The sequence below is a fragment of the Trifolium pratense genome, linkage group LG2 (assembly GCF_020283565.1).
Source record: "Trifolium pratense cultivar HEN17-A07 linkage group LG2, ARS_RC_1.1, whole genome shotgun sequence".
Classification (NCBI taxonomy): domain Eukaryota; kingdom Viridiplantae; phylum Streptophyta; class Magnoliopsida; order Fabales; family Fabaceae; genus Trifolium; species Trifolium pratense.
This window is the reverse complement of record NC_060060.1, coordinates 35939989-36079369: the sequence shown is the minus strand read 5'-3', so window position 1 is coordinate 36079369 and position 139381 is coordinate 35939989. Positions and strand designations below refer to the sequence as shown.

The following is a 139381-nucleotide window of genomic DNA, read 5'->3' as shown; positions in this document are numbered from 1 at the left end:
TAAAATTAGGTGGCGCGAAAAACAACTGACCCCACGTCTCCCTCCTTTTTCCTTAACTGAAACCGTTTTATTATTACCTTTTTTAATCCTAATTTTTATTATTATATTTTTATTAGCAAAGTTTTTCCTTAACACGAAACCATAATTATTTTACCTCTTTTTAATTCTCTTTATTATTCTCTTTCTCTTTCCCACTTACTTTCAAAATCACAAAACTGCCATCGCCGCTGCAACCAAACTCCGGCAACATCCTGCCGCCTCTAAATTCCGTCTCCGCCGTCTCTAATTTCAATCCAAATTTCGAGAAGAAGGTGATTCAATTCAATCACTGGTTTATTTATTTAGTTTTTTTTTTTTCTCTATCTCGTTGATTCGTTCTTTTATGTGTTTAGTTTTAATCTGATCGGAGAAACTGAAATTATCAGTAGAAGATGTGAATTTAAATTACATTGAAATTGAGTTAGGTTTTTATTAATTTTCCTTTTTTGGATTTTTTTTTCTATAATTTTTTTCTCGATCTTGATTAATTATGATCACATTATGCTTGAAATAGTTTAGGTTTTTCAATTATTATTTCCTTTTTCAATTATTTGTTTTCTGAATTTTCATTGTAAAAAATTGAGAAAGTTTTGAATGTGTTTATTGTTTTAACGAAGAATCTGGGAGTAAAATTTAATGAAGTTTTAATCTCTAGTACTTGTTTTGTTCGATAACACTTAACCGTGTCTTCAGTAAGAGAGACATGAATCTGTATGAATCCAGACATTTATTTGTCATAGATCTCTGTTCTGAAACCTTTTGTTTTGTTTCTCTTCAATCAATTTTCCAGGTTAATAATTTTTTCACTTTTTCCTTCTTGGATTTCAGCAATATTCTTCATATATACTGTCAAAAATCGAAATTACCACTCTGCAAGTCTGCATAATTTTTTTCTATTTTTTTTTAATTATTTTTTTTTGTTTTCACTATCAGTTTAATCTGTTTCGGGGTCAGTTGTGTCGGTTGTGGCATCAAGTGGTTCCTGCCCCCTCCCGATCGCAGTTGCAGGGGATCGAATCATGATTCTCCCTACCAAGTTCAGTGCAATCACCACTGAAGCAACTAACGATCGGTTATTATTTTCTTTTTTGTTGTAGCAGAAAATGGTGCCTGTGTATCATGTTAGGTTTACACAATAGTTTTATGGGGATGGACAATGATCATCACTGCACGTGGATCTCCTTGTCTTTGCCCATTTCCCAAACAACAATAACACCATCAAGTTCAAACTTCTACCTTCAATTAAATTAACAAAATAATATAAAATATTATGCAGTATAGAATACAAACAAAATGCATTAATTAATTGTCTCTATTGAATATAATATTCTGTTTGCAAATTTATACTACAAAGTTAGTTACTATATGGTAGTAATTATTAGTTCATTTCATCTAAGGAAAAAGTTACACATTGATTAATTGCTACTTAGTTGTGTTATGAGTTATGAATATTTATTTTTAGGCCTGCAATGCAAGTTATGGTATCACTTTCATTGAATTCCCTTTCATGAAAATGAGTTGAGAGAGAAGAAGAAATAGGGACAGAGTGTGTTTGTGTGGAGTGAACCTATTTGCCAGCCCACAAGACCATGGCATTCCCGTGAGAGAGACAAAAGGGGAAAAAATAAAGCTTCTATAACACTAAGTATTTTCTCTTTCTTATCTTATATGCCCTCTATTATTCCATTTTAGTTCCCAGTATCCCTAATTTTTAAGGGCCCCCCCTTCCTCAGCAAATCAACTTTTTTGTTTAATCTTCAGTTAAACATAAACCAACTTTTAATGATAAAAAAAACGTTAAATGTACGTTGAGACAGTTTCCGCTAGTTTCTCTCATCCATTACACCAGATGTTGTTTTCCCTCTCCATATTCTTCTTGCCGTGTCCTGATCTTGTTGGATTCGGTATTTCTTTCATGAAAAAAACATACCCACTTGATTTATTTGCTTGTGATTTGAGAATTTCTTCTTCAACAGATCTGAGTCACTGTAAAGATGTGCGCTTTTTTATTTTTCCTTTATGAATGGTTTTATTCTTTGCGTTTCTTTTCTTTACCAGTCTGTGGTATCTTACTTTATTTTCATTTGTGACAGATTTATTGCAGAGAAAAGGATCTTCTTTCTGGGTAATCTGCGCTGTTCATTTATTCCATTGGATTGTTAAAGTTTCTATATTTGGTTTAGTTTAATGAAAACTTCCATCAATGTGGTCTGATTGGGATAGAGTGGATGGATGTTTGTGAATCAGAGCAAGCATTACAGAAACATAGAACCGGGGAGAGCCCGAGACGACATCCTTTGGTTTCAGCTGAAAAGAACAATGCAATCACACCCAGGAGGTCTGGAACTAGGGAAGTTAGGTCAAGGTATAAGTCACCTACTCCAATTCCTATTCCGGCATCTCCATCTGGTCCTCGTCGATGTCCATCTCCATCACCTCGTCGATGCCCATCTCCGTCTCCAAACAGCTTTACAAGAACGGCTGCATCGTCTAAATTGTTGCCCAAGAGAGCTCAATCAGCTGAGAGGAAGCGGCCTGCAACACCTCCTTCCCCATCAAGTCCTTCTACGCCCATCCAGGATGAAGTGCATATAAACAGAAGGGTAGCCGGTAGTCGTATGACAGAGAGTTTATGGCCTTCAACAATGAGAAGTTTGAGTGTTTCTTTTCAGTCAGATACCATTTCGATACCTGTGAGTAAGAAAGAGAGGCCTGTTACTAGTGCTTCTGATCGTACTCTACGGCCAACTTCAAACGTGGCACACAAGCTGGTTGAAACACCAACTGCGCGAAAGCCTACACCAGAGAGAAGGAGGAGTCCTCTTAAAGGGAAGAATGCTTCTGATCAGTCTGAAAACTCGAAACCAGTTGATGGTTTGCATTCTCGATTGATAGATCAGCACCGGTGGCCAAGCAGAGTAGGTGGGAAGGTATCTTCTAATCCCTTAAATAGAAGTGTTGATCATTCAGATAAGATGCCCAGAACGCCCAGAACGTTGAACAGTTCTGTTCCAGGAACTGATGCATCTTCACTAAGAAGATTGTCGTTACCAGGTGATCTAAGTAAGCCCTTGCAAAAAACCTCTACTGATGTTGCAAAGCTACTGTCGCTTGTTGAAAATGGTAGAATAGGAAGTGAGGTGAAATCATTTGATGACAGCTTCCACGTATTAAGACCTATCAAAACTGTTGCCACTTCATCCGATAAATTATCATTTGCTGGAGTCAGATCTCAGACCGTGACAACTCCAGGGTCACGTCCCGCCTCACCTAGTAAGACCCCAATGCTATTCTCTAGTTCAAGAGGCCTCAGTCCATCTCGGTCAAGGCCATCAACTCCTTCCGGAGGAGTTAGTCCAAGTCGAATATGGGCAACCAATTCATCCGACCAATTCAACAATTCAATTTCAGTGCTTAGCTTTATTGCCGATTTTAAAAAAGGGAAAAAAGGTGCAGCCTATGTCGAAGATGCTCACCAGTTAAGACTTATGTATAACAGATACTTGCAATGGAGATTTGCCAATGCGAGAGCAGAGGATGCATTTTATGTCCAAAATGCAATTGTGGAGGTATGCCTTGCTATCTTTGACAAGCTGAAAAACTACTCTTTTTGGTCTTCCTCTATATTACATAGATTGCATATTTGGGATCATTTGCCTGCATCAATTTACAAATATTCGTTCAATGATGCGCAGAAAACTTTGTATAATGTATGGAGCACTACTTTGTCTATGTGGGAGTCGATTACTAGGAAGAGGATCTATCTCCAGCAGCTGCAGCTTGAGCTGAAGCTGAATTCTATTTTGAGTGATCAAGTAATACTTCTCTCTTGACTGATATGTTATAATCTTTTTATATGCCATATTTTATTATTGTAGTATCAGTTTAAAAAAAAACTTTTATTATTATGGTGCATTCCATTCATGTGTTTTAGTTTTAGTACTTTAATTTCAGAGTTATTGTTGTGGAGTTTATAAGTGACACACATGCACTTACCAAGAGATTTCCCCTGCTATATCGAAAAGCTGTGTTTATGTTGTCTCTGATAATATGTTATCCGTGTTTCATGTTAATGATTGATATAAGTGATTATAAGTACAAGGATAATAGAAAGCTTAGGACTCTGCTTGTTGAAGATGGGACATTGGAAGATAAGATAATCTGGTATAGTTTGAGAGGGTGGTTACATTTTGATCTGGATTAAAGATTTTAAAAAACATTTTGATCAAGAAGATACTGATATTATATGAAATCTTATACAATATTGAGTATCTAATTTCAGTTATTGCATGTGATGCTAGTTTTGTTCCTTATTTAATATTTCAAATCTTTCAATAAATAAATAGTAATCGATTTTTTATGTCGTCAATGAACTAGATGACCTACCTTGATGACTGGGCTGCTCTTGAAAGCGATCATGTTGATGCTCTATGTGGGGCTGTAGAAGACTTAGAGGCAAACACTCTTCGTCTTCCGCTGACTGGAGGGGCAAAGGTATGCATGGTTTTTGTGTCTTTTGGTATGTTAACTGGGAAGTGACACTTACATCAATCATTCTATGTTTACATTCCTACAGGCAGATTTTGAGCACTTGAAGCTTGCTATCTGTTCAGCTGTTGATGTCATGCAAGCTATGGGATCTGCAATCCGCCCTTTACTATCACGGGTGAGCTAAGTGTCTTAAGATTTCCACTGGTTTGATTAACATAAACACCTAGCAAACAGTTGTTCTATCCTGCTATTTTCTATGTCGTCACATTTAATGTAAAACCTCTTTTTGCCGGGTGTATGTTTTTCTACCTTTTGATTTTTTCAAATTAGTAGAACTGCAGTTTTGGGCGGTAAAGGGTTACTATGTTTTGTGTATCATTTATCAAATGTTATATTCTACTAGAAGATGACCCCATTTTATACTGTGTCTTACAGGTGGAGGGCATGAATAACTTAATTTCTGAAGTTGCTATCATATCAGCGCAGGAGAAAGCCATGCTTGATGAATGTGAAGCGCTACTGGCTTTTGGAACGTCTATGCAGGTGAGTAGTTTATTAACTTGAATTATGCAGGTATACCTTTTCAATTTTATGATGTTGGGTACGGGCATAAATTAGTAGGGAATACATTCAACTCACACTTATCACATTTTGCATTTTGATTTTTGTGTAATACTTGGTAATGAATGTGTAGAGGTGAAGTTGCAAAAATTATCAATTAGAGACTTTTGTGTATCTATTGACAAAAATATGTACCTTATCTATATTAATCAACCAAGATATGTGGCTTACACAGTTATCCACCACTTATCATGGTTTGACAGTTGTATAACTGCTGCAACTACAATATCTATAGATGTTTTTATTAGAGAATGATGACAGTTATGAAACCTATGTAAACTGGTTCTTCAATTAATGGATGAGAGGAATGAAATCAATGCGCCTTATCACCGTTCCTCCGTTTGTTTCTAATTGATTACGTTTTTTTTTTTTTTTGCGAAAACAGGTCGAGGAATATAGCCTTCGTACGCATCTCATGCAGATCAAGCAAGCTTTGGATGTAAACAAGTAACCAAACTCGGAAATTTAGACACATATATGAGCCTGACCTGCTACCAAGCTAACAAGAAATAGTCTCTTTGAGGCTGCAACCAAAGTGGTAGTATTAGTATGTAAATTTTTGCAATAGGTTTCTATTTTTTTGTTCCACTCCTCCCTCAAATATGTTGGAATTCATATTGTCCAATTAATATATTTTTCTTTCTAGTCAACACCGGTGGCCCGAGCCTTCCACTTGTAATTTTGTATCAGGCAAATGAAAAGAAAATGCAAAGCAAATGAGCAAAATAGTCCATATTTACAATTTGCATTTATCTCATCAAATACATGGCAAAGAGGTTTTACACATAGATTGCTTTCCGACAAAAAAGAAAGCTTATATCAAACCGTTGTTGTGCCAGTTGGTAACGTTATTGCTATTATTTTTTTTGTTTACAATGCAGCCGAGGATCGAATCCAAAACCTCTAGCATACTATCCAAATCTCTCACCATGAGACCATTACATTAAATTTGGAGTATTTATCCATAATTACACTTCAGTTGGCAGGGACGGAACTAGGTGTTGTTGAAAGGGGGTGGTCGCCACCCTTAGAACATATGTGATACTATATAGTATACTCCTATTACTTTTTCAAAAAAATAGTATACTCCTATTATGCATAGTGTCGCCCCTGTCCATATATTAAAAAAAATAAGTGCTCGCCAATCGCCACTGCATTAGACTATATAAAATAACAATGATTTCATATGGTAAAACAAAAACTAACACAGACTTGTTCAGTCCATTGTCATCCATCTGTCACCAGTACCACTCACCACTTGATTCTTACTCACAAAGAAAAATATTCATTGGCCATTGTAATGTAAATACTAAGATCTTAAATTCAAGAAGTTTTTAGTTTTTTGGAGGAGGTAAATATAATTATCTTCATAAGTGCTCTAAAAGTCCTAAGATTTTTTCTGTCTTGGATTGGGTATATATATTTTTTTATAAAAAAATAAATAATACTAAATAGTCCATTTTAGTTTGCTTAACCGAAAAGACAAACCATTTACTCACTTTATTTTAAATTAAAAGATAAAATAGAGATTAGTGTCATGGCTTAATCAGTTCAATTAGCAGAAATATCGTATTATATATATATAGAAAGCGAGGTTCAAACTCGGAAAAATCTAGTTATTCACTTTAAAAATGTGGAATTATAGCCATCAGGCTATTAAAAAAAAAAAATTAGAGATTAATTTTTATATGCTAGATTGATTCTTTTAAAATTTAAGAAACTTTTTTAAAATTATTAATAGTCGAAACAAGTGATTGATGATGTAACTTATAGTGTGTTATATTTTCGCCACCCTTAATAAATTTTTCTGGTTCCGTCCATGTCAGTTGGTAAAAGACTGCGGTAACATTTGATATGGAAGAGTACGATTAAAACTTCAAATTTTCACTTTTAACATTTTGTGTGTATGAATTTTAATATTTGTGTGTATGAATTAATCCCATTAAAAAACTAAAATTTATCACCCAGGAAAGACACTCTCAACTAACACAAACAAGTGATAAGAATAGTAGTCTAGTGGTTAAAAATTTCATTTAAACGTGAATAAGTGGAGTGTCCGGGATTCGAACCTCAACTACAGTATAATATATGCGATGTCTCTACTCTCTACCAATTGAGTTAAGCACATGAAGATATTTGACTTATTTTTATCTTATGCAAATCGATAAAATTTTATGTATTATTATTCATAAGCTTGTCAAAGTAATTTATAGAAAAATAACTTATAAATTAATATAAAAAACTTATTTATTTAAATCATTTTTTATTATTTTTTATAAGTTCAAAAATGTATTTTACTCCAAACTGGGCTTAATCGTACTGATAATCATATTATAATCATACAAAATTGCTTTGCTGAACTTGAAATGAAATACAAACTTTGGTGACCCCAAAAGCATAAATGAAAAATTGTTTCAATGATCCTTAGCAGTAGCAGTGGCAGACTTAGCCGCAACACACTAATCTCTCTAATCAACAAAGCTTGCACCTTCCCTCACCTTACTCAAATCCACACCCAACTCATTCTCAATGGCTACCATTACGACATTGCCACCATCACCAAACTCACCCAAAAACTCTTCGACTTCGGCGCCACGCGCCACGCACGCGCCCTCTTCTTCTCTGTTCCTAAACCCGACATTTTCCTCTTCAATGTCCTTGTTCGTGGCTTCTCCCTCAACGCTTCACCTTCCTCTTCCATTTCTCTATATGCCCATTTGCGCCGCAATACTAATCTTGCTCCGGATAATTTCACATATGCTTTCGCCGTTGCTGCTTGTTCTGGCGATAAGCACTTGATGCTGTTGCATGCTCATTCCATTATTGATGGGTATGGTTCTAATGTTTTTGTTGGTTCTGCTCTTGTTGACTTGTACTGCAAGTTTTCGCGTGTTGGGTTTGCAAGGAAGGTGTTTGATGGAATGCCTGAGAGGGATACTGTTTTGTGGAATACTATGATTAATGGGTTGGTTAAAAATTGTTGTTTTGATGATTCTATTCAGCTTTTTGGGGACATGATTGCAGAGGGAGTGAGGTTGGATTCGTCGGCTGTGACTGCTGTGCTTCCTGCTGTTGCTGAGTTGCAAGAGTTGAGAGTTGGGATGGGGATTCAGTGTTTGGCATTGAAAATTGGGTTTAATCGTTGTGATTATGTGCTCACTGGTTTGATTTCGTTGTATGCCAAATGTGGGGATGTAAACACGGCGAGGTTGTTGTTTGGGATGATTAGTAAACCAGATTTGATTGCTTACAATGCCTTGATTTCTGGATTTACTTCCAATGGTGAGACTGAATGTTCTGTGAAACTTTTCAGAGAGCTGCTTTTTTCTGGTGAGAAAGTCAGTTCAAGCACAATTGTTGGTTTGATTCCATTGCATTCTCCATTTGGTCATCTGCATTTGGCTTGTTCTATTCATGGTTTTTGTGCGAAATCTGGTATTATTTTGAATCCGACTGTTTCAACTGCACTAACTGCTATATACAACAAACTCAATGAAATAGATTTGGCTCGCCAGCTATTTGATGAATCGCCTGAGAAAACCGTGATTGCTTGGAATGCTATGATTTCAGGTTATGCGCAGAATGGTTTGACAGATACGGCCATCTCTCTTTTTAAGGAAATGATGAATACTGAATTCACTCCAAATGCAGTTACCATTACAACTATCCTTTCAGCTTGTGCTCAACTCGGATCTCTAAGTTTCGGAAAGTGGGTCCATCAGTTAATTAAAAGCAAAAATCTTGAACCAAACATTTATGTCTCATCGGCTCTAGTTGGCATGTATGCCAAGTGTGGGAACATTTTAGAGGCATGGCAGTTATTTGACTCAATGAGGGAAAAGAATACTGTCACTTGGAATACTATGATTTTTGGTTATGGACTCCATGGATATGGGCACGAAGCACTTCAGCTTTTCAATGAGATGTTGAATTTGGGGTTCAATCCATCTGCTGTAACTTTTCTTTCAGTCTTGTATGCTTGCAGTCATGCTGGCTTGGTAGGCGAAGGAGAGGAAGTTTTTCATACTATGGTCAATAAATACAGGATTGAGCCCTTAGCCGAGCACTATGCATGCGTGGTAGACATTCTGGGGAGATCTGGACAGTTAGAAAAAGCTTTGGAATTTATAAGGAAAATGCCTGTTGAGCCGGGTCCTGCTGTCTGGGGTACATTGCTTGGTGCTTGCAGGATTCACAAAGACACCAACATAGCCCGCTTGGCTTCAGACAAGCTATTTGAACTCGATCCAGGGGGCGTTGGATACTATGTCTTACTTTCTAATATATATTCGGAGGAGAGAAACTTCCCAAAGGCTGCTTCAATACGACAAGTTGTTAAGAGAAGAAAACTGGCTAAGAGTCCAGGGTGCACTCTAATTGAGGTTAATGGGACCCCCCATGTCTTTGTCTCTGGTGATCGTTCTCATTCTCATGCCACGGATATTTATGCAAAGCTGGAGAAGTTAACTAGCAAGATGAGGGAGATGGGGTATCAGTCAGAAACAGTACCTGCTTTGCATGATGTTGAAGAAGAGGAAAAAGAGCTCGCATTTAATTATCATAGTGAGAAGTTAGCCATAGCTTTCGGCCTTATTACCACTGAACCGGGTACCGAGATCAGGATCATCAAGAATCTTCGGGTTTGTTTAGATTGCCACACTGCAACTAAGCTGATATCAAAGATCACAGAAAGAGTGATTGTAGTTAGGGATGCTAAAAGGTTCCACCATTTCAAAGATGGGATATGTTCTTGCGGCGATTATTGGTGAAGCTGAACTAATATTTTTTCATCAGTTAAAGTTATACGAGGCAGAAGCATTATGCAACCTTTTGCTTTCATATTATTTATCTTATGATCATTTGATCTGGAGTCTGGACCATCATGCGACCCTCCACTTGAGAAGCACAACATTTCACAACACTGGTTGCATAGAGGAAGTTTTATCTGTGGTTTTACCTCATTGTGTCCATGGATGATCAAGCATGCAGTTATATTTACAACAAAATTTATGTTCAAACTGGGACAAGGGTGTGTGTGCATTTAAGAACATACCATAGTTGCAGAAACATCTTTCAGAAAGGGGAATTTTCTTCTGCGGAGGCTGTAGATGAAATCACTTGGGGTGGAAGAGTAGGCATCTCACATTTTGTTTTCATAACATGTATACAACTGTGGAAACTGAATGTTCTTCCTGATATACTTGACGTTTCAAACACATTTATTAATTTTTGTGCTCAAATTCAGATATTTTTTTATCCATCTTGCTGCCAAGTATAAATTTACTGTATCATTTTCAGGATACTGAGATCATGTCTTGATGATTTCTCAATGTGCTCTTGTTTGTTAGCTTTTAACAATGAAAAAGAAAAGGCTTAATTGCACTTTTGGTTCACCTATTTTCATTTTTTTATTTTGATATTTGTTCACCTATTTTCATTGATTCATTATTTTACTCATCACATTTTTAAATCCGAAAATATAATTCCTCAGTTTTTAAAATTTCATAAATTTTCTCCATTACTGAATTTTAGACTTATTTTTGTTGATGTGTGTGAAGTTGAATAATGAGCTGACAAGTCATAGGGTGGTGTGACAATGCATATGTGAATCAAATCTTCTTATTTTATTTTCTATATCATTCAAATATTGTTTAAAAAAATTAACTTACACTGGAAAAAATTTAAAACCTTAAAAATCAGATTTCCCAAAAATATGCATTGCCACATCACCTGGTGACCTGTCAGCTCACCATTTAACATGGACACATCAGCAAAAGTAAGTAAAATTATATAGTTGGAAAATTTTAAAATTGTGGAACAATATTTTAGAATTTAGAAACATGAGAACCAAAATATTAAATCTGCAAAAAGTGCATTTAAACTAAGAAAAATAAGGCTACTTAGTATCAGAAGGATAATATGTCGGTGAGTTAAGCAATCTTTTCAATGTTGACATTATAGCAAGTTAAAAGGACTCTACTTCATTGTCTGAATTTCTATTGTAACCCAACTTCCCTGTTTTCAATATCCTAGCACATGAGGAAACAGAGGAAAGCTAATTTATTAGTTCACTTGTAAAAGACCCCTTTCTATTTTCTTCCTCATTTGTATTTACAGGACAAGAAATCCAGATTTATAAACTATTAGAATATTGAAGACACTTCTTTAGTAGCAAAAACCCAGACTGTTGGCTATCAATAACTAAGTCAAGTAAGTTCTATTTCCTGCCCTGTTTCTTCTCTAGTGCATAACTTGTAAAGATTGCAAAGGAAGAAATAGAAAACCTAGAAAATTCATCTAGTCCTTGGAATGTCCAGGGAGAATAAGCATGGGTGATTCATCAAAGGACAATGCTAGATTTCATTCTGAATGATACGTCCGCAAATATGTTCTTAATTACATGAAATATGGCAATGTTTATGTACTTTATTAATTTAACTCATGATGCAACCAACATGATGCTTTCATGACTATGAAGAACTAATTGAATGAAGATTCTGTTTGTTTTCTTGTTTGTTGCAATTTCTTAATTATGCAATTTATATATATGACTTGGATTAGAGATAATGATTTAGATGCATGTGATAGAACCTTGTTGACACATACTAATTTGCAATAATGTATAGGTAAACATGTACTATTGATTTACTTTTCAATCCTTGTTATTTGAACCAAAACACATGATGACACTGTGTTATCCACTACATTTACAAAAATGTGAAAACTGCATTTGCACTTCCTAATAATCCACTCTTTGCTCATTCATTCTTGTGCATCTAAACTTTGTTGATTCACACATTATATTGTTCAATCAAGAATTTACATAAAGATGTTCACCAAAGAATACTGTAGGAAAACAAACCAGTCTTTTAACAGTTGATTCCACATAGCTTGGTATCTGGTCCCTTAGTTTTGAGCACAAATGGGTCAATTCTTACCCATAGCAAGGAGAAAATGGAAGCCAACAACACTGACCATATAATAACAATTGTGGGTGTGCGGTTTTGCCGACCCATCAAACCTTTAAGGAATGGATACAGATGGACAATCACCCAGAATGAAAAGAAGAGTTTTCCAAATAGAGGTCCCCATGATTGGTACCCATTGTTTATGGCATCTGAGATTCCAGCAACAACCCCAACAATATTGATTATTAAGATAGTGGTTGGAGGAATTAGAAGAGTAGTCCACTTAATGGCGTACAATTCTCCAAATTCCTCATCATCTGTTGCCTTGGATGTAACAGTGAAGTTGGTGTCAATTCCAGCAAGAACCTTCAGAAGACCTTGTATGACAGCAAAGAGATGTGCTGATACACCACCAATGACCCAGAATTGCTCATTTCTCCACCATTCCTCAATGCTGACTCCACTCCATTTCAACTCAAGAATGCCTGTTGCCATGATTGAAGAGAAGAGAGCAACAAAGTACAAACTAGCAAAAGTGCTTATCTGGAGAACGAGCAATCAAAAAATATTTTTATGAGTAAAAAGGCTTGGTATGAATTCTCTGAGCATCCTTGAGTTAGGATGCCTTGCATTTTTTAGCTATTATGGATTTAAAAATTGAATTCCTATTACATACATAAGAAGTTCGTGAACATTCTTGTGCTTTTGAAAGTAGTATTATGAAATATTGTACTGTTATTTATAAAACTTATAATTTCAAAAGCTCATCATGTCTTAACTTATTTTCTAACAGGAATATAATAGAATAAAATGTTACCGGTGGCATGATGAATTTGTCAGTGAGTAAGCAGACAGCAGGAAGAATACAGTAGGCAACTAGAGGTATGGAGGTGAAGGGGTAGACGGTTGTGTTTGCATAGGCAAATCGCTCCAGCCACTTCAGCTTCCCTTCCTTGTGGCCATACCATAAAGGGCAATGATGACTGAAGAAGATCTCAATGGAACCAAGGGCCCAACGAAGCACCTGGTTGAGTCTATCTGACAAGTTGATAGGAGCAGTACCCTTGAAGGCTACTCTCTTTGGCATACAGTAAATGGATCTCCAACCACGGCAATGCATCTTAAAGCCTGTTAGAATATCCTCTGTAATAGACCCATAAATCCAACCAAGCTGCAATTTGAAAAACAAAATAATAGATGAGCCGACTTTCTTATTGTGAACAAATACAGTAAAATATCAACGAGTCCCTAGGCGGCCAATGTTGGTGTTACCTCAATTCCCCATTCAGTTTTATCTTCATATCCACAACTGATTACATGAATAGCTTCTTTCAGCTGGCTTGCTGGACTCGAGGAGGGAGGTACACCACCCTCTTCCATCAAGGTTGAAGTGACAAAAATTGATGACTGCCCAAATCTCTTCTCAAAATTCATCTGGGACATCATTAATTCTTTGTCATCATCCATTCCTATATGAACACATGACAAATATTAGAACAGGTGAACTTGAAATCAATTTTTAAGGAGTAAGTGTCAAAATTGGTGATTTGGAAAATTAGAACCTCTTAGGCTTGCAACCTCTCCATTTGCATCGTTCATTGCATGCTTAACCTTCTTGCGCCTTCCAAAACATGGGCAGCAGTCACAGCTTACCATTTTTGGACGCTTGGGACCCTTGGGAGGACTATATCCATATAAAGCCTGCCTTCTAAATACACACCCTGTGCCGACATATACAGGACCCTGGATACCATCTAGACCTTTCATGTTAATCTGCCAGCACAGAAAGAAGAGGAAGAGGAATTAGTTATACTTTAGCTTGTACTACCACGGAAACATCAAATACTTCAAGTAGGACCATTTCATTCTGATGCTAGCATTCTTGCAGTGACTTACATCAAAGAAAACTGTGTTTCTATTGGCATATCGATCGTGTGCATCAATACCATCGAATCTTTGAGGAAACTGGACATAGCAAACCTTCTTCCCTGTTTGGGGGTCCATCAAGAAGCACATGGCCTCTCGGACAGCCTTGCTATTATTGATATAATGATCACAATCCAAGTTCAGCATGAAAGGAGCATTTGTCAGTACAGCGGAGACTCGAACCTGGAAATTGCATAAATTATTAGATGAGTCGAGTAAGTGGGGTTTGAATGGACATCATAAAAATAACAAAGATTTTTGTTCAAGTAACTCTACCAGAGCATTCATGGCACCGGCTTTCTTGTGGTGTTGAAATCCAGGCCTTTTCTCTCTGGATACATAAACAAGGCGAGGAAGCTGGTTTCCTTCACTATCATGACCTCCACTGTGACCAAGAAAGACCTGAATCATACCAGGATGATCCTTAGTATTGTTTCCTGGCCATGGTGTCCCATCCTGCATAATCCACCCACCTGGTGGAACCTTCTGGGCTTTTGCCACAAGTGCATTGATCCTTACCTTAAACTCTTCATATTCTCTCTGTCATGCATCAAATTAATTGTGAGTGAGCTTTAAACTGATTTTAGAACTGTGTTTTTTCTAACAATTCTAGCAGATTATACAAACCTTCATGGATCGACGTTCTTTGACAAAAGTGGGTTGCACCTTGTCCTTTAGATAGTCAATTTTCTCAGAAAAGTAATTCTCTGGTGCTCGAGGTTCTATCAAAAATTTCTTACAGAATGGCACCCACTTCCTAGCAAACTCTGCCGTTTCAGACAGGGCTTCAAATGTGCACATTGAAGCTCCATCGTCAGAAATGTAGCATGATATCTTATCAATGGGGTAGTCCATTGCCAAGATTGAAAGAACTGTGTTTGCTGTATTCAGAGGAGGTTCCTTCAAGGGATCCACAGTACTGACAAACACATCTACAGGAGCAAGCATATTGGGTTCGCCTTCACGCTCATACCTGATTAACAACTTTCTTGTTCAGCAACATAAATTTTTATACATTGGGATTTCAACAATCAGAAGTGAAGGTCCTTTTACCTGATTGAAAGGCGATCAAGGTAGGTTTCTCGATCAATAGGGTACCATTTGGGAAACTGATCAAGGATCCAAGAAATAGCAAACCAGATTTCACATATAATAGAAGTTAGCCATAACCCCATTGCATCATGTACTGGGTTCATAAGTCTGTATCGCAGAAAGAAGGCAAGAATAACAAGCCGTGCCACGATCACCATCCTATATGGATTGATTTTGCTAGATGCTATTGGTACCTTCCTTGACAGTGGTTGTCTTGCTTCATCTGACCTGCATCAGTTAACATTGTATAGTAACTACCATTAATATTCATTATGATCTTTCAAATATTACTATCATTTCATTAGATGTTAAATTGTCATGAACTTCATTAAGTACTGAAAGGCTTACATGTCTGCATCTAGATCTTCATCAGGTTCAGGTCCCAAATTTCCTTGCTGCAATTTCCAGTCATCCACTCTATCATATGATCCGTCATCTCTTCTTTCATCCCATCCTGCACTTCCTGTTTTGATCACAGCATGCCACATATATTAAATCATATCCACTGTGTTGTAGTAAACTAAGAAAAGCATTTCAGGGTTGTATTTTAATCAGTTCCAAAAGAAAATGTCTATGTAGCTAGCCAAAGGTTTGGACTTCAGCATGGAATTAAACCAAAATTAGCATAACTTGTCTCGCAAATGAACCAAGGAAGTGATAAATCTACAGTATTTTCAAAGTGGGCTGATGAATTTTTCAAACTGTCATCAAAGTCTAAGAGCGCAAGATATAAAATACAGCTTACGAGGATCAGAAGCGGAATATGGATGAACTCTTTTATGCAGTGAAGAAGATAACATCTGGTCCCCATAACCATGAGATGATATTGGAAACTCACCACTCACCTGCATGCATGTGACAAGAAAACTTAGTTGTATTGAATTACAAATTCTACATAGGCTAAGATGGATTAAAAGTGGTGCAAATCTTACATTCCGAGAGCGACCACCGGCAATAACAGCTGGGAAGTGTGCATTCTCATCATCTTCAGGACCTCTTCCATAGCTCATCTTCCCATGCAGCATAGCCTCAGCAGAATGATCATGATTGTTAATTTTGTCTTCAATGTTAAATTCATGTTCAATATCATCCACGTCCTCCTCATCGTCATCTCCCTCAACCCGAGGACTCCCTAAACATCATTAGTTATTTGCATTTGAGTTAATCAATCAATTTAATACTACAATTTTCTAAAACAGTATCATGTAAAGTTCATGTTTTAACAAGATCAATGCATGTAAAATTAAAAAAAGGCTTATAAAAACTTGCTGCATATAATATTATACCTTTGAGACGCTTGTATCTGGTCTTGCACTGAGGACAAAGTTGTCTCCCCTCCCTTCTTTCATATTCATAGCATGGTCGGCACACCGGAAAACCGCACTCGTTACATGCCACAAACAAATCTCCATCAACAGTGAGTCCAACATCATCACCACATATCTCACACACTTGACCATCCAAGTTCTTCAAAGGCTTATGCTGCACAAACCAAAAACAACACAACAAAAATGTTACATGAATACAAACTAACAAACAAACATCTCTAGTATAACTCTCTCATTGTTATTACTACTTAGTTATTATTACCTCTTCATGCCCATGAATGACAACAAGCTCATTACGGTTGTGCGAACCAGCGACTAATCCGGCGCTGGCTTCCATATCTTGGTGGTGACAGGTGAAAATGGCAGAATATTGTAGTGAGGTTGAGAACAAGTTTGTTTTTATGTATGAAAAATTTGGTACTTTGAAAGACTTAGGTGTCCTCACACACCTAATGTGTCCACATAAGTGTTGCTGGTGTTGGTTGCAAGGTCCCCATTGCCTTGAAGCTAAGCTTTCTTTCTTTTTATTCAACCACCATCTCCTTCTATGCCATCTACAACAATCACTTATTCTTTTTTTGGTTACTTCTATTTATTTTTCTATCTTTCAAAATTGTATACTCTAATCTTGAAAAAAGACAAGGTTGGTTATGAATATTATTTCCCTTTCATGTATCTTTTGTATAGTTATTTTTCGGTTGTTCATACATCAAATTAATTAATATTGCAAGCAAGCGAAACAAGTAAGCAATGGAGTGTCAGAGTGCCAAACCAAACGTATTCATTACATGACTGTTGACGTGAAAAGGAATAATTTTTGCACGAGAATATATCAAAATGTCACACCATACATTGAAATAATAATTTTAAAAAGTACCTTATATTACTATAAAAAAAAAAAGTACCTTATAAAAAAATCATAATTAAAAATTATCTGAACATTATTTTGATGTTTTTATTTGTGATATTCTTAAAAATTAAGAAACTTATTTTCTATGCTTCAAAAAAAAAAACTTATTTTATAGTAAATATTAGGCATTAGCTTTTGATTTTTTTTAAGACTCAATATCCGGCTCAAGCTTTTGATTGATTTAATTAGTCGCAGATTAGTGAATACTCCTATACACATCTCCTGCGGAGCCCCTCATAAAGTAACCGGCGGCCAATAGCTCTACTAAGCGAAGAACCGCTCACAGCCTTTTCTTCGCGAATAACATGTGCATGGAGCCGCCTAGAAGAAGAGAAGCAAGCTACCTTCCATCTATATCTATAGGCAGCAATGGTCAGAGCTGGTAAGCATGGTCACTGTATCGGCGGCCGGCGCTCCGCGTTCTATCTAGGTTCCACTCTTAGGTACATTACACCATTAAGGTGAACAATTCTATTATGTTTACAAATGGTGTTTAATATAAAAAAGTTTAATAAATATTATTTGTGAATATGTCAAAATTGTACATTCCAGCGATGTTCCCGTACAATATTCAAATAATATATGTATCGAATAATTCACCTTATAATTAATCTAAATTAATTAATTAATGGCAGGAGTCAACTAAGTAATACTACCGAATTTGAAGGTGAAACAAAAAAATAAGCAATCTAACACTCCTCAAAACTCTGTCTTCTTCTGAAGTCATTGGTATATATTATTTTATTGTCAAATAAAACACTTTTTCTTCAACAATATAACCATGATGACAATTGGGACAGTGAAGTCAAGTCACCGCGTTCCCGAAAATAAAATCTTAAGCATGAAGTTATTGAGTTTGATGAGATTTCAGGTTCTTGAGATTTATTTGCTTGTTTTTTTAAATAATAAAATCAAATATTAGTTGTGTTTATGCTTATGTTTTACAAGAAATCAAATCATTGCACCCCAAGAATTTTCAAAATCCATGAAAATGCACGAGAAAACTATGATTTTATCAAGGTAAATTATTTGGTTCCATTTTAGAGTTTAGTTGGATGCAAAATTCATTCAAAATTTGAATTTATGTTAATATAAATTAATATGAAATATGACATAGTATTAAATTTTGTCTATGAAGTGTAACAAAAAAAAAAAATATTTGTCTATGAAGTACCGAAAATCGAATTTAAGATTATCAAAGTCTCATTTTTGTGAGAACTGAAGAGTTACCAACAAAAATCAAATTTATCACTCTAAAAAACAAATTCTTGAATAATAATAATCACACTTTCAATACTTAATTTTTTTCTTCTAGAGAATATATCTCATTTGTTACTTTTTGTTTCTCTCTAAAACTAATTTTATATTTAGTTAGTCAACCACATTAACCAACCAATTAAGTTCAAGTGGTTTTTTTTTAAACAGATTAAGTTCAAATAGTTAATAAACTTTCATTGAAAAGAATCGTTCAAAAAAACTGAGTTTGATTCCTAAAAGAAACAATATTTTACTAGACTTTACTCGTTTTAGCAACCAAATTCTAGATTATCATGAGCACTTTCCTCTGCGAAGTTAACACAAAATAAAATCACATAATGTTTGGATAATGCTTATGAGTTGTTTACTTATCTATATCCTTTTTTTATTAGAAAGATCAGACACGAACTTAACCGGAAAAAGATCCATTTGTATCGAGTGAAAAGGTTTAAAATCCAAAAGGATATAGTAGAACATCTAGGTGCATGTGTGTATCACAGTTGCTTTCAATACTACGTTCTGTTTACTTGTGCGTGTAGAAAAACATTTAGCATGTTAGCATTCTTCGAACGTAAGCACTTCAAAACTAAGCTACCTTCAAGTCGTTAGGTGTATGTACGTTGCAGCATCTACATCTTGTGAGATAGAATGAAAGTTTGAGTCAAGGTTCTATACATAAGCTGCATTCATAGACAGGTACTATGTCATCATCAGGTACTATATCACCCAGGCTGGCCTATTCATTCCCCATAGCCATCAAGTGTAGGATTGGTTTCCTGCTAAAGCGTTTGTTGGGTCAAGATAATTAGATAACGAATGATTTCCTGCATTCATAGTCTCTGACCAGTTACTCACCAATATAACGAATGATGTTTTATTTTTATTTTTATTTTTTGTTTTCACCATCAGAATCTGATCTACTAGACCGCCTAATCTAGTTCGAGGGTCAGTTATGACATCAAATGGCTCAAGTTCCTCCCAATCGCAGTTGCAGGGATCAAATTGTAATCCTCCCTACCAAGTCCAATGTCAATCACAAATGGACCAACTAACGATTGGTTTAAAGAATGATATTTTAAATTAAGTTCATTTACAGTTTTGTCACTAAAAATAAATAAATTCAAGGTTGAGATTCATTGTAACTCAAATAACTGCAGAAGATTTTTCATCCTGGGTGATCAGTCTTGTGGTGTTGTTCCTGTATTATTATTATTATTATTATTATTATTATTATTATTATTATTATTATTAAATAGAGTGGTTGATGGGATCCATTCAGGCTTCAGCGTTATAATTTAGAATAAACAAGGCTGCTCCTATAATTAAATTTCTAGTAAACTATATATACTATTATTACATGAATTATATGCATGCTCTATACATACAACACTCAGGAAAATTTCAATACAGAGCAATATCAGTTACTCACAATCCATCCCTTCTACAATTAGAATCCCGCATGAAAGTTTTCAACTATGCTTCGACACTGACAGAGACTTCATCTGATGCTTCGACAGAGACTTTATCTGCTGCATTTTTCTTTGGTGTTTCTTCAGGTTTCTGCAGTTCAGTTTTATTTGGAACCAAAACTACGAACATGTTCTTGTCACGGATGTTTTTAGCCTCCTCTGTTCCAAGCTGCACGTGACCCAAGTGGTTTAGATATAAATTTCAATTAGGCAATAAAAAGACAGAAGATACGATATCAGCACAAAATGGCTGCAAAATGAATTGGCTAAGATCATGACTAAGAATATTGAAGTGTGCCAGTATAACATCATAGGACCTAGCAAAGCGGCATCACATACCTTCCCAATATCGTTCTGAAATCGTCTAATAAGCTCAATAGCATTATTCCTGAATTCATTTTGACGACCCTTAAGGTTTACTATGACCTTAACCTGCAGCAATTGGTCCAAAAAATCTTAATACACTTGAAGATGATATACTAAATATGTATGTTTAATATGCCATATCAAAATAATTAATGTAACCTTGTCACCATCTGCCAAAAATTTCCGTGCAGCTTTCAAACGTACAGAATAGTCATGTTGATCTATGTTGTATCTGTTAAAATAACCAACAATAAACACAATCATATTAATTGAGTACAACTACAACTCAAAACTAACCCCAGTTCATAAAAAGCAATCTCTGGAGCTTATCTAATTGAGTTCATGTTTATCAAAAGAAAAATAAACCAAGGCAACTTTTACAGTGATGCATCACACATCAAACTTCACATGTTTATCCTTAAGCAGCATGACCAAACAAACTGCTCTAAATGCAACCTATGTTTATAAGTGATGAAAAGCCTAACATGTGCATCTTCCTGTGTTTATCTTTGAGCAGTACGAATAAACAAACTTGTCTTGGTGTGTTCATTCCAAATTGAACCAAAGTTCATGACAAAGAAGCAAGTTATGGACAATAAATTGCAGAACACATGCAGCTTATTTCTTTTAGTTTGACGAGCAATGAAAAAAAATTAACAGGTAAAGATAGGTATGATGCCTTCCAGGAGAACATAACATATAGTAAACCCGATAAGATTGTACGGCAATGACAAAATGCATTTGTTCACATTTCTAACAACATATGTAAGGAAGGATTATCTAGAGTCCTTTAGGACATTACCCCATTTTGAGCTCCTTCAAATCCATCCGAGTAGCTACATTTAAAAGATCTTTTGGTCAGCAATTCATATTTCATCTGAGTTTTGTAAAATTGTAAATGATATAAAGGGAAATGCCAAAGTCTAATAAATATAATGCTTACCAGCACTTTTTTTCTGCTGATCTCTTTTCTTCTTCTGCAGTTCATATCTATATTTACTGTAAAAGAAAAATTATATATAAGGAACACTAACTTTCATGCTTTGTTTGGTTTGAAGGAAAGAAAATGGAAGGAAGGAAAATTACGGAAATCGATGGATGAACTTGGACTAACTCTGGTCCAAATTCATCCATCGGTTTCCGTAATTTTCTTTCCTTCCACTTTCTTTCCACTCAACCAAACGAACCCTCAAGGTCCGGCCATTCTGAAGGCAATGAGTGTGTAAGTATGCAGTTAACAGACAGACAGGCAGAAAGGAAGTAGAAGTAACTGCAGCCCCACCGGGATATTCTTCTGATTATGTCAGGTGAAAGTCAAAGGCAAATGTCTTTAATGAAACAAACGATGTGTGTTTACGGAAATCTCTATGTTGATTCTATATTATTGGTAGCTTATTTTATTCATAATAGCTCCACCAAAAAAAAAAGTGAATTTAAATGACAAAATTACCTACCACCTCTATTAATAATATGCACGACAAGATAGAAGCACAACATCTCAATCAATGAAAATGATGCTTTTGTTTTATTACAAGAGCAGGAGAAAAAAGATAGGAAATATTGTGTCGAAGATGATAATGTAAATGTTAATTGGATGGCTCTAACAGAAAATCAAATACATTATACACCCTTATTCTTAGCCATACATAACAAAAGCTTAAAAAATATATTATAAGAACAACATCCTAATCCAAAAAAAAAGTAACACAAATCCTTAAGACTGATGATAAAAAGTAAAAACACATAACAAAATCCTAAAAAATACTCCCCCACCTTTACTACCACTACCCCCTGCCACATTAAAATTGGAAGACCAAGTAGTCGCATCGCATAAGGCTAGAAGAAAGAAACACTATACACCAAATATGAATAGCAGACTATCATCTTATAACCTATTCATGGAAGACTTACTTGTAATTCATTATTTTAACAACAGGAGGATCTGCATCCGCGGATACTATTACCTGCAGGGGGAAGAGAGATAGAAAATAAGCCTATGCAGTCATGTCATATCAGAAGTAATATATCTTCAAATGTCACAACAAAATAAGTGTCCGCTGAATATACGCTGAAAACTGATTCGAAACAGTTGAGCTTTCAAGAACGCAAAACTAGAAATGGCTCTTTAATCTATCCCTTGTAGTTGTAATATTCATATCTTACCTAAATAAAACCATAGGAAATTCTCCCTATTTGTGTTTCTAAACTATGTCCAAAATCCAAACTATGAAATATAGTACAGAGAAATAAATACAATGGCAGCATGCTTAACAAATAACAATAGCTAATAACTATCCTAAACGAAAATGACACATTCTTCATCGAGATACTATACTAATTGAAATTAAATTCAATGGAAAAACAATAGAACCTGAACAACAAAAGATTATATGATAGAACTGAGTAAAAAATATACAGTATCACAAGCTAAACACATACCAAATCAAGCTCAGCATCTTCGGCCTTTTGAATTGCCTGATCAATAGATACAACTCCAACCTACAAAAAACAATCAAAAAATCTTCAAATCAGAACATAACTCCGCCAAAAAGCATTGAAATCGAAGCGAAAATGAAACTAGAACTAACCATATTCTGATTCTGATCAATAAGTCTAACGGTATTCGACCTATTTCAAAAATTCAAACCATCCTTATTAAGCAGAAAAATATCCAAAATAGAAATTGAAACAAATTGAAATTGAATGAATAATAATACCTAAGTTTGGACAGGTCGAGAGCATCATCACCGTCGTCTTCATTTTCTGGAGGTGGTCTCCTGAAGTTACCACCGCCACCGTAGGCGGAAGGACGGAAGCTATGACCGTAACGGAGGTTTAGAGTGAATGAGGGAGAAGAGTAGAAATTGAGAGAATGAGGAATAGAGAGTTTTGAGAAAGAAGAATAAGAAGAAGAAAAGAGAGGTGAAGTTGAAGTTGTTCTGGTATTATCGAAGAGTTTGAGTTTAACGGGAACGGTTGTGGTGGCAATAGCAGCCATGGCGTTGGTTCACACTTCACGCTTCAACTCCTCCGACGCATATTCTAGTTCAGTTAGTTTCTCTTATCTACAATCTTCTTTCTTATTGTTTTTTCAGAACACGAAATTCATTTCCGAAAATTGGGCCTGGTTGGGAAGCCCAAACTACTCTGTATGAAACGGATGATTAATAGTTTTACTAGTTGCACCGCCTTACACAAATTAAATCATTCTAATTTTCAAAGTGTACTTTGAACTCGACTTTAAGTACGTACACAGTTTCAAGTAAGTTTAGGTAAAGTTCGTTTAGGTATATCGTTTAGGTAAAAAATTATATGCTTACAAATTAAGAATAATTTGGTCAGTTTAAAACTTCTCAAAACCTGATTGAAATTTAGTGCAAAGTTAAGATTTAAATATGATAGAAATTTTCATTGATTAATAGTTTGGCCTTAATTATTTGCACGGCATATGTTCATCTCTTATATATCCAACATTTTATTTGTTTGTAATTTATGTGAGATGTAGATAACAAATAATTTTGCGTTGGCAAGAAAATAAAACTATTGTTGCCTTTTTTTTAAAAAAAAAAAAACAATTATATGAAAATGTTGAAGTGAAAAAATTAATTTTATTTAAAAATAAGTTGAATGTAAAGTGATTATTTTTAAAGGGTCATGCTAACTACTGCCCGGGGCACTAGTTAAGAAACTAAAAAGGAAAAGAAAAAAAAAATTGCATTGAAAAAACAAAAATTTAAACTTTTAAGATGTTGACTTCAATAGTTACAAGATAATATTACTATCTTTCGTTACAAGATAATATTACTAGCATTTTCCATATTCAAATACACATGAAAATAGATTCAATAGGAAGTGGTTTGTATTAGGACACACTAAATGAAGGTGATTCAAAAAATCACATTCGAGTTCCATAAAAAATGGAACTCGGTTGTTAGTTATCATAAAATATTATTGGAGATGGTCTGTTCAAACCCAGTTTTTTCTCTCTTAAATTGTATGAATTTTAAGTCTAAACTACTGTAAAAAGAAAATCACATTCTAGTCAAAAGCTACAATCAACTTTCAAATGGGAACAAATTCTCTCCGGTGAAATATTTATCTCGTGAGATCTCATTCACACTTTTTTTTCTTAGCACATGCCCATATTTGTTATTTGGACACAATAGAAAATAGGTTCTCCCTTTTTTACCGATACCCGGAGAAATTTTGTACTGCATATCCAAATTTAGCTAGTGGACTAATGTCCACCTATATGAATAAATTACCAAATACCTCCCTGAAATTTTAAAATTCATTAAATACCCTTATGAAATTTGGAAATAGACAAATACCCCCTTGAAATTATAAAGTCAATCAAATTGCCCCCTAACACTACTAGTCAGAGTCCACGTCAGAGGGTAATTTGATTGACGTTTTATAATTTCAGGGGATATTTGTCTATTTCTAAATTTCGGGGGTATTTGATGAATTTTGAAATTTCAGAGGATATTTGACAGTTTACTCCCAGCTATGTATAGTGCCATTAACAGCTAGCTAAATTAAGCTGTTCAGAGTCAAAAATTTGAAACAACATATTTTCATTTGATATCTATAGTATGAACCGAATTAGTTCAAGTCATCAAAGTGTATGAATGGTAACAGGTATCAAAATTAAGTGATACACATTGGTGGCAGAAATTAAATTACATCCATCTTATTTTATTTGTCAAAATTACAGTATTACACTATTCATGAGTAAGAAAATAGACAGAGTTAACAGAAAAACATGAAAAACCTTATTCATGATTCAACAAGCCAAGCCAAGCCAAGCCAAGCCCCACATTACCAAGCCTACATTTTGTAACATAACATAAACATAACACAAGACAACTTTCACAGTACCCCATCCAAGGTTCCAAAAACATGTCTGTCCCTCCCTAGCTTCTTTAGTCAACCTCTTCAATCTTAGGTCCATTTTCCTTCCACGTGTAACTAGTTGTTATCAACAAGATTTTTCATGATATAGTTATAAGCTGACTTGAGGCTATACTCAATGTGATATAGTTTTGCTCATATCCTGTGTCTGTGGTCCTTGCTCCATTGAGTTACATTTTTGTGTTCTTTCTCAATGTGAGTGTTTTAATCTTGGTGGAAGGGAACAACTTTATTAAACTTTTTTCGGTTAAATAAAAGGCCAACTAGAAACATTGTCTTGAATGTAGGTTATATAATATAATGAAGCATCTTCACGTGTCAAAGATTTTTCAAAATAGATTTCAACTAATTGAAGGAATGAATAACTATTAAATCCTAATAATGTATGGATCAGTGGGCGGAGGAGGACAGGCTTTTGATTGTGAGGCACTAATAAGACTAAGAAAAAAAGAGAAAAGTTAGTATGTACACTGAATTATTTTATTAAAGCCCACATCGACTAGTGCAGAAATCAAGAAATTATGCTTGGCTATAAAATAAAAGAACTCTTTGCTTTGTTAGTCACGGAACCGTGTGATAAACACAAAGCGAACTATTCTTTCGCCTTTTACTAAAGAATACCGTGTGTTTGTCACTAAAAGCGGTATACGCTTATTTTTGAAAGAGTTCTCTCTTTAGAGCTCTGCAACAATTATCAACATGTTCAGTTGCATGTTATTTTGACAAGTTTTCTTGCCAAAGGAAGTTAATTGGCCAGTATGTATTGAATAAAAATTTCTATTTCTAACTGTACACAAAGCCTGCAGTAAACAGTTTCATATTATTTGGGATCTAAAGAAACATGGAAGTTGGAATGCTGAAGAAAGTAAAGAGGATATTGGAGATTAAGATTGATGACAAGGTTGAAGCTTTTTCTTATAAACAAATGTTAGTTGTTAATTTGTTGCTAGTCTCGTCACTATATTTTGGTAAGTTTATCTGATTCTGTGTAGAAATTAAGTGGCGCAGCAAGAAATATTTCAAGATATATATGACCACAGAAAGTGCAAGACTGCATGCATAACTTAGGCAAAAGGTATGGTTGTAGAGTAGAATCCACTACATAAATTAAGAACCTATATATAGTGCCATTAACAACTAACTCAATTAAGCTGTTCAGAGTCAAGAATTTGGAACAACGTATTTTCAGTTAGCCATATTGGTGTTAACCAAATTAATCTTCAAATTCAAACCATTGATAAGTTAACTTTTCCTCCACTCAAAATAATATTGCTACCAGCTCATCCTAACTAAGTCAATGAATGTAATTCCATTGGACTTTCTTAATGAAAATGTCACAGTATAATGAAAATCAAGACATCAAAGTCTTGTAACTTTTAGCATTGCAAGATCTGCATTATCAAGTATGAACCAAAATAGTTCAAGTCATCATCCATATGAATCATAACAAGGTATCAGATTTAAGAGATACACATTGATGGCAGACATTAAATTACATTCATCTTATTTCATCTCTTCAAAATTACACTACTCATGATTAAGCAAAAAAGAAAATAGAGACAGCTAACAGAAAAACATAAAAAACCTTATTCACGATACAACAAGCCCAGCCCCACATTACCAAGCCTACATTTTGTAACATAACATTAAACAGGACACAAGACAACTTTCATAGTACCCCATAGACACGACCAAGGTTTCAAAAACATGTCCCTCCTTCCCTAGCTTCTTTAGTCAACCTCTTCAATCTTAGGTCCAGCTCCAGAACCTGCCCCATTAGAGGCACCACCACCACCAGGCATATCATCTCCCATAGGCATATCACCTCCAGCACCACCTTGATACATCTTAGCAATAATAGGATTACAAATTCCTTCCAACTCCTTCTGCTTATCCTCAAACTCATCAACTTCAGCCAACTGATTTGCCTCCAGCCAATGAATAGCCTCTTCCACAGCCTTCTCAATTTTCCCCTTATCATCAGAACTCAACTTTCCAGCAATCTTCTCATCCTTAATAGTATTCCTCATATTATAAGCATAATTCTCGAGCGAATTCTTCGCTTCCACTTTCTTCTTCACCTCTTCATCCTCTGCCTTATACCTCTCTGCATCTTTCACCATCTTCTCTATCTCTTCCTTACTCAACCTTCCCTTATCATTTGTTATAGTTATCTTGTTCTTCACTCCAGCTGTTTTATCTTCAGCAGAAACATTCAAAATCCCATTTGCATCAATATCAAAACAGACATTGATCTGTGGTACACCTCTTGGAGCAGGAGGTATACCAGTAAGCTCAAATTTCCCAAGAAGATTATTATCCTTTGTTCTTGCACGTTCACCTTCAAAAACTTGAATCAATACACCAGGTTGATTATCTGAATAAGTTGAGAAAATCTGCTCCTTCTTAGTAGGAATCGTTGTGTTCCTTGGAATCAAAGTTGTCATAACACCACCAGCAGTTTCTAATCCCAAGCTAAGAGGTGTAACATCAAGCAACAAAAGATCTTGAACCTTTTCATCACCTTCACCACTTAAAATCGCGGCTTGAACAGCAGCACCATAAGCAACAGCTTCATCAGGGTTAATACTCTTGCAAAGTTCTTTCCCATTGAAGAAATCCTGCAAAAGCTGTTGAACTTTTGGTATCCTTGTTGATCCACCAACAAGAACAACTTCATGAACATGACTCTTATCAATTTTCGCATCACGAAGACACTTCTCAACAGGATCCATACATTTCCTAAACAAATCCATGTTCAATTCTTCAAATCTCGCCCTTGTAATGGTTGCATAGAAATCAATTCCTTCATACAAAGAATCAATTTCAATTGTTGTTTGAGCAGTTGAAGAAAGTGTCCTCTTAGCTCTCTCACAAGCTGTTCTTAATCTCCTCAAAGCTCTTGCATTCCCACTAATATCTTTCTTATTTTTCCTCCTAAATTCAGAAACAAAATGATTCACCATTCTGTTATCAAAATCTTCACCACCAAGATGAGTATCACCAGCAGTAGCTTTCACTTCGAAAATCCCTTCTTCAATAGTAAGAAGAGAAACATCAAAAGTTCCACCACCTAAGTCGAAAATAAGCACGTTCTGTTCGCCTTTTCTTGAAGCTTTCTTATCCAAACCATAAGCAATTGCAGCAGCAGTAGGTTCATTAATAATTCTCAGCACATTCAAACCCGAAATCGCTCCAGCGTCTTTCGTAGCTTGACGCTGAGAATCATTAAAATAAGCAGGAACAGTTACAACAGCGTTTTTAACAGGATGACCTAAAAACGCTTCAGCAACTTCCCTCATTTTAATCAAAACCATTGAAGAAATTTCCTCTGCTGCAAATTTCTTCTCTTCACCTTTATAATTAACTACGATCATCGGTTTTTCAGCCGGACCTGGAACGACTTTAAACGGCCATAGTTTCATGTCGTTTTGAACTGACTCATCGGAGAATCTACGGCCGATTAAACGTTTTGCATCGAAAACTGTGTTCTGTGGATTCATTGCTACTTGGTTCTTTGCTGCATCACCGATTAGTCTTTCGGTGTCGGTGAATGCCACGTAGGACGGTGTGGTGCGGTTACCTTGATCATTAGGGATGATTTCGACACGGTCGTTTTGCCATACGCCGACGCAACTGTAGGTTGTGCCGAGATCAATACCTATGGCTTTGCCTTCTTTTGTCGCCATAACAGAGTTAGTTAGTTTCGGAATTGGTTTTTGGAACGAAGAGAGAAAAAAAAAATGGAGAGTGTGTTTTTTTGTGTTTGCTTTGTTGTTTGCAGTGTTTGATTTGAGTTATGTGTGGCGAAAGAGAGAAACGAAAGCGATTATTTATATTACCGTTATGACATGTGTAGGATTTAGGAGTAAGTTCTAGAGTTTATGAGGTGGCGAGGGAAAATAACAGAGCGAGGTGGAGAATTCTTGAATCTATGAGGAGGTTCCAGAAGAGAAAGAGTACAATAACGTGAAAATAAAGGACCAGGATAATCACTTGTTGGGAGTCATCTGATTTTGATCAGCCGTCTCAAGTTTAAACTTGAAAATTATATTTTTTTTTTTAAAAAATAAATGTGTTTTCTTAATGCGTTTGATTAAGATTAGATAGTTTGAAACACTCGACTGTGTGAATGCGTGTCTTTGCTGACTATGGTGGATTCGATTTTCAAAATTAAAGAGTATAATGTGTTTTTTTAATCTCGGCGTCAAGTATCACTAAAATTCGCACGCAAAGTTTCAAGTTTAAATTCGAATGAAATTATTGCACCTAATAATATTGATATTTATTAGTTCAGCTATATTTATTATTTTGTCAACTAAAAGGACCTAATGTGGTTTTTTTAACTTTAGGTTAATGTTATAAAAAAAGATAATTTTCATATTAATAATTCAACGTAGGTTTTTTTTTTTCCTCTCAAAACATGCATTCATGACTTCAATCGTAAAGTGAAATCACGTGTGATTGTTAATTTGCATACTAACAAGTAAGAACCACGCTCGTGTTAATAAATGTGCGACATTGTTTGTTTGTCTTTAGATAAAATTTATCATAATTTTTTTCTCAATTCACACCTATTCATCCTTATAGCAATCAAAGAACATATGTCAACCATTTTTGAAAGAGCTCTTACAATAATTACAAATTTACAACGATCCAGACATTGAACACCTCGAATATGTAGTCTCTCCTAGGTTGGGAGGCAACTCATTGCCACTCGCCAAATGAAAACTTCAACATTTTATCCAATTTCCTTCCACATGTAACTCGTTATCAACAAGATTTTTCATGATATAGTTATAAGCTCACTTGAGGCTATACTCAATGTGAGAAGTAAATTTCCAACAAACATTTGTTCACTCCCACACCATTAAACAAACACGGGTGTAGATAAGATATAGTCTGTTTCTCTAGGGATTAGGGGTAAAGGAAATCTTACAATATTTTCTTCCGCGTGCCAGTTGCATGGTCAATGAACTCCACCACTTTACACAGGAGCATTCATATGGTCGCACAACTCAAGATCCATTACCTATCACAGTATCACCCAAACACCCTTGCAGGCCATTTTAACTACTGCATGTGAAACGTGAATATTGCGCCAAAGATAACTCGGGTTATGACTCAAAGATGCATCAACAAAATCCTTTCATGGATATATACTTCATTCGTCTCAAAATAAATTACACAGCTGACCACTTCACATTTGCCAATACACAACTTTAAACATTAATATATTTCATTGTGCATTAATAAAAATTATAAAAAATTGATATTTTGAAAATACTAACCGAAATAAATCGCAATTATTATATTTTATATTTTTAGCAAATAATAATATTTTTAGCGATAATAATATTTGTTACTTAAAATTTTACATTTTGAGATACAAAATCATTTATAAGTTAAGCTCTCTTTTGTGATTCAATTTTCCTGGAATCGGACTTCTTTTAATTTTTGGAAATAGGTAATTGTGAGAAAAAAGGCAACGGTTACAACATATATTAACCAGGGTATAATAGTAGGTTAAAAAAAGCTAGGCTCTAGACACAAGCATGGTTTGCCTGCTCCTTTGGACCGAACCTGTGTGAGAATGTCAGATATGGAGATCAAATGCGCAACAACAAAGGAATTAGGAACATGCAAAAAAAGAAATACAAAAAATAAAAACAATTTTTAATTTTTTTTTATCATACATTTTGTGAAATCCATGGTTATTCTAGTTACATTTGGTTCAGTATAGTTTGAACGTGTTCTTCTTGAATTTTCCATACTATTATTGATTCTAATTCTAATATCGCAACTAATTAGCCCGACCGTGGCACAATAATCAATTCATTTATTGGTGCTTAAAACGATCGTGACCGTCCTTATTATTAAGCACGTTTACATGGAATTATTTTTTACTATTTTTTATGGTTCCCTTTGTCCATTTCCTTATTTATCATTTTATCGCATTCATTATTTTGAAATCCCATCAAATTTGTTAAATTGAGAGATACTGCTACCTTTCTTAGAGTTCCCTTTACACAGAAAATTATATATATTTTTTTTGTTTTTTTATTCACTTCCTTAAAATCCTCAAAGTTCACTCCTTCAAAGATCTCATGATATTCCCTTATCATTTCTCCTCATTCGTGACTCTATCTACCAATAAATTTCGGATCAAGTGTCATTTTATATACATAATTAATCGTTAATCGGACAGTACATTCATGTGCAATACAATTTTGTTTTTGTGAATGGTATAAATTATATACGTTTTTCAAAATCCATAATGTATTAGTGTTCATTCATCCGAATATTTTCCCACATTAAGATACATTTAATTATTTTCCTTGCGAAGTTTCCCCTTTCAACTTTTAGTATATTGATGACACCTCCCTTTAGTGTCCTCTTATTTGAAGTTGACGCGATAAAAATCTCCCAACACAATAGACACGTGTTAATCGCAATCATGACATACATTAAATGCGGTCAACCTTTATCTTTGGAGACGCAAAATACGAGTTTCAATTTGGAAATGTTATTAATAACGATAAAAAAATATCTGCATGCAACTCACTAGCACCTTCTGTCTGATCTCTGTCGTAAGAACTTCACCATACATAACTTATTATCCACGCATACGTCAAATCCTCCATACTACCACAATAAAATATTTAGTCTATCACTCGATAACCCTAATATCCTCCACTAACAGCTCTTAGCGATAGTTTCTTACCACCAAGGGATATACACAACTCATAAAATACCTGATAAACCAAACAAACATGTATTAGAAATCTGTCATAACAACCGATGCACAACAAGATTCACTTTCTCTTTGAATAAAAACCTTCTCATTTGTCTCCAATCTTTTTTATCAAACAACTGATCATTGATTTCACATAACTCGCTATCACCTTATGTCTGACCTCTGTCGTAAAAACTTTACCGTACATAACTTATTATCCACGCATACATCAAATCCTCCGTACTACCGCAATAAAATATCTAGTCTATCACTCGATCAATAACCCTAATATTTTTTCTTAAGAGCTCTTAACAATAGTCTCTTACCACCAAGGGATACACAACTCCTAAAACACCTGATAAGTCAAACAAACATATATTAAAGTTTCGTCAAAACAACTAATGCAAAACAAGATCCACTTTCTTCCTGGCTACCAAACATGCCTTTTTCACTAAAACCTTGTTAAGAAAGACAAATATATAAAAGTAAAAGTAGCGCGTATCCTATCTTATAGTTAACATTCAATAGTTCATTTTTTATTTCGCCACCTATTTTTAGAAAACAAATTTACTTTCTTCCTATCTTTTTTAATCAAACAACCGATGGTTGATTTCATGTGTTACATATCTTTTTAAAATATCAAACAATTCTTTATTTTTTTTTTTATATCATGTAAAAAATATCTTAAAAAAACTTGACCTAATTTGATGAAAAAAAAAAGATTTAATATTTAATATTGTTTTTTTATTGTAAAGTGAACGCAAGGCATAAATAGTGTAATAAGGGTTTTTTGTCACCCTCCGTTGTAACGCACACGCAGTTCTCTCTTCTTCTCACTCCGCAGAAGAGAGAGAAATATCCAAATACCTAGCTAGCGCCTCTCTTCTCTTACCTTCAATTCAATCCACAATCCAATCCCTTTCTCTCCCTTCTTCTCTTATTTCAATCCTTATTCTTCTTCTTCTTCTTCGATTCGGCGCCGCCGCTGAATCTCTCTCTTATTTTATCTTATTCAGCAATCTCTCTCGAAAAGCGTTAAGATCGCAAGGTATGCAGCAAGGTGATCAAACGGTTCTTAGCTTGAGGCCTGGTGGTGGTCGAGGAAACAGGCTTCTCGCTCCTAGATTTGATTCTTCCTCTTCAAACTCATCGGTTAATCCTTCTTTTGGTTCTTTTTCATCTGATCTTTCTCTGCTTCGTCCTCATGGTGCTGCTTCTTCTCACTTTGCTTTTAAGGTATAAACCCTTTTTCGTTGGATCTGTTTTTTTATCTATTCAATTTACACTCTTGTTTATTAAATTTCTATTTTTTATTGCTTTTTGTTATTTATTTGTTGTTCATTGGAGTTAGAATGGTTCAATTCATGAATATTCGATTCGTTTAATGTATGTTTATATTTTATTGTGTGAATGTGTAAACATTATGTCCCCAGATCAACTTGGTTAATATTAAGACTTTATCTTTTGCTGTTTTTGTTGTTTGTTTTAAATTTAATTTGAGCTGTGAGGTATTGGGCTGATAAATAATTTATCTTTATGTGTTAGTGTTTAACAGCACTGTGACTTTTGTTTAATTCCATAGATTTGAATGTGTCTGAGTTTTGATGATTGTTTATTTTGGAACTGAACTGATTTTTTGTTATAACTTTATCATCAAACCATGAAGGTAACTCTTTAGAAGCGGTAACTAAAATATACTTAAATACTTGTATGTTTTGTATACGGTCGTTTATTTGCTGTTAAAGCTCTTGATTCTAATGTAATGTCCTAATTCTTGGTGGGACACTTAAGATGTGAACTTGCCGTAAATATGGACAGAAAGTAATTCGTGGGCTTTAGGTGAGTTTGACTCAGTTTCATGTTACTCATAAAGATCCCACATACATATATTCGGTTTAATTCACAATTACGCCATTGTTTAATGTTTATGTTTTTACTTTATTTGGTTTATGTATTTTAGGTGGGTTTGACTCGGTCGCAAATTACTCGTAAAAGATCCCACATACATATATTCTGTTTAATTCACAATGACGCGACGTTTATGTTTTTACTTTATCCGGTTTATGTTTTCAAATTATGTTTTTACTTTATTTGTAAATTTAATTAATGGTTTTTTCAATGGTATATATATTTAATTTCAGATCAACTTGACTAATATTAACAATCAATCTGTTACCGCATCTTTTAAATTTAAGTTGAGTTGCGACGTCTTGCGCCAACAAACAATTTGTCTTTACGTGCTGCACTGCGCCTTTATTACGTGGTTCATTTTGTGTAACTCCATCAATTTGAATGCGTCTGGATTTTGATGGTTGTGCATTTTGGAATTTAACTGACTTGCTTAAAAATTTTATAAAAGCATGAAGATACGATACTCCCTCCGTTCCCTATTATAAGAAAAAAATCTCACTTTTTAGGTTCATTGAATAAACTATGTATCTGGTCCTATAGTATAGACCAGATACATAGTTTAACTCAATGAACCTAAAAAGTAAATTTTTGATTATATAATAGGGACCAGTGGGAATAACGCTTTAGAAGAACCAACTAGATTTGCTTGACAACTTTATAAAAGCATGATGATAACGCTTTAGAAGAGCCATTTAACATATACTTAAAAGACTTGTTTGTTCTGTTCACCGTCATTTATTTGCTGTCTAACAGCTGGGGATTTAAGTTAAGACCCCATAAGACAAAAGCCAGGCTTGGTTTTAATGTCCTAATTCTTGGTAGGACACTTAAGTACGTGTACTTGCTGTAAATATGGACAGAAAGCAATGTGTGGGCTTTAGGTGGGTTTGACTAAGTCTCAAATTACCCATGAAGATCCCACATATATTGATATTCATTTCCGAATTCTGGTTGATGCTGCAACTTTTGTGCATAAAATCTAATATAAATTTTTGGTATTTCTGTCTATTCTTTATGTCATTCATCCATATTTCATATTGATTTCAGCTTCGTCTATGTGTGGTTAATCCATATATATGGACTCAATTTTCACAGTTGCTTATGACTGCTTTGTTTGTTTTTATTTGAAAGCAATGCTTTGAAATAACACTTAACGACTTAATTAAACTTGATAGATATCTTCGCTGTGATGTTAGTGCATAGAATTTATGTCACTGTATTCTAACTTGAGTAATTTTCTTTCCTTGGGTTGCATGCTTGAAATGTGCTAGTTTGACTATGACTATGTTATGGGATTTATTTCTAACTACTACTGCCATTTTAGGTTGGAGATTCGCAGTTTGAAGGTCGTGAGCGTGTGCGATATACCAAAGAAGAGCTTTTAAAGATTAAAGAGGTAAGTGATTATTTCAAATTTGTTAACTTTTCCCGGATGAGTTTTTTGTTCACCTGCTGCCTATCTGCAACCATTTCCCTACTTTTCTAGTTTTTTCATGGAAGCTTATGGTTCATTGAAATGCAACCCATGCTACTGTCTAAGTCGCTGTATAAATGTTTTGTATTCCTTTGGGTCATATTTGGACGTTTTTTCTCTAGAGAACTGCTTTTGAGTCCATATATGTAGTGACTAATATTTCTTTTGCTCACAGACTGTTGAGGAGACCCCTGGTGATATTTTAAAGCTCAGACATGATATTGATGCTGAACTTTTTGGTGAAGATCAAAGTTGGGGTCGTGTAGAAAATAACGTGAGTGTGTTTTCTGTCTTTTATTTATTCTGTTAGCTTTGTAAGCCCTGAATCCTTTTTCATCCTGTTGGGTAAGTCGAGTGTTGATTTATCAGGGGGAACATACTACTATTAGTACCTTGCAGGGGCTCATTTCAACAATGAATGAAAAATTATCGTGTTTAAATGCCGCTATTTTATTCTTTTGACTGCTGCAATTATACATTGTCATTTTTATGAATTTTTATTTATGACTATTGTCAAATATTTAGTTTAAATTTTGTATTCATGTGTATATTATTATCTTCTGCAGCCCCCAGCTCAAATTCAAAATCGATATTCTGAACCAGATAACCGTGACTGGCGTGGCCGAACTCCCCAACTTCAGGCAAACGCAGATGAGAGGTCTTGGGATAATCTCAAGGACAGAGAACCTGGCAATACTATTCAGGCTATTCGTCCAGATAAACAGAACCAAGGGGTAATAAACATTGGCAGAACTACATGGCATTTTTTTTTCTTTGTTTTATTAGGTGATGTTTGAGTCTCTCATCATTTAGAAACCAAGGTTTTATTTTTCCTTGAAGTAAAACCTTTTAAATAGTTGGCATTGTATGGTCTGCACATAGATTACAGTGGATTGGATTGTTTATTGTCTTTTTTACAAATCTTTGTCTCGTTAATTCAGGGAGGACCTGCGCCTACTCTAGTCAAGGCTGATCAACCATGGTCTGCTAGAAGGGGAAGTCTGTCTGACAAGGATCGTGTCTTAAAGACTGTTAAAGGGTAATTTTAATTCTTCACTATCTGTTGATAGTTTGATACTGATTTCCATTTGACTTTGTTTTGTCCTGAAACTTCCATTCATGTACCCTAATGGCTAGTAGTTCTCTTTGATCTTGTTATAAACAACAGTTTGGGGGACTGCACTTTATCCCATTACCAAAATAACTACAAGTCAATATTCACTTGTTGGACAATATTTATTTATTCATTTTTTTTCCGTGTAAAACTTTTGAACTGCTGTGTACACTTTTTTTTGGTTTGCTTCTTTACTGAAGTAACTCTAGTACAAGCCTTCAGAATTGCTAGGCTTGCTACTGCTATGCTTACATGCTGTTAACTACTTCAATGCAGGATACTAGTATAAGTCAATATTCTCCAGTTGGACAATATTATTTATTTTTATTTATATATTCCTGTAAACTATTGAACTGCTGTTTACACTTTGTTTTTGTGCTACTGCTATACTAAATGCTGTTAATTACTTGAATGCAGGATACTAAACAAGTTGACTCCTGAGAAATTTGATCTTCTGAAGGGTCAGTTGATCGATTCTGGAATTACATCAGCTGATATATTGAAGGTTCCCCACCCTCCTTTTCCCCCTCTTTTGAAAATATATTTCTCTTTGCATCCTTGTTAGTTGTTCTCAACTGACTTGTCTTTGCAATTGCAGGGAGTCATTTCATTGATATTTGATAAGGCAGTGCTAGAACCAACATTCTGCCCCATGTATGCTCAGCTGTGTTCTGATCTTAATGAAAAGCTGCCTCCATTCCCATCTGAAGAACCTGATGGGAAAGAAATAACTTTTAAGAGAGTACTCTTGAATAACTGCCAGGAAGCTTTTGAAGGTGCTGGTAAACTGAGGGAAGAATTGGCGCAGATGACTTCCCCTGAGCAGGAGTCGGAGCGACGTGACAAGGAAAGACTTGTCAAAATTCGTACCCTAGGAAATATTCGTTTAATCGGTGAGCTGCTGAAGCAAAAAATGGTTCCTGAAAAGATTGTCCATCACATTGTTCAGGTTCTAGCAGGACTTATGACTTGACTGTTATGTAATTTATTGTTGGTTTGGAAGTATTCACTTACCTGCTAGGTTAACTGATGTTATGAACAGGAGCTTTTGGGACCTTCTGACAGCAAGGTCTGTCCGGCTGAGGAAAATGTTGAAGCCATATGTCATTTTTTCAACACTATTGGCAAGCAGCTTGATGAAAGCCCAAAATCACGACGTATAAATGATATGTACTTTAAACGGTTGAAAGAATTGAGCACCAATCCTCAACTTGTACTGCGGATGAGATTCATGGTTCGTGATGTCATAGATTTGCGTGCTAGTAACTGGATTCCAAGACGGGAAGAGGTAAACTTACAAAGTTTATTGTTCTGCAGATACGTTATGTCTCAAAATTCAAATGTTGAATTTTCATTTTTTTTATCTGAAGTATTAATGTTTTACTCTATCTGTATCTAGGTTAAGGCCAAAACCATCAGTGAAATCCATAAGGAGGCAGAAAATAATCTTGGGTTGCGTCCAGGTGCCACTGCAGGTATGAGAAACAACCGTGTTTCTGGTGTTCAAGGTAATGCGGCTGTTGGGGGCTTTCCCATTACCCGACCTGGTACAGGAGGTTTAATGCCTGGGATGCCGGGTACCAGGAAGATGCCTGGGATGCCGGGTATTGATAATGATAACTGGGAGGTGCCTAGAACTAGATCTATGCCAAGAGGAGACATGTCCGTCTCACAAGTTGGAGGACGTGGGCAGTCTCCTTTCCTTTCCAAGCCATCAGCTCTAAACTCAAAGTTACTGCCTCAAGGTAGTAGTGGTCTCATAAGTGGGAAGAATAGTGCCCTGGTGCACGGAGGTGGCACTCCTGCTCGTCCATCAGACTTTGCTTCAGGTACTGAGCCTGCACCTCAAATCCCTTCCCCTGTTAAACCTGTTTCTGCCGTATCCCCTGAGAAGCCTCAGGACTCAGCTGCATTGAAGAATATTGATGATCTTCACCGCAAAACTGTCTCTCTTCTGGAAGAATATTTCAATATTCGGATGTTGGACGAGGCATTGATGTGTGTGGAGGAGCTAAAAGCTCCTCCAACTTATTACCCAGAGGTTGTCAAGGAAGCCATTTCCCTTGGACTAGAAAAAAATCCACCATGTGTTGAACCTGTTGCCAAACTTATTGAGTATCTGTTTACCAAGAAGATTCTCTCAGCTAGAGACATAGGGACTGGATGTTTGTTATTTGCTTCTCTGATTGATGATATTAGCATTGATTTACCTAAAGCACCAAGTAACTTTGGTGAGATAATAGGGAAACTAGTTTCGGCTGGGGGTTTAGACTTTAAGGTGGTGAGAGAGATTCTTAAGAAGGTGGGTGATGACTACTTCCAGAAAGCAATATTCAACTCTGCAGTGCAGTCAACCGGGCAAGCTGTGTTGGATTCACAAGCATCTGATATTGAGGCCTGCCAGTCTCTGTTCGAATGAAGAATCAAAAGACACTGCGCGAGAGTACTGATATCTGTTACTGGATGAAGCCTTGTTTCACCACTTTCAAATTCCCTCCCCTTTTATGCTCACTTTGAGTTATAGATACTTTGTATTACAGTATGATTTTAAAGTGGAGCTTCCAGATTCAGGTATTTTCATCAGTTGTATAATTTTTTTTTTTGGTTTTGATGTCGTAGAGTTGTTTATTGAGGGAAAAGTTAAACCATAAAGCTAAGGATTTTGTTTTCCAGTTGGCTAAATCATATGCCAAGTTTCTCCAGGATAGTGGCCCATCCCTTAGGGGGTCCAAATGTTTTTGTATTTCATTAGTTGCCATTTTTTCTTGACAGAGTAATTGTTAAACTGGCCGGTTCATAAATGTTATTGTCGTTATTTCTGCTAGTTTTTCTTTTGGTGATTTAGATTTCTGTCTTGTTGTCTTGTTTGTGTGCATATCTAATTTATGGTTTGATTATTTTCATTCCTGTATATACGATGAACTTCCCCAATCCTAAATTCTAATAATGACAGGAATTGCCAGTTATCATTATTCATAATTTCTGAATGAAAAGAAATGCAATATCAAGAAGGTAAGTTATAAGGTGCAAAATCTGATATTGTTAGGCAGGTTTGAACCCGAGATCTTACTGTTCTATGTGCGAGTTTCAGTGTCTATCACTTTGTCTAGGTCAAAAAGAGTGAGAAATTTGATAATTATTCCATCTATATACCCACTTATTCCAACTTTATTGTTGCATCCCAACATCCCAATGCGTTTCTGGTCTACCTTGGATAATCTGAATGTCCATTGTGTGTTTATCTGTTGGAAGCTTTTGGTTGTGTTACAAACCAAATTACAAGATAGCTAAGCTAACCAAATCACCCACCAATAATAACTAGAAGCATGGAGTTGGAACAAGTAACATCGTTTCTGATATTTGGATCTTTTCTCATCTCCATCTCAATCATATGCTCCTCCTCCCACCACACACCAAAACCTCCATGTTTGCTTTGCAAAATTGATCTTCACGAACCATCTTTGCTTGTTTCCCCCGATATCAGTGACCCGTAAAATTTGTACTATTCTATTGGATTTGAACTCCTAGTGATTGGAATCTATACTTGTGTGCAATTGAAAATCAATGATGGTATAAACCTATGTATTATCAAAGCCACTAAATCTTTTGCCCAAAGATGATATTCAACTAATTGTTGCATATCATTCCAACGACAAATAAAGGTGGTAAAGTTTGACTCAATCATACTATTTTAGAGGGAATCCAACAACAAATGAAATTAAATTGGACCACTTAAGTTCATATTTTAATACCGTAACTTATATTTCTGCACACGTCTTTTTCTAATGAACGTGATAACCAATTAAGAAAATAGTTAAATAGACAAATTAATTCGTATGTGCCAAAAGTAATTTGTGTTCACTCCCATTTCTGTTTCTAAACTCTAAATTTCACTCATGGTATGTGTTTTTTCAGACGACCCCTTGTTCATCATTTTATATGAATAAGTTACGATGAGGTCGACTGATGCTACAACTTTTATTTTATTTTAGTTAAATATAGGTTTAATTTAGTTTTTGACAAACATATTGTTCATCAATACAGTGATATACTATTCAATATGACAATACGATAGAGTGAGATTGGTTATTATACATAAGCTATCCTTATGCACCATGCATAAGTTACTTAGTGCACCCCCCAAATTACTTGTGCACCCCCCAAATTACTCATGCACCCCCCAAATTACTTGTGCACCCCCAAATTTCTCATGCACCCCCAAATTTCTCATGCACCCCCAATATGACTTTTGCCCCCCAATTTTATTTTTTTGGTCCCCTTCACATTTCTAGCCTAAACCATTTTGTTGTGGGAATGGTTTCAGAGATATGCACTCCAAAACCATTAAGTGTATAAGATGGTTTTAGAGTACAACCCTATAATTAGAATACAAACAATAATTGTGATTTGAAACCATTTAACCAACATAATGGTTTCCAGAATTTTTAAAACCATATAAACACACATAAAACCATTTTACAATACAAATGGTTTCAGTGTATAACTATCTGAAACCATTTAACCAACATAATGGTTTCCAGAATTTTTAAAACCATAAAAACACACATAAAACCATTTTACAATACAAATGGTTTCAGTGTATAACTATCTGAAACCATTTAACCAGCATAATGGTTTTCAGAATTTTTGAAACCATAAAAACACACATAAAACCATTTTACAATACAAATGGTTTTAGTGTATAACTATCTGAAACCATTTAACTGGTTTTAAATAATGATTATAATTGTACCAAAAAAAAATAATTATGATTCTAATTATAGGTTGTACTTCAAAACCATCTTATGCACTTAATGGTTTTGGAGTGTATATTTTTGAAACCATTCCCACAGCAAAATGGTTTAGGCTTGAAATATGGGGGGTTAAAAAAAAATTGGGCGCACAAGTCATCTGGGGGTGCGTGAAAAATTTTGGGGGGTGCGCTAGAAATTTGGGGGTGCGCTAGAAATTGGGGGGTGCATGAGAAATTTGGGGGGGGGGGTGCGCGAGTAATTTGGGGGTGCGCGAGTAATTTGGGGGGTACGTGAGAAATTTGGGGGGTGTGAGATTAGGTGTGAGTGTGTGAGTTGAGATTGGCTAGGATTATTACATGTGGATGCTCAATCTAATGGATGTTATATCGAGGGGTGGAGGTTGAGGTTGTCTCCAGTCACATTTTCTCCCTGTGCAATCACACCTATTCATTCCCCTATGACCCACAAAATTTTAATTATTAAAAAATTAATCAAAGGTGGAGATTTCACTGAATATTATCCGGTACGGGAGAGAATCCCTTCCCATGATCGAGTAACAAAAACACACAATAGACTGACAAGTTGGATAAAAACGATTTCATATTAGTCTCCCTATCTCACTCTGATTGTTTCGCGGACACAATATTAAGAGAAAAAATTAAAGATAGGAAAGTGATAGTATTTGCAAGTCAAGTAAGGATTATAAATACATTTGAGTTTTGTCAAAAAAAATAAAATAATAATTGTAATTTATGGATTAACTTATAAAACTGAAAGCATGAATTGAGTTGGTATATAAGTTCTCAGTTTCAGATACAATCGCAGTCGCTTTAATTAGGTTTCGCGCCCTTTTCACTTCGAATCTGAAGGAAATGGCAGACGCTGGAAATAGAAATACCGCTGCGAGTGATGAATCTATAAAGCTAGCGGTAGCGGTTTCACTTCTCCGATCTAAGTTCATAGAAAACTCCAATGCGATTTCTCCTTCGCAATCGGAGGCTCTTCTCCGTTGGAAGCGAAAGGTTCGAAACTACTCTCCCTTCTTTTCTTCAGAATCCGATGTGTTTGTGTTTGTGTTTGTTTTCTCGTGATTTCATTTTTTGATTCTCAGGCTAAGGAAAGGAAGCAAGAAATTCTACGCCTCAGAGAAGATCTGAAAGAAACTCAAGGTTCGTCGCTGATTTTCTTTCTTATATATAAACGCATATTCAAGTGCAATTGTGATATGATTCTGAGTTTTTTGTTTTGTTTTGGATTCAGATGCTTCACATTGTGATCTATTTCCTGAGAATGCTTCTTGCAAGTGCTATTTCTTCGATAATTTAGGTCAATTAAGTCCTAAGCGTGATGGAAATGATTCTTCTAATAACAGATTCAATGATGTCCTTCGTCGAAGATTTCTTAGACAAGGTATCATTATCAATTTATCATCAGGATTCATAATCATTATGTTCTTATTATTGTTAGTTGTGGTATTGCGCTTTTGAATTGCTAATTGATGTTCAAAATTTGCTTGCAGTGCGATTTAAGGAAAGGAGGAGAAGAATTGGTTCTTCATCTTCTTCAAGTCAACAACGGATTTCTTTAGGTACTTACTTGATAATAGCATTTTCAGTTATACACTCATACTGTAACTGAATTTTAGATATTTCATAATTTGTTACTAGAATGATGGTTTTCTTTTTAGATTAAGGTTAAGCTTTATGCATGTCACGTTATGATACTTTTCGGAATAGCGAACAATCAATTTGGTCCTTGAATGTATTTGGCATTGTGGCTAAAGTCCTTGAATTTGCCAAAATTACAAAAAATATATTTGATTGTGTCATTATTCATCATTTTGATCTTCAAATGTGTTTTTGTTAGTTAGTTTGATTTGATCATCAAATGTGTCTTATGTTAGTTGTTTAGTCCATAAAACTACTAACAGAAGATACTGACTGCGTGATGTTTTTGTAATTTGGATACTTTCAAAGACACAGTGACATCGTCTCGCATCTTTAGATATCAAAATGTCTCTTTACCATTTTTAGGAATTTAAAAACGAATGTAGTTTGCACCAAATCTGTTTACCATTTTTAGGAATTTAAAAGCTAATGTTGCACTAAATCTGTTTTCTATTTGAAACTAAAATCGTAGGTTTAGCTGAGGAGGATGAAACAGAGCAGCTTAAGGCCTCTGTTGATTTTCTTGTGGAGCTGTGTGAGACTGTATCATCTGTCAGTGTGCTTCACTACTTTTTAGCATTTTCCTTTAACCAATTTGATATTCAAATAATACATTTGGTAGTATTACATAGAATGCGAACATATGTTTTTGATGTGCTAATTTTTTAATTGTATTTCATATGGTTATTCACTGTATTTTGCAGGTTGATGATTCAAAGTTTGCAAACTTGGCACACCAATCCGTTGACTTTATATTGGGTATTCTGCTCTCTTCACCAATTGAAGTGCTTTTCCTACTCTCCTTTTTCTTTCAAATTAAATGTTTGAAATCATATGCCTTCTAAGTTCGAAATCTGGCACATCATGATGTACACTTTTAAATTTGGTATGCCGCTCTTTCACTAATTGAAGACCATGTTAATAATTTGAAATTAGATAAATCTAGAACTACTTAGAATTTCTAAGTAAAAATCTAAAAGTGCTTATTAAAAAATCTATAAAATCTAAAAATCTATATAGAAAATGGAGAACAATATCTAGAAGTGCTTATTAAAAGTATGTTTTAATTTGTAATGACTTTGTTCCATCCATGCATGTACTTAACCTGCATAAATCCCTGCATGTACTTATGCATTGTGATATGAGCGGCCTTAGTAATTTTAGAGTTGCTTACCCATGTAGCCATTGGGTGTACAATTGATCTGCTGCAAAAAATCCCTGTGTGAAATTATCTTTTGTGTTGAATAAGTTAATGATTTAGTAAGACCCATGTCCACCCTGTAAACTCAGTGGAGTGGTGTCCTAGTGGTGAGGTGAGGGATAGGGGAAGGGGAACTATTCTCGTTGCACATCCGGTGCTCCTGCCAATACAGCTGCTACCTCTGGTCAGTTAGTTATGAATTATTTATGGCTGTGGGCTTATAAGCAATACAAGGTAAACGTAATACAGGTTCCTAACTCTCCCCATTTCTCCCTTGAAGTGATAATTTACGAGTGATTAACATCAAGTTCTACTTCTTGAACTCTACTTTGTTGTCCTTTGATTTTTATGCTCTTATTATGGATCACTGACATATGAATTACTCATGAAATCCACAGCCATATTTTTTGTCATCCATATTGAAAATTGTTGTATATCTTTTCTGAAGTTTCGCTGAAGAATCTTCTGTCTACGGGGAGGAACCTGGAACTTGTTGAACGAATTATCAACAGCCTAGTTACACGTTTGACTATGAAGATGTGCTCATACTTGTCAGAAAATGGTATTACTAGTTTGATCTTGATGACTAATATATGATTTTTACTTACATTGTTAGCGTAATAATGTGTAGTATAAGACCTTAAAAACGAATGTAGAAGTGTCGCGTTTCTGACCTTTATTCTGTAGCTTAAGCATTAAATATTATTTTCATTTCTTATTTTTCTTTGACAAAATTTGTATTTATTCTAATTACTTTATGGTCTTTTTGTTCCCTTTCTTTTCCAAAATTGTATCTTCTAGGGTCTCAACACAGTGACACCAGTGCACAGTTCTGTATTCAGCATTTGGTCCGTAAACTTGGAAGTGAGCCCTATATTGGCCAACGGGCTATACTTTCCGTTTGTCAAAAAATTTTGGTGCTCGCAGAACGTTTGCTTTTCTCCGATCCTTTTGATGATACTTTTCCTGACATGCACGAATGTATGTTCATTATGTAAGTTCTTTACAAATGCCCATAAGTATGATCTCCAAATTTTAATATCACAGATTCACAATGGATTACTCTATATTGGCTTTGGCCAAACGAGCAATGTTTTCAAAGACAATCTATCTTATTTTTATTTTTGGGTGTCAGGATCCAGCTAATTGAGTTCTTGGTCGCAGATTACTTACTAGAGTGGTCAAAAGCTGAAGATTTTGACACCAGTATGAATCATACTTCCCCCCAATTATTATTATTATTATTAATTTTATTATTATTATTATTATTATTATTATTATTATTATTATTATTATTTTACATAAATTCTTAATCAACTTTATTAATTTCCCGCTGTCTCAAGCCTTGGTTTCTTTGACTCATAACAAATAAAAGGATGACAGTCAACATTTTAATTTCTTAGCTATTAAATTTTCCTTCAATTTGTCTTGCCAACAAAATATTATGTGTTAATTGTCTGATGACGATGAACCAAGTTTAACAACTTAAACTAAGTGGTAACCATGACATTACAGTGCTACTTGAAGATTGGATGATGTCAATTATTCAGGCAAGAAAAGCATTAGAACTTCTGGAAAGCAGAAATGGACTATACTCGCTTTATATGGACCGTGTCACTGGGGAGTTGGCAAAGCATGTTGGTGGAATCTCATTGCTTCAGAAGATTAAACCGGATATTTTTAATCGCCTGTTTTGCTAAACATTGATTCATTTGTACATGGGTTCTTATAGTAGTTCGCGTCCCTTACGGAACAATTGAGGTTAGGATTAGGTAGCAAGTCATCACTCACACGTTAACGTCTACTTTAGGTCATATGCCTTTCTTTTTTTTTTCTCTCTCCAACCATTGCTTGTACCTATGAGAGAAAATATTGTATAGCTTTTTGTGTTATACCACTGCCTTTACTTCCCCGCACTGTGATTTGATTGAGACTGACTGGAGAGTGAAGTTACTCTACAACCATACCTTTTTCCTAAGTTATGCATGCAGTCTTGCACTTTCTGTGGTCATATATATCTGGAAATATTTCTTGCTGTGCCGCTTAATCTCTACACAGAATCAGATAAACTTACCAATTATATGTGACAACTAGCAACAAATTAACAACTAATATTTGTTTATTATAAAAAAAAGCTTCAAGCTTGTCATTAATCTTAATCTCCAATATCCTCTTTACTTCCTTGAGCATTCCAACTTCCATTTTTCAGTTTCAACAAAACACCACATCTCTTTAGATTTTCCACTCATTACATGTGTATATGCAGATTCACCCAAATAATCTGGTTCATCATTTACTCTAAAAGTAGAAATTTTATTCAATAAAGTTTTGTTAACTGACTTCCTCTAGCAAGAAAGCTTTTTAAATAACATGCTGCTGAACATGTTGATCCTTGTAGCAGAGCTAAAAAGAGAACTCTTGCTAAGCATGTTGATCATTGTTGCAGAGCTCTAACGATAAATATCTAAACAATATTGAACTAAAATTGCAGAGCTCTCCTGAGAAAGAACTCATTCAAAAATAAGCGTATACCGCTTTTAGTGACAAACACACGGTATTCTTTAGTAAAAGGCGAAAGAATAGTTCGCTTTGTGTTTATCACACGGTTCCGTGACTAACAATGCAAAGAGTTCTTTTATTTTATAGCCCAAGCATCATTTCTTCATTTCTGCACTAGCCGAAGTGGGCTTTAATAACATAATGCAGAGTACACACCTAACATTTATCTTTTTTTTCTTCTTCTTAGTCTTGTGCCTCACAATCAAAACCACGTCCTCCTCCGCCCACCGACCTTTACATTATTAGGATTTAATAGTTATTCATTCCTTCAATCAGTTGAAATCTTTTGCAAAATCTCTAATACGTGAAGAGGCTTCATTATATAATCTACATTCAAGACAATGTTTCTAATTGGCCTTTTATTTAACCGAAAAAAGTTTAATAAAGTTGTTCCCTTCCACCAAGATTACAACACTCACATTGAGGAAAAGTTAATAGTGTGTGATCAGTGTCTTACTTGGTCAATGAGTTGCATGAAATTATGTAATTGTGAGAATTGTTCAGTTCTGTGATCGGAATTTACATCAGTTTGAAGCTCATAAAAGATTTTTGCTCGGTCCCTTCCTCATTAGTCGCCGTTTATGTGCTCATAGTTGTGGAATACGAATCTCTCCTCTTTTTTTGCATTCGTGTTTTGTGCTGTCTATTTGTAGATTATACTACATGCATGTATGTTTTTGTATTTATTTATTGAAGATTTTAGAGGTTCTGAAACGGATTTCGATTGTTGTAATTAGTAAAGTTTTCTTGTATGTTTGGATTCCTCATATAAAAGATTATAAATTAAAAAGATTTTAAAATCAGTTGAGAAAGAAAACAAAATGTAATTCAATGCAGCAAGGACACCACAGACACAGGATATTAGCAAAACACTAGCTCTATCTTTCTGTTATTCAGCTTATGGAAACACAATGGCCACAGACACAGGAGATTTTAGGACCTCCAAGCAACAAAAAGGGCCTAAAAGTAACCAATTATGAAGTTCTCACTTACTAGTTTTTCTTTTTCTCTCTTAATCTTATTTCTTGTACAAAAAATGGCATTCAGATTGGAAATTTTGATCACAAACAATTTGTCTCTTACATGAAGCAATGTTCCCCAAGCAAACCAGGCACTCAAAGAACATTTCCAGGATTGCATGTTCCCCAAGCAAAGGGAATGATTTATAAAGGACCAAGTAACTTAAACCCACGCAATGTTCGGGGTCGATATCAAACTCGAATTCAATCAAACCTTCATCCTTATTTATGGCAGCATTAAGGAATATATTTTTCACATTGCTTTTAGTACCTTTCTTCTTTTGAATTCCAATTACCTCCAACCAACGTAGAATAGGAATTAATTACAAGGAGGAAGAAGATTACTTCTACTATAACATATATTTGACTGGATCAATAACCAAAGAAATCTGACTAAGATCTGCACAGATCAGTAGAAAGAAGATGATTACATCTCACATTATTTTTCCTCTCTTCTAATATTTTTCAAATGCAAATGTTGAACTAAAATTGCAGAGCTCTCTTTAGAGAGAACTCTTTCAAAAATAAGCGTATACCGCTTTCAGTGACAAGCACACGGTATTCTTTAGTAAAAGGCGAAAGAATAGTTCGCTATGTGCTTATCACACGGTTCCGTAAGTTTAATTGCAAAGAGTTCTTTCATTTTATAGCAAAGGCACCATTTTTCATTTCCAAAATAGTCGATGTGGGCTTTGGTAACATAATGTAGACATCCACACACTTGACACAATTCTCTTTTCACCTTTGTCTTGTGACTCAAGAATCAAAAGCCTGTCTCCCACTTATCCACCCATTAAGATTTAATAATTATTCACTCCTTCTACGAGGTTTAATCTGTAAATTGATTTTGAAAAAGTAATCTACAATATTTACAAGGACCAAAAAACTTAGAAAAAAAGAATGGTTCAAAACTGAAATTTTTTGCAAAACCTTGTGACACGAGAAGCCTTTCATTATAAAAATTATGCTTACATTTGATCACTTTGTGCCTTCATTTTATTTGCAAGAGTTCTTCCAAAGTATTCATTGACAGACACTTTAATTGATAAAAATTCTCCCTTCCTCATCTTAATTATTACTTCATTGTAGCAGAAACTTTATAACTTGGCTTAATTTTTAGCACATCCTTTTTAACCAGGTCCCTTCCTTATTTACCCGTGTCATCATTTATGTGCTCATCGTCGCGCACGGAATACAAATCTCTGTTTAATTAGCAGTTTAATTGAAGATTATGCGTGCATGTGTTACCGATTTTCATTTTCATGTGTAAGTTGAACTTCCTGAGCCCAATTTGGAGTCCTACATCGGAAGTCATGAACCCGGTGTTAGGGCTTATATAAGATTGGACAATCCTCCTCTAAGAATTGTAGTTTTTTTGTATATTTGGATCATATATAAGTCAATGGTTGTAAGTTGACAACACATCTTACTTTTCTAATGTTCAACTTCTTCAAATGTAAAATGGACAGTGTAAAAGGTCTCCTTTACTTTTCTATTACCAACTCACCATGGTTATCAAAGAATACATTCTCAACCAACTGTCATATTCATTGTGCTAAATTCTGTGTAACTGAAAGAATACCAGAAAACCATATACGGTAAGATAGCACAATTACAATAAGCATCTGCAAGTGTCTCCATTTCAGAAAAGAATCCTTTCAGGCAAGTGCAAAAGCAGCAATTCACTCTGCTATATCCATCCTAATAACAAAGGTGCATCAAATCTGATTATAAATAACGAACTTAACTACAAATCTAAGTGCATTCCCACAAACATTAGTACTTCTCTTATTACCTTAGCACCAGTAATCACTTAGAAAAATCACATTAATCATCAAGTTGAAGATGAGTAAAACACAAGTTATATAAAGAACAATATAACTTATAAAGACATCATCATCATGGCATACAAATTGGACATTTTGCTTATGGAAACATTTTGCTTTATGATATTCAACATCATCATGCATTCTGCTTATGGAAACACAAGGACCATAGACACGGGAGATTCTAGAACATCCAAGCAACAAAATGAGCCTAAGCGTAACCAATTTTGAACATCTCGCTTACTAGTTTTTGTTTTACTCTCTTAATCTTATTTCTTGACTTCTTGTACCCAAAAATGGCATACAAATTGGACATTTTGATCACATACAATTTGTCTCTTACATGCAGCAATGTATATGGTCATGGAACCAAGCAAACCAGGCACTCAAAGAACATTTCCAGGATTGCATGTTGCCCAAGCAAAGGGAATAATTTATAAAGGGCCAAGTAAATTAAATCCACACAATGTTCAGGGTCGATCTAACTGTAATTCAATCAAACCTTCATCCTTATTTATGGCAACATTAAGGAATATAATTTTCATATTGCTTTTAGTACCTTGCTTCTTTTAAATTCCAATTACCTGAATGTTCATCTTAACATACTTGTTTCAATTACCTTAGTGTCCAAGGCATAATTTAAGCTTACAGCTACGGCATAATTCCCCAAGGTACAACCACAAATATTGAACTAAAATTGCAGAGATCTCTTGGTAGAGATCTCTTTCAAAAATAAGCGTATACCGCTTTTAGTGACAAACACACGGTATTCTTTAGTAAAAGGCGAAAGAATAGTTCGCTTTGTGTTTATCACACGGTTCCGTGACTAACAATGCAAAGAGTTCTTTTATTTTATAGCCCAAGCATCATTTCTTCATTTCTGCACTAGTCGATGTGGGCTTTAAGAACATAGTGCAGAGTACACACTTAACATTTATCTTTTTTTTTTCTTAGTCTTGTGGCTCACAATCAAAACCATGTCCTCCTCCGCCCACCGACCTTTACATTATTAGGATTTAATAGTTATTCATTCCTTCAATCAGTTTAAATCTTTTGCAAAATCTCTGATACGTGAAGAGGCTTCATTATATAATCTACATTCAAGACAATGTTTCTAATTGGCCTTTTATTTAACCGGAAAAAAGTTTAATAAAGTTGTTCCCTTCCACCAAGATTACAACACTCACAATGAGGAAAAGTTAATAGTATGTGATTAGTGTCTTACTTAGTCAATGAGTTGCATGAAATTATGTAATTATGAGAATTGTTCAGTTCTGTGATCGGCATTTAGCACCACTTTGAAGCTCATAAAAGATTTTTGCTCCGTCCCTTCCTCATTAGTCGCCGTATATGTGCTCATAGTCGTGGATTCTTTATATAAAAGGTTATAAATTAAGGACCAAGTAACTTAAACCCAAGCCAAGGGAATGATTTATCAAGGACCAAGTAACTTAAACCGACACAATGTTCGGGATAGATCAAACTCGAATTCAAATTTTTCCCATTGCTTTTAGTACCTTGCTTCTTTTGAATTCCAATTACCGATGAACAACATAGAATAGGAATTACAAGGACGAAGACGATAGTAACTTCTATAACATATATTTGACTGCATCAATAACCGACAAAATCTGACTAATACCTTCACAGACCAGTAGAAAGAAAATGGGGTGACAGATTCACAGTTTACATCACTCCTACAATTTTTCAAATGAAATTGTTGAACTAAAATTGCAGTGCTCTCTTTAGAGAGAACTCTTTCAAAAATAAGCGTATACCACTTTTAGTGACAAGCACACGGTATTCTTTAGTAAAAGGCGAAAGAATAGTTCGCTTTGTGCTTATCACATGGTTCCGTAAGTTGATTTGCAAAGAGTTCTTTCATTTTATAGCAAGATCATAGTTTTTTCATTTCAAAACTAGTCGATGTGGGCTTTGGTAACTAACATATTGTAGACATCTACACATTTGACATTTCTCCTTTGTCTTGTGACTCCTTGAATCAAAAGCCTGTCTCCCACTGATCCACCCATTAAGATTTAATAATTATTCACTCATTCTATGGGTTTTAATCTGTAAATTTATTTTGAAAAAGTAATCTACAATATTTACAAGGCCAAAAGCACTTAGCAAAAGAATGGTTCAAAACTTGAAATCTTTTGCAAAACCTTGTTTCCATTTGAACTTTTATTTAACTGAAAAATTGTAAATGTATGGTAATATCTCAAAATTTTCAATCCAAGACATATTTAGAGTGTTGTATGAACTTTGACCTCCAACAGTCAGAACAACAATCAGCCAATTATAGCATTTCTTCTACGATCTTCATATGTCATTAGTAGCCTTTCTTCCTCCTCATTGATCGAAGAATCTTCTCAACAATGACGATCTACTCCATTTTCTCATCTTGTGCCTTCATTTTATTTGCAATAGTTCTTGCAAAGTATTCATCGACAGACGCTTTAATTAATAAAAGTTCCCCCTTCCTAACTTTTTTCTAAAAAGGTATTTACTGACAATCTCTCTTTCCTTTACGAATAAATGATTTAGAAAAAAATGACATACAAATGTAACCATGATTTCTATTATACTGCTGCTGCTTTGATTGTAACAGACTTTAAATGATACACAGCTCAAATTATACAAGATGGTGGATTAATAAATAGAACATTCAGGAATAGTTAATATGTGATTGGTGTCTTGGTCAATAAGTTGCGAGGATTATTCAGTACTTGACAACTTTTACCAGTATTAAGTCTTACATCTTCATTATTACTTCATCGTAGCAGAAACTTTATAACTTGGCTTAATTTTTAGCACATTCTTTTTAACCTGGTCCCTTCCTTATTTACCAGTGTCATCATTTATGTGCTCATCGTCGAGCGTGGAATACAAATCTCTGCTTAATTGTAGATTCTACATGCATGTGTTGGCGATTTTCATGTGTAAGTTGAACTTCATGAATCCAATTTGGAGTCCCACATCGGAAGTCATGAACCTGGTGTGAGGGCTTATATTGGATTGGACAATCCTCCTCTTTGAATCATAGTTTTCTTGTATACTTGGATCATAGTTTTCTTGTATACTTGTAAGTATTAGAAAAAATATTTTAAAAATCAGTGAAAAAAATGTAACTCAGAGTCAATGGTTGTAAGTTGACAACACATCATACATACAAAAAAGAATAAAAATTTGGCAGTAGAATTTGATGAAGCTAAAGAAAGGCCAAACCAAGTCACCAATAGTGGTGGGGTGAGTGGGGTGGGGTGATCAAGGTATCCCCTTTACATTACAAGACTAGGAAGGAGAAAGAATAAAGGGATGTGTAAAAGGTCTCCTTTACTTTTCTATTACCAACTCACCATGGTTATCAAAGAATACATTCTCAACCAACTGTCATATTCATTGTGCTAAATTCTGTGTAACTGAAAGAATACCAGAAAACCAGATACGGTAAGATAGCACAATTACAAATAAGCATCTGCAAGTGTCTCCATTTCAGAAAAGAATCCTTTCAGGCAAGTGCAAAAGAAGCAATTCACTCTGCTATATCCATCCTAATAACAAAGGTGCATCAAATCTGATTATAAATAACGAACTTAACTACAAATCTAAGTGCATTCCCACAAACATTAGTACTTTTCTTATTACCTTAGCACCAGTAATCACTTGGAAAAATCACATTCAATCATCAAGTTGAAGATGAGTAAAACACTAGCTATACTGTTCTTTATGATATTCACCATCCTCACACATTCAGCTAACGGAAACACAAGGACCATAGACACGGGAGATTCTAGAACCTCCAAGCAACAAAATGAGCCTAAACGTAACCAATTTTGAACTTCTCGCTTACTAGTTTTTCTTTTACTCTCTTAATCTTATTTCTTGTACCCAAAAATGGCATACATATTGGACATTTTTATCACATACAATTTGTGTCTTACATGCAGCAATGTATATTTGTGTCTTACATGCAGCAATGTTGCCCAAGCAAAGGGAAAAGTTGATAAAGGGCCAAGTAACTTAAATCCACGCAATGTTCGGGGTCGATCAAACTCCAATTCAATCAAACCTTCATCCTTACTTGTGGCAACATTAAGGAATATAATTTTCATATTGCTTTTAGGACCTTGCTTCTTTTAAATTCCAATTACCTGAATGTTCATCTTCAATCACCTTGGTGTCCATGGCATAATTTAAGCTTACAGCTAATTCCCAAAGGTACAATCACATATATGATTTGCAAGACCTGTATTAATGTGTCAAATCAAAATCAAAATATTTACAATGTGTTAACAACCTGCTTTTAATTTGTACTGCTCGTTCAATCATTTTGGAATTCGCTATTCTATGAGTCTACCTGACTTTACCCAAAAAACAATTTAATAAACAAGCTGTTATCTTCTCGAATTCTATGAGTTAACTTTGGAGTTTAACAACCACGCTTTTAGGCTCTAGATCCATCACTTCGTCCACCAAGAAATCAAACAAATCTGGCTAGCAATTTAAATAAAAAATTCACCCGATCTTAAACTTCAGAATCACAACTCACCTCAATGATACTAGCAAATATTCAACAACAACCCATTAGTTGACAACCAACTTAAGTTCTAGTAGTAGATAAATTCCTACAAGGCTACTACTAGCATAAATGTCGCAACAGGTAGGCTTCTCTGAACAAGAAAGATACAAAAAAGTTAAACAAGGAACTTAAGAGCATAATACAATTTGTTATGGTTGATTGCTAACTAGAAGTCGAGAACATATAAGAAAAAAAGCAACAGCCAAAGTAAAGAGAAATAATCGTAATATTATTAGGTAAATCCATTATGGGGACCTGAGACAATGATCTTCTATACATACACATTACAGATACAAGGAAAACATACAAAATAGAACAGGAATTACAAAGACAAAGATCATAACTTCTGTAAGATATATTTGACTGGGTTGATGACCGAAGAAATCCGATTAAGATCTGCACAGAGCAGTAGGAAGAAGATGGGTTGATAGAGTCATAGCTTAAATCTTGGATAATCTTCTTATCAACGGTCAGATTCGGAAAATATCTGTTTGAAATCTCTCATCATATAGGTTCCAATGTCCATACCTTTCAGTGTGATAGACGGACCTTGGAATGTAGAAATTTGGCTTTTTTATGTCTTTCAGGCTCGACAAACTGGACGATGCATTTACAATGTCTCGACTAGTTAAGTTAGCACAGCCAGACAAATCCAAGTACTCAAGGTTAGGACACCCCTGACATATCAAATTGAGGCCTTTAGCCGTTAACTTGGAGAACCTAATCTCTAGACACTCTAGATGAGGCATAGAATTAGCAATAGCGGCAGCTTCAGCATCTCCATCTTGCGGACAAGCATTTAGATACTCGGCAGGAACAATCCCTACATGTTGGGATGGATCAAGCCAATTCATGAGATTTCTCTTGAGAACTTTAAGGTTGGTGCAATTTTTTCCAATCAGCACCAATGACTCGTGAGTTATCTCATAACAATAGCTGTTGAGACTAATGAAAGTCAGTAACTTAACAAGTTACTGCAGTACTATCCTTTAGTTAGTTAGTATTCAGTTAGTGATTAGTTTGTAGTTGGTTAGTAGTTTGTTACACATTCATAACTGAATGTTAGTTAGCTATTAGTTGGTTCATCTTGTATATATAGTTAACTCATTCTCATTGTAAAAACTAAGTGTGTAATAATAAAATTTTTCTGGTTCATGCTCACAATGAGCTTAACCGTTTCCTTCATCTTCTTGTTCAAGCTTCTTCTAGTGTTACAATGGTGTATCAATCACAGTTTTCACATGGTATCAGACCTCAAATTGAGGTATGCCATTGTTAATCATTGATTCAGGTTACACACTCCTTCAATTTCGTTTCTTTCGCTGCAATTTTTCCCAATTCTGCTTCTTGTTTCTGTTTTCCCCAAATTCAAGTTTGTACCCTTGAATTTCTCATTCTTTTTCCTCGATCTTGCATTGTTTTTCCATCATGTCTGTGGATAGCAATGTTGGTGCCTTCAATGGCGCAAGTTCATCCAATTCTCAGAATAAGGGTTATCAAAATGATACTCTTAACCCTTATTTCTTGCATCCGAATGAAAATCCTAATCTTGCTCTGGTTACACCTCTTCTCTCTGGCCCCAATTATCATTCCTGGTCTCGTGCTATGACTATGGCGCTTCGATCCAAGAACAAAATGCACTTCATCAATGGAACGCTTCCAAGACCAGATGATGATGATCGTGATTCTTTGGCATGGGATAGGTGCAACACTATGCTTTTATCTTGGCTCAATAATTCTGTTAGCCCAGAAATTTCTCAGAGTATTCTATGGTTGGATTCAGCTTCAGAGATATGGCAAGAACTCAAAGAAAGATTCTATCAAGGTGATGTTTTTCGTATCTCTGATTTACAAGATGAAATTTCATCTCTTAAGCAAGGTGATAGTACTATTTCTACTTACTATACCTCATTGAAAAAATTATGGCAAGAACTTGATAATTTTCGTCCAATTCCTGATTCACATTGTGTTCATAACTGTGTTCATGGATGTGCTGCTATTGCTAAGATGAAATCCTATAAAGAGAGTGACCAAGTGATTAGATTTTTGAAAGGTTTAAATGAGCAATATCATGTTGTCCGTTCCCAAATTATGTTGATGGATCCACTTCCAACTATAGGTAAAGTTTACTCCTTGCTTATTCAACAAGAGAGGCAGTTAGCTACCCCTGTAGATGAATCTAAGTTGCTAGCAGTTTCTGGTAATAATCACTATGCTGGTAGGGGTCATTCCACTCGTGGTAGAGGCACTAGGGGTGGTAGATCTTATGGTAATGGTGGACGTGGTAAAGGGAACAAACTCTGCTCACACTGTGGTCAAACTAATCACGTTGTTGACAATTGTTGGATAAAGTATGGATATCCACCTCATATGCAGCATCTCCAACATGATAGGGCTATCAACAACTGTGCTAATGTTGATGATGATGATGATGATGATGAAACTCCAACTGCCAATTGTGAAGATGGTAATAATGATCATAAAACTGGTAAATTCTCCTTTACTGCAGCTCAGCACAAGGCATTACTAGCACTTCTTCAAGGCTCCACTTCAATGCCTTCTCATAGCATAAACCATGTAACCACCAATACAGGTATCTTATGCACCATTCCCTTATCCAATAACTCTGATCAATTTATCTTAGATACTGGTGCAACAGACCACATTTGCTTTGATCTTAAATATTTTCAATGTTTGAAACAAATTCCTCCTATAAACCTCAAACTACCAAATGGAACCCTTGTGAATACTTGCCTTGCTGGTACAATCATGTTTGATCATCAGTTATACTTAACTGATGTGCTTTATTTTCCAAATTTTACTTTCAATCTTATATCTGTCCCAAAATTAACCAAAAATTTGCACTGTTCTTTGATGTTTAATGATAATAAATGTGTGATACAGGAGAGTTCATCAAGGAGGATGATTGGTGTAGCTGATTTGCTTAATGGCCTCTATATTCTCACAACACCCAAAGTTAGTCTAGGTCATATTCCAAATACTTCATGTATCAATAATATCAATAAAATCACTGATGTACATAGTTTAGAGTCACACAAGAATAGTGATTGTAATGTGTGGCACAAAAGGTTTGGTCATGCTTCAAATGACAAATTGATTGAATTGAATAAAAAATTTCCTTTTGTTAAAATTTCCAATTCTTCTGTTCCCTGTGATGCTTGTTTCTTTGCAAAACAAAAGAGGCTTCCCTTTACACTAAGCTCCACTAAATCTGCTTCTAACTTTGACCTAGTTCACATGGATATATGGGGACCATTAGCTATCCCTTCCATGCTTGGATTCAAATATTTTCTTACTGTTGTTGATGATAGAAGCAGATTTACATGGATTTATCTAATGAAAGTGAAATCAGAAGCCTCAACTCACATTAAATCTTTCTATGCTATGGTGAAAACTCAATTTAACTGCAATATCAAATGTATCAGAACAGACAATGGGACTGAATTTTTGCTTAAAGATTTTTACAATGAAAATGGAATCATTCATCAATGTTCTTGTGTTGCTACTCCACAGCAAAATGGCATTGTGGAGAGAAAACATCAACACATTTTAGGCACTGCTAGAGCCCTTTTGTTTCAATCTCATTTACCTAAAATTTTTTGGGCTCATGCAGTTGGTCACTCTGTACATATCATAAATAGATTACCTACTCCTTTTTTATCTCAGAAATCTCCTTATCAAATGCTTTATAACTGTTTACCTGATATTAATAATCTTAAAGTTTTTGGTTGTCTAGCTTATGCTACTACTCTTCAAACTAATAGACATAAACTAGATTCTAGATCAAGGAAATGTGTCTCTCTTGGCCTCAAAACCGGTGTCAAAGGACACATTCTCTTTGATTTACAATCTAGAGAGGTTTTCATTTCTAGGGATGTAGTGTTCTTTGAACACATCTTTCCTTTTTATACTAAAAATCAACACCAAATTGATCAAACTAATTCTGCTACACAGTCACCTATTCTTTATGATGACTTAGATATGCTATTCACTAATCATTCTACTCATCATTCATCTTCACCTTCACTTCCTCTCTTACAAACAGCTACTCCACATTCACCAACATCCATTCCATCTACTCATAGTCCAGATGATCATTCATCTCCACCTTCACCAACCCATGATCATCATTCACCCTGTGATCCTGTCATTGAGACAGATGTCATGATACCTACTTCTACAAATACTCCTCTCACTACCAGTTCCAATAGTTTACCCATCATAGCACCACCTTCCATTAACCCTGTCAGAAAGTCAGATAGAGTCAAACACCCTCCATCATATCTTCAAGATTACCACACCAAAATCCTGGGGAATATAAGTCATTCTGCATCTGATTCTACACATCCATCATCTTCCCAATGTAAGTTTCCTATATCTTCATTTATATCATATGATCATCTATCTCCTGCACACAAACACTATGCACTTAACATATCCACCCTCACTGAACCATCATCATATGAGGAGGCAATGTGTGATGAGAATTGGAAAAGTGCTGTTAATGTTGAACTGACTGCTTTATTGAAGAATAATACCTGGGATATGGTCAAATTACCACCTCATAAGAAAGCTATTGGATGTAAGTGGGTGTTCAAATTGAAACTACATGCTGATGGAACTGTTGAGAGACATAAAGCTAGACTAGTAGCAAAAGGGTTCACTCAAACTGAAGGTATTGATTACATAGATACATTCAGCCCAGTTGTCAAAATGACCACTGTAAGAACCTTCATGGCTATAGCTGCTTCTCAAAATTGGCCTCTATTTCAACTTGATGTTAATACAGCTTTCTTACATGGAGATCTTAATGAGGAAGTTTACATGAAACCTCCTCCTGGGTTGCCCCTTGCTCATCCTGACTTAGTATGCAAGTTACAAAGATCTCTTTATGGATTAAAACAAGCAAGCAGACAGTGGAATGTTAAACTCACTGAGACATTGCTTTCATCAGGTTATATCCAATCCAAAGCTGACTATTCTCTCTTCACTAAGAACACATCAACTGGATTCACTGCTATACTTGTATATGTTGATGATTTGGTCTTAGGGGGAACAGACATCGATGAAATTCATCAGTTGAAAGCTCTTCTAGATACAAAATTCAGCATTAAGGATTTGGGTTCTCTCAAATACTTTTTAGGATTTGAAGTTGCAAGATCCAAAACAGGTATTTCACTATGTCAGAGAAAATATACCTTGGATCTTCTTCAAGATTCTGGCCTACTTGGTACCAAACCAACCCCCACTCCTATGCAACCTCACCTTCAATTGCAAAAATCTTCTGGTAATGCTATCTCTGATCCCACTACATACAGAAGATTAATTGGAAGATTGTTGTACCTGACACACTCTAGGCCTGAGATATCCTATGCTGTAAGCAAACTTAGTCAGTTCCTTGATTCACCTACAGATGCTCATATGCTAGCTGGTCTACATGTTCTCAAATATTTGAAGAACAACCCTGGTCAAGGTTTATTCTTCAGTTCATCATCATCACTTGCTCTTAAAGGTTATTCTGACTCTGATTGGGGTGCATGCCCTGATACGAGAAGATCAACTACTGGTTTTTGTTTCTTTCTTGGCACTTCTATCATTAGCTGGAAAAGCAAAAAGCAAACTGTTGTATCAAGGTCTAGCTCTGAAGCAGAGTATAGAGCATTAGCTCAAGCAGCTTGTGAAGGACAATGGCTTCTATATCTACTGCAGGACTTTCAAATACCTCATGATTCTCCAATTATACTATATTGTGACAACAAATCAGCTCTTCACATTGCTGCCAACCCAGTCTTTCATGAAAGGACTAAACATATAGAAATTGACTGTCATGTGGTTCGAGACAAAGTCCAAGCCAACATTATTCACTTGCTACCTGTATCATCAAAAGAGCAGATAGCAGACATTTTCACTAAATCACTACATCCAGGTCCATTCCACACACTTCTAAGCAAGCTTGGAACCATTGACATTCATTCCAGCTTGAGGGGGACTGTTGAGACTAATGAAAGTCAGTAACTTAACAAGTTACTGCAGTACTATCCTTTAGTTAGTTAGTATTCAGTTAGTGATTAGTTTGTAGTTGGTTAGTAGTTTGTTACACATTCATAACTGAATGTTAGTTAGCTATTAGTTGGTTCATCTTGTATATATAGTTAACTCATTCTCATTGTAAAAACTAAGTGTGTAATAATAAAATTTTTCTGGTTCATGCTCACAATGAGCTTAACCGTTTCCTTCATCTTCTTGTTCAAGCTTCTTCTAGTGTTACAATGGTGTATCAATCACAGTTTTCACAATAGCTGATGTCCAATTCCCTTAATTTTGGACAACCAACAGCAATCTTAGAGATAGAATCATCAGTAACACGAGGGCAGCTTCTGATTGACAACACCTCAAGATTTGGACATCTACAAAAGAAAATGCCAAACAGCGCGAGGCTTCAGACGATGTACATACAGACATAAAAGCTAAATGCTCGAATATTATATTCGCGAATGAAAGCACAAAACACTTTGCATGAATAGTGTGTGTTTGGTTTTGGATTTTTTTTTTTTTTGAATGAATTGATTTTATAAAATTGTTTCTGGACTAAAAGTGAATTGAATGTAAAATGATTTATGTTTTGGATGCATTCATGTCAAAGTGAGTTGAAAAATAAATTTGAGGCTAAAATTCAACTGTAGATACAAAAGTTCCGAATTTTAGCTTTGAAGGTAAAATAAAAAAATTCTTAAGACAAAATCAATTCTACTCTGATCAAAATCACTTATATGTCACTGAATTCACTTTTGCCTGCTCCAAACATGAAATTAAACACATACAATATAGTATATTGAGATTAAAGGGAACCCAATTTCAGAGTCAAAAGCGATTAAAAAAAAATAATTGCAGACCCAATTTCCAATTTGAAATCACTGATCCTAGATTCTGGAAACAAAAACAAAGGGGACAAATGGGTAACTAAATTTGGAAGAAAGATTATACCTTTCTGCAACGAGAGTAAGAGAGCGATCAGAGCAGTGTCGAATGCGAATTTGGGTGAGGAAGAGATGAGTCCATTGAACAACAGATTGAAGCATGGAATCAATCTTAGACTCGAATTGGAGGGTCCACCAGCGAGGTGACTCGGATGGCGAGTCAAAGTAGGGATCGAGATTGAATACAGAGTGAAGAGATGGTTCGTTGAAGGCGTTGAACCATGATTTGCAGACAAGCATCGCACCGTGCCATTGATCTTCAACGGTGAGTCGAGATAGGATGTTGATGAGACACTCACGAGTTAACTCGCTCCACTCGGCCTCGTTTTCTTCCATTTCCCCTGTTTCTTACTTTCCTTAACAAAATTGTTGTGTTTCTAGCTAAGCTGCTATTGTTTGGATTAGATTGAAAGTTGGTTTTTTTGCTTCAAAAAAAAGGATAAGTAGTTTTTAACACGTGATTTGCAATCCTAAATTAGCACTAATTTGACACCAATTGATTGAACTCGACTGATTAATGAACTCTTGTTTCGAATAACTTTGGTTCGCTTTTTTAGAGCAACCATTTTTATCGAATTGTATTTATCTCGCAATCAAATTCAGAATTACCAAACTCCTTTTCGCTAAGAACTAATGAATTAAGACAAAATAAAGTTACTACTTCTTCCCTGAAAAGTTTGGTGTGACATTTACACCAATGAAATTTCTGAAGAGGCAAAAAAGGATATATGATCTTGAGAGAGCTTTTTGGCGCTCATATACTTCTTGGCGCTAATATACTTCTTCCCAAGCTTCTTTTCTAATTTTCTATTTTTATTCTTTAGCTACTTAATTAATGAATGTTATAAAAATGACAAATTTGAGAAGAAAAAAAAAACACTCCTTGATATAAAATTTTCAAGATTTTACACCAACTACTAATTAAGTAACGAACTGAGTTTTCGCTAATTATTCAAATCTTTAATGCTGAACATGTATATGTGTATGTCTTTAGACCTCTTTCACCTCTTGCTTCATAGTGGTAGGAATTGGCATAATAAATGTTAATCATTAAGATTTGAATAATTAGCCGGGGAACACTTTGATATTTTGGTGTTTTGTTGGAAGGATTCCGGCATCTCACATGGCTTTAGAGGGACGGATGGTATATCTATAAGTAGGAGTGTAATCGGTTTAGTTTAGAACAATTTTTAGTAATAAAAAAAAAAAAACCCGAATCGATGAAATTTTCATATGTTTGCTTTGGTTCGGTTTTTTAATGTTTTTGGAAATAAAACTGAACCAAACTAACCGGTTTGATTAGATTTAGTTCAATTAATCGGTTTCATGAAATATCACGGTTAAAATGATAAAACCATAGAGCCTAGTGTTAAACGTTTGAATTGAAGTATATCATGTTGTATTGTACTGACATAGTTGAAATATCACGATTCTAATGATAAAACTACAGAGGTTACTGCAGAATGTGGAAGCAGTAGCAGTGTTGATGTGGGATTTTGATGCAATTATGTGTATGTCTCGGAGCCACCACAATCGAAGGCTTGTCACAATAGGAACAGAGTGCTGAATCTTTTGGCGAAACAGACTCATTTACTATGGTTGTGAAGCAATTCTATTGGAATAGCAACCATTATTTGGAAAACATAAACTAAAAGATTGTGAGCTAGCAGATTATGTGACATATGTTCTGTTTTCAAAATTCATGTTTCACTTTAAAAAGAATCCAGTCTTTTGTTACGAAAATCACTTGGCAAGTTCACTGACTAGTGGTAATTAAAAGATTTCAAGAACAAAGCTTAGGCTAATCAAATCTTAGTTATACTACTTTTTATCAGGCTATATACATCAAACTAGTAAGTAATATGAAAAGTTGGAAACCAATAATAAAACATTGAAGAGTATTGTTAACACTAAACTCAAAATATCAAAAAAGATATCCAGATCCTTCACAATTTAACAAGTCATAAAATTGTTCATGACCTTTAGTTAAGCATTTAAAAATTATCAAGAGTTTTCTGTGATGGGCGATCTTCTCGTGAAACACATTTGGAGAAATCATCATTAACTCTCCCAAAACAAACAGACGCGATATGCTCTAAGTCTCAGTTAAGAATGATGTGATGTAAATAGATAAATTGTGAGCTAGCAGATTAAAATAGAAATTCATATGTAGAGATTTTCCATCTAAGGAAAAGAACTGGTTTTCTTTTACTGCAAAAACAAAGCTAACATTTAATTTGAAGAAGAAAAAATAGAGGAACATTTTTTGAGCATTATTAACCTGTTTGATTCACTTCAAGCAGCCCCAAAAATATATGGTTTTGACTTTCAAATTTCAAACCCATAAAACCCCCTTACAAGAACTAAAGATTATAGTAAGATATTACTATATTACTTAAGGTACTGTATGCAAAACTAAGACATGCGAAATAATGGAAAACAGAGAGCATCACAGAAGAATCCTGAATATCGAGACATCCAGACATCCGACAGGGAAAAGGAGGTAATCCTATGAAGAATTAAGTTCAATCAACAAATATTATAAACTTATACTGAGTAGTTAATGAACTGTCAAGCAAGCCATCACTCAACATCACTTCAAGGTCTTTATCTAGTGGCTTAAGGTGTCATTATTCTATCATAAACAAGATCAAATAATCATATCATACTATCTTCCACAATATAACTAACCACTTAATTTTTCATAATTTGATTCCATAAGTACTTATATATAACCATACAACCAACAATCACGTTACCATATAAATTTCTAAAAGACTTAAAACACTTGCTTGGGAGTACTTGTTCTCAACTAAAACATATAGAACGAAACAAATAATGCAAATTCAAAGTCTACTAGTAGTAGTACCAAGTTCAATCTCAATGAAAATTGAGAATTACAGATAATAATAAAATTGAAGTGATATCCATTACATAATGAAGAACACAATCACAATATGTGTTAGTTACTAGTATTGTGATTGTGCATACAAAGGACGCCTATATTCATCAAAGTACTGATCACGATCAATAAAGATAATTGCATAGAGAGCATAGATTATACCAGGAATATACCCTAGTATTGTAAGGAGCAAGCAAATGATGAATTCAACCTGCAAAACATACAAAATATTGGATCTGTCAATAATCATTTACAATAAACCTAATTATTATGCTATCAAAATTTTCAGATCCAATATGAGAGAGAGAGAGAGTACATACAGTGCAGCAACCATGGCGGAGACAAACACCTAATGGAGGGAGCAAGACAGCGATGAGAATCTCACAGCAAATTTCACAACGTGAAGGCATTTTTCAGTCAGTTTCAGAGAGAGAGAGAGAGAGATAATGAACTCATATATGTATGGCTTCTGCTAGTTCTTGTTGTTATCACCAAAAGTCTAACAATAATTACCTATTTTCCTTTTTCTTTTTTTTTTTGAAGCAATTACCTATTTTCCTTAAAATATAATTTTTGTCATCATCCCAAAAAATAAATCATTATATCTTTTTTCTCTTAGTGACTAAGTTAAACGATATGCATGAGTTGTGATCAAATAAAAAATGAAAATTTCTCATCCCACCTACCTACTTTCTCACCCACCCCCTGTTTTTCTATTTTTGTCTTTAGTCAAAAAATTCGGAACGCGTTTTCTGAATTTTTTTTTGCCTTTAAAAACAACTTCGGAATGTATTTTCCGAATTTTTTCCAAATTTGAACTAAAAAAATTCGGAAAACGCGTTCCGAATTTTTTGACCAAGGGCAAAAATGGAAAAACAAGGGGTGGGTGAGAAAGTGGGTAGGTGGGATGAGAAATTTTCTAAAAAATACGTAATTTGATTTGATCCGATTTTGTTACATGTGGTTTAAAAAATAATATTTTTTAAATTTTGATTGAGATAAATACCAAGTTGTTCAAGGTTTATTTTTCGAGTATCAAATTGAGATTCACAACTTTATTCAAAATATTAAAATAAATTTTCACTTAATATAGACCGTGCAGCTTTCCTAATCAAAAGATATGAGAGCAGTTAAAACACCCCTTCTACTAAATATGTCACTTTTTCAATGAACCTAAAATAATAATCGAAGAGAATACCCAAAAAAAAATATGATCAAAGAAAGTTTTTTTAGGAGTAACAGAAGAGAGTATAGTTTATTAACTATTTAGTCAATGATATCTTTATTTTATCACTATTTTATGTTTAGTTACGTAAATGAACAAATACTAATTAGTTAGTCAATTTTAATTTTGTTAATTGATTAATTAATGTTGGACATTACCGCAAGTTTTAAATTTCACATGCTTCAATGGCCAGCTCATTGAGGTAGGTGGTAGTAGCAAATATAAAATAAACTAAAGTTAAAAATTACAACACCATAGTTTAACTCTCACAATTGTTGAAGTTAAAACTTCAACCCTCCATCCCCACTTATCTAACCAAGTATAGCATTACAGAGAATTAATTGAAGAACATAAACTACAAGCTTGCTACAAAATTTTCAACATATAAAATGATGCAGAAGTGGGATTTTCCTCTATTATCGTCTTATTGAGCAAGAAATTAAATTTGATTTCAGTTTGCTACAGTTCCTTCTGCATTGATAGTTTAGAAAGAACAAACAACTGCATAAGTGGTACACATGTATGACTAAAGCCCAAGTTTAGAAAGAAGTTGACGCCATCTAGGAGTTTCCTCGTCAAAAATATAGGTCAAGGGTGATATGAGAACTCCGCTGCCTCCAATCTGCATCATATTAACGTAGTCAACAAGAAATTGATGAGATTCATGTGATAAATAAGAAAGAAATATAGTTTTTTAATATGCGTTCAAAGTTCAAACCATATGCATGGGATTTAACTAAAATGTAATGCCATATGATAAGCAAAAGTTTTGAGAAGAGTCCAATAACTTATTGTCATGCTTGCCATTGCCAAGGACAACAGGTCAGGGAATCACATAGACTAATAATAAATCCATACAACTGGTTTCTCGGCGTTCTTCCCTTTCAAACACCAATTCAACCTTAACTTTCTATTTTTTTTTTCTGAGTTGGCCCTACAATCTCACAACAATCTTCCCCTGCTTGAAAGAAAATCCAAACCCAACTGCTTTGACATTAGTTAAAAAACTCACCGCTCTCAATTGCTGTATAGACTTGTACAATGCTTTCTTGGGCACACATATGACTATGGCATAGTAGTCTGCTGATACCTTTCCATCGCGCTTGTTGAAAACGGGACTTACTGTGGGTCCCTGCAGATAAACAATCAAAGGGGACTCTTAAAATTAGGAGTGGTAAAAGAAAGATTATACTGCTCACTATTACAATGCACAATATAAATCAGATTATGCTAGTGCAGAAAGCAAATACAGAAAGGGAGAAGATCCTCCCCTAAAATGAATTAGGGTCCCATATCACACCTGCAACCCAGATAATGATGGTTGGCTCAGCACTCTCTCAGCAACTTCCTCTGCACTGCTTCCTCTCATGTTTGCAGTAACCTGCCAAATTTAGCATTAGAAAATGGAACAAAACGAAAGGAAGAAACTTATGTTTCGGGAGATCAGGAACTATAAATTCTATGTACGCACAGTGAACTGCCCCATGGCCCTCAGATGTGCCTCCAATCTTTCAAGCATCTCATGAGTGGTTTCGAGTACTCCATTTCGTCCGATCAATGATTTCCTGCTTGCAACAAGAGCAGCCTAAAAAGTGTTCAATTGTCAGAGTGGAACCAAATCTGATAAGGCATGAGAAGCGGCAATTTCCTGGTGCCTTTTTTAAGTAAAAAGGCAACAGGACAATAGATCATAGGCAAGGTCAGAAATTTTGATAATTGCTAACCTGACTTTCCAAAACAACTCCACCTTCAATTTCCTTCAAGTTATTTTCTTTCAGCGTAGTTCCACTACTTACAAGGTCCAAGATAGCATCTGCGATCCCCATCTAAATAGAGCAAAGACATAATTATCTAAATGAACCAAAAAGATCAGGTCAAGCATATGGCAGCAGCATCAATGAGATGGAGACGGTCATAAAGAAATTAATTACTTCTTTGCAGGTGCAAAGAAAAAAGGGTCTGAGAAGAAGATAACAGGGAAATATTTTATATGGGAAGAGGTTATAGTTTCTACTAAAAAGTTTCATTATTAGTATCATCATCATGAATCAACTAAAATCATAACTGAAATTCACACTACATAGATGTTGTCGGTTATCACTAAGAGCAGAGTTCAATGGCAACAAGTCTTGAGACCCAATAGTCAAACACAGACTCAATGTCACATCACTCCCCACCTCGGCATAAAACAGAAAAAAGAGCACAATGGAAGTTTAACAAACTACTCAATTCAATGGGGGTCCTAAAGACTCAATGTCAACCAGAAATTATAATTATATCAAACTACTCAATTCAATGGGGGTCCTAAATGCTTTACTTAAACAATGCTACAAAAACCAGTAACATTAACAAACGCCGGTCAACATGGCACATAAAGCTTTTCAATGAGAAAATATAGATGGGAAACAACAAAAGCACATAAAGCTTGTTATATCTTCAGAATAAAAAACACATTTAACGAACATTCAAGAAACCTATAATTTATAATTCTTGACAGTTCATAGCATATTTGTCATCCTTGAACACAGAATATTGACTATTCTATGTATATCTAACCACAAATTAATCAGCCAGATAGAATGCATCTTCAGTTTTACATCCTATGAAATTTGAAGATAGTCTGCTTCAGCCATTAGACATTAACATAATGCTTATCCTTGATTTTTGGGATCACAGAAAATATTCAAGCATATTAGTGTATTAAGCTATACAACAATGACGAAATTTATCAACAACTATAGCAGTCAAACTCCTTCCAAACCCCAATAACTATCATTTGATCTAATTCACTGCTCATAACAAAAGACAGAACAATAAAATATATGCTTTATAATCTGAAAACATAAAGGAATAACTTCTAATAAAACAAACAGTATCTCTCACCGCAGGAGCTGCCTCCAGTGCTCCATCAGCAGTTGAAAATGCCACATGCTTAATGCCATTATCTTTCATAAATTTAGGACCCAGCTGAACAGTGAGAAGGAAAGTCAGATCAGACTTTCTCTATTAAAAGGAAAACAGCAGAAACTGTATCACAGATAAAACTTAGAAACATCAGTTGAATGTGAATCACATACATAGGTGAATCCAGTTGCAACTCGCAGAGGCTTTTCTTCTGTCCATTGAGGCATTTTTGCTAGCTCCTCTAGTGAATTTACATTTTCAAATATTCCATATTGGGGAATCTGAAACAATGGGAGTTAATTAAGAAAGTTAATTGCACAAAGCAATGAAATGGAAAGGAGTAGGATCTAGCAGTTTCATAAGCATGTAATTTTAACTCACCGCAATGGATAAACGGCAATCACCGTACTCCAAAGCCTCGTGGACAACAATAAGATCTTCATTGCCCTGATAAAGGATAAAAATTATAAGATAATTTTTTTGATTCTCATGGATATCCTAGAGCATTGATCTGCAATTGCACTTAAGCTTAGGGGAAAAGAAAAGTTCCAAGCTGGAAAATTGTGGATGTAACTTAGATAGACAACATACAAAAAAGAAACACACGATTAGAATCGTCAATCAGGGCTAAAGCACACAAAGCTGTGTGAAATTTCAACACGTGCATAGATATTCTCCGTGAGGACCAGAGATGGATGCTACAAAGAAGAAGCAAGCTGGTCTTGACATATTTCTAATATTATGAGTAAGAGTAGCATCCTCAATTTTCAACTCGTCAGAGCTGTGAGAAAATAACTCTTTGCACAAAATGTGAATAGTCACTAAGTTACTGGTCTCAGTAGGAATTGCCGGTGAAGAAATGGAAAAGAGACAGTGATCTAATGCTTCTCTGAATAAATTGAAGGGATCAGATGAGTAGAGTAGAATGCATGCTTTAATTTAGTTTTAAGAAAATAATGGTATTAAGCATGGTCAATGATTTCCCTTTGCTAGTAATTTTGTAGCATTTGCCACATGTAGCATAGACTATGTATCCCGAAAAAACAATGCATTAATTGAGAACTGATAAGGGTAATTGCTGTAAAAAAATGAAAACTTTCCCTCCAATAAATCTCCTCTTTCACATTAACACATATATTATGTGTTGTGGTAGATGTATACTGCTTTGCTATCAATCTTAGAAACTATTTCAAATTTTTCAGAAAGCAAATATTTATTATAAATTATATAACAGAGCTGAACATAAATGGTTAGCAAAAACGTCGAAAAAGACTGTAAATTGTGGTACATAAAATCATTTCATTGGCACTAGGTTGATGGAAATTGAAATACCAGTGTCGAGTGTCCTTAATTAAATAGTGTCTGCTTGGTAATTCCAATAAGCTAGTTTATAGCTTATTGAACTAGCTTATAAGCTTGTTTGATAAAAATGAGACGTGTTTGGTAACAAGCTTCCCTAGTTAGCTTATAGCGTATTTTGAGATGCTATTTCAACTGGTGTTTGAGCTTATAGCTTATAGTTTTTTACATTTTTACCCTTATTATTTTCATTTTAGTATTTCTTTATTTTCTTAAAAATATATTAACTACCCACTAACTATCTACTTTTATGTCATTTTATACTTTTTTTTTTACCCAAATGTCATTTTATACTCTTATTACATTGAATCGTGTCGTTTTCTCAAATTATTATCGGTGTCACGTGTCAGTGTCGTGTTTGTGCTTCATAGGTTATCGGCTAGTTTTTCAGCTATCGGGTTATAGCTTAATTTTACCAAAGAGCCATATTATTATGCTTAAATGCATACTTAAAAACAAGTGAAATATTAGAAAATGAGATAATAAAATTTTGAAGAGATGGTCTGACCTGGCCAAATTCAGTGAGTATATCGAGTCCGACGATACCGAGATCAAGATCTCCAGATAACAATTTCCTTACAATGTCTTTGGGCCTCTGGAACCAGACTTCCAAGTTGGAAATCTGCAAAATCAGTAATACCAATAGTTGATGAACAAATCAATTGTTGATAATACCTGAACTAATAATGAATTTGAGCAATGTAACTAACTAGTGACTGACCTGAGGAATTTGAGCAACATACTGTCTGGGATTAACCTGCTTAACTGACAATTGACAATCCTTGAGAAGTTCGAGTGTATCAGAAGACATACGACCTTTGCTAGGTAAACCGAGACGGATCTCTTTTCTGGAGGAAGAGACTGTGTTCCCATTAAGAACTTGAGGATCGGAAATTGAAGCGGAGGAGGCATAGCAGCAATAACTATTGCTCCTCCTCCCAGAAGAGTTGTTGACGTAAAGAGGGAAACCAATTTGGCTCATAATCGTCAACATTATTATTGCTACTGCTACTCACCACGGATTGGTGTGTGACGTGAATTTCACGGATGCGGCGGCCGGCACCTCTGTGGATTGGTGGACAAGATTTGGATTCCGTATCTTACCATTTTTTTTATTTATTTAATAAAGGACTCGAGTAAACATTTCTTTGTTTTTTTGCAGTAAAAAAAAAACACTTCTTTTCTTTTTTTGATAAGCACGGATTTAATCTCTTAGTTAATGAAGTTAATGTTAATTTATTTTTTAAAAATTTCAAAATGGGTAAATTTTATCTCTTAATTTATACTCTCCGTTACTTTTTCTTTTTCTTTGTCGTTTTAGAAAAAAAAATAATAAATTAAGAAACTGTATTGTTGTATCTTATTTTCCTATTATATCCTTATTTTAATTTACTAATAATTTTCTTTTATTTATTTTTGCACACACTTTATCTTTCCAATAAATTTAATATATTATGTACCAAAAAAAATTAATATGTTATGTACCAAAAAAAACACTTTAGTTTTTTAAGGAGGGTGTATTGGATTGAGATTTTATGAGACAATTTTGGCAAAAAAAAATCTTGATGATTTTATGAGATTTTGTTGGACTATATTGATTTTGTGAGATTTTAAAGACTTTTTTACAAGGACTTTTTTACAATCAAGATTTTTAACACATGATTTGAATGGATTTTGAGAGATTTTTTCAAAAGACTCTTTTACAATCAAGATTTCATAACACTTTATATATTAGAAAATTTTTGTATATTAGGAAAATTTTAAAAGAATCAATAAATTTTAATAAAAGAAATTATATTTTTTTGGAATCCAAAGATTTTTATAAAAAAAACCTTACATTTTTTTTTAGGTATATGTTTCTTTTTTTTTTGTACATTTTTACGTATATGTTTCTAATCACCAATAAAAAAGTTATCACCACCACCACCACCATTGATGGAAAATAGAAGCAGATGAATGTGTGACGAAAAAAATTTGTTTGCCGTTGTAATAATCAAAACTTTGTAAAAAAGATATAGAATTGGTTAAAATATTTTTTTGCAAAAAAACATATTTGATAGGTAAAGAAGAAGAAAAAGAAGAAGAAAACCGGTATAATGATGATGAAAGTAAAAAGTCTTGAAGAGTTTGAAAAATTCTCAAGGCTTTTGGGGAGATTGTTGAAAAAGTGAACAAAGAAAAGAAGAAAAAACCTGGTGCAGTGATGATGAACTGTGAAAGTAATAAAGAAGAAGAAGAAATTTTATACAGTTGAAAGTAAAAAGTTTTGGAGAGTTCAAAAAAGTCTCAAGGTTTTTGGTGAGATTGTTGAAAAAGTCTGTCAAGTGTATTTTCAACTAAAAAGTCTCTCAAAATCCATTCCAAACAAGAATCCATCAAAATCGGTAGACTTTTGAATACCAATAGACATTTTAAAAGTAAGAACAAATCTCAATTGAATATCAACGGATTTTGTTGCCTTGAAAAAAAATCTTATTTATCTTGATTGAATACCACAAGATTTATTTAACTTTTTTAAAAGTCTTAATTGAATACCTCAAGATTTTTTTGTCATAAAAATGTCTTTTAAAATCCCATGAAATCTCAATCTAATACACCCCCCTAAATATATACTAAATCTTTTACGGTTTCAATAACTACTCCTAAATATTTGAAACTTATACGAGTGTATAATAGACAAAATATAATCTTAAATTATCAAAACGACAAACAATTTGAAACAATATTTTTTTCTAAAACGACAAAGAAAAAGTAACGGAGGGAGTAAAAACATACTATCATATTTATCTATTAGGAGATTGAGTTGTTTTAACAGTATAATGGCCCCTTTGGATTAACTTATTTTTAATCTTATTCGAAACAGCTTATGCAAATAAATAATTTTGATGTATTATTATAAGTTTGTCAAGGTAGTTTATAAGAATACATTTTTTATTAGTGTGAACTTATAAATTAACATAAAACCTCATTTATTTGCGTAAGTTGTTTTGCATAAGTTCAAAAATAAGTTAATTCAAACGTAACTAAGTTTGTGTAAAAAAAAGTTATAGGGTATAAGTTAATAGACTAAATTAATCAGTTTTAAAGTTCAATGAAGTTGGGTGTTAGCTTACAATTTATCAATTTTATAGTTAAAAAACCAAACTAGATTTTTAAAATAAGTTAAACAATTGAATAGGTATTTAGGTCTACAATAAATCAAGGTCATGAAATAAAAGAAAAATGATGAGTTAACTACAAAATTGTAAGATTTGAGTACTTCTTGTATTTCTTTTTTTTTTTTTGCTTATAAAAAAATACAAAATTGATCATTGACTTTGTAGGGTGCTCTCAAATATGTCACGTTAGACCTTATGGGTATTTTAAAATGATTTGTGACTCTATCAAATTTTATTCATATCAGTCATTTTGAAAGTACATTAGGGGCAAAATTGACAGTAATGAGTAGATAAAACTATGGACTAAATTGATAGTAACTTATTAAAGCAGAGACTTAGTTAATAGTAAGCAGGTAAAAACATGGACTAACGTGACATATTAATAAAGTCGATGAACTATTTGAAAGTGTGTTACAAATAGGATCGGTGTGATTGTTGTAGTGATTGCACTAAATAGTGACTGCAATCAATCTTAGTCGTCGATTCGTCGTATGGATCGATGTATGGCTTGTGAGAGAAACAAATATATAAAGTGATGTGATAGATGTGGAGTATATCCCCACGCATCATAAAAAATCACATTCCACAAACAAATAATCACAAGTTTCTTCTTGCTCTACAAACAATAAAATCGGCCAAAAACCCAAATATCGACCCTACAATATGCGAAAAACCATAAAAACGACTGCAAACACATCCACCTAAACGAATTAGGGAATGATGGTTAAAATATCATGACAGACTAAGTCATTTTTTTCAGGAAGATTGTTGAGAAAAAAAAGTACAAAGTAAAAAGATAAACTTTTAGAGAACAAATTTATTCCACATGATCGATCGTTCTAAACCGTTTGCGTTAACAAATGATAAGGTCCATAGTTGTCATTCATATTTGTCTTGAGCGTAAATGTGCAAAATCAAATTATCCAACATTAATTAAACAATATTCCACCAACAATTCCTCTTCCCAAACAAATATCCTTTATCGCCATCCTCCTCCACCAACCTTAATCTAAAGTTCTAAACATCAATGCCACAAATATATTCCTATGTGAAATATTTTGATTAAAAGAATTAATTAATGCGGTTTAAAATATAACAAATATAACAAAAAAAGAGACAAAATTATTCTCAAAACCTATACAAAGAATAGGTAATATTGAAGAGAATGAATTCGCTACAGCTCTCACTTTCTCCACCGTTGTGTATAATGTCGACACCATTTAAACATGGTGTGAAGCATGAGAAGAGAAGAGAGGGACCTGGTAGTGGTAGGAGTTTTGTTATGTCGATTTTTGTATATAGCATCACATTCATTCACAAATAAAAAGAGGGGAATGGAATAACTTTAATTTGTCCACATAAAATCTGTTATATTTGTTTAGTGTCACATCCAGATAAAATGCCAATGGATTACGAACCCTTCTTGGCACTGTTCATAGGCTTGTGTCAAAACGTATTTTAAAAATTACAGTAATATCTGATATGCATTCGTTGAGTATTTGGTAAAATATTATGGACAAAATTAAGTTAAAAAAAAACTATGAAAATTAAATATAGAAATCAAATAATTAAATGAGATATATTTTTATACTATATATTATCATTAAATAGGAGAATTTACTGATATCTATTTATATTTTTATTCTAAAAAATTTGATTTACTTTATTTGGAGGAATTATTTTACTAATTATTCCTATCGCTAAATCAAAAAAATTATTTACTACGAAAAAAAAAAGGATTTGGATCCTCTCAATTTCTATTCGTCTCAATCTCACCCTTTTCTGCACAATTGACAAAAAAATATAACAGTGCAACAAAAGTGGCGACAAAAAAGTCTTTGCTTTTTTTTTAAAAAAAAATTCTTAATCCTAGCTATTATTTGAAATCTAATGGTGGAAAGAGAAAAACACCTCCATAAATAAAAATACCCTATAAATATATGATTTGGCTTCTTTTTTTTAGAAATATATGATTGGCTTTAAATCCCTCATTTTTTTTTATTCCGATAAAAATTTAAAAGGAAAGCGCCGGAGAAAATCAATCCATTTATATTTACTTAAAAAAGAAAATAAAAATATTTGTATTTGACATATTAATATATATTCTTCCTATAAAAATGATATTATTTTTTTGAGTAGTGCTACATGGCACGACAAGCCATATGCACGACATGCACGACCGAATTGCCTTTACCTTTTTGAAATTATTGGTCTTTTTTTTTTTTTTTTTTTAACTTTAGATAAGGATCTTACTAATTTACTAGCTCTTTAGGGAAAAATTAGTAAATAATATTTTAGGATGATCAATTCGTTTAAGTCTTTTAAGGATGATGATCAATTCATTTTGATCATGTAAATTACAGACATGTATAATTTAAAAGATCAAAATGTGGTCCGCATGAGCTTATCTCAATTGACATCGCAGTTTAATGCAGGAATTGAGATTTGAATCCTAGACACTTTACTTGTTCACCATTTTTAAGGTGAAATTTCTAACAATTAAACTACTAGACAAAAAAAAAATCAAAATGTAACATTAATGAATTGGTCAAAGTAGTAAGAGTCTAGGTTCTCTAAGCATGCGGTCAGAGATTCGATTGACTCACACATATGAAAAAAAATTCAATTGACAGAAAATAACTCATCTTGTGTGTCCTACAGATTATTCGACGGAGATTAGTTATCACTAATGTTAGTGAAGACTTCGTACCAATATATAAAAATAAAAAAACAAAATGAATGGAAAAAAAAAACTAAAGAGATTACAATGTATAATCTGTATATATAAAGGAACCAAATAAAAATTAAATAAAAGATATAAAATTAAAATTAGTAATATAGACAACAATGTTAAGTGTACAACGTCGTGCGCGTGTGACGAAAGAAACTGTCGTGCTATATAGCATTTTTCTATTTTTTTGTATATTGCTTGCGTTATAACTCTATATTATTATAATCCTTCAAAAAAAAAAAAAAACTCTATATTATTATTATTATTATTATTATTATTTATGTTAGTAGTTGTAGTATAAAACTAATTACAAGAATACAAAAAATAAATTCTCGTGGGAAGTTTTTTTGTTACAATATTAATTTGAATATTACAGTAAAAATTTTATATATGATCAACATAATTTAATTAAGCTTCTTCAAAAAAAAAATTAAATTTCATTTTTTTAAAATAATAATTAAATTTCAAACTTTAATTGTAGAGTTTTTAAATTTTTTAATAATAAATATATCTCAATTTTATATTTTAATATGTCACAAAAAAAAATACAAAATAAAATGTGCCAAAAGAAACATGACTCATCAACCAAAAAAAAAAAAAGACTCTTGTTAAGGTGTATTTCTATTTATGGAGGGAGTTTTCTCTTTCTATCGTTAGATTAAATATAGTGGCTATGATTTATGGTTGAGAGAGATTGAGAGAAATGAAGATTGAGAGGATCCAAGTCCAAAAAATGGATATGGTACAAGTGGTAAATATATAAATTTCTTACTAAGCTCGTAAAGTGCAAACATTATACAATTTATAAGTTTTTTAATTTTTTACTAAGTTATCGATATTGATGTTTCCACATCAAGATCCTTTGGATGAAAAAAATTAATAATTCATCGTTTTGGATCTGACATTAATCCTCTCATTCTAATTAACCGGTGCACTTGAGATGCATTTCTTCCAACTCCGAAAAAGACATTATATAGACTGTATTAAACAGGTCGGTCATCATAAAATTATGGTTAATTTTTGTCGCAAATATTTGCTAGTAGTATACCCATATCTCAATGGATTAGCGTAATATTTCCACGACATATACTTTTTTTTTTAAGGAACATATACATTCTCATAATAATTATATGTTTTTTCGAAATTAAAAGATTCTTATTAACATAATCGATAAAAAAATCACTAGAGAAAATACAATTTTTTTTAACAATAAAGCTGACTATCGACCTCTAGCATAATAATAAAAAAAATATCTCTTCAAAAATACTAAAAAACCGTAAATTTTGTCTTTTTTTTTTTTGTTTACAAGTAGCTGAAGATCGAACCAAAACCCCTCACAACTAAACCAAACCCCTCATCACTGGACTAGGAGTTACCGTAAATTTTGTTTTGGACCATGAAAGTTAGTATAATCAAAACAGTAGTTAGTGCACTTTATACGGTCCGTTTACAGTCTCTCTCTGGTTTTTTGTAGGCAAATATCAGAAACGCTTTCTTATATATTATGGCGATAGGACTAGTCTTCTCCTATTAATTACTACCAAACAAATTTAGTTTAATTTTTCGTCACACATTTCGTTCAAATCAACAAGAAAGTAAAACAGAATCAAATTACTCTCTCTGTTTCTGCAAAGTACCAACTACCAATCCGTGCGTGAGTTCCACATTCTTCTTTCAGTTCTTTCTTCTGATCAGTTCTGTTTCGTTTTCTCTTTCTAACAACAACGCTCTATTTAATACCTTTCTCTTTCTCTGTCAATATTATTATTATTATTTAAGTTTCAAAGCTTTTCTTCAATGGAGTTCAAATTTCGCGCCGTCGACAACAACATCAAACCATCAACCACGTTGCCTTCTCTTCCCGCCGTCACATATCTCCCTGATAATAATCGATCACTTCCAACTCCATGTAAGTCATCGGAAATAAAACCCTATTCCTTCAATCAAACAAAAACCCTACGTTTTTTTTTTTTAAATTTAATTTAATTTTGATGTTTTTTTTTGTTACTGTTGTTATGGCGATGATTAGTGGAAGGTGGTTTTTCTGGCTACCGAGTACCGATGTCTGCCGACGAGGCGGCATTACGGCGAGAGATTGAGAAGGAGCAAATCCGGCGGGAGATACTCGCTGGAGAGGCACGGCGGAGAGAGTTGGAGGAAGAAGTGAGGAGGGAGCTTGCAATGGAGAGAGAGTTGGGAATTGTTACAATGCATAGGCCACTGAATTTTCAGGATCGATTTTCTCTATGGTCAAATTCTGCACAGATGAATCCTGCTGTTTCTGCTGTCGATGAACACATCGGTGTATCGCAACCACCGGTAATTATGGCGGAAATCAAACCTTCTCCGCAGATCAGTGATAAGGACAGAGATATAATCTTGGTCAGTTTCATAACTTTACTTTAATATTTTTCAAAACAGAAATAAAACTCAATTAATTATATTTTTATATTCAGGATAAACTAGTCTCTCATGATTTGTTTCACAGGGACTGATTTGTCCTCAGTTGAAGATCTATGAAACATCGGACACGTGTTGGTATCGGACGACGCTGACACTTATAATTATATTTAATTATGTTATCTTTTCAAATAATTATTGGTGTCGACGTGTCTTTGTTCGTGTCCACTCTCCGTGTCGGTGCTTGATAGTTGAAGGTTAATAATACTATATAAACGACTCATTATATTTTAATAATTCAAACAAAGAGAAATTGAGAGTCTAGAGGATAAATTCAAATTTTACTCATCATATATGAATTGTTATGGTTGATAACTATTGATAGTTAGAGTAGCTATTTTTAAATATATTAGTCCACTTGTGGTGTGTATATAAATACATAAATAGAATAACAGAATCAACCAATCATATTGTTCATTATACTAGTTGAATATGACACTGTTGGTTTTGTCTCCCTGTTTTGGCAACTTATATGCACAAATATTATTTGACATCAATTTAGAAGTTAGAACAATAAAATTTGGCATTTTTTAAACTAATTACTGCAGTTCAAATGGATGGTTAACACTATTCGATGAGCAGTTAATGAATATATTGACTTACATAACTCATTAATCATATACTGAACTTGATTGATGACAAATTTATTTATTATTAACCACGATTTCTAGTGTTCTAATTCTAATTACACATAGATTTGAACACTTGAAAATCAAGTTTAATCCTATCTAAATTTGTGATCAATAAAGTTGAATAGATGATTAATGAGTTATAATGTTTGATATATCTATTAATCATATCTAACCCTTCGTTAACCATGTTTTTGAACTGATTTAGCTATTTAAAAAGTTGTCGAATTTTGTTGTTCCAAATTGATGTTGAAATAACATTTCTTATGTGCATATCACTAGGTATGATATTTTCATTTTACAAGTTATGTTATTGTTTTTATATAATAATAACAACATGGCGAACCAAAGTTTAAATCATGACTAAGAGAAATATCTATATTTAGTATATAATATCTCTTGAATAAGATTAGCTCTGGTGAAATGAATTGACAAAGAACAAAAAAAAGGGCATAGTGTAAAATAATTATGGTGGGCTGTTTTTAATCAAGAATTTGAGGCTTTTACTGTTATACTAGTACTAAAAATTAACTGTACCCACCATTCATTAGAAGTTTGTCACTATAGCTTAAACAAGGAAGGCTACTTGTATTTGCTCTCACTCCTTTGAAAGCTTATTGATTCCATCCAAGCCTGCTTATTAAAATCTATTATATTTGGTATTTTGGTGTCTTTTCCTGTGCTGTTTTATGCGGGAGAACACAACAAAACATTCAATTTTGTAACAATTCAGTTGGCACAACAAAATCAAATATTAGAAGTTAGTAAGCAACCTTAGTAAGTGACCAAAGTTCATGCTAGACTACACCTTGTTCAACACTTTATTTCACAATCATTCAATGACTTGCATTCTAGCATTCGCAAGAACATACTAACTCAAGCATATATATTTAAATTTCATAAGTTTCCCTTTGTACATTTTCCCTCTAATAACTTTGAAAAGTGAACTTTGTTATGTAAGTAGATCAATTCTGGTACTTACAATTACTTGTAGGCTACTTGGATCCTTGTTTTATCATGTTAACAGAAAAGAATGCAATTAAACACAATATGATGTGAAATTGTGAATGTGATAGTAAAATTTGAAATGCTATGTATTTTCCCATATAGTGGATGTTGAAGCTCTTAATTGGCTAGCTAGTGAGCATATGATGTTTTATTTGAGTATCCCAATTGCAGGCTAAGCCAGATTCCGGTTTCTTTAGTCCAAAGCGAAAAGCAGCTGATGTTCCTGATGCCGAGCCTTCTGCAATTGGTTTGAAGAAAAAACCCAAGGAGGATTGGAGTTGTGAACTGTGTCAGATAAAAGCCACATGTGAGAGTGGGTTGAATGCTCATCTGAAAGGTAAGAAGCACAGGGTCAACGAATTAAGACAGAAGAGGAAGATTGATAGGATCAACAAGAATAGAGAAAAAACTGCGAAAATGGCTCCTACTGAAACAGTTGTTACTACCACAAAGTTAGGAGTTGATGCAAAAACAGATCAACAACCTCCTCAACCTTGCATAGCCTTGGAAGTCATGAATGAAACTATGGTCGATAAGGTTGTTACAGACTCTAAAAAAGAGGAGCAGTTTGTGGAGATGATGGTTGATAAAGGTGTAGCTGAAACTGAAGCTGAAAAAGAGCTGCTGTTTGTGGAGACGGTGGCGGATAATGGTGTAAGTGTAACAGAACCTAAAAATGAGAAGAAGCTTGTGGAGACAATGGTTAATAAAAGTAAAACTGAATCTAAAACTGAGGAGAAGCTTGTGGAAAATAGCCAAAACACAGGTTGGTTGGAGAGGAAAAAAGATGCTGCTGCAACTGAGGAAGCAGGGAAGATAGTTGCATGGACAAAAAAGAAGGTGGTTCAACGTTTATGGTGTGACATTTGTCAAATTGGCACTCCATCACCGACTGTGATGGAAGGCCATATGAAAGGGAAAAAACATATGAAAAAAATGAAGAATTGTGGTAAAAAAAATGCAAGTCCTTCTTCAATATCCTCTGTATCACAAAAAGCTCCTAGGTTGATTGAAGATGCTGATGGTGTTAACAAAGAAATAGACCAAGTGATGATACCTGTGGTGAAGGGAGAACCAATAATAAAGATGGAAGATAATATTTTAAATTAAGGTTAAGTGGCTGAATCAAGAGGTGATAGAAGAACCTATGAAGGATTATGAGCACATGCAAGATGCTATGTTGACTTTTAGTAACTTCATATCTCTTAAGTTTTTTACTTACAAACATTTTTGTTGTGTTTTATTATTGATTGTTGATGTAATGGAGCCTTACTTGAGGACTCATTTGACCTGGTGTTTCTGAACTTACTAGGTTGTATTTTCATTACATGAACTTATTTCATTATATGTCATATTTCACATATCTATGTATGTCTATATTTCATTACATATCATATTTCGCAACAATATCTCAAGTTCATGCTCCAAAAGTGCTCACTTTTCTTCCATAGTATAGATGAGAGTCATCAGGCACTGTCATTTTTTAGCTGATAAATTGAGAAAACAACTCATATGGGTGATTTTCTTGTGACTTTAAGCTTATATATGTGCTTGACTTATCGTGCTCAAGAATTTTTTTATACAAAATAAACTAACCTTCAAATGTTTATTGGCTTGAGCAGCCAAGAAAATAAGCGAGAGGATAAAAATTTCATATGAATAGTAATAAATACGCATTTATCGGCTCCGAATATTATGAAATCTAACTTGTACTTTTTTATACTAATTGAATTGGACAATTTTTTATCCGAATTTTCTCCTTCCCCAACTATCTCCTCTCTCTTTCTCTAAATCTTGGTTGTTAGATCAATCCAATGGACGAGAGATTAAAAGACATGGCAACAAACTGCCATATCTCTTTATGTGTTTGGTAGCCTTTGCTCTTTCTTCACTATAGAATTTCATATAAGTTTCAAATAGCTTGGCATTTAGAATGTGTTTTGGACAAATAGAAGAAAAAGAACAAACTAAAAACACATCATAGCCCCACAAAAACTCCAACACAGCATGTGTATTCATCATTCACCTGCCATTGTATTTTTGGTGCATTGCCGACCGCCTATCACCTGCCGTCTTGTTGTCGTGTCGCCGACCACCGAGTATCCCACCAATGCATCACCAGTCACCATGAATAAGAGCCATTCCTGTTGGTGGTGTTGTGGGAAGATAATGGGTTGAGGAGACATACTGAAGGATTTAGTCAACAGATGTAAATATACTTGTTATTTAATTTCATTCTCAATTTAAATTTTGGACCATTGATCCAACATCCGGATCTTTTTTTGGGAAAAACCGGAGCAGTTGGATTAGTGTTTAATGTTGTCACAAAATATCATTTGACACACCAATAATACACATACACCAACCGTGTTATCCTTGTTGGTCACACGCTATTTTGAGATTTCTTGGCAGCTTCAGCAAATTAGACTTCAACAACTACTTTAGTCTATAGACCATATTCTGGTCGAGATTATTTCTCCATCTAGATTATCTCCAAATGGCGGGCTAACAAGACATACTAATACTTATGGCTCGTTTGGCCCAACTTTTTTTAAAATTTATGCAAACAGCTTATGTAATTTTTATATACTATTATAAGTTTGTCAAGAAAATTTATGATAAAATAACTTATAAAATTATAATTTTCACTAGTGTGAACTTATAAAATAACATAAAACATAATTTATATTACATAAACTGTTTGCATAAGCTCTAAAAAAAACTGGACCGAATGGACCCTAATACTTCTAATATACAAATAATAACAATGAAAGGTATAACGGAGAATCTTATGTTATACACGAATTAAATAATAATAGTAATACGTTACGTGTACTCCAATGGATATATATCAATCCAAACCTTAAAAATAAAAACGGCCACAGAAAAAATAAACAAGTTGTTGAAGAGAAATATATGATTTCAAGGGTTAAATTCTTCATTCTTCATTCCATCTACTATTATATATATTGAACATATGACATGATTCTATAAGGTAGTGTATATTTTATCTTTACAAGATGAAAACATAAATCTAGAATAGTTTTGTTGAAGGTAAAAATCTGCTACATTGTAAGGCAGAAGACTGAGACTACACATTCCAAATTGGCATGAGTTAAGCCAAACTGTACTCTACTACTTATCATCAAACCTTCAATGCCACTTGGTCTTGCCATGTAATCTTCCTTTTCCCTGCCCTACTTGATCCTTCCCCAATGTTTCTGCAAACTGAAAGCTTGATATCATTGTGCTGCTCTTCATTCACAACTCTTTGTGTACTACTCTTCTTTTGTTCTTCAATCCACATAGGCTGATTGTTGCCCTCTAATTCCTCCTCTTCTCTCTGCATTAACAAAATAGATGAATGTCAAGGGCCGGTTTTGTTTAGATTCACTTATTTGAGTTTATCTACATGTATAAACACCTGTAAAAACAATTTGACAGAGGAAACAACTTATGACATGTTCATATGTCATAAGTTGTTTTCTTTCATAAACTCTTCAGAATAACTTATGAAAACATCTTATAGCTTATATGATTGATTAATAGCTTGACTTTAAGTTATCTTTTGTTATGGAAAGAACTTACGCATACACCCTTGTATGATAAATGCTTTATGCTATATGCGATCAATTATAAGCAGGGTATAAGTATACAAGAATAAAAAAACACAGAAGGACTCATTATGTATAAACACCTGTAAAGCAATTAGACAGAGGAAACAACTTATGGCATGTTCATATGTTGTTTTCTTTCATAAACTCTTTAGGATAACTTATGAAAACATCTTATAACTTGTATATAAATAGCTTTACTTTAAGTTATCTTTTGTATGGAAAGAACTTATGCAGACGCCTTTATATGATAAGTGCTTATGCTATAGACAATTAATTGTAAACAGGGTCCAAGTCTACAAGAGTAAAAAAACACAAAGACTCATTATGTAAACATAGCATGTGATATGATATTTACCGAAATCTGGTTCAAGTCGAAAAACAGAGGTCCACTCTTCTTTGTGGCTTCTGTCCCACTGTGTACTCTATCTTGGTGATCCAAGTCAAGCACTGGAGCAGTAGAGCTATGAAAAGAAGTATCTTTTTGACTTAAGCTCCTACCATTTTGGTTTAAATCAATCATCACATGGCTAGTTTTCTGCATTGTGTCTTCAACACCATTGAAAATTCTGTCTTTTGGGTTCTTCAATTTAGAAGCAGTGTGTGGTCGTAAAGTTGGTTCCTTTCTATTGTAATTCCTTGCCTTTGAGATCTTAGGCTCTTTGATTTTGAGCTTTTGTTGCCTCAAAACTTCTTGCTTTGGTTGAGGCCTTGGAAGAGGATGTTTTAGCAAGTATTTGTAACGTTGCCTTAAAAATCTGTAGTTAAAGATTGATAGTTAAAAACAAACTCTATAAACTGCAAACTATGAAAATAAAATCCACTAGGAATCGCGAGACATTACCGAACTTCAGCTGATAGTATTAACTTTTTCTGATTCACAGCCTCTAATTTCCTTCTCATGGCTCCTGTTTCCTGAAGAACATAATATAAATACCATGAGAAAAAGTATCCCTAAATCTCATGGATAGATTCACAAAAGTCTTTATACAACAAATTCAAACAAGATAGCACGAGAAAGTTAGATAAACAAACATGCTAATAATTATGACAACTTAACCAGATCACCCACTCCAAAAAAAAAAAGTTAATTAACAGCTGATTAGTATTCAATTGTTAAGCTCAGAACTTAATAGATTTAAAAATTCAAAGCTAATTAAGCTTAAAGACCCAAGAGGCTTAAGGGCCCGTTTGGATTATGCTTATTTTTTAGCTTACAAAATAGATTATGCAAATAAGCCAATCCAAACTAGCCCTAAGACTAAAAAACATACAAAAGTAAAGGCTCCAAAACTTGATAAAAACTGTAAACAATAAAATTGACAAAAACACACTGCTATGTGACTGTTGTTTCATGGTTATATAACAAAAACAAAAACAGAAAAATACCCCAACAGATGAACATGAGAACATACAATTTGATCAGATCGGAGGTTTAATCATAAAAATTATCAAACACCCATATCAAAACATAAGATCCCCATATTGTTTTCTCCAACAAACCCTTAAATTACACAAAGACATAAGATCCCCCTTTTGGATTTCTCCAACAAACCCTAAATTTTCAGAAACACCAAAATCATCATAAATCAAGATACATCAAACTTAAAACCAGATCGATTGAAACCCATATAATAAAAATTCAATCTTTGAAAAAAGAGGGTAAAAGGGTTGTTGTTGTTGTTACCTTGTGCAAATCTTGATAGTCCTGCAAGAGACTCTGGTGCCTAAACATGGATCTCTGATCCATGTAAACATCAGAAGGAGGTCTCATGGAACCAACAACACCTTTCATCTTCTTCATGAGATGAAAGAAGAAAAGAGATGAAACCTAAAACTAAAGGTAAAGAGAAAGAAAAGAGAGAATGAAGAATAGGTTAGAGAGATAGAGATAGAGAGAGAAAGAGAGAAGAGGAAAAGAAGAAGAATAATAAAGGAAGAAAAAAGGAAAGGGTTGTTATTGTTAATGATAATGATAAGATAGGAATAGGAAGAGGTAAGAAGGTTCTTGTTTTGATGTATTGAAACTCTGACCAAGAGAAAGAAACCGAAAAAGCCCACATAACTCGGTGAAAAATATTGTTGTTTTGAAAGACCAGTGATGAAGATGGGATTTTTTGGGGTCTTGCAGAAGGGTAAAACGGGGAACATATTTGTTTTATGAGAGAGAGAGTTGTAATGTATTGTAAGGTAAGGTGGGTTTGGTTGGAGGACAATTGAACACATCTAATCTAACACCTCTTTCTTTTGTTTCCCATTTTCTTTCTTTCTTTTTTGTTTCTTCAAAGATAAATTTTTTTGGTCCAGCTGGGCCATTGATGAGAGAGAAATAGTGTGGTGTGGTGTGGACTCTTTGATTAATTTTTTTGATGGAGGAAAAAAAAAATGTATTGCGTGGAGTTTCCATGTTTCTTCTTTGATTGTATCTATCTGTGTAGAGAGAGAAATAATGGAATGGGTCAGACAGATAGAAAAAGAAAGAAAGAGGTGTTATTGTATTTCAAGAAAGAATATAGATAGATACATAGATAGATTAGATTAGGGGCTGCAAAAAAAGTAACAAAAAATAAAAAAAGAGAGAGAGAGAGAGAGAGATGATGCTGTTTTTCTTCCTGCTATGCTGTAGCCTGTAGCCTGTAGCCTGTAGCCTGTAGCAGTTGTTGGTTACAAAACCATATTTTTAGGCTTTGGTTTTTGTTTGTTTGTTTTGAGAGGTTTGTGATTGTGAATGTGAACTTCTCTCTCATAGTGCCATGCCATGGTGACCTGACCTTTACCAATGAATGAGTAATGACCCTTCCATCCATTTCATTGCATATACTGTACACACCATATGCAATTATTTTATGCAAATGTCAATATATTCATGCTATTTACTTTTATACCCTTTATGTTATTTTTTGTTTCTTTGATGAGTGGTGTTTCTTTTTATGCTTTTCACCTTCTTGTCCTGGGTGGAGAAAATCAAGATGGCTTTTTTTTCATGATGAACCAGGTAAAGTAATAAAGAGCAAATTCCCAAAATACCCCCCTTTGTCAAAAACAATTGGGTGGGTGGTAGTGTGTGATCCATTTATTTTATTTTATTTTATTTGACTTTCGTCACTAGTATCCGACCTACCGACCATTTGGTTTGGAGTCAATTCTTACATTAAGTGATTTTAACCCATTCCAATCGCAGTTGCCGAATAATGGTGTAATCCATTTAAAAAGGATGTGTTAGCCTTGATGTGCCTCATCATCTCTTGTTTCTCTCTCTAGAATAGAGTATACAACAAGGGGTGAATTAGGTACTTTGTCTTGTACAATAAAAATGAGTGACTTATCTTTATATTTATTGTTTTCCTCCATCTTCATCAATGGAAATGGAAAGATCCCACCATCACCTACTTTCATGACTTTATTTGTGTGACACTAACCTACCTACCTAATAGCCACTATCACTGTTCATTGAAAGCTCCATCAATTTAACCATTTACAGTACCATCTTCATTTCTTTGTTGTACTACTGTATTGTATGGCCACAGATTTTGAGACCTTATTTGCTGATTTTAACAAAATATTTTTTATAAAGAGCCAATTTTGACATTTCCACAGTTTAGTGCTTACCCTTTCCTCATGTGATAGCGTTATAAACGTATTTATTTATATTTATGGACACACTACTTGATTTACTTCTTCAACCTTGTCCACACGCATATTCTAGTTGATTTGCAACTTTGCTTTATCATCAAACATAAAAAAAAATATATATAAAAAGGAATAGTGTAGTACACTCATTAAAATATAGTAGTACTAGTAGTGGGATGAAACGTGAACCTAACCATCTACTATAACCATGGTAAGAATTGAAAAGAAAATCAGTTTGCAGAGAAGTCTCTTGAAAATAAAGATTCTGAGAGATGTGCGATGTTGTATTTTTTGCATTTGGTAACATTTTTTGTTGTCGGTTGCTGTGATTTGATTTCTCTTTCCTCATCAATTGTGTACGTGTGAGTCTTACCTCTTTTTTCTCTTGTCCGTTCGGATTGATTTCAACAATTTTCAACTTCAAATTAGAAGTACTCTGATTTGGAGTAAACGCATTCTTATGGTCGTTTAATCTCAATCAAACAGTTAAACAATATATTTACGAGTTAAAATTGATGTCAACTCAAACAGTCTGATCTAACAAATGAAACTAATGTTAATTGTAAAGTGGAATCCTCATCTTATTCATTATTGACAATGCCTTATATAGGCTTATTATAAGGTAAGTGCTTAAGCTAGTTTCACTTGGTTAAGCCAAGTTGCTCGAGGACTTGCCTGACTAGACCTGTGCGCGCGCTGCTCTGCACACTAACACTTAGTGGCGGAACTAGAAAATAATTCTTGGGTGGGCCGCAAAAAAATTATAATATTTAAATTAAATATAAAAATTATATTTCATACAAAAATTGAATTTAGAATAAATATAAATTTTACCATAAAATTAAATTTCATGCTCTAAATAATATTCTATGTGTTCCAAATGACTTGAAAAATTATCAATGATTTATTTTAAATTAATATTTATATAAGTTGGATCATCAAAAAATTATATATTTTATTGCTTAAAAGATAATAATTATTTTTAATTGCAAATAGTTGTGCTTTTTTTATAAAAGAAAAACAAAATTGTCTATTTTTTGTATTGATATATATACATGAAAATTAACATTTTATGAGAAAAAGTGTTTGGTTAAGTGGTTTCAGGAATTGTTTTGGTCTCCAATTCTCCATGGGTTCAAATTATGGGTATTAAACGTGAATTTTTTAAAATAAAAGAAGAAAATGCAAAAAATAAGGAAAGACGGAGTTGAACACACGACCTCTTGCCATAAAACCATGCTATAGACAACTAGGCCAAACTCTCAGTTTAACACATTTATACCGCAACCAATATATATAGTGTAGATAGGTATAATTTTACAAAGCTCCCAAGGGTATTTAAGTAATTTCACATTTTTTTGGGGTGGGCCATGGCCCTCCCCAGCCCCCCTAGGTCCGCTGCTATATCACTTAGACTAAGCACATTACAAGATTATACCCAACAATTTGTTTGGTTCTAGAGAAAATAAAAGGATGGATAGATCAAAGGAAAAAAAGTTCATGGGAAAACAACATTCCATCGTTTGGATCTTGTGTTAGGGAGGAAAGATTGCTTATTTTTGTGACTTTCACTTTCATTCATTTCAAACAACTAAACAATTATCTCACTTTCTATCCATTTTCATTTTATTTCCTTTCACTTTATTCTCTTATTCAAACAAAGGGCTACTCCACACGATCACCAATTTTTCAATTCTATGTCTTTATCCTTATTTTCTGTGTTATTTAACAAGGGCTACTCCACATGCATATGAGTTGGGCTAAAGAACGGTTAAAATATATTTGATGAGTCAGCAGAGTATGAAAAGTCAATTCAATATTTGATGAGTCGGCAAAATATAAAAAGTCAATATGAAACTTATCCTATTTCGTTTCAAGTCTGTTTGTAAGTAAGTCATGATTTTCTCTTATCTCCGATCCCTATTTTGCAAATTCACATTTTCAAACTACCGCCGCAACCCACTCTCGTAGAATTTTTGGAGGGTTCCAATTAATTAAGGGGAGGCTAAGACTAAGAGCAATTCCCCTACATTTTTGTGGTTTATTGGGCCAGGCATAGCATGATAGGCCCATTTTTTATGAACCAAACAATTACAAAAGTACTTGTTGTCATCACAGAGTTAATTATTAGTAATCTGATCTGAAACGAGGTTTCGTTTAATTTAAAGTACGCTAATTTAAGTCTTTATACTACTTTGTTGTCAAACAAACACGTTCGATACAAAAAAATAAAAAAAAATCTTGATATTATCCAGTACTATCTTACACACCCAAACCCACCCACCGCTTGCTTCCAATTGAAGGAAGGAACCAACCACTCTTATGGCGCTTACTGTTTCTCTCACTGGCCACATCCATGGAGCCACTCAATGCAAAAAATTTCCCCCTTTATCGTCTTCTCTATGTAAGTCTTCATTTTTTTCATTTGGGTTGCTTCTAAATTCATTAAGTTCCCACCTTTTTCACTTTTGCTGCTTGCTTCTTAAGCCTTCTCAGTTTGGGTTTGCCTTTATTTTTCCCATAATGCCCTTTATCTTCAGTTATTGTTGTTTTTTCGTATTCATAGGTCACAATTTATTTACAGCAATCGAAACCTCCAAGTTTGACCTTATAGTTGGAAATTGTAATAATTTGAGAAAATGACACAATTCAATGTAATTATAAGTGTTAGTGTTGTGTCGGTATTAGACCAATATGTGTCTGACACGGGATACACGCCTAATGTGAGGAGTGTCTATGCTTCATAAGGGAAAATAAGCTTACCTTCTGAAATATATCCAGGACTATAGTCTATAAACAAAATTAAGAGATAAAATATATGGTAAGGTGAATTCATGAGTAAATAACCATTTTGGCTTTGAATGTGTCAAGTGTAGTCACTAAAGTTTTTGAATGAATGTGAAAAATTTTGTCCTCGAATGTGTCTTTCCGTTAGTTAGTTTGGTTCTTTTGTTAGTCAGTTTAGTGCATGAAATTATTAACAAAAGAAATACTTGGGGATGGTTTTATTATTTCAATTCATTTAGGGACTATTGTGACACGGCCTCACACATTTTGGGATCAAAATGACGGTTTACTTGTGTGATTTCATACATGCTTTGATTGTCAGATTACTTTTTATCGCTGAATTGTTCATTGCTGGTTTTATTCTATAGGTAACCTCAGCTCCAGTGCTAATGTAGTTGACATGAGGCTAGTATCCCAGCGTGGATCACAAAAAGTTGGATCTAATCATAGAAATTTCAGAGTCAATGCCCTCTTCGGAGGAAAAAAAGATAATGAAAGTGGTGATAAGGTTAGCTAAGTTTGCTTTCTTTCGCCCTCGATGTTACATATGAATATTCACACAGGGTCGCAAATTTGCTTTTTTATCTGTTTGCTTTTTTCCCATCATTCACATAAGTGATAACTGATAATAAAAAATCTCTTCTACGGGATGTTCTTTTCTTGAATGCTAAATATTTCTTTTTCTTTGTGGCAACTTCTTATCATTGGTGTGTGGAAAAGTTCCTTACAAAGATGCATTTGCAGAATCTATCATCAGATTGCTTGCTTACCTTAATGTTAAACCTGTTCCCACGATTTTACAATTATGCTTGCCCTCATCGATTAAGAATATACACATAATCCTATTTTGGTAGAATTTGGTGGAATCTCTTTAGTTTTCTTGCACTTGCAAAGACACACGTTTCAGAGATTTTCTGATGCACGTCATATTTTATAAGTTTCTTAATTACAACCTGTATTCGTGATATCGATCCATGACATACCTTCAGTTCTTGGCTGCCTTATATGCCGAAGTGAAAACACTATCATTAAAGTAGATCTCGCCCCTTCTGAGTTGGCCAATTTATCATATTACCACTGTGGCACAAAAGATATATTATCCTCACTAAAATGTCCAATGAAGAAAATCACTTCTGTATTTCGGAAAAAGTTAGTGACTCATTCGATTGCACATGATCATGTGACACATGGACAGCATACTCTATTCCAATCCATAAAATTTAAAATTGTGTGGCAGTAATGTTTTGTGTGTGTGTCAATCTGACATTAACTGATCATAGTATTCATAACAATAATAATTAATTATTAATTGGTGGCTTTGTGAATTGAATATAGCCTGGGATCCTCGGTCAACTTGGAAACATGCAAAATCTGTTCGAGACTGTGAAGAAGGCTCAAGCGGTTGTCCAAGTAGAATCAAATCGGATACAGAAAGAACTTGCTGCGTATAACTTACTTGCTTAACAATTATAGCTTTTTCCTTTTTCTTTTCCAAGTTATATGAGTTATTCACAGTAGAATTTTTTGTCTTTATTCAACTATGCAGAGCAGAGTTTGATGGTTACTGTGAGGGTGAGTTAATAAAGGTATAAAACTTGTTGCTCTCTCTCTCTCTCTCTCTCTCTCTCTCTCTCTAATGTTGTGTGGTATCTGTGAGAACATTTGAAAATGTTAGAAGAGTCTTGGCACAATGGTTAGAGTTGTTGCCATATGACTTTAATGTCATGAGATTGAGTCAATGAGTTGTAAGATCAGCCTCTTGCAAATGCAACGTAAGGTTATATATAATAGATCTGCAATTGATCCAACCCTTTCCCTGGGCCTACATGGCAGGGGTTTATAGCAAGCACCATATGAGAAAAAGGGACATGCGTTGTCAGTGTAAACTAGTTTTACATCACCTCCAATGAGAATCCAACATTTTACGGTTATTTTAAATTGTGGTTACAAAGTGGGCATACGTGGCAATATCACTTGCTTTCACTTTCATTTGTATATTGATTAAGTTTCATTTTTAGGTGACACTATCAGGGAATCAGAAACCTGTACGAACACAAATTACTGAGGCTGCTATGGAATTAGGATCGGAAGTGAGTATGCAATTCTAGTGATTTCATAAATTCATATGCATTTTTTTCCTTGTTAGATTATATGTAATAGCATGTTGCATACATATCCAATTATCCATGATAGCTAATAGCTATACCATGAAATAGGATTAGACAATTAAAAAGTGAACAAAAATAGGTAAAGTTTCTATATATAAATTCTTTGATATTTATTTTTTGTGCTGCTTAAAGTTTTATAGAAGTTTATAGGCTGAGATACAAGTTTGGATAATGTTATCCCACTTTAATGAAAGCTTAACACTTGCGCCACATTAAATTAATTTAGATTAAGGGATATGCACTAACACCGTAAAGTTATTTTACGCTAACATCCAATCACAACTCTTTAATTTGCCATGTCATGTTTTACAGTTTTTTATTAATAGGCTGTTGTGTAATTCTTTGTTGTGTTTGCAAGATGTAATTGGTTGTTGACTGTGTGTATCCATTAATCTCACATTAATTTTGTCGAAATTTGTGTGAATGGCCGTGAACAACAAATATGGTTTCATAGCATAATCTGAACATAATCTTGAAATTAATTTGGAGTAGATATCAATTAATTTTCAATAATCTGAACATAATCTTGAAATTGAGATTTGACATTGAACTTTGTGTTGCAGAAAGTTTCCCTTTTAGTCACAGAGGCTTACAAAGATGCACACCAGAAGAGTGTCCAGGTAAAAAATAATTTCTCAATAGTGATAATGGAAATTCACTTGTCTTTGTTTGATGTTGGTTTGTTATAAACATTTTGTTGCTTATGTTTTCAGGCCATGAAGGAAAGGATGAGTGATCTTGCTCAAAGCTTAGGAATGCCACCGGGGCTCGGTGATGGGTTGAAGTGATGACAGTGACGAACGAAACCTCAATTTTGTATACAAAACCATTTCATAAATGCCTATTTTGTCCCTATACTGTAGCAATCTTGTTTATTTAGTTGTGTAGGGATCTCTTGAAATTGTGGTGGGACTTTCTATGTCATATTACTTTTTTATGTCTTATGTTGTCTTTGACAATTCAAGGTTTACTGATTTTATAATGAAAGCTTTAATGAACTAGCACAAGTTTCAAATGGTGTGTGATATTGAGAAATAGTGGCATTAAATATTTCAGAAATCAACTTATGTTATGTATGTTACTATAAGCAGATAATAAATACAGGTTGTTGTGTTATTGTAAGTTGCAAAAGCAAATAAAAATACAGATTAAGCAGTAGAAATACATCTTTCCCGGGCTTTTCCCCTCTTTTGTACCAAAAAAAAAAAGAAAGAAATATATCCTTCCTATCGCTATTTGTTATCGTAGTTAATACTAATAGTAGTTTTTTTTAATAGTAGTAAGTACTAATAAGAGGATTTTTCTTTTTTGGTACCTGAAAAAATAATAGTAAGAGGAAGTTTTATTAGTAGAAGAGATACTTTCTTTTTATGAATCTATAGTCAAACAATACTAGCAAATGCTTTTATAATCCTAATAATCCTTTTTGACTGAAAAATAATAAAAATATCAAAATCAGTGTAACATTCATTATTATTTTTACAATAAAGCAGTAGTATTACATACTATAATTTTATGGATTTTATCTTTTGACCATATTTTTTTTAAAAGCTTTTGACCAATTTACTAATGAGCAATTAAGCAATAATAATTTCCTAATTAGAATCCTGGCCAAAATCCTTAATGCTACGAAACGAAACACACTATTAACACTGGCCTACCTGATTTCCGTGAAAAAACAAGTTATAAAGAATTTTTATTTATAGGTTCACAATGTGTTCGTGTGTTTCTTGCCTTTCTCATTCGTGTGATATAGCATTACTCAATAAGCTAAAATCTAATTTGTGTACATTTATGTTACAAATAAAAAAAATAAAGACATGTATGGAGAATAAGACCAATATGTCATAAATAAATAAATAAGATAAAAAAAACTTTTAACTTGTAAAAAAAACAAATAAAAATCAACGGAGCAGTGACTAAGCTCTTAACGGCGTCGTATTAAAGTCTAATAGTCAACGACGGCGTGCGCAGTTTATAGTTAAACCGTCCATGGAATAAAAGCGCGTGTCACCATATTATTTATTTATAGCGATACCCTTTCTTGTTTCCACCGTAACAAAATTCTCAAACATAAAAATAAAAACTCCAATTTCATTTCTAATTTTATTTAATTTTATTTTTTCTTCTCAAAACCCAGGTACGCGATTTTCCCATTTCCCAACAACATCTATACCCTAACAATTCAATTCAATTAATTCATACGATTAACCTTTGTTTCTAATTAATCAATTAATTAATTAATCTGAATTTCAATCTCAATTTGTTTGTTGTTATTGTGATTAGGTATCATCAAAACATGTTAGAGCAGTTACTGATTTTCACGCGAGGAGGATTAATCCTATGGTCATGCAAAGAATTGAGTAATGCTTTGAAAGGTTCACCGATCGATACATTGATTCGATCTTGTCTTCTTGAGGAGCGATCCGGTGCTGCTTCTTACAACTACGATGCACCTGGAGCTGCATATTCTCTCAAATGGACGTTCCACAATGATCTAGGTCTTGTTTTCGTTGCAGTTTATCAACGGATTCTTCATCTGTTATATGTTGATGATTTGCTTGCTGCTGTTAAGCGTGAATTCTCGCAGGTTTATGATCCTACGAGAACCGTGTATCGCGATTTTGATGAGATTTTTAAGCAGTTGAAGATTGAAGCCGAGGCTCGTGCTGAGGATTTGAAGAAATCGAATCCGGTTGTTGTGAATGGACAAAGGAAACAAATTGGTTCCAAGGGAGATGGATCTGAAGGGAAGAAGGGAGGAGCTGGAGGGGGCGGTGGCGCCGGTTTGAAGAATGATGGTGATGGGAAAAAACGGGATAATAAATCTGAGAATAACCGTTTTGTTGCGAATAATAATAATGGTTCTAACTTGAAGAGTAACGGTGGTAATAATGTTAGTGTAAATGGTAAAGAGAATGATAGTGTAAACAATGGAGCTTTTGATGTAAATAGGCTCCAGAAAAAGGTTAGGAACAAAGGTGGGAATGGAAAGAAAACAGACAATGTTGTATCCAAGGCGGAGCCGAAGAAGGTGATTAAGAAAAATAGGGTTTGGGATGAGAAACCCCCTGAAACTAAATTGGATTTTACTGATCATGTTGATGTTGATGGGGATGCGGATAAGGATAGGAAAGTTGATTTTTTTGCTAAGGAACAAGGGGAGAGTATGATGGATAAAGATGAGATTCTTAGTAGTGACAGTGAGGATGAAGAGGAGGATGATGATGACGATGATTCTGGGAAGAATAGCAAGCCTGATGCCAAAAAGAAGGGTTGGTTTTCATCTATGTTTCAGAGGTAATATTGCCGAATTAGATTCTTTATTGTTATATATTTATCATCAAGTTTGTTTACATCGTTGGCTTCATTCAGATTTGCATTAAGTAGCTTACCGAGTAATCTAGGATTTATTTGTGTTGCTTGAAATAGTGAAATTGGTATATAGGTGTGAATTGGATTATTTGAAGATTTATCTTTTAAATGCATGTGAAGATTTTGTTGTCTGTTTCATTGTTTCTAATCCATGATACCTTTACAATTCAATTGTTATAGATTTCCACGTAAACAGGTATCATCTGTTGTCCTTTGCTTTTAAGGTATATGTGCATCATTGAGATGCTATGCTTATTTAACTTGTAATGATATTAGGTATTCATTTTAATGTTAGGAAAGGTGTTGAGTTTGGGGGCATACATGGATGTGAGAAAGGATAAATGAATGAGTAAATTAGATTGATATTCTTGGTTATAAATGCATTTCCTCATACATGTTGCTCTGATCTCCGTTTTTTGTAAAATCTTAGGATAATGTCCTGTTTCCATTTTCCTTGCGATGTTATCTTCCAGGGTGAAGTTTATTTTGTTGTTTAGAACCCAACAACCTTGACCTGCCATATTGATCACTTTGAAACTGTAACTTCTACTTTATTTCAATTTTCAGATTTTTATTGAAATGACTGCTAATGATATTTACATGCTTGTGCTCAGTATTGCTGGGAAGGCCAATTTGGAGAAGTCTGACTTGGAACCAGCTCTGAAAGCTCTGAAGGATAGACTCATGACCAAGAATGTGGTATGCATTTATATTGATACTCAACGTCATTAAATGTAGTGGCTTCAATATCAAAATTTTGTCTGTTGGCTAATTTTCTCTCTTATTAAGATAGCTAATATTTTTTACATTCTGTATCACTTGTAGGCTGAGGAAATAGCTGAGAAGCTATGTGAATCAGTGGCAGCAAGTCTTGAAGGCAAAAAGCTGGCTTCATTTACAAGGATATCTTCCACAGTGCAGGTTTTTGTTTTTTACTATCTTTTTTCCCTATCGGCATTTGATGTTGGCCTTTTCTTTATATATACTATTTCACATCATTCACACCGATGCTATGTTTAAAAAAATTTGCAGACGGCAATGGAAGAAGCACTTGTTCGTATTTTAACTCCTAGGCGTTCTATTGACATATTGAGGGATGTTCATGCTGCTAAAGAGCAAAGGAAACCATATGTTGTTGTATTTGTTGGAGTTAATGGAGTTGGAAAATCTACTAATCTTGCTAAGGTGAAGGAAATTCATCTATTGTTTCTCCTATTTATATAAATTCCATATGGTTGGCTTGCTTTCTAACTGGAAGGAGATATTCCATTTTATGTGTAAATGTGCAGGTTGCTTACTGGCTTCTGGAACACGATGTTAAAGTCATGATGGCTGCTTGTGATACATTTCGATCAGGAGCTGTTGAGCAGTTGCGGACACATGCACGTAGACTTGAGGTGTACATTGATTTTAATGCTTAATGATTATTAGATATATTCTTAATTAATACTAGTAATAATCAGTTACCCGGAGCATGTAGCTTATAATTTCCCCTTTCAGATCCCTATATTTGAGAAGGGTTATGAAAAAGATCCTGCTGTTGTGGCAAAAGAAGCAATTCAGGAAGCTTCACGGAATGGTTCAGATGTGGTTTTAGTTGATACAGCTGGTCGTATGCAGGTAATTATTGCAAAAGTTTATTTATTCTATGACTTGTATTATTTGATTATCTCAGTTTCTAGGCCTTTGCAATTAAGAGATAGTACTGAAAATGAACCTTGCATTTATTTTATGTAAATTGGAATAGAGGAAAATCCACTTTGTTGAATGGTTTTGGCTATATTTAGATATTATATTAACGATGTTTGTAGATGCATTTATATGTTCATCACTTACTCTTACACATCACTGCTGGTTTTCAGGATAATGAACCATTGATGAGGGCACTGTCAAAGCTGATCTACCTTAACAACCCCGACCTGGTCTTATTTGTTGGAGAAGCACTGGTTGGCAATGATGCAGTTGATCAACTCTCAAAGTTCAATCAGGTTCTGTTCTATATATTTAGTAGTAGTATTTTTGTCCAACTACAATCGGGTTTTTGCTTCACTTTCCCCCATATGTCCGTTATTGAACCCATCTATTTTGTTGCAGAAACTGGCCGACCTCTCCACATCTCCTACACCAAGATTGATAGATGGGATCTTGCTCACAAAGTTTGACACTATTGATGATAAGGTATGCAAGTTCTTGAATCGCAAGTAAATTTATGGTCAACGAGTTTTGATGAACATTTATTGGTCTGCTAGGATTGAGGCTGTTGTAGTTTCAAATAAACCGAAGACCATATAGTTAAAAAGAGAATCGTGTGCTAATTATGTTTGGTTTTGTCAGGTGGGAGCTGCACTTTCAATGGTTTACATATCTGGAGCTCCAGTCATGTTTGTGGGATGCGGACAGTCTTATACCGACCTCAAGAAACTCAACGTCAAGTCCATCGTGAAGACACTCCTTAAATGAGTGAACAAACTATTCTAATTTTGGTTGTGAGGCTCTTCTCTTATCCTATGACCTGTCACAAATGTTTTCAGTTTGACGATTACTTCGATGATCCTTGTTAATCCCAATACTCTGTATGCCAAACTATATGGCTGTGACTTTGGATGCAGTTTGGTTTGTTTATTTTGGAAAGTTTTCTGCCCCCCTTTATCTGTTTTTGAAAACTTAATCTATAAACATCGTTGTTTTGTTTGTTTAATCTATGATTTTAAAGAGCAGACATCTAAAAATCGTTTTAAGCTGCTATGAGAAGGGCCAAGTACAACCTGAATAAAATGTGGTAGATCGTGCTTCACAAAACCAAAAATGTCGTTACCAATAATGTTGTAATTTGGAATTTAACTTATTAATACTCTATTCTATATATATAAAAAAAAAACTTATTAATACTTTGTTATTCTTAAACTTTTATTTCCTTCAAATGTTTATTTGGGAAAAAAATAATAATGAAGTAGGGATTTTGACAACAAGATCAACGTATTTATATGACAAATGTTTATTAGTTGATAATAATTCAGCTTACTTGGTTACTTTTCCAACATTACTTAGTTACTGATAATAATTCAGCTTAAATTATACAAGTTGGTAAGAAAAGCTCAATTTGATTAAATGTTTACATGTGCTAATAATAATTGATTAAATGAAAAGTTCTCATTCTCATGAGATTATGGTTCACATCACTTGCAGTTCTCTTTGAAGTACATGTGATTTCATAAAATAAAAATCAAGAAAGATTATAATATTTTCTCTAAATTTTACGATTATAATTATAATAATATTCAAACGTATGTTGGATCAATTAATAAGGATTCTGTTAGATCATACAACTTGTGTTCAAACCCACAACCTAACCCACATAAATTTTTAGAGGACCAAAAAATTATAATAATGTATAAAATGTGAATTTTTTTTTTTTGAAGGAGTATAAAATGTGAAATATTAAACACAAATATGTGCCATTTTACAATTTGCCATAAAGTGTAAAAAAGTACTAGTAGTAGCTTCATAGTCATACCATATTAATTTTAAATTTTTTTATTGTTTCATCCCAAAGGATTATGAAAAGGTAGAATTCTTTTAAAACTGATGCAGGAATCTTAAGGTTATGGCTCGCCAGTTCACCAAAGCATGTTGTTGCTTCCAACTGCCAACTAGCTTACATACATTCTCAAGCTACGTACCATTGTTTATAATTACCACTTTTATAATAATAATAATAATAATAATTAATAAAAATAAATAATATATTCGGTTGAGTTGAGTGTGGTGTTGAATCCTATTTATATTTAGTCTTTCACACACACTAGTGAGACAAAGAAAACAGTCATGAACATGGCTTCTTCTCCAATATTAATGTTGATCATAATCTTCTCAATGTGGCTTCAAATTTCCCACTCAGAATCCACAGAATATGTGGTAGCAGATAGTCAAAATTCATGGAAGGTTCCTTTTCCATCACGACATGCACTCACACAATGGGCCTCTAGTCACCAATTCATAGACACTATGTGTATGTCATATACCACTGCTCTTAATATATAATTTTTTTTTATTAGTTATTGGATACATGTTTAATAGCACATACAAAAATTAATTAATCACATGTAAAATTGTAGTTAATAGAGTTGTTTAGATGATTAACTTAGATCACTTTAAAAAAAAGTGAAACTATGATTAATCATGCTGTTGAATTAACCACAATTTTGACCGTAAATTGAATTAACTACAATTTTTAAATATATTTCTTTTTAAATGTTATTAAGCAAATTTACTACATATAAATTTTTTGAATATTATTACTAACAAATATATATATGTATGTGCAGTGTTTGATGGCGATAACAAAGTGAATGAGGATGAGTACACAAATTGCAATATTGTAGAGAGTCATAGCAAGATGGGGATAAAGCTAGATGATGATGTGGTTGTCAAAAGCAAGCCTCTAGTTATTCCACCTCTAATTACTCTGCCTGAGCCGCCTTCACCAGCACCGGCACCAAATTTTTCCGGTAGTAATGGTGGTGTTGCTGCTGGCCTTGGACTCATCATGTGGTTGGGGGTTTCATCAATGGCTATGATCATGTTCTTAATTTGAAAGATTATCTATTTCTCTACTAAGCTTAATTTGTGACAACATACATAAATTAAATATATTTGTGTGTGGTTAGGTCAAATACATTTTCATTTTGCTTTCATGTTTTCTTAACTTTCATAGACAATAAAAGTTGTTGGTTTCTGGTAGATTATGCTCTTGAAACTTCAACTATTGGTCTTAGCTAGTTTTTTCATGCACCTATATATATATATATAATATACTAAATTACTAATAATAATCATTTTGGTTTAAGTGTGTATTATAGTGGATAATAGCTAGCTACTGTTACTCGACATTTGGCGCTGTTTGGTAAAATTAAGCTATAAGTTAGCTAATAGTTGAAAAGCTAGTAGAATGAAATTAAAGTGTTTAGTAAATTTAGCTTTTATAATTATAAAAGACATAAAATACATGATTATTTTATGTGAGTGAGTAGTTATTTTTGTGTGGGTAATTTTTTTATTAAAAAAAATAAAGAAGTTAAAATAATAAGGTTAAAATTGGAATAAAAGGTTAAAAGCTATAAACCACAAGCTCAAACGCTACTTGAAATATCATCTAGAAAAAAATTATAAGCTAGTGAAAAAAGCTTGTAACCAAACACCTCTAATTTTATAAAACAAGCTTATAAACTACTATAATAAGCTATAAGTTATCTTATTTGTTTTACCAAACATACCTTTTATTCCACCAAATATTTCCGGCACATAAAAATTTTCCGCAATTGAATAAATTTTTGGAACACTTGAGCTAAGACTTCCAGGAAACAAAATTGTAAATCGGAATACAGAAGTTATTATGGATAGTACGATACATGAGTTTTCTAAACCGAATGAAACAAAGTTTTCTCTCCTGACCCCACCTTTTTTTTATACCTCAAAAATCCTATTTTACTCTTGCGGTTTGAAAAAATTTAGCCAACAAACTTCGGTTTTTACGACCCGAACAAATAAGTCTTCGGTTTATATAAACCACTCGCTAAAATGCTTCGGTTTATATAAACTGAAGTGATACTTTATATTAGTGACTCTCCTGTCACTTCTTATTATTTAGAAAACGAAGAGAAAAAATAGAAACGGAACCATGGGCGATTTTTCACGCATTTGAGGCTTAAAATCAAGATTGGAGTATCATCTAAGGGATTCAACACGCATCGAAGCTCAAATCTCAGGTAAACATCGTTTTTAATTTGTTTGTTTTAGCTATCCTAGGGCCTATTTTCGTAGGTGTTCTGACAGGAATGCCTTCGGTTAAGAGAAACCGAAGTTAGTATAGATGACCTTCGGTTTATACGAACCGAAGTACCGAGACTTTGAATTTGCCTGCACAGGCTACTACATTTGGCTTGACTTGGCTTCCTAATAATGACTTATAAATTGTACTCCAAATTGCATATTAGTGTTCTATGTGTTTAATTAGTATTGTACTACGATCGTAACTATTATATGTGGTTAATTGATTTTTTTTTTGTGTTTGTTTATTTTGTAGTTATGGATGACGAAATTGACGAATTTAAACCGAAGCGACCTGTTGTGCTTGGCCTTTTTGCAAAGGGCATTGTTCCAGCTGAAGCTCAACCAAGTAATCCTCCTATTATGCCTCCGCCGATAGAAATTGACACGACGTCTCACTTTGCAACTGATTCATATTAAAGGCAACTCCGGTTAATATAAACCGAACCAAAGCGGGGAGAGAAAACTTCAAACTGAATATTATGGATAGTATGATACATGATAATAAAGGACATTTTCCTTAAAAGAAAACGCAGAACAAAATTTAACATATTAATTTACTCTGTTTGCCAAAGCCCAAATGTATTTACTGTTTTTTAGCTAAAAAAAGTATTAATTTGATCTGTCTTCCAACGTTATCAAACCTTGCATAAAGAAGTTATTGTAATTGCCCATTCCTTATAAACAAAGGTGGTTACATTAGGCTACATACATCCAATGCTATCTCCCAAGTTTTCATGATTATGCAGGGCGCAAGGACCGGTCCAAGGGTAAGGCAACCTAAAGAAAGATTTTAGGTATTCGAAAAAGAAAAAAAATAGTAAGGAAAAAAGATCCATTATAAGTCATAAGTTCTTTAGTTTACGGTAGGAAAAAGCCTCAAGGAAAAATATAAAGGTCTCTGAAAAAATAAATTATAATAATGACACAGTAACTTTACAACTCTTTGAAAATTCAAGCAACTATTTTTAACATTACTTTAAAATTTACTTTAGGCCTCGTTTAATGTTGGGCCGGTCCCGTGATTATGAATGCTCTTTTTTCATGCATTGATATGCTTGTTCTAAATGAAATGTGGTACTCAAATTGCTATTCTGTTAAATCTACTATATAAGAAAAGAATATACATGTGAAATTCCCAATTTGCCCCTTTTTCATTTTGTGACACATAATCAATTTAGGGTTATTTTGTGTCTTTATTAAAAAAAAATTAGTAGAAAAATGTTAAAAAATTTCTTAGTAGGATTCAAACCCTTAACCTTTTAGTTACACTTCTTATTACATTTACCACTAAGCCATATGAATTAATTTGTTATATTTTTGGAACCAAAGGAGAAGTGTTTATTTTTTTTTTCTTTTTTATAATAAGAGAGTAAAATTCATGTACAAATAAAAGGAGAGATTCAATGAAATTCTTTATTTCAACGCCATAAGTGTATTATACCAAATAAGACAACAAATGTATGGTTTTTTTTTTTTTACAATATAGAGGTATATGGTGTTGTTTCCATTTATTTATGATATTTTATTTGAGTCCAACCCTTTCTTCAGTGTAATTTTATCATTTATTGTTTATGTTTTGTTATTTTATATTCACTCAACTTGATTTATGGACTTCAACCCAATATTTAATTAAGTTAATTTTCAATTTGTAGTTCAACTCAATAAATTTAATTAATTTAATACAAGAATATGGTGGGAGAAAAACTGAAAAACTCCCGTAAAATAATGGTGAGACAAAAACAATAAAAATTATCAGTTACCTCAAGAGGATTATTCTCTACAGTTGTGCGCGAATGATACATTTAGTTAAAAAAAACCGTAAAAATTAAATACAAAGTTGAAAATAGTTGAAAAATAAATGACATTTTTTAGAAGTTTTTTTTTAAGATTTTTTGTTGTTGATATACGAACTAATATTTTTTTTAACAAACCAAAATGAGATATATTAACATAAACAACCTCCCCAACACAAGACATACTGGGGTAGACTACAAAAGTTTACAAAGAGTCAGAGAAACAAAACCATAAACAAATCACACAAGAAAGATATGACTTTCGTTCTTATGAGATTTTTCTATGCGGAACAAAATTATTGAAGAAAAAATAGGACTAAAATATTATGTTGCCTATTTTTTTAATAATTTTACGGGTTATATTCATATTAATATGGGAACCTAATTTTTTTGGATATATCCACGGGTCTTATATTTTTACTCATATATTAGTAAAGTTGTTTATTTTTTTTTTTTACAATTTTACGAGTTATAGTCCTATATTAATATGGGGACATAATCTTTTTTGTGAATTCTACGGGATCTATGTTTTTCCTCTTTTTTTTAGACTAACAACAAACAATATTCGTTTATTCAAGTAAGTAGAGTACGTGTCAATCTGCACTGAATCTGAATCGGAGCAAATCTGCAAATCTGAACAAAACAAACATCGTACTACAACATAATTAAACCGAACACCGTACCAAGACGCGAACTCAAACAAAAAACTCTGCACTAAGACGGGATTAAAACAACATCAGACAAGAACAACAAAAGAAAACTGAAATGAAACATAAGAATGTGTGAAAATCACTTATTTAAATAAAAAAAATATATAAAACAAACTAAAATGAATTTTATTATTAATAATGAGTCCTGATTGGCACAAGGTGTGCCAAACAAAACAACAACAATTTATACCATACACGTACGCAGGGCCAGAGCCTGTGTTTTTACTCTTATTAATAAAATTTCCAATTTTTAACTATTTTTTGTGAACTTATATTTATACTCATATATTAATATACGATAACCTGATCTTTTGTGTGGTTTATGCTGAACCTATGTTTTTTACTCATATTAATACGTTTGTCCGTTCTTCTATATAACATCTACGGAACCTATAAAATACTCATATATTAATATGGAAACTTTTTTTTTTGTGATTTATACGGGACTTATACTTTTATTTATATATTAATTAAGTTGTCTATTTTGTTTTACAATTTTACGGATTATACTCATATTTAATACGGTGACCTAATTATTTTGATGATTTTTGTGAGACCTATATTTTCACTAACATATTAACAAGGTTACCTATTTTTTAATAATTTTAAAAGGATATATTTATACTCATATATTTAATACAGGTACATAATTTTTTGGTGGTTTTTACAAGGCATGTGTTTTTACTAATATATTAATAAGGTAGCCTATTTTTCCATAATTTATACTTTATCATTTATATTCAAATATTAATACAGAGACATAAGGTTTTTTTTGTGATAGTTTTTAATTTTTTAATCTACTACCCAATAAATTACTATTTTATGTTATCAAGTGAGGAGCGGCAACGCCGCGACTCCCGTGCAGACGCACGGGTGTCCTGCTAGTAATTTTTTAAAGAATCTCGATTATGAACAAATTATTAGTGATTTTGAAGCAAAAGATGCAAGGAGGGTGATGCTCAAGTGATAGTACATGCATCATACACAAGTCATCAATAACATCTAAAGCCTTATTTTTTTCGAAATATTTAAGAAACCATGTTTTTTTTTTTGAAGAAAATGAACTTATAGCATTTCATTGATCAATAGGTGTTCAATACAATGTGGTATATCAACCAAAATACTGGTAAGTTTTTGAAGAAACCATGTTGTTATTGGAATATTGGTAAGTTACAAAATCATCTATAATTGATTTGAACCTACACAAGCCAAAGAAATGAAACTATAGTTCGTTATTTCTTTTGAAAATTACTCTTTAAGCCCCTCACTTGCTTCTAGGCCCTTCGAAAATCTAAAAATAACCCTTAATTTGGTCCCAATTTGATTTGGAATCTACCCCTTAATTATGTGAATTATAACATACTATAGTATTGTATATGATCATTGTGCGGATGTTCCCAGTGGCAGTTTACCTGTGACAATACTTTCATCCTAAATCCATCAGAGAAAGATTCAAGTGATTTTTTTTCTACTTATTTCGGTTTTCACCGCGAACTCAACTTCTTGTCATGCTGTTTAATGTTATACATGACACACATAATGATACTTCGGAGTTGAGTTCTCTTTTTTTTGGTACATAAAGGGGGCAAAACCCCCTGAAGTTGAGTTATATTATCACGTTGATTAAATCTTTGTTACATTGTAACTCGAATTTTGAGATTAAGTTCATTAAGCGACAAGTAAATATGGCGACTCATACCGTAACGAGAGTGGTCATTTCTTGATCTATTAGCACCTTATTTGATTATATTCCTCGATGTATTGAATTTATTATTATTAATGAAATGAGTTAAGTTTACTTACTTAATTAGAAAGATATATGAATATATGTCACTATTGGAATTGGACTTTTGTTGGTTAAATTAGAAGAGTCTAACCCTTTTTATTGGACTATTATCTGATGGTAATGAAATTTTATATTAACTCCATAAATTATAAATATTACCACGGATAGTTTAAAATTAAGTTTATAGCATTATACCCTTCTACTGTGGCAACAGGGGTAATTCAGAATTCATTCCCTTTAATAAGTTTCAAATTAATTGATCTGTTTCATCCATAGGGTTATGAAAAGGTGCAATTTGTTTAAAACTGATGCAGGAATCTCTATTATGGCTCGTCACTTCACCAAAATATGTTGTTGCTTCCAAATGCCAAAGTGCCTCTTTCACCAAAAATATATAAAAATTGCAATGTGGCTCCCTTTCATTCTCATCTACTAGCTACCTACTTGCTTACCATCACTAGCTAATATACTACTACATTAAATTTTTATTTTTGTGAAATCACTGCTAGTCTACTACTACTTTATTATATTAAAGTAGATAATATAAAATTAAGAAATAAATTGATACAAAATAAAAAAGAATGAAAAGATAAATGAGATAAGAGAGATGAAAAGTGCAAATGTGAAAAAAATTGAGCTGTATTTTTTTTTATAATATATAAAGCAAATGAAGAGCGGATGAAAATCATCTGTAACACTCTAAATAAATAAATAAAAAAGCAAAAGTACAAAAAAATACCTTAAAGATAAGAAAGAGGGTCGGGCCAAGATCGTCATTCCGAATGTTGAAGAATTTCGCGAAACACTAACTATATAAAAAAATTGACCACCAATTCTCCGCAAGATTGCCCGCCTCTTTTCCGCCTGGTTAAGAAAGGAAAGCCAACTCAATCCCAACTTCTGAAACAATAGAAAAGATCACAACGGCAAGATCTAAGATCCTTGGTTTAAGTGAAGGAATAAAACCAACCAGCACACGAAGGTGAGTAAGAGAGTCGGGTGAATTCGAATATGAGAATAGGGCCTTTGTTGTCACGCGCTAAATCAAATTGCAAAATAATGTGATGCAGGGATGACGAACAACAAATCCAAATTTTGAGAACGACGAATGGACCAGCTGTCAACACGTAAACAATTCCACGAACTGACAACTCAATGTGCAACCAACAACAAGCAATCACCATGCATAGTTCGTTATTACAATCTTAATCCATCAACAAAGTGACAAAATCTTGAACGGTATAGAAAACATAGTCGAACAGACGTTCATAAAAAAAAAAAGTGGAGATGCAGGGGATCGAACCCTGTACCTCTCGCATGCAAAGCGAGCGCTCTACCATTTGAGCTACATCCCCATGCATAGTTTATTTTTATTTCCTATAAATTATTTTGACAATGTAATTTAATTAACTTATAACTTTTCAATTTTATCTTTGTTATCGTATTTGAAAAAATTAATATTAATTAAACATATAATTAATTTTATCAAAATACTACAAATTCAATCAGGTAATTTATCTTCTATAAGATATAAGTTAGATTATAAGATATTCGTTATAAGTTCATATGATATAAGTTAACTTAACTAACCGTCGTTATTTTTACCAAATAAAGCGGAAATTGGCTTAGTTTTCTACTACAATGTATATCAAATAACTTTTTTTCAAGTAATTAAGAAAAGTTAGATTGATATTTTTGCTAGTATTTAGTTTTTATAGATGCATATTTAATAAATTTGAAAATAATACTAATAATAATATATTTGATTGAGTGTTATGTTGTGTTGAATCCTATTTATAGTCTGTCTCTCACACAACTAGTGAGACAAACGAAACAGAGTCATGAATATGGCTTCTTCTTCTTCTCCAATATTGTTCATTATCATTTTCTCAATATTGTCTCTGCTAATTTCATGCTCTGAATCCACAGAGCATGTAGTTGGAGACGGTGTATTTGTTTGGAAGGTTCCTCTTTCATCACCAGATGCACTCACTCTATGGTCCTCTTCTCACAATTTCACAATTGGCGATACTATCGGTAAATAAACTATAACTGCTATACATTTATTTTTTACTTCACAAATGTTAACTTTATGTAGCGTTACATTACGAGTCATGACCAGTGTGGTAGCACGCGTCTATTACTAGTAATTATTTAATGTTTATTACTTGCAATTTTCTTTGTTGATTATTAACATTGATCAATTGCACATGTATAGTTTTTCAGTACAATATCTTCAGAGAATCAGTGCGTGAAGTGATGAATGAGCATGACTTTATAAAGTGTAATACAAAGGGACCATATATAAGTTTGAGGCACAATGGAAATACTAAGGTGGTGCTTGATAAACCAGGAGTACACTATTTCATGAGTGGATGGAAAGGTCATTGCAAGAGGGGATTAAAGTTAGCTGTTGTTGTCATGTCTCCTACACCGTCTTATTTACCTTCACCGGCTCTGGTGCGGCCGGCATTAACACTGCCTCAGTCTTCGACTGAGTCATTGTCAATGTCACCCTCACCATCGCCTTCACCTTCACCGTCACCGTCACCAAATTTATCCGGAAGTAAAGGTGGTGCTATTGGCTGTGGATTCATTATATGGTTGGGGATTTCATTGATTACTATGATGATGTTGTTAATTTAACATGTTATATGTATTTGCTTAGATGAGTCCCTAAGCATACATAAATATATGCAATGTTATTTGTGTATGTTGGTTAAAGTCAATGACATTTTCATTTTGCCTTGTGTTTTTATAATTTTTCATAGATATTAATAAAGTTTTGTTGTTAGTTTCTTGTTAATGAGAATGAATTCGCCCATGAACTTAGTTTATCTTTAAGTGTTCATTCTTCACGTTTTACTCAAAACTCATTTCGTTAAACTATGAGTTATTATTATTATTATTATTATTGAATCGTTTCTATTCGTGCCAAAGTTCCATTCATTTGTCAAAAAAAAAAGTTCAATTTATCGTTTATTCATTCAACCGTTAAATGGATATTGAAGATGAAATTCTTTTAAGAGGGGAGAATGTAGCAACTTGTTTCCCAAATTAAATTCACTAGAATTTTGACTATCAAGTCATTCTCTTTTATTGTGTATTTCTTAATTTGATGGATTTAGCCCTCTTTAATGGCCAATGCTACGGTGGACCACCTTCACAAGTGGTCCACCGTGGACAAGTGATCTACCGAATATGAATTTTACAAAATTCGTTATTAGATTGAAAGTTTATATCATATAGATCATCTATAAATTTTTTTGAAAATCATTTGATATGTTATTGAGACCCATCAAGATTTACGTTATTTAATAAACCGTTAATCTTGATGTGTCTCAATAACATATAAATGATTTTGAATTTTTCTAAATTTTTATGGATGATCTATATAATCTAAACTTTAAATCCAACGGTGGATTTTGTAAAATTCGTATTCGTTATAATGTTATTCGTGACTGGTCCACCATGAACCACTTGATGAAGTGGTTCATATTAAAATTTACCCTCTTTAATAACTAATGAGGGTAAGATCCCTTCAATAAAATTGTATAGTCGTGTCTCTTATTTTTCAATTGAAATTTGTTTGAGCTTAATATGATGTCTACAACTCTAAATACATTTTTTAGAAGCAACATAACTTAAATGGTGACCTCAATGCATCAACTTGTTAGAACTTGATTCTTCTTAGTGTTCAACTAGAAGTTTGTAGTATTTTCTCTTTAGATCAAGTTATGATCAAAATTTGCACAATACTAATCGGTTAGAGCTTTAATTTAATCGATTAATGTGGAACATAAACGTTTGATTAAACAAAAAGTAGAACATAAATGTAGATTTGAGTGATTTTTACTGTGGAATCAATCTCAAACCTATAATAGTGTATAAAATATGAAATATTACACGCAAGAGCTCGAATGTTTCTAATCTTTTATTTTTCCTTAATCACATTGTAATTACAACTAAGTTAGTAGCTGAGAGAATGTTTTATATTTATCTGTCGTCCTGCCTAAATTTAAATTTGAAATTTTTTATTTTTTTATAATTAAAATGTGCGAGTTTATTCTTAAGCTACTTAACAAAAAAGAAATAAGCTCTTGGATTTTTATTGTCAGAGACATTGTGATGTAACGCTCTGTCTCTACTCTAGAATGAAAAATAAAATAGTTTACGAATATATCCTTTAATTTGTTTAAAACTCATGCAAGAGTCTTGATTATGGCTGATCGTCTCTTAAAACTCATGCAAGAATCTTGATCACGGATTTTTTTTTTCATCCAAAGGATTTGTTTATTTGTTTCATCCAAAGGATTACGAAATCTATTATTTATATGTTTAGGAGTTTCTCTCTCATGGTCTTATTCCTATGTGGCACCATTTCATTGATCCATGTCTTATGTGGCATTCTAATATTTCTCTAATTCCTATGTGGCTAACTATGAAGACCTTTCCAATTTCTCTAATATATGATGATATCATTTTACTTAGAATCTTTGGCTAATTTGGAAATTCAATCATTTCTCAATTATTGTTTATAAATCGAATTTAATGTTCTTCAATTAAATCAGGATATATTCAAATCATTTGATTCATTATATTACATATTAATTCATTAATATATTATTAGTGTCAATCACGTATTATTATTATTATTTTTGTAGCAAAATTTTTGTGTGAATAGTAATTATGCTCTTTATTGACATTAATTAAGTTTTTTTATTTTGAGAAAATCCTCATTGACTTATAAAAAGAAAATTATAATCATGATTAATATCATTTAACAGCAAAAACGTTTTAGTGTCTGGGATCAATATATAGGTATAGTTTTCACCATTATTTATTACATTTTGTTTTTCTTCCATTTTTTTTAAAAGGTATAGCACACTTTTTTTTTTTCTGTTCACTTACTTATTTTCACGTTTATATTGTTCTACTCTAATCATTTTTGTACACTTTTTTTTTTGTTTCAGCTAACATTTAAAGGTACTCTCTTTCTCTATTCGTCTATTTTGTGTGAGTAGTATATTTCATTTTCATCTGCTTCATTGTTGGCTTATTTTTGTACTACTGTTTTTATACATCTCTATGACCAATAAAATACTATGAGCACTTATTTATGAATTTATTGAGCACTTATTTATGAATTTATTTTCTACGCAGATTAGACTATTTACAATGCATATGTCCTTAATATAGATAATTTTGTTTTGTTGATTGTAATTTTTTTTGTTGATTATAATTGTTTTCATTGTATATTGCAGATTCATGATCCTTGCAAATATTTGTGATCTTTGCATGTTAGAGACAAAAATTACAACACAATATTCACGTGTACAGCCGCATCGTAACCGCACCACAACCGCATCAGACATTTTCGACGATGTTGGTTCAAATTTTCTCACAAAAAAATAAAATTTATGACCTTTAAATCATAATTTGTGTCAAATCTAATGAAAAATCTTACTTTTAACCATCTCTCAACCGTGTATTTTAAGCACATTCAAATTAGTGTTTATGGAATAAACTAAGACTATGCAATGATGAATAAATAATATAGTTACATAGTAGTTTCATTTTATATAGCTTGTGAAATGTCAAAATGATTTCACGCCGCAATAGCCGCATTGCGCGTTGCAGCGACCGTAATGACCGCATTCGCAACAACCGCAACCACATCCATGACCGCAACCACAATTTAAAACCTTGACATAGACTAAAAAGATGGTTTAACTTTTTCATGATGACTAAATTGGATCCTTTATTAAAGGAATTGTGTCTTTTTTTTTTTATATCAGAAGAAATTATGTCTTTACTCTAATAACTTTTTAACAATTATATTTATTCAATTCAATATAATGACTTATTTATGCATTGACCATATTTAAACTTTCTATGAATAAGATCATCATATTAAAATTCAAATTTCATATAATATTAGTGCAATAAAAATAGGGAATATGCTTAACTGTATTATAGTAATTATTGTAATACATTAGATGTTAATACATGTCAAAATGCATTTGAATATTCATATGTTGTATATCAATCAAATAAATCACTTGATACCAGAATTAACCCCGAATCAAATTAAACTGGCTGTGAAAACAGAAAAAGAAAGAAATAATTTAGTGCTTTTTTCTGCAATTTATAGAATTCTTTCTTTTGATGTTCAAAAAAATATGTGTAGATCCACATTATTTGTAGTGTTTACTATTATATAGTACAAAGTTTCCACATCTGTTGCTTGACAAAAAAACCATGAACATGTTTATGAATAAAGAAGGCCAGAAAACACTATTTTTTTTAACACTTTCAATTACTCAGCTCGCTCTTTAAGTGAGTGACACTCATGAGAGTCTCACCACTATATATAGAATATATTAAGAAAATGTTATTAACATTCTTCTCAATTTTATTTTCTAAACAAGAGAATCATTTAAAAATATGGTCACGGGGAGGTTGATCTTCATCTGAAAAATAATATAGAATTTATTTATTCAATTTGTTATGTTCATGAGATCCTTGCATTGTAGTAAAGACCAGTGAAGATGGCTACAAGAGAGAAAATAACACGTTGATCGGAAATGGAGAGTGGATGAGTTTCACTCTTCGTCAGACCATTCCGCCCTTCCCCTTTAAAATCTCTAAAATCTGTATCATTTTTCATATTTAGATAAATTACATTGAATATATCAAATAAATTTTGTTAATTAATAAATCAAAAAATATTATTATTAATATTTTAATATTTTTCAATGAAAATTAACCCGTGCATTGCACGGCTCAGTTATACTAGTATTCACTTAAAACTCATGCAAGAATCTTAAGGCTATATGGCTCGCCAGTTTAACAAAAAAATTGTGTTACTTCCATAATTGCCAAGTGCCATATTCACTAAAATTATAAATAAAAAACTCAAATGTTAGTTGGTTCAGTTGTGATTGGCGCTGTACTTGGTAGGGAGGACCACGGTTCGATCCCCACAACTGTATTTGGGAGGAGACTGAAATCACTTGATGCCAGAACTCGCCCCGAACTCTGGACTACTAGGGGCCCCATTCCTCTAGAAACTAGAGGGTAAAAAAAAAAAAAATAATTGCTAATTAAGTGGCTCCTATACATTATCAACTACTACCAATTTTCACCATCCCTTGCCACTACTTTAACAGTAATAATAATAACATTAATTTTCAATTTAATTAATTAGTGCACATTACATATATATTGTGTTCAAACGAAACAGAGCTGGCATGAAAATTATGGTTTCTTCTTCTTCAATATTGTTGATTACCATTTTCTCAATTGGGCTTCTAATTTCATGCTCCGAATCCAAAGAATATATAGTTGGAGACGGTAAAAAATCATGGAGGTTTCCTCTTCCATCATTTCATGCATTCACCAACTGGGCCTCTACTCATCACCAATTCACAATTGGCGATACAATCGGTAATATATATATATAAACTACTTTCGGTCCTTTTTATAAAAAACAATTAAATTATATATATATAAGTTTGATCGCACGTGTATATTTACAGTGTTTGAGTACGATAGAACTAAAGAATCGGTGCATGAAGTTGATGAGCATGACTATATAAAGTGTAATACAAGGGGACATAATAACGACAGGTACTACGGCGGTAATACAAAGATAGTGCTTGATAGATTAGGAGTAAGATATTTCATAAGTGGAAGAAAGGGTCATTGCAAAATGGGATTAAAGGTAGCGGTCATAACTGTAATGCCTTCGTCTTCTCCTCCGTCACCTTCACCATCGCCATGACTACTGTCACCCTCGCCTTTTCCACCACCAGCGCCAAATTCATTGAGTACGTAGTAGTAAAGGTGGTGCATTGGTCGAGGAGGATTCATCGTGAGGTTGAGGATTTTAATTTATTGGCTATGATATGATGATGTTCTTAATTTGAATGTTTCCTAAGCTTTGTGATTACATACATAAAAATGCAATATTTGTGTGTGGTCAAAGTCAAACACATTCTCGTTTTGCTTTCGTGTTTTATTAATTTTCATTTTATTAATTTGTTTTTTTTTTTTGAAATTACAATAAGTTGACGAAATTGAAACAAAATTTGAAGGTCAAGGAGAACATAAGAACGTGTCAAATGTCAAAGAATCCAATTATAGAAGCTACATTTGTAGAGAAGTCATTATTTTTCGCCTATCATTTCTTCTAACCACTCCCATTTCCTTCTCTTTCTTCTATCAATATTCAATACTTCCACAATTAAGCATCAAAATATCAAACACTAGAAGAAGAGAAATTGAAAATAATATTTGAAATTGAGAAAAGTAAAGTGATAAATTATGGCAGGATCTGGAAATAATCAAGCAATGAAAGATTCACCACCTAGACCACATTCAACAGATGTACTTCACCAACGTAAGAAAGCACCATTTTGTCCAATGAGAATGGCCATAGGAGGTTTTGCAGCAATATCTGTGTTAGGTTATTTTGTTTTGTACGCTAATAAGAAGCCTGAAGCATCAGCTTTGGATGTTGCTAAGGTTTCTTCTGGGATGGCTCATCCAGATAATACACATCCTCGTAATTAGTTCATTAATTAAATCATCAACCATAAACATAGTTATTCATTCATTATACTCCTATAGTGTCTTTTTTTTCTTTCTTAAAGCTCATTAATCATTATAGCATCTTATTATGTTGCACTATTGTTTCCTCTAGCTATCTTAATTATCTTTATTTTTCAATGTACTTGTTTAATTAATTGAGATCATTATTGAAGTGGTCGGGGTTCGAATCCGAATTCTACGTTTCTTCACATTTAAATGTGTGAATTAATCTTGTCATTAAACTACTTGACGAAAAAAATTGAGTACATCCATCATTGTATATTTAATTATGCCTGCAATGATAAGTATCAACAATTACATCACATGGAGTGGTCGGAATTCAAATTCATAGTCGTTCCGATAAAATCATTAAACAACAAGTTACAATACATATTATTTGAGGGATCGAAATTCGAAATTACCTACTTTTCCACCTTTCAAACAACTTCTAATTTCTAAACATGTGGTGTAATTGGTCAATCCTGATACCGTTTGTTTATCGTTGATTTGTGTTCCAGAACTTCAAAAAAGAATTTGTAACCAAAAGAGATTTAAAACCCTAGATCCTCTTTTCTCCCCCCTAGTCAATGTGTATGTATGGAACAAATTAATTTGATCGTTAGACTTTAGATAAAGGTTTGATAATGCCACTTATTTTTTTAATGCAATTACTATCGTCTAGTTGTAATGTGTGAAAGGGAAATGCACGTCACAAACTTCATTGATAAAGAATTCTATGTATATAGTATATACATATTTCAATTTTATGATGAATGTTATTTTCCTCTGAAATCATGCACTATATATATATGTCAACTCTAAACAATCCTACTACTTGAGTATGAAAAAATAAAAATACTAATATTTTTTTTAATGATCAATCAACACGCTCAATTGCATTAATTTTATTTATTTTTTACTAGAATCAACTTGAAATTTTCTCCATGACCATAATTCAATTGATAAGATATAACATTTTATATGTAGGATTGCGGTACGAATCTCAGATCTCTCACTTATTCATTGCAAAAGGTGAATTTATATCCATTAAACTACTTGACTAAAAAAATCATAATCGGCTTGAAATTTGATGTGGATCCAAAAAGATAATGATTTTTTTTAAAATAAATTTTTATTCCTAAAAATTATAGATTTCAATTTTAATTCTTAAAGATAAAAATCAGATGCTTTCCTCTTTCCAAAAAAATTTCATATTTTTTTTGCTCTGCCTTATGTCCATTGATAATATTAAGTATTAACTATTAACCCTTTGTGTGTCTATATTACCTTCAAAATTATGTCCGTTAAAAAAAACAAAAAAATTAAGAGAACAAAAGCATTCAATTTTTACTTTAAAAGATTAAAATTAGTTATAGTTTTAAGAACAAAAAATTTATTTAACCCTATTTTTAAAATTATATAACAAGAAAGAAACAAAATTGCCGGGTAGAGTATCCCACAAAATCAGCATAAAGTATTCTAATAAATTTGTTTTACACCATATACAAATGTATTTTTTATTACTTTATTTTGTTGACAGAATAAACTAATTTAATTATAAAAAAAGAATAAACTAATTTCATAGTGCAAATGGAAGAATTTGGTATTTCTACTCCAAAAAAACAAAAAGAATTTGGGTATTTCTTAGTCTAAAGTTTTAGGACTTTTACTTGTGGTCCTATTGAGTGAAGAATCTACAGCTACAAGTACAAGTGATATTTTGAGTTTATATTTTCTTTCCTTTTTCCTTGACTCTGATAAATCTCTATGCTTAGAATGTTGTATTCATTGTTGTCACTCCAATAAGAGAAAATTAAGAACAATTTTTGTTGCAAAAAAAGTGACATTGCAAATGAGAGAGACACTTACTATTGGAGAAGCTTAACTAAAAGTCAGCAATATGAACATAATCCAATTTTCGGCTCAAGTAGTCAATCGACTAAAAATTTCATCTTAAAAACGGATAAATGAAATATCCGGATTCGAACATCGACTTTTGCATATATTACATGATATGTCTATCAACTGAATTAAGATCACAAAAACTTATTATACTTTTATGATAATATTATTATTTATTTATTTATATGATTATTATTATTAAGTAAAAAGGAACATTGTAAAAAAGAATGTGCATAATTTAATAGAATTTGTTGGCGTCTAATCAAATTATCTTCAATAATATAATATAATATACTACTACTTTTTGAAATAAAATGAAAAAAGTTGATATTTTAATTTAATTTAACATTTTTATGTGATTTGAGATTAGGATCCCTCTGCTCTGCGTTTCTTCCTCCTTGATATTCGGTGCTTTGCAAAGTTGTCTTAAGATTTTCTGTTTCTTCAGTCACCGGAACTTCAACATCCACTATTTTTCTCTATGAGGTCCGTTTCTTTTCTTTTTCTTTTTCTCAATTTAATTGCTTTCATTTTAATTGAATTTCACAAATTATATAAATTATTTTCGTCCTCGCCGCCGGCGGGTTTTCCGGTGGCTGGAAACTGTCCACCGTCGTTCTTCAGATTACGCTGTGCTCTTATTGTTGAACTGCAAAAACATGACTTCAATTATTTGCATCTGTTGAAATAGAACTAAAATAGATCCATTTTTTTTCTCTTTTATTTTAGATAATTATGAAGGGATATGAAATTGTACTCCATTAATTAACAATTATTACTTCATTAATTTTTCAATTAAATAAAATTACTTCTAAATAATTTTGCACCAAACAATTTTGCACCGGTACATATCCACTTAATATGCCTACCGAAGTACTTCTAAATAATTTTGTACCAAACACAGGCTACCAATTACCAAATAATTTGGCTTTTTTAGCATTTTTTTTTTTTTTTTTTGATTCGCCATATCTTAGTAAATACTAGTAACAATGGTTTGGTACCACTACCAACAATGAATTGGTCCAAGTGGTAGTAAAAAATGAATAGGTCCAAGTGGTAAGGGTTTTAGTCCTCTTAAGTAAGTGGTCAGGAGTTTGTGTGCCCCACAAGTTTTCCGACAGAGATTAGTCACTGTTAAACGGTAGTGGAAACTTCGTAGCAGTAATTTGGTAAGAAAAGAAAAAAAGTAGCAGTAGTTTGGTTTAGAAGTTTAATATTTTTTTTACTAATGTTGTGATGGAAGGAATATGATAGACGTGAAAGTGGCAACTTTAGGTTCATTTTTCTTGTGCAATCAATCCACATTACATAATAGATTTACATATGGGTTTTAACACCTGGAAAAAGTAATAGTGAGCATAAGTTTCTAGAATTGGGCAATGTCATTCTTGAAAGTACACTTTTTCCCCCTTATTTGAATTGGAAATTGTTCCACCGTCTACCATGATGGTTTTAGTAAACATTTGGAATCTGACCATGAAAACAGCAATATTATGAATATTATTGTTCATTGTTTTGATTATTGTTTTGTATGTTAGTCTGCAGGTAGTGCTTCTGTGATCAACTGTTGAAAGATGTTTGATGGCGGTGATTACAAGTCACAGTACATGGGCGGCCAGCGAGAAAATTCTTTTAGGTATCCTATATATTTTTGTTGCAAGGTCATGGTAGATATATGAAGGAGAAGAGAGTAGTGCTAATAATTTTAAGATGCTTCAATGAATATTGTGGATGTAGCTTTTTTTTAGTTTGATTTGATTATTTACTACTTAACTCAGAGTGACCTTGGTGTTAGTGTTACTATGTGCACACATTATTTGGTACAAATTTCCTTATTTATTGATATCTTCTCTGTGCCTTTCTCTGATCTAGAATGAGTTTTCATATTCCTGTTTATGAACTGATAGTTACATTACCTTAGTTTATGAACTGACATCTTTCTATGCATTCTGTTCATTTTTTCTAGGTGGGATGTCTTGGATTCTAGGCTATCATCATCTTCTGATGTCAGAGTCACCAAATCTGGATTTAGTATTGATAAATTAAGCCATGGTGGTCATAGAAGCAGCACAACCTCTAGGTCTTTTAAAAAAGGAATGAGGAGGGGGTCTGAAGGACTGAAGTCAATTGGTCGATCACTTGGACTTGGGGTATCTAGGGCGGTGTTTCCAGAAGATCTTAAAGTGTCTGAAAAGAAGATATTTGATCCCCAAGACAAATTTTTACTCTTTTGGAATAAGTTATTTGTTATCTCATGCATTTTATCTGTGTCTGTGGATCCACTGTTTTTTTATCTCCCTGTCATCAATGATCAATTACACTGTCTGGGTATAGATCGAAAGTTGGCGACAATAGTCACCACCTTGAGGACAATCATTGATGCTTTCTATCTTATACACATGGCTCTCCAATTTCGTACTGCTTACATTGCTCCATCATCTCGTGTCTTTGGGCGGGGTGAGCTTGTGATAGATTCAGTACAGATAGCCAAGCGATACTTGCGACGATATTTCATCATCGATTTCCTATCGGTGTTGCCGGTACCACAGGTTGAAAAGACTGTTGTACCTTGAATCAATCTCTTTTTGTTAATACTGTATGATGATTTTCTTTGGATTTTATGATCTTTCTGTATTTACAACGTTTACAACTCTGTTATCTTTCACTTTGGATTTCCTTAAGATATTATCTTCGCTGCAATCCTTTCTTGGTTCTTTTTGTGTTTGGATCAAGGCTTGATTTGGAAATTGCCCCAATGGAAGGTCTTTATTGTTAATACTTTTTTTTGGTGGGGGGGGTGAAGTAAGAGACTTCACTAAATTACTACAGAGAAGAAAGAACGAGCACAATAAAAATGGTGGATAAAATATCCTGCTTTGCAATACCACAGCAAATAGGCAACACTGTCATCATTAATCAATACAATAAAGCTCTTCAATCTCATATCTGTTTTATTTGGTTTGAAACTATTGAACTTGGGGCTTATCTTATAATTTTTCTAATATGGATTTTGTTTATACTTTTATGAATGCTGCTTCTTTTTTTGTTTTAAGTTCTCCTATTTTTAGATCAGTTATGTTTGTTAGCTGGAATGTGTGCTACAAAAATTAGGTGAAAATGATATTTTTTGGGTGGATTGGATATACTGAACCCTTATATTGGGAATGCAATATTGACATCCAAGTATGTTCAAATTATTTATACTTTGTATTCTGTTACAATTTGCTACTGCTTAGTCCACATTGACATTCACTATCATGTTCAAAAACACTTCTTTATGACTACTCATTGGGCATCCGCATCTAAAATCACAACAGTTATTGTATAAGTCTAACGCATGTCCTTATTGCTACTGTACCTTTAAGGAGTATAAGAAAACTAAACGCTGGCTTTTGTTTTCTTTTTACATTCTTATATTCAGATTGTTGTTTGGAGATTTCTTCAGAGGTCAAAAAGTTCAGATGTACTAGCAACAAAGCAGGCCTTGCTGTTCATTATCTTGCTTCAGTATGTTCCTAGATTTCTTCGAATGGTACCGTTAACCTCAGAGCTTAAGAGAACAGCTGGTGTCTTTGCTGAAACTGCATGGGCAGGTGCTGCATATTATTTGATGTTATACATGCTTGCCAGTCATGTAAGTGGTTTTTATTTGAGTTATATAAAATCGCACTAGCTATGCTATTATTCTTGCTATCTAGCCCTATGGCGCGCCAACTTTGCCACTAATTTATTTTGGGTTTCTTTCCATCAATGATTATTTGCAGATAGTTGGTTCTTTTTGGTACTTGTTAGCTATTGAACGCAATGACTCGTGCTGGCAGAAGGCTTGCAGTGACAATGGGTGCAAAAAAAACTACCTGTATTGTGAGAACCAGCATACGGAAGGTTACAGTGCCTGGCAAAATAAAAGCAAAGATATTTTTAAGTCAAAGTGCTCTGTAGATGATAAACCTCCACCTTTTGATTATGGTATTTTTACACAAGCCTTGTCATCTGGTATCATTTCATCCAAGACATTCATCTCGAAGTATTGTTATTGTTTATGGTGGGGGCTCCAAAATTTAAGGTAATTAATCTGTTTCTTCTGGATAATTTTGTTGTGCATTATGTAACAGCAATTAGAAAGATCAAAACAACTATGTTCTTTCTGAAGTCTGATATGTATTTACATTTTTGGTTTAGTTCTATTATTTCTAGATTGTTTGAAAAATAATGCATTAAGTTTTGAACAAATTAGATAGAAACATGGTCGATTCTAGTTGTATCAGTGATGTAGTGGGTCCTGGCCCTGGGTAGCTTCAACTTTAATGAGGTCGCACCTCTCGGATGTTGCATGTTATGTCAATGTGGTGTTTTATGACATTGTAATTTTCTTATATACATTGCAAGTGGTCTTATAAAGGTTAGTAGGAAGAAAAAATGAACGTGTCTAAATCATTGAAGAAATTGTATATTTTAGTGACTAGCAAAATTTTGGCATTTCAGAACTTTATCCTCTTTGGTTAGTTATGGAACACCCCATATAAAGTTTGACTTCCTGGTCCAGGATAAAGGTGTGACAGACAAATCGCACTGCAAGGGATTTATTTTATTCGTTGTTAGGGTTTGACGATCTCTCAAAATTTAATTATCTTTTCTCAGGATAAGAGTATATTGGACTGCTCTTTTGGAGCATGATTACCCACCACCACCACTCAAGTGGTCTTATCGTTGAGTACAATTAATGTTATTGATTTTTCTGGAGTTTCTACGTCTAGAATACTGGTCTTATTTTGAGCTAAAAACTCAATACTTTCGAAGTTAGACTACATATTAATATTTTATAGACCATATCGACGATATCTTAGAATTCCTTATAACAGTGATAAGTTCTAAAGCCTGCATTTTTGGGCATGCTTCACATTTTGATCTAAAAAAAATAAAAAATTAGCGTGTAACCTTTTATATTTGAACATATTCCTATCTAGATCCCTAATGTTTGTGCTTTGCATTTTGAGGTGTAGTACAGATGAAATTACTTGCTCTAATGTGACATCTCCCCCTCTCCCTCTTCTCTCTTGATTTCATAGATTATTTAACTTTCATTGACTTCACTGCAGTACCCTTGGTCAGGGGCTTCAGACTAGCACCTATCCTGGGGAAGTTATCTTTTCAATAGCACTTGCCATAGCAGGCCTCATCCTCTTTGCACTTCTGATTGGCAACATGCAGGTATATTTCGAATCATTTAGCTTAACTTATTTTTAAAAACAGAACGGTTGAAGTTTTGTTATTCAGTCTGTCAGCAACACGCTGGATTATATGTGGGCTTGTATTTGTTCTGTGCCAAATATGATGGATACTTAATGTTTGAATTACTCTACATTCATGTTGAAGTCCTAAGAAGCATGGCAGGACTAATATACTGCTTTTGTCATAGACCAATTTTCTTTCCCTCAAGTTTTTGATTTCATGTTGCCTCGTATGATATTTTGAGACATTGTACATTTGAAGCTTATGTATATGATGTTATAAATTATGCATCTTTTGCCACACACATACACATGTTTGTGTTGTAACTGTGTTAGGGTCAATTTATGTGCTTCATAGTTGAGAACTATATGGTTCTGCCTTAAGAATACACATTCATAGGAACACATAGATTGCTTATAAACTATTAAGCTTGTTCTGAATGCTGTTTCTCATTAAAGTATGAAATAGTAGATTGCTTATAAACTATTACTGAGGTTTCTGTATTTCCCATTATTGCAGACATATCTTCAATCCCTTACCCTCAGGCTTGAGGAAATGAGAGTCAAAAGGCGTGATTCAGAACAGTGGATGCATCACCGCTTGCTCCCAAAAGAGCTGAGAGAGCGTGTGAGACGATATGATCAATATAAGTGGTTGGCAACACGTGGTGTAGATGAAGATATTTTAGTTCAGAGTTTACCAAAGGATCTTCGAAGAGATATTAAGCGTCATCTTTGTTTGGCTTTAGTGAGGAGGGTATGCTGTCACAAACACTTAAAAATTAGTGAAACACCAAACCACTCTATCTCAAATGTGTGACTAAAAAGGACTCAACTTTACTCTGATAAAGAAAGAACAAATTTTTTTGCATTAGAAGATTAAAATGCCATTGATCAGTTCCACATTTATGTCGTTGCAGTATATCACATTAAGTTATTATTTGTTGGACTTATTTATAAAACTTTTGAACTTGATCTCTTATTTCTCTCGCATAGATTAGCTTAATCAATTTGCTGTTTGAGCATCTGAATTTGTTAATTCATTAATTGCTTTTCATGGATTTGTAGGTTCCACTATTTGAGAGTATGGATGAGAGATTGCTTGATGCCATATGTGAGAGACTGAAACCATGTTTATTTACAGAAAGTACTTATATTGTTCGGGAAGGAGATCCAGTCGATGAGATGCTTTTCATCATACGTGGACGCCTTGAGAGTGTAACCACGGATGGTGGGAGGAGTGGCTTTTTCAACCGCGGTTTTCTAAAAGAGGCTGACTTCTGTGGGGAGGAGCTTTTAACCTGGGCCCTAGACCCCAAATCTGGTTCTAATCTTCCATCTTCTACTCGAACAGTTAAGGCATTAACAGAGGTTGAAACATTTGCCTTAACTGCCGATGAGCTGAAATTTGTTGCCAGTCAGTTTAGGCGTCTTCACAGTAGACAGGTTCAACACACTTTTCGTTTTTACTCTCAGCAATGGAGAACTTGGGCTGCATGCTTTATTCAAGCAGCATGGCGTCGATATTGCAAAAAGAAAATTATGAAGCTTCGTCAAAAGGAAGAAGAAGCAGATGAGTCAGAAGGAACTCATGGCAACACTGGTGGTAGTTCCTCCAGCCTTGGTGCTGCCTTATTAGTCTCAAAGTTTGCCGCGCACACTCTCCGTGGTGTACACCGCAATAGACTTGCCAAGACTGCTAGGGAATTGGTGAAATTACAGAAACCCCCCGAGCCTGACTTTACAGCAGATGATGCAGACTAAAATTTCCATGTGTAACTGCACTTGAAATTCTTGTTTTCATTTTACTATTATGACTGAACTTGTGAAGAAAGGTCAAAAGCAATATGTATCATACAATTGTTAAGGTTGTAGTTGCGAGGATTTCTAGAGTTTTTGCATTGTTTCCTTTGTAAATAATTGTATTATAGTATACATAAAGGCTAACTGGCTGTCATATTAGGTGTTGACACCAGCATGTAACCGATTTGCCGTTGTCAATTGTATTATTAAAATCATCGATTGGAACTTTGGAAGAATTAAGGTTGATTTTATTTAGCAGTCAGTGAATATGCCACCTAGTTTCAAACATATTTTGCACATCAATATCAGTTGACAACAGTGAAGCACAAACACGACGGATTTGGATACGGGTATCGGATACGTAGATACGATAGATACCAAATCATTAAAGTTTAGATTGTTAAGTAATAATAGAACATAAATCATGTTTGATACTTTTAGTGTTGATTGATCTTACTACATACAGTATATTATATGTTTTCATCCATTTACTACTATTATAAAGGATAGTAGTAAATCTCATTGAAATATGCATACTATTATAACGGTCTAGTAGTGATTGACAATAGACTTAGTAGGGAGGATCACGGTTCGATCTCTCGTAACTGTGATCAGAAGAAGGTTGAATTGAAATCATTTGATGTCAGAACTGACCCTCGAAACAGATTAGGCAGTCTAGTGCCAAAAATAAAAAAAAATAATAATAATAACATACTATACTAATGGTGTAAGAAATAATTAAAAATAACAGTGGTATAATATAATATTATAATGGTCATTTAAACATAATTTTTATTGTAAATATATGTTTCCATAATCAATATTTTCTCTTGTAAAATTTGCCAAATAAAAAAAATTCTCTTGTAAAAAAAGAGATAGGTAATACAATACACGTAACTTTTTTTTTTGTTAATTTGTAAATAATTTGCAGAAACCAATTTACATATGTAGAAGTGAATTGTAAAGGACCAGGGGCCAATAATAGGGAACGTGTCTCTTGGATGAGAAAATACCTTACTCGTTCAGAACAAAATCGATATTCTTTATCAACTTTCACAAATAATGATGGATGGATTGCCAACATACCACCTACAATAAATTTGTAATATAATATTTAATAATAATGTTGCATTTTTTGTTTTGAAGAACATGATGAATTATCTCATGTGCTCTTTTTCTCGAAAGTTATGGAAGCGGATTTTTAAATGGATGAATGTGGATTTTATCTCTTTTGATGACGGATGGAAATATTTTTCCTCTTTTGGAGTTTTATTGAAAAATAAGAAATATGAAAAAGCTCGTCACATTATTTGATTGGCCACCACTTGGTGTATATGGCATGCGTGTAACAATGTGGTATTTAGAGGAGAAGTTATTGAATGGAAAGCCATAAAAGACAAGATTATTCATATTTCATGATTTTGGTTTATGGTGACGTTTAGCCCGCACAAAAACATGTATTGGTTTATCTTGGACTCATCAATTTTAACCATTGATTTACTATGATATACAAACTTTATGGTAGTCCATTTACACACTATCACTCATTTTGATAATACAAGTTTTTTTTTTGTTTACGAACAAAATAAGATTTAATATGAAGTGTGTGGAATATGACTATGAAATGGGTTTCATGGAAGAAAAAATTTATTTTTTTAATGCAGATGAAGAAAACAGTATACCAACTTTGTCACGACCCAATCTCGGATCATGACCGGCGCACAAACTAACACTAACTCATCATATTTCTAGCTCATGCAAGCCTAATACACTAGCTGTAACCTATACACTATAACAAATATACTTATTTAAAATATAGTTACTGAAATTATAGCTCGACAGGGAGGCTCTCTGATCCTACGTATCCCTAAACGAGTAGGGAATCAGAGCCACGTAGTTCTCTAAGTGTTGGTTAACTATCAACAAAATATATTAAAAAAAACTATCTCATTTCATTATGTACACAAAGACCACATTATCTCTTCGTTGTGGCGAACGGATACCACCTATACCACATTATCTCTTCGTTGTGGCGAACGGACACCTATACCACATTATCTCTTCGTTATGGCGAACGGATATCTATACCACATTATCTCTTCGTTGTGGCGAACGAATATCTACTTAAAAATATACTATGAACAAAGAGAGATATAGAGATGAGAGACAAATGGAAGAAGAGATAGTGATTGTGTGTGGATGCACTACCATAAAATCTGTATATGTAAAAATTGATGAGTCCAAAATGGACCAATATATTTAAGAGTCCAGCTTATACGGAACCTTAGTTTATATGTAAAATAGCTAGTAAGTCTTCTTGCGTTTTTTCAGATTGGTATAAGGATACATTAAAATGCATTATTAGCATGTAATGGTCCCTATAAGAATTGTAAGAATTGAGTACCCCTTGTACTCCTTATAATTCAATTTTTACTTATAAAAAAAATGTAATAATCTTACGTTAGCAATCTTGTAATCAAGTTTTAATAATGAATGTTTATTTGTAGTCAAAATATATTGAAATATGTAAAGTCAATTTCTTAAGAGTATAAAAAACTTTACAAACTCAACCAAGAAGAATCTTCAACCTTCCATGTCATATCAAGAAAGTGTGGTTAAATGGGATGACGTGGCGAAAAACATGATTGTGATTAATTGACCGTGTAAATGCCATAATGGTAATTTAAACATAATTTTCATTGTAAATATATATATTTCCATAATCTATATTTTCCCTTATAAAAGAAAAATAGTAATACGGTACATATAACTTTTCAAATGTATATTGAGCCAATAATAATATATTTGTATTACAATTATTATTCACTCAAGATCAACTACGTAAAATGGGGTTGCTTCCTCCACAAATGTTTTTCTCTCTAATCATGATGATCATGTTCATTAATCTTAGTAATGGCCAACATTGTGGTGGAAGTCATATCCAAAAAATTGTGACTGTTGACCAACAAAACGGAAAGGGGGATCATCAAACAATTTCCGGTGTCATTAAGTCTATAGACACAAATAACAATGGTTTAAGATTCACATAAATCTTGGAATCCACTAGTAAGTTCAACTCATGTTATTTTTTTTAATATATATGATATTTGACATTAAAAAAAGATTGCATGAAACTAGTAATAGACATGTACTACCGCACATGTCCTAACGTTACGTCTATATTTTTTTATTATTATGTTTTGAAACGTTAAAATTGTATAGTGAAAAGATTGAAATTCCCAGTTCGAAGTCATGTGTTATTTTAGAACGATTCGGTAGTAATACTACAAAAATTACTTCCGGGCAAAGTGAAGTACGTCCATTAAGATGGAACCCTACATTTAGTTCATCATCAAATAATGTCATTGTGAGTGGAATTAACTTCCAGGTAAAATCAACATATATTACTACTAGTTAATTTGATGATATCTCCAAATTGTTTTTAATTACTAGCTACCAATATATTGTTGTATAATTTCCAGAAACCAGTTCAAAGATGAGGCCTACTCTACCCTTCATAATTTAGGGTATTTACACATCAACCAATGAGAACAAGCCACATAAGTATATTGGCACGTGGTACCCACAACTAACTTGTAACCAACTTTTATTTCATATGACTTGTTCTCATTAGTTGAGGGGTAAATACCCTCAAATTATGATGAAGGGGTAATTTAGAATAAACTTAAATAAAAACTATTTTTGTGAAGGAAAAATTAAAATTAGCAGTAGATCACAACTAAGACAAAAGATAGAGAAATACATAAAATCTAGAAGATAATAAAGAAATATTTAGAGTAAGGAAGGAAGAAAGGAATTCATAATTGATACAGCTAAGGAACTCAGATATAGCAAGACATGGTAATTTAGCTATCCTCTTGTACTGGTGATTCTACCATTCTTACAGTGCGAGGGAGCATAAACTCGGCAAATATAGGAAAATGAGATGATGGATAACATCCATCAATATTATCATTCACCACTTCACATGAAACAGGAATCAGAGATCTACCTCTGAAAAGTATCCAATCAACGTGAAGATCTTGTGTTTGTCGATCCCAGCAGAGGCATAGCGCTCTGAAAATTAACTTAAGGTATTCAACGGTTCCTTGTTTGTCACCTGATAACACCAGATAATAGTACAAGTTATGTCATACTCGCGAAACAGATGTAACAATGTAAAAGCGTCAAAGCAAATAGTACCCTTGAATCCATGATAAGTGCGGATTAAGGAAACATTTTTCCTCACACGAGCACTAGGCCATGCATCTCTCATATCACCAACTACACCATGCTCTCTGCACGCAACCGCAGAAAACACCCAAGTTCGTCAATTGAATCTTAATATGTATCATAAGATATATTGCCAATAAAAATGTCATTTTTAAGTAAAAAAAACAAGTGACAACAAAATTATAAGTTGATGTATCATATATGAACCTCAAAATAAATTAAGATTCAAGTTGTATATCAAATGACATAAGAAAGTGGTTGGTTATACGAAGTTGACATAAAAAGCTGTTGGCTATACTAAGCTATTAGAATGAATCAGGATTCGTCACAGCGAGTCTGGATTTAAGATGAAATTTATGTTCAAATAGATACACAGTAGAGATTTGTATCATCATCGATTGAATTCAATCTAGTATCTAATCGATATTCGACTCTCATGTATCATAAGATTAACCATGGGTTACCAGGCACTTGCGAGAAATATAAACTTGAGTTCCCAACAATAGCATGGTATAAACTTGAAAACTGAATAATGATAACTAGCAACAGGAAATATAAGCAGCGAGAAACTACCTCGATCTACCGAGAAGGAAACGTCCAGTAGTTGATTCCTTTTGTGTATTGAATCCTCCACAGTACACAACTGGGAGGCTAGGAGGTAAGGATGCAATGTGCTGCCATGTGAGTAAAGCACTTCGTCTACGGGCACGGGGACTGAACTGATCCATGTTTGTGTTTACTATTTGAAATGAGAATCCTGGCGGCTCAACTCCTTTAAGTTGAAATGTGTGGACATCTTGTCAAGGAAAAGAACCAAAAGATTGTGCAACAAAAGTTGAACACAGTTTGAAAACAATTGAAGTTATATCTTATTTTTTAAAATCATAAGGATATAGCCCATGTTGCAATGCAAGGAACTTCGGAACCCCATGAAATGCTTCCAGGTACCGAGGGAGATTCTGACAACCAAAATGTTCCACCTTCTAGAAGCTCTACCTTCAATTTTTTCAAAAATAATATAAAAAACTGTGAAGCAATCTGTTCCAGTTAAATAAAAAATAAAAAACTACGAGATAATACGAAAATAATCCCATATACCTTTTCCTTATCATAGAAGATAGTGCAATGCTCATCAGTAGTATCTTGTGGCCCTTTTCGTGATACGCCAAACTGATCATAACCTGAGTCATGTTTTATTATCAACTTAGAGGAATCTGTTTCGAACCAGAGTAATATTATGCACAAAAAAGGGTTTGATAAGGACAATTGATGTCTGAAAACAGTCTCATGCTAATAATTGTATTCTATATCTTTCCTTGGACTCCAAGCATATTTTATTCTTGCAGAAGAATTGTAGATAAATAGTTCGGAAGCCAGTCCGAGCACGAAGCAAGAAAATTTAATTAAGTTACAAAATCAAAACTTGAAAAGAGAAGGAAAGAAGATCACTGGAAATAGATGGATTTATTTCCATAAACGATTAGTAAATAGCCACTCATATCACTCCACAAGAGTATTGGATGATCAAAAAGTTTTTCAGATATCTTGATCATTTTGGCATTTACATCAAGAGAAGTCTGAATAAAGTCTATAAAACTCTCACTTCCTCCTCATACATAATGGCACCTGAGGCTGAGAATATCGGCCTATTTATGCGTTAGTGCCTCATATGAATACATTTTTTAAACGACAGTAATTTGACGAAAACACAGTTGCACTATTTTTTTTCAAACCGTGGATTCCTCTAAACTCACCGTCAATCTAAACATGCAATGATTAGATGGAATCCTAAATTTATCTAAAGTCTAACCATTTGGACATTTTTTACAGAAATGCACGCCTATGTTAACATAACCAAACCATCTGTGATGTAGGCATCACATGAGATGACAACATCTACATAAGTAAGCATTAATTATTTAAAACTTGGGCCAAATTTCTCTTCATAACTAGAACCATTATAAGCAATAATCCTTTAACAAGGACATGACTATGGGCTATAGCACATCACATCCACATCCATTATGACAAATGTGATGCAAAATATGCTTGTAATTTGTAATGTAATGTAATGTAACCAAACAATGCAGGCAACAAACTTATGAAATATAAATGAATTCTTATAGAAGCTGAAGAAAAACATCTTGTAAAAAAGTTATTACCTGGCAAACCCTGCTGAAGAAAATCCAATTGGGTTTTCACTCCTGAATCCAGATTCAAATTAAAACAAAAAAGTGGATAAATAAACTGAATCAGAACATCAACATATAATTTTTCAAAGTAAAAAAAAAAACGGCATCCATTTCCAGATCAAACAATCAGATGAGGGACAGGACAAGCAAATGAAGAACACAAAATAGTATACAAAAAAAATCAAAATCAAAATAAAATCAATACATCAACAAAGAAACCGTTTTTAGCAAATGAATATAAACAAATCAGAAAAAAGAAACGATTTTTAGCAAACCCAGATGAAAAAATAAAGATGGGCATGCAGAAAATGAGAAGCTACCTTGTTGGGTACAGAGGATGATTGGGGAGTAACTTGTAATAACACTTATGCATATGTCTCTTCTTTTCTCCCATGAATTAGGACTATCTTGTGGCTCATCATCATGAAGATTGAAGGTCATAACAGTCAAAGATACACTCATTTTTTCTTCTTCTAAAAAGTAAAATAGTAAACAATTTTTCTTTACTTCATAGCAAAATGAAATGAAATGAATGAAAACAGGAACATAGTTGGAACAGGTTGTTTATGATGCTATTATTCTTATTTTATAAATATTTTTTTCTTCTGTTTCATGATGGCTCATTTGATCAAAATGTTTGACAGCATAAAAAAAAGAATTTGTTTTATTTTATTTGTTATTATTCTCTTGGTTGGTGTGTGTGACTGTGACTGTGACTGTGAAAGAGGAGAGAGGGTTTTAGGAGTATGTAAAATGTGAAGTCATACATAGTCATAGGTACAACAATAACAAGATCCCCTTTTCTTTGCTAAGCATTCTTCTGCTTTTTCTAGGATGCCAACCAGTCAAATCTGCTTTTTACTAGGTACCGGATTTTGGGCTAATTACACATAAGCTTGTCCCAAAGGTGTTGATTTTCACAGGTTTATAATATTCTACATTCATTGTACGGTTCTTATAGTAATCATTTGGGTCAAGAAAAAAACTTCAGATGTATTCAAAGGTTGAGTAAAAATAAGGGTGATGCTAACCAGTGTTTTCGGGGCACTAGTTAAGGATACTAAAAGGAGTAATTTTTGCATTGAAAAGAACATTTTGTATACTTATAAAAAGTAGATTACACAATTTCCAATACATTCATACATTATTTAGCTCCTTAACCAGTGCCCTAGGGGCACTAGTTAGCATTTTCCTAAAAATAAAGGATTGATTTATAAGTGAGATAAGGTTTTTTTTATTTTTTGGTACAAGTGAGATAAGGTTTTTACTATGTATAAATTTGTTTTTATTATTAGATTAATAAGTCTCATTATTGGATCAATATGTCACATTTCAAGAGTTTATGACATAATTAGGATTTTATGTACTATTTTGGATTTAAAACAAAACATTTGTTATTAGTACGGTGGAAAAAAATAAATTTAAATGAATTTAAAAAACTATTTTAAACACTAGCTTGAGTCAAAAACCATTGATATTAGAAATTGTCAAAATAGTGTACTCCGTCCAACTGACAGTAAGAATGTCGTATTCGTTCTTTTGACATTAAAAAATTACACAAATAAAAGAAATAGAATACTAATTTTATCAAAATTGATTTTATTAAGCATTGGTTGGTGTGTTCACAATTCGTTATTTTATATTTTTTTTTTAACTAGGAAGAAGTAAAGAACTAAAAAACCTTGGATCCCTTTTTTTTTTTTATTACACTTGGATGGCTTAAAGCAAGATGATTTTACTTCTGCCTTCTGTAGTGTGAACAATTAGATCACGGCACTCATTGGTCCCTTCCAAAAGAAAGAGCAAACAACTTATGCTGCTGCTGCTTTTTTTGGTCGAAAGAAGCTTGTATGCTTCTAATACACACATAACACGACAACAAATAATACAAATGGACCACCTTTGCAAAAGATGGCACTAATAGAGCTACAAAGGATGATAGGAAAAGATAATTTCTCAATCGATCCGCCTTTATATATTGCGCAAATCTATCTAAACACGCACTCAGAAGCGTGCTTCAGATAACATAAGGAGGGCAGATTGAGAAATTATCTACTGAATTATCAACAAAATAATTAGATGCTTAACTGAATTATTATAAGGAAAACATGAAAATACAAAGTCCTTTTTTGTATAAAGTTTGAATACACTGGAATATACTTCAGCTTACCACCTTTTCCATCCATCATAAAAAAGCTTATTCATATAAGCAAAGCAACCCAAAATAACCAGAAAACCCATAAGATGATTTTTTATCTTATCTTATACGCCACCCACAATGCCAACCATATTTGAAGATTTCAGTTCACAGTTAAGAAGAGGCGTTTTTCAAAACCCATTCGACTAGAGTAGCAACGCCAAATCCTGTCGCTGAGCGCTTCTTGTCATTCCACACAGGACCAGCCATGTCAATATGCAACCATTGAATCTTTTCATCAACAAACTGCAACCCAAAAATTGTTTCAGATTAGGACAATTCATGTTCCGGTTGCACACAATCACTTGGAGAAATATGGAGCGAGAAAATGACAGAATATCATTCAGAAAATTGCAAACAGTAACAAGATTTATATAATTATTAAGCACATACCTGTTTCAGGAAAAGAGCAGCAGTAATAGAACCACCTTGTCTACCACCAGTGTTCACCATATCAGCCACTCCTGATTTCATTGATTCCCAATAGCTTTCCTCTATTGGCAGCCTCCACAGTTTCTCCCCACTCAATTCAGAAGCTTCAACAACTTCTTTCACCAGTTCATCATTGGGTGAAAATATACCTTCAAAATAATAGTTCTCCCGAGTTTAGCTCTACTATTTCCCCCAAAATGATATAAATTTAAGGAGTTTATTATAGTGCCAACCAAACTATTGAGGCTTCTTTCTGATTCTAACAAGCAAATATTGGTATATATGGTAAATGGTAATTAAAAGGTCAAATCTACTTGTCCAAAAAAAAGGTCAAATCTATACGCAACATAATAGTTTTTAGTTTATCTTTACCTGCAACTGAAGGACCAAGAGCAACTACGCATGCCCCTGTTAAGGTTGCCAGGTCAACAATCTGAAAAGAATTGATCGACAAGTTAACACTATTCTAAAACCAAACCAATTACTTAAGAAAACAAGTTTTAAGCTTGTCCATATTGATACCAGAAAACAGACAGCACATAAGAAGTTTATCAATACTAAAAATGGCCTAAGTCAGCACTTGTTCTACAAATCTTGGAACACAGAAAGAGGACTAAACTTGTCCGTGGATAATTTTAAAGAATGAGAATGGTAGATATTCAGGAGAAATGCTTGGAACACCCTCATTATAATTGATTTATTGTTTTAAAAGTTAACTTAGTTGCCTTGTAAATCATAGTGTACTCAAGAGTATGTAAAAATGAGAGTCCAGCATTTATCATTTATCACATAATTGAAAATTTCACCAAATCTATCAAACAAGCATTAACTGTTAAGCAAATGTTTTGGGAAGTCAACCAAAATCTGTTATGATTTATAGGGATATTACAGAGATAGAAAGATGAAAATGCCTCGCTCGCTATATACCTTATCAACACCTTGGTTACAAGCATATACCAGAGCATCAGCCAGGGTAAGTCTTCCCTCAGCATCAGTGTTGTTAACCTACACAAAAATGTTAAACCAATGTCAAATCCCTAGTACATCATATATCACATAAAATGTATATTCAACAAAATCAAGGTCAAATACTATACATGTTCTATTACATAGTTCATAGAGACGAAAACTTAAATCCACTGATCTTCGATTACAATGTAATTATGCATACATGTATTAGTAATAGAAACTTTCAACTACATGTCCATTGACCTGGTATATATACATATTTAACAAATTGAAAACAAAATACCTAGTAAACCCTCACCTCTATAGTCTTTCCATTTGAAGCCGTGACAACATCTCCGGGCCTCATACCTGTTCCACTTATCATATTCTCACAAGCTGCAACTATAAAATGAACCTGCATATGCAAGAATTTTATTACACCACAAAATGTGACACAATCTGTACTTCAAACAAATCATTTCCAAGGAAAGTAGCCACCACACCAGAAAAGTAAAATGAAACTTCATAGTCAACAGCTCTATTAAGAAAAAATATCAAATGAGATGGGAAATTTCATTCAGTTTTATTTATGCAAACCCATCATGATTTAAGAGATCCCATACTACATCACCTAATACCTAAGCAAAGTCTTGACATAAAATTGAAAAAATCAAAGGACCATATAAATTATAGGCAAAGGGGGAAGTCATGACTAACCTCGACCCCAAGAGGTTTGATTTGACCAAGTGCTTTTGCTGCACCTAAAACTGCAGCTGAACCACCCATATCAAATTTCATGAGTTCAATCGAACAGCCAGGTCCAGTCTTGATGTTGTAGCCACCACTAATAATAAGCAGAAAACATGATAAAAAATCAGTAAGGAAAAAAAACTCCAACTTGTTACATCAAACAATAAAAGAAAAATAAAAAGGGAAAAAAATCCATGGACTCCTTAATTTTCGAAAGAGTTAAGACAACATATATATTTACACAATAATTAGTATGCCCGTGGAAAATTGGTAATGCATGTAGAAAGTGTACATTGAAGCAATATACTTAGGAGTTATGTTAGGACCTCATATTAAAAGATTTATCAACCAACAAAAACATCAAATTTCACAACCACTCAATGTTTTAGTACCAGAATCAAAACCATGGATAATACAAGGGGGAAATCCCATTTCAGATTGATAACTATCTTTCCGAGTTGTTGTATTTGTATATAAAAAACATTATTTTGTGAATTACCTGTCAAAAGTCAAACCTTTTCCGACCAAAGCCAGCTTAGTATTGACAGTTCCAATTGGAGGTTTGTAAACAAGATGGATAAAATGAGGAGGGTTTGCCGAGGCTTCAGCAACAGCCAAATAGGACCCCATTTTCAATTCCTTACATTGATCAACATTTAATATTGTAGCAGTAAAAACATCACTGTAGGTGGAAGCAACCTTAGATGCCTCTTCTGCCAATACCCCTGGGATTAAAACGTCACCAAATATAAACCAAGTTTTAGAGAAGCACATTTACATACGTACATATACCTATATATATATAAAATACAATTTAAGGTTTCATGTGAACCTGGAGTGAGAACATTAGCAGGAGAGTTGACAAGCTCCCTTCCGAAAAGTATTCCAGAAGAAACATCTCCAGCATACTTGAGCTTTTTCTCCAATTCAGGTCCCTTTCCAAGACCAATAATGTCAATGGATCTGAGTGTTGGTTTCTTTGATTCTGACTTGTATCTTTGATCTTCAAATAATCCCAGCACAGCCCCTAGCACAATTCAAGCCCGCACATCAAATATAACTATAAAATTCACAAGCTTACATTCTACATTCACAACCGCACACACACGCACATATACACAAGTAGGATGAGAAATGGAGAACTCCATTACTAAAGTTTTTGATGTATATAAGTCAATATTTCTTAAAACGGTAACATGTAGTTTTGTATAATTAAACTTTATACACTCAAAACATTAGTAATGGAGTCCTCCATTTCTTCGGAGAAATGGAGAGGATCTGTATCCATCAACACATCAAACAATTATAAATCATAAAATCAATACCAGATGCAATTGCATAAGCAGTATTAAGCTTTGATTCAGAAGAGAGTCCTTCAGAAGAGGCAAGAACAATGGCAACATTGCTTGCCTGAGCAGATTTAGCAGCAGCGACAACAGCCTCACCGAAACCCTTGAACAGTGCAATATTGGAGGGTGACTGTCCAAGACCAATCAAACCAACCCTCTTTGATCCAAGTCCTTTAATTCTAAGAACAGTTGATTGACCAACTTTACCAGAGAAATCCTCTTCAGAAGAAGCTTCAGCTAACAAACCATCCAACTTAGAATCAATTTTGTTCAAAATCAGATTCTCAAATCTGGATTTTGCATCTCTAGTTAGGTCTTTCTCCGTAACACCAACAGCTAGTATATCTCCTTTCCATTCCGTCACATCAACATCCGTAGCAGTAAAAGAGATCTTTCAGGAATTTTCACAAACACAAAATAGGCATTCTCAGTATCACAACAATAAAACACATAATCACATAAAAAATCATTCCAAAGTCAATCAGATACAACAATCAACCTCAAAACAACATCACAATAGAGTCAAATAATATAAAAACGACCCACAAAGAGAAAATCAATAAATTAACGATTTTTATCATGGATAAGGTAAATGAAGCATAAAAAGAAACATGGGCATGTAAAATTGAGGAAGAAAAATAACCTTAGGGGTTTCGATGATGGTGGGGTGAGTGAGACCGAGAGTGGAAGCAAGTGGCTGAGAGTGAGACATGAGTTTTCTGGTAGAATGATGAAAACGCATAGGGAAAGAAGCAAAGTGAAGACGAGAAGTGAGTTTAGAGAGAAAAAGAGGAGAGGATGAGTTTGAGAAAGAAACAACAATGGCAGTAGCTATGGCCGCCATTTGCGTGTGGGAGTGTCTATCTTATTTATAATGAAACATCACATCCTACTCATCCAAAAATGCTCATTATAATTGTATTTCTTAGAAGAAAAAAAAAAATTAGTTTAATGTCTAGAAAATTCACGTTAAACAAGTGTTTGAACTTAGGCTCCTGCGCATGTCATTGTCAACTGGGCTAAGCTCACGAGTACATAGTCTCTCATTTTAAATTCATCTAAATAAATTACCACTTTTTAATTTTACATTTTTTTTCACTTCAAATTTTTTTTTTTGGTGAAGACTTCGGATTTTATATCGATGTAAAGGTGAAAGAGATGCACTAACCTCGTATAATATACTTTGTTGTGTCTAAATTTGATGTTTAAATAACAAACCTCGTAAAAAAAATCAATTTATCATTTTATATTAAAAAAAATGAAGTGACGAGACGAAAAATATGATTAGTATTGATTGACAATGTAAAATTATTGAAAAATGTTATTGGAACACATTTTTTGGGACAAAAATACAACATCAAAGATAATTTTGTTATTTCAATCAACCATGTGTTCACTAATAAAATACTATGTTATTGAAACAAATACGTATTACCCTTAATTAATGTTGTATATATTTTTGTCTCAGAAAATATGTTCCAATAACATTTCACAAAATTATTTTACAAAGTGATATTTGAGATGGAATGCAAGATACGTAGTTGATGATGTACACAATAAAAAACAAAATAATTCAAAATATGGTTCACTTATTGATGATTGTAGAACCATACTTTGAAATTATAGGAATTTTATAGTTATTTTTACTAGGCGTTAAACAAACGGAAGCGTTCATGAAGTTATAGAAATTTTATAGTTGTTTTTATAGTTGTTTCAAAGTATAGTGTGCCTTATGTTACTCCGAGTTGTATTACCATTATTATTATGAATTAAATGTTTTGAGTTTGCTTGGTCTGAATTCTGAAACAAAATAACAGTTCTCAAAATTATTATACATTCTCAATGCTCTTTTTTTTCAAAGTGAAACTACAAAAAGGTTAAGGAATAGCAATAGAGCAAGGGAAAGACAATCCACCTACAATCTCCCGCCAAAAAGAGGAAGAGAGTGACTGAGTGAGGGAAAGACATCCACACCAAACAAAAAACTTAAGAATCATCCAAATCAACTGACTTGTTTGCACACTGATTAACTAAGCTCAGGGACGTAGCCATGTACATGGCTGTGTGGGCAGTAGCCCCCACTTCAATTTTATTTCGCTACTACGTACTAGTAGTATATGTATATGTGTCTAGCAATGCATAGTTTAAAATACTTTTCTTTTTGGAAAAAATGCATATATTACATAGTGTGTCTTCACTATATTTTTCATAGTTTCATTTCTTTAAGGGCAAACCATTATTTTAGCCTTTTGAAATGTAACTCGCTGTTATATTGATCTTTAAATATATTGAAATTGCAAATACATCCATATTATCTCTTTTATTAGTAATTTTATGGACTAAAATGACTAACGTAAAATACATTTGAGTGTCAAAATGACTTGTTTAATATTTAATAATTACTCATATTTAAGTTGATTTTTGGCACAATTTATTTGTTATTTATGCACTCATACATATTTCTTATTAATATTATATTTTTGTTTACTTAAATGTTGTCCCACTATTCAAAGTTTCTGGCTCCGTCACTGAATAAGCTATGAGGATTATTATAATAAAAATCACCACAAGTCAATAAACTTTGTACTATCGTCATGAGATTCATCAATTGAATTTCATAGTTGTAGAAGGAGGAGGATACCTTCGTTAAGTTTTACTTTTCAAATAATAATTTGATGATATAGAAAATAAAATTTCACCAAAAAAATAAAATAAAATAATTCAATCCACACAGGCAATTGTGACACCACTCTATGACCTAACAGTTTTTTTATTCGACTTTACACATCTGTTGCGAGGGAAACTTATGCACATCAACAAAATTTAATAACACAAAAATGTAGTGGTAGAGTTTTTTTTTAAAAAAAATTAGAGACTAATTTTTGGATTTAGAAACTAGAGACTATATTTCTGAATCAATGAAACAAGATTACAAAAGTATATTTAAGTTAAAGAAATTTGGTCAACAATAATTGATATATTAAACTTGGTATTATATACTACACATAAGAAAGTTGGCATACTCATTTTCTTTTTTAACAGAAGTTGGTATACTTAATTAACAATTGCATAATTCAGATTCAAATATAAAATTTCGTATATCTTTATATTTAAAATAAAATGGGTGAGACTAACCACTAAATTATTATTAGGAAAAAAACAATTGGTATATCATATTTGTGTAAAAAGTTAGTATATTTTATTGGTGAGGTAAAAAAGTTACACATACATAGCATTTAGTTTCATTCTTGTATGGATTTATCAAAAAGAAAATTTCTACATTAATTGATAGCATATATAAGGTTTGGGGGGCCAATTGAAGACAAGCAAGGCCTTTTTTTTTTTCCTAAAAAACCAAAACTCTATCAAATAATTCAACATAGACACATTAGCACTTTAAGAATTCAAACATGAAATTTAAAATTTAAAGAGTAGAATACTTCGAGATCTCAAACTTACACAATATATCTTTGGAGTTGATTAAATAAAATAGAGTTTATGATATGTTATCATCGCAAAAAAAGAAGAAAAAAATTTAAGTTACATAGAGATAACCTAAAATCCAAACACAACATTAAAAAGCGTTCTAAAAGACTCAATGTTTCCTCTAAAAATATGAAAGACTAGTGTTGCTTTTTTGATTAATCTTAATCAGCAGCAATTCACTTTTTTCGATAGATAGCGCGACAGAGTAAGCAACTTGAAGGTAGCGGCAATCCATATGTACCCATGCCCTTATGAAATTGCATTATCGGAGCCGAGCCAAGAACCAGAGACTAATGGCCACACAAGAATTGTCATATAAAACCACCCATAAAAATTTATGAGACTGGACAAAAAGAGCTGTGATCAAATGTTCACTTCAAAAAATCTTGGTTTTGAATTGTTTTGTTTTATTACGAAAATATGTTTTTATATTAGAAAATTTTACTTATAATTCAGTTAGAAATTTTCTCATCCCACCCACACACTTTCTCCCCTACCCCCTAGCAATTCGGAAAACGTTTTCCGAATTTTTTATAGTGTAAATTTTACATTAGAAAAACAGTTCGAAACGTATTTTCCAAATTTTTTTGCACGCTAGGGAAGTAGGCGAGAAAGTGAGTGGGTTGGATGAGAAAATTTCATTCAGTTAAGCCATTAACTTAATTGAGCTTAGCCTAACGTATTGAACAACGTCCAATCTTTAAAGAAAAACTTTACTCTACACCAGCTACACTTAAGCCTTTTAACCCCCGCATTTTCTTTAAATACCCATTTATTTGTTTACTTTGGAAAGCATCTATATACATCTATGTCATAGTTTTATTACACAAATTAAAATAAATAAATAAATTAAATAATGTTACAATCTTACAAGATAAGTCTTGAAACTTGAACAAACTTCTTGATGTCAAAAATGTATCCCTTAAAATAGACTAAGTTTTGCATAATACAAGTATATCTAATTTGAAAATGTTAGATTTAAGCCATATCAATTATCTATCGTATGTTGTTTGTCAGTGGATCTAATTTC

At 33.4% G+C, this 139381-nt stretch overlaps 20 protein-coding genes and 8 non-coding genes across 35 annotated transcripts; 14 read left to right on the top strand and 14 right to left on the bottom strand.

The window, feature by feature from the left end:
• The first annotated feature begins 75 nt into the window (after nt 1-75).
• On the top strand, nt 76-5893 carry LOC123908284 (AUGMIN subunit 8). Of its 3 annotated transcripts, none has more exons than XM_045958871.1 (7): nt 76-311; nt 2133-3608; nt 3735-3854; nt 4417-4533; nt 4616-4705; nt 4966-5073; nt 5537-5893. In XM_045958871.1, exons 2-7 carry the CDS (start codon nt 2268-2270, stop codon nt 5600-5602), a joined length of 1842 nt encoding a protein of 613 aa, XP_045814827.1. In that variant the 5' UTR covers nt 76-311; nt 2133-2267; the 3' UTR covers nt 5603-5893. The 3 variants fall into 3 exon arrangements, with proteins under 3 accessions (XP_045814827.1, XP_045814829.1, XP_045814828.1); XM_045958873.1 differs by having other exon boundaries at nt 112-1684; XM_045958872.1 differs by having other exon boundaries at nt 131-2035.
• A 1603-nt stretch (nt 5894-7496) lies between these two features.
• On the top strand, nt 7497-10399 carry LOC123910977 (pentatricopeptide repeat-containing protein At4g30700). The gene has a single exon (XM_045962275.1). It carries the CDS (start codon nt 7569-7571, stop codon nt 9918-9920), a length of 2352 nt encoding a protein of 783 aa, XP_045818231.1. The 5' UTR covers nt 7497-7568; the 3' UTR covers nt 9921-10399.
• Nucleotides 10400-11772: 1373 nt separating this feature from the next.
• Nucleotides 11773-17157, bottom strand: LOC123910848 (cellulose synthase A catalytic subunit 7 [UDP-forming]). Of its 2 annotated transcripts, XM_045962129.1 has the most exons (13): nt 16668-17157; nt 16364-16559; nt 16010-16209; nt 15823-15922; nt 15426-15540; nt 15039-15305; nt 14613-14958; nt 14262-14525; nt 13956-14168; nt 13622-13832; nt 13332-13528; nt 12877-13230; nt 11773-12602 (listed from the first exon to the last, which is right to left on the bottom strand). In XM_045962129.1, the coding sequence occupies exons 1-13, from the start codon at nt 16740-16742 to the stop codon at nt 12021-12023; spliced, it is 3120 nt and encodes a 1039-aa protein (XP_045818085.1). In that variant the 5' UTR covers nt 16743-17157; the 3' UTR covers nt 11773-12020. The 2 variants fall into 2 exon arrangements, with proteins under 2 accessions (XP_045818085.1, XP_045818084.1); XM_045962128.1 differs by having other exon boundaries at nt 15823-16209; nt 16668-17043.
• Nucleotides 17158-19863: 2706 nt separating this feature from the next.
• On the bottom strand, nt 19864-23487 carry LOC123908909 (translation initiation factor IF3-2, chloroplastic). Its single transcript, XM_045959636.1, has 9 exons — nt 23125-23487; nt 22996-23035; nt 22847-22906; nt 22319-22371; nt 21351-21406; nt 21210-21243; nt 20567-20639; nt 20381-20473; nt 19864-20210 (listed from the first exon to the last, which is right to left on the bottom strand). The coding sequence occupies exons 1-9, from the start codon at nt 23403-23405 to the stop codon at nt 20046-20048; spliced, it is 855 nt and encodes a 284-aa protein (XP_045815592.1). The 5' UTR covers nt 23406-23487; the 3' UTR covers nt 19864-20045.
• A 2401-nt stretch (nt 23488-25888) lies between these two features.
• Nucleotides 25889-26005, top strand: LOC123911940. Its single transcript, XR_006810803.1, has one exon. It is a non-coding gene; the product is annotated as a U5 spliceosomal RNA (small nuclear RNA).
• A 796-nt stretch (nt 26006-26801) lies between these two features.
• On the bottom strand, nt 26802-29169 carry LOC123906936 (heat shock 70 kDa protein). The gene has a single exon (XM_045956972.1). It carries the CDS (start codon nt 29008-29010, stop codon nt 27052-27054), a length of 1959 nt encoding a protein of 652 aa, XP_045812928.1. The 5' UTR covers nt 29011-29169; the 3' UTR covers nt 26802-27051.
• A 3613-nt stretch (nt 29170-32782) lies between these two features.
• LOC123906935 (eukaryotic translation initiation factor) lies at nt 32783-39400 on the top strand. Its single transcript, XM_045956971.1, has 9 exons — nt 32783-33293; nt 35293-35364; nt 35618-35716; nt 36009-36176; nt 36384-36481; nt 36974-37061; nt 37155-37505; nt 37599-37844; nt 37956-39400. Exons 1-9 carry the CDS (start codon nt 33108-33110, stop codon nt 38973-38975), a joined length of 2328 nt encoding a protein of 775 aa, XP_045812927.1. The 5' UTR covers nt 32783-33107; the 3' UTR covers nt 38976-39400.
• On the top strand, nt 33842-33945 carry LOC123912045. Its single transcript, XR_006810904.1, has one exon. It is a non-coding gene; the product is annotated as a small nucleolar RNA snoR103 (small nucleolar RNA).
• LOC123912044 lies at nt 34795-34898 on the top strand. Its single transcript, XR_006810903.1, has one exon. It is a non-coding gene; the product is annotated as a small nucleolar RNA snoR103 (small nucleolar RNA).
• Nucleotides 39401-41990: 2590 nt separating the features above from the next.
• LOC123906934 (protein MULTIPOLAR SPINDLE 1) lies at nt 41991-46189 on the top strand. 2 transcript variants are annotated; one of them, XM_045956968.1, is made up of 10 exons: nt 41991-42332; nt 42422-42479; nt 42571-42720; nt 42830-42898; nt 43450-43529; nt 43682-43736; nt 44627-44740; nt 44980-45172; nt 45314-45384; nt 45694-46189. In XM_045956968.1, exons 1-10 carry the CDS (start codon nt 42183-42185, stop codon nt 45876-45878), a joined length of 1125 nt encoding a protein of 374 aa, XP_045812924.1. In that variant the 5' UTR covers nt 41991-42182; the 3' UTR covers nt 45879-46189. The 2 variants fall into 2 exon arrangements, with proteins under 2 accessions (XP_045812924.1, XP_045812925.1); XM_045956969.1 differs by lacking the exon at nt 44627-44740 and having other exon boundaries at nt 42087-42332; nt 45694-46087.
• A 480-nt stretch (nt 46190-46669) lies between these two features.
• Nucleotides 46670-46786, bottom strand: LOC123911943. Its single transcript, XR_006810806.1, has one exon. It is a non-coding gene; the product is annotated as a U5 spliceosomal RNA (small nuclear RNA).
• A 1465-nt stretch (nt 46787-48251) lies between these two features.
• LOC123911942 lies at nt 48252-48368 on the bottom strand. Its single transcript, XR_006810805.1, has one exon. It is a non-coding gene; the product is annotated as a U5 spliceosomal RNA (small nuclear RNA).
• A 1917-nt stretch (nt 48369-50285) lies between these two features.
• On the bottom strand, nt 50286-50402 carry LOC123911941. The gene has a single exon (XR_006810804.1). It is a non-coding gene; the product is annotated as a U5 spliceosomal RNA (small nuclear RNA).
• Nucleotides 50403-51319: 917 nt separating this feature from the next.
• On the bottom strand, nt 51320-51436 carry LOC123911944. The gene has a single exon (XR_006810807.1). It is a non-coding gene; the product is annotated as a U5 spliceosomal RNA (small nuclear RNA).
• Nucleotides 51437-54375: 2939 nt separating this feature from the next.
• On the bottom strand, nt 54376-61654 carry LOC123906933 (F-box protein SKIP1-like). Of its 2 annotated transcripts, XM_045956967.1 has the most exons (4): nt 61536-61605; nt 61173-61505; nt 60491-60595; nt 54376-55106 (listed from the first exon to the last, which is right to left on the bottom strand). In XM_045956967.1, exons 2-4 carry the CDS (start codon nt 61499-61501, stop codon nt 54638-54640), a joined length of 903 nt encoding a protein of 300 aa, XP_045812923.1. In that variant the 5' UTR covers nt 61502-61505; nt 61536-61605; the 3' UTR covers nt 54376-54637. The 2 variants fall into 2 exon arrangements, with proteins under 2 accessions (XP_045812923.1, XP_045812922.1); XM_045956966.1 differs by having other exon boundaries at nt 61173-61654.
• Nucleotides 61655-63838: 2184 nt separating this feature from the next.
• LOC123906931 (UPF0057 membrane protein At4g30660-like) lies at nt 63839-64555 on the bottom strand. The gene is made up of 2 exons (XM_045956965.1): nt 64388-64555; nt 63839-64278 (listed from the first exon to the last, which is right to left on the bottom strand). Exons 1-2 carry the CDS (start codon nt 64475-64477, stop codon nt 64135-64137), a joined length of 234 nt encoding a protein of 77 aa, XP_045812921.1. The 5' UTR covers nt 64478-64555; the 3' UTR covers nt 63839-64134.
• A 940-nt stretch (nt 64556-65495) lies between these two features.
• LOC123906930 (ATP phosphoribosyltransferase 2, chloroplastic-like) lies at nt 65496-70668 on the bottom strand. The gene is made up of 10 exons (XM_045956964.1): nt 70277-70668; nt 70064-70177; nt 68578-68643; nt 68370-68477; nt 68176-68259; nt 67017-67118; nt 66764-66877; nt 66593-66673; nt 66305-66424; nt 65496-65914 (listed from the first exon to the last, which is right to left on the bottom strand). Exons 1-10 carry the CDS (start codon nt 70547-70549, stop codon nt 65819-65821), a joined length of 1158 nt encoding a protein of 385 aa, XP_045812920.1. The 5' UTR covers nt 70550-70668; the 3' UTR covers nt 65496-65818.
• A 6212-nt stretch (nt 70669-76880) lies between these two features.
• On the top strand, nt 76881-80928 carry LOC123906929. Of its 2 annotated transcripts, XM_045956963.1 has the most exons (4): nt 76881-77098; nt 77224-77353; nt 77474-77826; nt 79713-80928. In XM_045956963.1, the coding sequence occupies exons 2-4, from the start codon at nt 77242-77244 to the stop codon at nt 80649-80651; spliced, it is 1404 nt and encodes a 467-aa protein (XP_045812919.1). In that variant the 5' UTR covers nt 76881-77098; nt 77224-77241; the 3' UTR covers nt 80652-80928. The 2 variants fall into 2 exon arrangements, with proteins under 2 accessions (XP_045812919.1, XP_045812918.1); XM_045956962.1 differs by having other exon boundaries at nt 76994-77353.
• A 1530-nt stretch (nt 80929-82458) lies between these two features.
• On the bottom strand, nt 82459-86775 carry LOC123906928. The gene is made up of 4 exons (XM_045956961.1): nt 84843-86775; nt 84000-84070; nt 83514-83913; nt 82459-82884 (listed from the first exon to the last, which is right to left on the bottom strand). Exons 1-4 carry the CDS (start codon nt 84957-84959, stop codon nt 82687-82689), a joined length of 786 nt encoding a protein of 261 aa, XP_045812917.1. The 5' UTR covers nt 84960-86775; the 3' UTR covers nt 82459-82686.
• A 2137-nt stretch (nt 86776-88912) lies between these two features.
• Nucleotides 88913-92741, top strand: LOC123906927 (nucleoid-associated protein At4g30620, chloroplastic-like). Its single transcript, XM_045956960.1, has 7 exons — nt 88913-89189; nt 89941-90080; nt 90908-91017; nt 91119-91158; nt 91591-91662; nt 92304-92360; nt 92454-92741. Exons 1-7 carry the CDS (start codon nt 89108-89110, stop codon nt 92526-92528), a joined length of 576 nt encoding a protein of 191 aa, XP_045812916.1. The 5' UTR covers nt 88913-89107; the 3' UTR covers nt 92529-92741.
• A 1004-nt stretch (nt 92742-93745) lies between these two features.
• Nucleotides 93746-97813, top strand: LOC123906924 (signal recognition particle receptor subunit alpha). Its single transcript, XM_045956956.1, has 10 exons — nt 93746-93880; nt 94027-95040; nt 95730-95814; nt 95941-96036; nt 96148-96300; nt 96405-96512; nt 96616-96735; nt 96978-97103; nt 97210-97293; nt 97450-97813. The coding sequence occupies exons 2-10, from the start codon at nt 94040-94042 to the stop codon at nt 97573-97575; spliced, it is 1899 nt and encodes a 632-aa protein (XP_045812912.1). The 5' UTR covers nt 93746-93880; nt 94027-94039; the 3' UTR covers nt 97576-97813.
• Nucleotides 97814-98895: 1082 nt separating this feature from the next.
• Nucleotides 98896-99855, top strand: LOC123906926 (early nodulin-5-like). The gene is made up of 2 exons (XM_045956958.1): nt 98896-99124; nt 99441-99855. The coding sequence occupies exons 1-2, from the start codon at nt 98941-98943 to the stop codon at nt 99707-99709; spliced, it is 453 nt and encodes a 150-aa protein (XP_045812914.1). The 5' UTR covers nt 98896-98940; the 3' UTR covers nt 99710-99855.
• A 6660-nt stretch (nt 99856-106515) lies between these two features.
• TRNAA-UGC lies at nt 106516-106588 on the bottom strand. Its single transcript has one exon. It is a non-coding gene; the product is annotated as a tRNA-Ala (tRNA).
• Nucleotides 106589-107042: 454 nt separating this feature from the next.
• Nucleotides 107043-108039, top strand: LOC123906925 (early nodulin-16-like). Its single transcript, XM_045956957.1, has 2 exons — nt 107043-107270; nt 107452-108039. Exons 1-2 carry the CDS (start codon nt 107075-107077, stop codon nt 107877-107879), a joined length of 624 nt encoding a protein of 207 aa, XP_045812913.1. The 5' UTR covers nt 107043-107074; the 3' UTR covers nt 107880-108039.
• Nucleotides 108040-112451: 4412 nt separating this feature from the next.
• LOC123906923 (early nodulin-16-like) lies at nt 112452-113288 on the top strand. The gene is made up of 2 exons (XM_045956955.1): nt 112452-112682; nt 112775-113288. Exons 1-2 carry the CDS (start codon nt 112487-112489, stop codon nt 113017-113019), a joined length of 441 nt encoding a protein of 146 aa, XP_045812911.1. The 5' UTR covers nt 112452-112486; the 3' UTR covers nt 113020-113288.
• Nucleotides 113289-115901: 2613 nt separating this feature from the next.
• Nucleotides 115902-123010, top strand: LOC123906922 (probable cyclic nucleotide-gated ion channel 5). Of its 2 annotated transcripts, none has more exons than XM_045956954.1 (8): nt 115902-116216; nt 117276-117366; nt 117697-118279; nt 119152-119364; nt 119495-119796; nt 120830-120941; nt 121482-121718; nt 122030-123010. In XM_045956954.1, the coding sequence occupies exons 2-8, from the start codon at nt 117305-117307 to the stop codon at nt 122723-122725; spliced, it is 2205 nt and encodes a 734-aa protein (XP_045812910.1). In that variant the 5' UTR covers nt 115902-116216; nt 117276-117304; the 3' UTR covers nt 122726-123010. The 2 variants fall into 2 exon arrangements, with proteins under 2 accessions (XP_045812910.1, XP_045812909.1); XM_045956953.1 differs by having other exon boundaries at nt 115948-116216; nt 117269-117366.
• Nucleotides 123011-126504: 3494 nt separating this feature from the next.
• On the bottom strand, nt 126505-129959 carry LOC123906921. Its single transcript, XM_045956952.1, has 7 exons — nt 129510-129959; nt 129160-129201; nt 128096-128178; nt 127892-127993; nt 127571-127785; nt 126968-127062; nt 126505-126884 (listed from the first exon to the last, which is right to left on the bottom strand). Exons 1-7 carry the CDS (start codon nt 129649-129651, stop codon nt 126631-126633), a joined length of 933 nt encoding a protein of 310 aa, XP_045812908.1. The 5' UTR covers nt 129652-129959; the 3' UTR covers nt 126505-126630.
• Nucleotides 129960-131264: 1305 nt separating this feature from the next.
• Nucleotides 131265-135779, bottom strand: LOC123906920 (leucine aminopeptidase 1-like). The gene is made up of 10 exons (XM_045956950.1): nt 135509-135779; nt 134842-135256; nt 134349-134543; nt 134016-134241; nt 133484-133610; nt 133086-133181; nt 132746-132823; nt 132191-132251; nt 131780-131967; nt 131265-131632 (listed from the first exon to the last, which is right to left on the bottom strand). The coding sequence occupies exons 1-10, from the start codon at nt 135707-135709 to the stop codon at nt 131501-131503; spliced, it is 1719 nt and encodes a 572-aa protein (XP_045812906.1). The 5' UTR covers nt 135710-135779; the 3' UTR covers nt 131265-131500.
• Nucleotides 135780-139381: the final 3602 nt, after the last annotated feature.

Coding starts and splice junctions, on each gene's coding strand:
- LOC123908909 (XM_045959636.1), bottom strand. CDS start 23,405: ATGGCTGCTATTGCCACCACAACCGTTCCCGTTAAACTCAAACTCTTC. Junction 21,244..21,350: donor TCAGCAGAAAAAAAGTGCTG/GTAAGCATTATA, acceptor TTTTAAATGTAG/CTACTCGGATGGATTTGAAG. Junction 20,211..20,380: donor TTCAGAACGATATTGGGAAG/GTATGTGATGCC, acceptor GGTCACGTGCAG/CTTGGAACAGAGGAGGCTAA.
- LOC123906924 (XM_045956956.1), top strand. CDS start 94,040: ATGTTAGAGCAGTTACTGATTTTCACGCGAGGAGGATTAATCCTATGG. Junction 95,041..95,729: donor TTTTCATCTATGTTTCAGAG/GTAATATTGCCG, acceptor GCTTGTGCTCAG/TATTGCTGGGAAGGCCAATT. Junction 96,736..96,977: donor ATACAGCTGGTCGTATGCAG/GTAATTATTGCA, acceptor GCTGGTTTTCAG/GATAATGAACCATTGATGAG.
- LOC123908284 (XM_045958871.1), top strand. CDS start 2,268: ATGGATGTTTGTGAATCAGAGCAAGCATTACAGAAACATAGAACCGGG. Junction 4,534..4,615: donor CGCTGACTGGAGGGGCAAAG/GTATGCATGGTT, acceptor ACATTCCTACAG/GCAGATTTTGAGCACTTGAA. Junction 4,706..4,965: donor TCCGCCCTTTACTATCACGG/GTGAGCTAAGTG, acceptor TGTGTCTTACAG/GTGGAGGGCATGAATAACTT.
- LOC123906929 (XM_045956963.1), top strand. CDS start 77,242: ATGGAGTTCAAATTTCGCGCCGTCGACAACAACATCAAACCATCAACC. Junction 77,354..77,473: donor TCGATCACTTCCAACTCCAT/GTAAGTCATCGG, acceptor GGCGATGATTAG/TGGAAGGTGGTTTTTCTGGC. Junction 77,827..79,712: donor AGGACAGAGATATAATCTTG/GTCAGTTTCATA, acceptor TCCCAATTGCAG/GCTAAGCCAGATTCCGGTTT.
- LOC123906920 (XM_045956950.1), bottom strand. CDS start 135,709: ATGGCGGCCATAGCTACTGCCATTGTTGTTTCTTTCTCAAACTCATCC. Junction 133,611..134,015: donor AAAGGTTTGACTTTTGACAG/GTAATTCACAAA, acceptor GCTTATTATTAG/TGGTGGCTACAACATCAAGA. Junction 131,968..132,190: donor TCTTGGTCCTTCAGTTGCAG/GTAAAGATAAAC, acceptor ATTATTTTGAAG/GTATATTTTCACCCAATGAT.
- LOC123906925 (XM_045956957.1), top strand. CDS start 107,075: ATGAATATGGCTTCTTCTTCTTCTCCAATATTGTTCATTATCATTTTC. Junction 107,271..107,451: donor CACAATTGGCGATACTATCG/GTAAATAAACTA, acceptor GCACATGTATAG/TTTTTCAGTACAATATCTTC.
- LOC123910977 (XM_045962275.1), top strand. CDS start 7,569: ATGATCCTTAGCAGTAGCAGTGGCAGACTTAGCCGCAACACACTAATC.
- LOC123906930 (XM_045956964.1), bottom strand. CDS start 70,549: ATGTTGACGATTATGAGCCAAATTGGTTTCCCTCTTTACGTCAACAAC. Junction 67,119..68,175: donor CACTGGAGGCAGCTCCTGCG/GTGAGAGATACT, acceptor TGCTCTATTTAG/ATGGGGATCGCAGATGCTAT. Junction 66,878..67,016: donor GAGTTGTTTTGGAAAGTCAG/GTTAGCAATTAT, acceptor AACACTTTTTAG/GCTGCTCTTGTTGCAAGCAG.
- LOC123906933 (XM_045956966.1), bottom strand. CDS start 61,501: ATGGAAGAAAACGAGGCCGAGTGGAGCGAGTTAACTCGTGAGTGTCTC. Junction 60,596..61,172: donor CTTACTCTCGTTGCAGAAAG/GTATAATCTTTC, acceptor TTTCTTTTGTAG/ATGTCCAAATCTTGAGGTGT. Junction 55,107..60,490: donor AAATTAAGGGAATTGGACAT/CAGCTATTGTGA, acceptor CATTAGTCTCAA/CAGCTATTGTTATGAGATAA.
- LOC123910848 (XM_045962128.1), bottom strand. CDS start 16,742: ATGGAAGCCAGCGCCGGATTAGTCGCTGGTTCGCACAACCGTAATGAG. Junction 16,210..16,363: donor CAGATACAAGCGTCTCAAAG/GTATAATATTAT, acceptor AATGATGTTTAG/GGAGTCCTCGGGTTGAGGGA. Junction 13,529..13,621: donor AGAGGTTGCAAGCCTAAGAG/GTTCTAATTTTC, acceptor GTGTTCATATAG/GAATGGATGATGACAAAGAA.
- LOC123906934 (XM_045956968.1), top strand. CDS start 42,183: ATGGCAGACGCTGGAAATAGAAATACCGCTGCGAGTGATGAATCTATA. Junction 42,899..43,449: donor TCAACAACGGATTTCTTTAG/GTACTTACTTGA, acceptor CTAAAATCGTAG/GTTTAGCTGAGGAGGATGAA. Junction 45,385..45,693: donor AGCTGAAGATTTTGACACCA/GTATGAATCATA, acceptor ATGACATTACAG/TGCTACTTGAAGATTGGATG.
- LOC123906935 (XM_045956971.1), top strand. CDS start 33,108: ATGCAGCAAGGTGATCAAACGGTTCTTAGCTTGAGGCCTGGTGGTGGT. Junction 35,365..35,617: donor AGCTTTTAAAGATTAAAGAG/GTAAGTGATTAT, acceptor TTTTGCTCACAG/ACTGTTGAGGAGACCCCTGG. Junction 37,062..37,154: donor CATCAGCTGATATATTGAAG/GTTCCCCACCCT, acceptor TTGCAATTGCAG/GGAGTCATTTCATTGATATT.
- LOC123906923 (XM_045956955.1), top strand. CDS start 112,487: ATGAAAATTATGGTTTCTTCTTCTTCAATATTGTTGATTACCATTTTC. Junction 112,683..112,774: donor CACAATTGGCGATACAATCG/GTAATATATATA, acceptor GTATATTTACAG/TGTTTGAGTACGATAGAACT.
- LOC123906922 (XM_045956954.1), top strand. CDS start 117,305: ATGTTTGATGGCGGTGATTACAAGTCACAGTACATGGGCGGCCAGCGA. Junction 119,365..119,494: donor TATACATGCTTGCCAGTCAT/GTAAGTGGTTTT, acceptor GATTATTTGCAG/ATAGTTGGTTCTTTTTGGTA. Junction 120,942..121,481: donor TTCTGATTGGCAACATGCAG/GTATATTTCGAA, acceptor CCATTATTGCAG/ACATATCTTCAATCCCTTAC.
- LOC123906928 (XM_045956961.1), bottom strand. CDS start 84,959: ATGAAGAAGATGAAAGGTGTTGTTGGTTCCATGAGACCTCCTTCTGAT. Junction 83,914..83,999: donor ATACTATCAGCTGAAGTTCG/GTAATGTCTCGC, acceptor CTTTAACTACAG/ATTTTTAAGGCAACGTTACA. Junction 82,885..83,513: donor TCGACTTGAACCAGATTTCG/GTAAATATCATA, acceptor TTGTTAATGCAG/AGAGAAGAGGAGGAATTAGA.
- LOC123906927 (XM_045956960.1), top strand. CDS start 89,108: ATGGCGCTTACTGTTTCTCTCACTGGCCACATCCATGGAGCCACTCAA. Junction 91,663..92,303: donor CTATGGAATTAGGATCGGAA/GTGAGTATGCAA, acceptor TTTGTGTTGCAG/AAAGTTTCCCTTTTAGTCAC. Junction 92,361..92,453: donor CACACCAGAAGAGTGTCCAG/GTAAAAAATAAT, acceptor TTATGTTTTCAG/GCCATGAAGGAAAGGATGAG.
- LOC123906926 (XM_045956958.1), top strand. CDS start 98,941: ATGAACATGGCTTCTTCTCCAATATTAATGTTGATCATAATCTTCTCA. Junction 99,125..99,440: donor CCAATTCATAGACACTATGT/GTATGTCATATA, acceptor ATGTATGTGCAG/TGTTTGATGGCGATAACAAA.
- LOC123906936 (XM_045956972.1), bottom strand. CDS start 29,010: ATGGCGACAAAAGAAGGCAAAGCCATAGGTATTGATCTCGGCACAACC.
- LOC123906921 (XM_045956952.1), bottom strand. CDS start 129,651: ATGAGTGTATCTTTGACTGTTATGACCTTCAATCTTCATGATGATGAG. Junction 127,786..127,891: donor CTTGCATTGCAACATGGGCT/ATATCCTTATGA, acceptor CAAGATGTCCAC/ACATTTCAACTTAAAGGAGT. Junction 126,885..126,967: donor CACTTATCATGGATTCAAGG/GTACTATTTGCT, acceptor TGGTGTTATCAG/GTGACAAACAAGGAACCGTT.
- LOC123906931 (XM_045956965.1), bottom strand. CDS start 64,477: ATGCCTTCACGTTGTGAAATTTGCTGTGAGATTCTCATCGCTGTCTTG. Junction 64,279..64,387: donor TCCGCCATGGTTGCTGCACT/GTATGTACTCTC, acceptor TATGTTTTGCAG/GTTGAATTCATCATTTGCTT.